This window comes from Podarcis muralis, chromosome 7 (assembly GCF_964188315.1).
Source record: "Podarcis muralis chromosome 7, rPodMur119.hap1.1, whole genome shotgun sequence".
NCBI lineage: Eukaryota > Metazoa > Chordata > Lepidosauria > Squamata > Lacertidae > Podarcis > Podarcis muralis.
In genome coordinates, this window is record NC_135661.1 from 2,818,739 (window position 1) to 2,960,287 (window position 141,549).

The window sequence follows — 141,549 nt, forward strand, 5'->3', positions numbered from 1 at the left end:
CCATGGCAGCACAGCTCTTACCTTCGTAAACTCAGAAAAAGAAAAAGAAATCAGTGATGTGCTTCAAATCCAAAAAATTCAAAAGCACCCAGCCACCCACCACACAGAAATTAAAACCCAGAACCAATCCCAAACACCCCAACCCAAAATCCAAAATCCAAACCCCCCCAAAAAAGTTTTAAAAGTTTAACTTGCCAAATGGATGCAAGAGAAGTTCTGGGAAAGCTTCAACAATCAATCACCGAAGTCTTCAGAAACCTCAAATGGCTGCAAAATAAGTTTTGGAAAAGCTTCAAAAATCACCAATGTCTTCAAAAACCTCAACTGCTCCCACAGACACCCACCCACCCACCACACAGAAATTGCAAACTCCTCCCCAACTGCTCCCCCTGCCCCTCCCCAACTGCTGCAAACCCCTCCCCAACTGTTCCCCCACCCAGACAAAAAAAAATTTCAAAAAATAACAACATGACCCAATGGTCCCAGATTCCTGCAGAAACCTCCCCAACCGTTCCCCCAGCCAGCCAGCACTCAGAAATTCAAACTCAGAATTTTTTTTTGGAAAAAAACAACCTGGCCCAATGGTCACAGGAAATCATAAAAATTCCAAAAAAAATCCCCACAAGCTCCCAGATTCCTGCAGAAACCTCCCCAACTGTTCCCCCAGCCAGCCAGCACTCAGAAATTCAAACTCAGAAAAATTTTCAAAAAAAACCAACCTGGCCCAATGGTCACAGAAAATCATAAAAATTCCAAAAAAAGCCCCACAAGCTCCCAGATTATCGCAAAACCCCCCACAACACCAAGTCCTTGAATCCCAAACACCCCAACCCAAAATCCAAACCCCCCCAAAAAGTTTGAAAAGTTTAACTTACCAAATGGTAAGTTTTGGAAAAGCTTCAAAAGTGAGCAAAGTCTGAGAAAAGGCTACCAAACCACGTGCTAACAGTTGCTCCTCGAAGTCAAGTCGCAACTGCAGCTGTTCAAGCTAAGCACCCTTTGTTTTAACGGTTTTTAGACAAAGGAAACAAAGTCGCGAGACGTTTTCGTCTTGCGAAGCAAGCCCATAGGGAAAATCGTCTTGCGAGGCAACTCGAAAACGGAAAAACCTTTCGTCTAGCGAGTTTTTTGTCTTGTGAGGCATTCGTCTTGCGAGGTACCACTGTATATGATTTTAAAAGTCCTTATGCACTGCCACTTTGTTGTATGTTAGGTAGGCGTGCCATCCAAACCTCGTATTCCAACCTTCTAAATCTAATATATCAGCCTTCTTCAAGAAGGTGGGGTTGTTTTAAATGGTTGTTAAATGTGTTACGTTGATTTAGATTTTGTATTTGTGGGCTGGAGTGTTGTTTCAGGGCTCTTGTATTGTTTATTAGTGTGCATACATTGGTCTTGTGGCTATTTTTAGTATGTTTTTATTTAATTTATATTATGTTCTGATATTTTTATTATGAATTTTGTGCAGTGATTATTCTTATTATTTATTTTGTGCTTCGTATACTTGGTGTTGTGAACCACCCTGAGATTCAAAATCAATAAAATCAACAATCAAAAACAACATCAACAAGAAACACAACAACAAAAAGGTTTCCTACCGCTGTGTACGGAGGGTCGTGAGGGCAGCACCACTCCTCTTGGTCGATCCTGGTGGCGTTGATGTTCCTGGCGCTGGTCCAGACTGGATCCTGCGGAGAGCAGAAGATGGTATCTCTGCAGCACAACTCTGGTGTCCACGTTGCCTTGGCCTGGCGCTACTCCGGATGTTCTGTCAGGAGGAGAAAGGGGCTCGTTGAGAAACGTCCCATCCAAACAGCCCACCAGATGTCCCAATAGCCCACCAGATGCCTCACTCACCTGGCATGCAGCTCAGGAAGTCCTTCGGGTAAGGTTCCCTGTGAACGCAGTGGAGCAGCCTCCTCAAAAAGCGCTGGACCCTGCCTTTCTTCCGATGTCTATAGGCCCGCTGCATGATGTTCAGGCAGCTCCTCCCTGTCTGCCTAAGCTCTTCTTCCTCGTGCTGCTGCATCTCTTCCAGCCCTGAGTGGCAAGGAAGAAAGGTTGAGCAAGGTGGAGATACACAGGAAAAGAGCCACCCATCAACAATATGAAAACAGCCGTCAGCTGTGTTTGTGTGTAAGAGAGAGCAGTGAAGTCACATTCCAATTCTCTTTGCATGTTCATCTTGTGGCACCTCTGCCTGAACATACATCTGGGAATTTGCCTTCCCCTGAAGACCTTTCTCAGCAGAAGCATCCCTCCCTGCCCTCCGTACGTCTCACTCACATGTTCCATAGGATGCCATGTCTTGATTGCGGATGAAACTGGCATCCCGGAAAGCCAGATGACCTAGAGAGAGAGGGGGGGGGCAAGAAAAGGGACGTCATCTGGGTGCAAAGCAAGCGGAGACAGAGGCAGCTTGGCAGGAGGACAGGTATGCTCTAGAGGCCTCCACCCTCACGGAGCACTCAGAGCAAGATCTGGGCACAGATGGAGGCCTACCTAGCAGGTGGCCTGGGGACATGTCCATCCTCCCTGCCATTGTTACCAAGACGTTTCTGTCCCTCCCTACCAGGGAAGAACGTTGCTTGACTTACCCAGAAGCAGAGCTGCCACCCTGGAGACTGCTGGCAGCCTGTTGGCAGACGGCTGCGTACATGATAAGGCAGCACTCCGAAGGATGCCCTTGCTGAAGGTCTTGCTCTGTGGGCAAAGACAAAGGAGAAGTGGCATCAGAGAGGCTTGAGAGCGCAGCAGAAGAGCCTTGCACTCCCAAAGACATGCCTGGGCAAAGCTGCCAACAAAGGCAGAGGGACCTTACCAGATGCTTGGCAGCCTGGTGGAGAGCAAAGTGGAGGCTAAATTTGTTGGAATGAGCCCACCACTTGACTTCTGGGGCTAGATGGGAAAGAGCCTTCCTTGCGGCCTGCAACACAAGAAGAGAAGAGGGTTACAAATTGCGGTACATAGTCTCGGAAGCTCCTGAGAACAATCCCTCCCTCCTACTGCATAAGTCCACCTCTTTGGCCCTCACCTTGGCCACTTCAAGGTCCTCGTCTTCGAGGTGAATGAGGACCACAACCAGTTCGTGAATGGCTTCCTTTTCTGTTGTTGTAATGGGAAGTCTTTGGTCTCTCGCCCAGCCCCGAAGCAGCCCCAGATGTTCGATGGCTGATGCCCGGACGGAGGCTTCCTCCTATAGGCAGAAAATATCAGAGGTTGTGTTTCTCATCAGATCACTTTCCAGAGGAACACCCTCCTGAAGCCAGAACATCTCCGCTGCATGCCAGTCTAAACCCCACCCTTCCTCTTCCAAAGCATTCCTCCTCCATTGGGTGTGGTGTCATGTTTCCCCTCATACTCACATGGGCAGCCAGGCCGCAGTAGGTTGCCGCCAGCATCTCCAGGTCTTTCTCTCCCAGCTCCCTGGAATGGTAGGCTTGGTCTACCAGCTCTATCAACTCTGGGAGGACCTCAGCTTCTACATCAGAGAGGGAATCCAGCAGCAAGAGCCGCAGAAGCGCAGGGTCCTACACAAAAGAGAGAATCTTTTCAAAGGTCTGAAAGGCCTCACGCCTTTTAGCACAGGCCCTTCAGTATTGTGCCAGGGAAAGAGTGCTGGGCCATGATTAGAATCAAGATCTGTAACCCCCCCCCCCCTCTGAGCATCACTTGCCCTGTCAGAGTCCAGAAGCAGGGATATCCCTCTGACACTGAGCTTCCGGACTTCCAGGCAGTCGTGTTCCAGCCAGTTGAGGAGCTGCTCCAGTGTATCTTCACAGGGATAGACCTCCAGATGGCAGCTGAGCAGCTAAAGAGGCCCAAAGAGAAAGAAACCCTTCAGGGATAAGAGGCTGAGGCAGGTTCTCCTTTTGCCCACCATTTGCAATTCTGCACAGAGCAAGCCCACTGAAATGAATGGACCAAAGTTTGCCATGTACATCAAATCCAATGGGTCTACTCTGAGGAGCACTAAAACAGGCAACAGTCCTTAGGCTCAAAGTAGCCCAACACTCGGCAGAAACCAAGCCAGGGCCTCCTTGCTGCACCCATTTCCTCCCGCGTCAGTCCCCCTCACCTCGATGTAGATAGCTGCCGCGACTTGTGGCATCCCGGCAAAATCCTGGTCCTCGAGAGCAGCGATGATGCTTTCCACCATGGGAGGGATCCACCAGCTTCGCTTTCCGACGGCTCTGAAATGGAGAAGGAGATCTTGGTAAGGAAGGGAAAGACACCGCAGGAAGCAAACGGGCACAGTCCGATCCTGTGCCTTCAGCTCCGTTTGCCAGACCACTGGGGAAGGTCACCGCGTTCTTCCTCTTACCTCACCATGGCAGACAACCCCTGGCTGAAAGTCTCCCGGCAGAAAAGTTGGTCAACGATGGCCGCCTCCACTTGCTCTCCAGTGGTGCCAAGAAGGAGGTGCAGAACTTCCTTAGCCCCTCTGGAACCAAAGCAAGGCCAGTTTTACCAGGAGGGTCATTGCCACACACGCAAATTCCTTCCACAGCAGCCGCCTGAAGGAGAGCCTCCCTTGGAAAACCAAGCTGGACTGGAAACCCCCCGAGGCTGAAGGGGAAAGGACTCCATTGGTCCCTTTGCAACACACTACTCACCCGAGGAATTCCTGATAGTAGTGGAAGTTGACAACCATCCCCAGGAGAGCGATCAGCAGCTGTGGGAAGTTCTGGCGCACAGCTGCCTTGTAGTCCTCCATCCTGAGGATGGCGTGCAACAGGCTGCTGAGATGTTGCTGGAAGAGAGAGGGGTGCAAGTCACTTTCTCTGCTTTTCTGCAGAATACAGGAACCCCTCGATATTACCCTGGGAAGAAGGAAGCCAGGAAGCAGGTGGTTGGTCCTTACCACTTGGGTGGCAGATTCCGCCAAGGGGCTTTGGTCAAGCTGCTTGGCCATGAGCTGGATCAGCTTTTCTGGATCGGCCGATGGTAAAACCTCCTTCCATATTCTCTCGCAGTCTCTGTGAATGCAAAAACAAGAGCAATGGTCAGATTCAAGTCTTCTGCTTGCTGCCATGCTCCAGAGAGAGGAAATGGCAGCAAGGGCTTTCTGAGCAAGCCCTGCAGCTTGCCAACCTCCCCCTTAGCCCAGTAGAACCTGGAGGGCTCCATACCCGAAGGGAAACTGGAGTAGATACTGCACCACTTTCTCCAGGTGGTGGTGCGCCAAGATGGAGAACGCGAAGACGGCCATGTTCCTGCCTTGCACTGTAGGCCCCTGGGCGATCTTATAGAAGGCCTCCAGCAGCACCTCCACCTGTCAGAGAAAAGGAGAGGGTTGCTTGGAGAGTACAAGGAAGCGGGGCTGTCTCCATCCCTCATTGAAAGAGGGACCCTTGACCTGTGCCACCACAGCCTCTTCCTTCCAAGGTACCACTCAGGGTCCTGGGGAGTATTGGTTGCCTCCCCTACACCAAAGCGGAGAATCTTCTTCTCTCCTACCTTTGAAGACGCCTTACCTTCACTTTTGTGCCGCCAAACTGCTTGATGAAATCTTGCAGCAGGTGGGAGATGTCCAAGGGGTCGAAGCTGCTCTCAAGAACCAGGTCTCTGGCCAGGAAGCACATGGCCTCCAAGAGCTGCTCCGCAGGGAGAAAGGCGCCAAAGACCTGAAGCGAGAGAGGAAGGTCAGAGATGCCCACAGGGCAGGGCTGGGGAGCAGAAAGCCCAGGTGCTGCCTCTGCGGAACCCAGAACATGTGGCTTGAGAGACAGCGACTTACCCTGACAAGAGAGTGACAGTTATTCACGAACAGCCCAGGAACCGGTCCTCCGGTGGATTCGAGGACCTCCTCAGCTCCGATGATGAGCATTTGGTTCCTTAACGTTCCTGCCAGTGTCTCTGCAAAGGAAAGCCAAAGGGTTAGTTTGGGTCTTGCTCACCCCACCCCATGCTGGGATGCATTCTTCCAGTCTTACCTTCGTTGTGCCGCAGGATGGGCAGAAGATGGCAGAGAGCCTCTGCTGCCCGCTGCCTGCTCTCCGGGTCCGGATCCAATGCACAAAGGCAGGAAATCGCCACCAGTTGGCCATAGGAGCATGCATGAATCACTGCCGATGGCTGAGAAGAAACCCAGAGAAGGGACTGATCACCATTTTTCCCTATAACATTTTTATTCCAAACATTCCAAAACATTTAGCATCCTAAACCTAAACCCTCTTTTCCTAATCTTTGCTTTTTTCTTCTTTTCTCAGCCATTTTACTCACTATGGCCCAGCTCTGTTCTCCAAATTGAGTATGTGCTGGGATGCCTGGTCGTCCCTTGGGCACCTTGCAGGATGGGCCTAGAAGCAGCAGCCGGAAGGCCTTGACAGCCCTGCATGGTTGCAATGCTTCCCTTCAGTAAAGCCACTTCTGAGCTGGAGAGGAGGTGGGGTTGTGGGCTTCATGCCCTCCCCCCACGTACTCGGGGGCTGGCTTGCAGCCCCCGCGAGAGCAGGGAATCCTCGGGCGCGTCATCTCCCTTGCCAGCCAATCGGCTGGCCCGGGAGGCGTGGCCAGCGCTATTTAGGGCCGGCGCGGCTGAGGATTTCCCTCTTTCTCCCAGCGCCCCAGCTGCTCCGGTTTCCCCACCCTTTAGGTTTGGCTCTTTGACATTGCTATGGACTTCGGTTGGTCGCCGTCAAGGGGCCTGGTAGGAATTTTTTCCACTTGGCAAATTGGCACCAGCCTTTTGGCTTTTTGCCTACCTCGTAGCAAATTGTCACAACTTCCTCGGCATTGGCAGTGAGGCATTGGTAAGGGTATTGTTATGCAGATGAGTGGGGGGGGTGGAGGAAGCGCCATCACCTTCCCCCATATCGAAGGGTAGTCCGGTAAAGGATTCCGTGGGGCGTTGCCCTGTCCGAAGCCTATGGAGGTGTGGGCCTAAGGCACGCCCCCCAGCGGTGACTCCGGGGGAGCTCCTAGTTGATGTACATCAGCAGGACTCCCCCTACTGGTGGTTAACCCTTGCCGGTCTTCTAGCAATCAGGCTGAAGCCGGTTAGTCGATAGGACCAATGCCTAAGCCAATACCACTCAATTCCTGTAATCAATAAAGTTGTGGCCTAATTTTGCCCATTAACCTAAAATACTGGTGTCCTGTGTCTTTATTTCCGTGGGGGAGGCGGGAACTCGCCACGCAACTCACATGTTCCTGGATCTTCTGCAGGAAGGCGCAAAGATCTCGGAGCGCCTTCCTTCGGATCATCCCACTCTTTATTCTTGCGACGAAATCCATAAGTCTGTTGTTCAGCTGCTCTCTGCTGCCGCTTTCAGGAGGAAGATCAGCCGCATCCAGAGAAGCTGTGGTTGGGATGCTGAGGGGAGACAGGAGTAGCACTTTTGTCAAAAGGGTTTATTGCCCCCCATCCTTCAAAGACCCCAAGCACCACCACCATAGAAATGGACCGGGTTTTTTTTTTAAAGCAATTGATTATGGGGGAGGGGATTAGCACAGGATTACCTTGGAGGAAGATCCTCCCCATCTTCCAGGCTGATTTCCGATATTTGATCTTCATCAAAATCAATTCCCTGTCCATGAGAAAAGAGAAACAGGAACATCAGAATGTGAAGAATGGATCAGACCCATTCATGTTTTTGTGCTCATCAGGAAATCACAGACGAGGTAGGTTGGGAAACAAACTGAAAATCTCTGGCCTCCATTTCCTTAGATACCTTATTCATCCTTCTATTCATTGAAGCCTTCGGTTAAGAGTTTGGGTGTAATCCTTGACACCTCCCTTTCCATGGAGACGCAGGTTACAACAGCCAAAGTGACATTTTTCCACCTTCGCTTACCTTACCCGCCCCAACCTGGCCACAGTGATCCATGCAATAGTCACCTCCAGGCTTGACTACTGTAATTCGCTCTACGTGGGGCTGCCCTTGAATCTGTCCCAGAAACTCCAGCGGGTGCAGAATGCTGCAGCGAGGCTCCTCACGGGGTCTCTGCCATGGGAGCATATTCACCCAGTGCTTTTCCCGGTGGAGTACAGGGTCAGATTTAAGGTGCTGGTTTTGACCTTTAAAGCCCTTCACAGCCTAGGACCCTCGTACCTATGGGACCGCCTCTCCTGGTATGCCCCACAGAGGACCTTAAGGTCCATATATAGCAACACCCTAGAGGTCCCGGGGCCTAAGGAAGTTAGATTAGCCTCAACCAGAGCCAGGGCCTTCTCAACACTGGTGGAACGCTCTGTCTCATGAGACCAGGGCCCTGCAGGATCTGATTTCTTTCCGCAGGGTCTGTAAGACAGAGTTGTTCCACCTGACCTTTGGCTTAGAATCAGTTTGATTCCCTCCCCCTCTTTCTATTTCCTTTTCCCTCCCGTGAAGAGGCTGCATCCTAATGTTTTAATGTTGTATCTTAATCTTTTAAATTGTATTTTAATCAACGTTTTTTTATTATTGGTTGTTAGCCACCCTGAGCCCAGTCTTGGCTGGGGAGGGCGGGGTATGAATAAATTTTATTAGTAGTAGTAGTAAAGGAGCCCCTTTACTACATGGTGGCAGCGGTGGGATGGAACTTCCCTGCAGAAAGGCACTTTGATTTTAAATTGGCACGAATCTTTTGTGTACTAAGGCGTTTTATTTTGGGGGGGGATAGAGATAGTCAGGAATTATGGAAGCCGGGGCTCCCCAGGAATACACTTTGCGAACTGTGGACGAATGGGGTCCGGGTGGAGAAGGCAGTTCCCTTCCTTCGGAGACAAACCCCCCCCCCCCAACCTCCAAGTCCCAGAGTGGAATCCGCCTCCTGGTTTTCGGGAGATCCCGAGTCGGAGAGAGAGCTGGTGGATGCCAGCGAATTAAGAACTGTTTGGAAGGGTGGGCAAGAGTCCTGCAACTTGGAGAGAGAGGGGTGCGCCAGTTAACCACCCCTTGTCACCTTGTGAGGAAGTGGAAGCTGGGATGGCCTCCACACGTCCTAGAGGGAACTATCTTGTTTATGCAGAGCCTAAACTTGAGATGGAGTTTTCAGAGGGCGATGCGGTTGAGTGGGTGCAAAACCATTCTTATGGGGCAGAGAGTCAGCCGGATGGCTTATGAGTATCAAGATCTGCCGCAGCAGCTGCAAGAAGTGTCTGTGGGAGACTACCATCGAGAGTGTCCATCGTGCGACATTCGCAGAACGGTGAGACGGCGTTCCCCCACCCCAGGACGGGTCTACTCGCCAGTAAGAGCTTGGGAAACTTGTGGAGCGGTGCGATGGTACGCGGCGGAGAAGAAGGAGGAATTTCTCCCTGGACCCTCGCGTGTATACGCGGCGGTGGACCACCTGCGTCCGGAGGGATGAGCGTCTCGACATCCTGTTCCAAGGTATGACTACAGTCACGAGGAGCCACGAGGAGAAAATGGCAGGCAGTCTCCTCCGGGGCTAACTTTGAGCAACCTTAACTGGGGGGCATTTCCGAAATATCAGCCCCCCACTGATGTTCTGAGTTATCTGACTCTTTTTGAAGTAACCTGCCGAGATATGGGGGTGTCCCTGAAAATGTACATGCCAATTTTGCGCTCCCTAATTTGTGGAGACCTAGCCGAATTGATGGGCCATCTCCCCTCATCCCAAATCCATGACTATGAGCGCTTTAAAAAATTAGTCATGCACTTGTCAAAAATGTATAACTTGCTGTTGAAATGGAATACACAAGATGAAACGGTTAAATCAGCAGTGATTAAGTGGGCACAGGATATTGGTCATAACATTATGTTTGCTGACTGGGAACAGTTGTGGACCACAGGTATGAAATTTACGGCATGTAATTCCTTAAGAGAGAATATTATGAAAATGATATACAGGTGGTACATGACACCAGTCAAGCTTGCAAAAATCTATCACTTGCCTGATAACAAATGTTGGAAATGTAAAGAAAATGAAGGTACATTCTTTCACCTTTGGTGGATGTGCCCAAAGATTAAGGCGTTCTGGGAAATGATATATAATGAATTGAAAAAGGTATTTAAATATACCTTTCTGAAGAAACCAGAGGCCTTTCTCTTGGGTATTGTCGGCCAATTGGTGCCAAAGAAGGATAGAACTTTCTTTATGTATGCCACAACAGCAGCAAGAATACTCATCACAAAGTATTGGAAGACACAAGACCTACCCACCTTGGAAGAATGGCAGATGAAGGTGATAGACTATATGGGACTGGCAGAGATGACTGGCAGAATCCGAGACCAGGGAAGAGAGACAGCGGAAGAAGATTGGAAGAAATTCAAGGACTATCTTAAGAAATATTGTAAAATTAATGAATGTAAGAATGACGTTGGTTTAGAAAATATGTGGTTTCCAGCTGTAATGGATAAGTAAAAAAGAAAAGAAAGGTTAAAAATTAAATGAAAAACAAGGGAAAGGATTTGCTGAATAATAAATTAGAAATTGGAATACAGAAAGGGGAGGTATGAGGAAGTCGGGGAAGTAAGTTATAAGAAAATAAGGGTTGAAATTATACTTGTTTTTATTTTATTTTTTTGTATTACTGTATTGTTTTGTTTTGTTGTTATAAAAATTTCAAAACTTTAATAAAAAAATTATAAAAAAATAAAAATAAAAAATTAGTTATGCAAAGGCATGGACTTCATCCTGAGAACTATCGGAGGGCTTTCTGAAAGGGGGATAAGTCTGGTCCCTCAGACAGCATTGCTGTGTATTCTGCGAAAATGGCCCAGAACTTTGAACTTTGGCTTTCAGCTGAAGGTGTGTGTGGCTTTGAAGAACTCAATAATAATAATAATAATAATAATAAATTTTTATTTATATCCTGCCCTCCCCAGCCAAAGCTGGGCTCAGGGCGGCTAACAACAAACAGAATAATCCAACATTCTAAAAACATTCATTATAAAATTAATTAAAATCAAATTGATGGCAACCATTAAGCAAAATTCTGTGCAGATTGCCAGAGGAGGGGGTCAGGCTGCGCCCTGACCAAAGGCCTGGTGGAACAGCTCTGTCTTGCAGGCCCTGCGGAAAGATGTCAGGTCCTGCAGGGCCCTAGTCTCTTGTGACAGAGCGTTCCACCAGATCGGGGCCACAGCCGAGAAAGCCCTGGCTCTAGTTGAGGCCAGCCTAACCTCTCTGTGGCCTGGGATCTTCAGGATGTTTTTATTTGCAGACCGTAAATTTCTCTGTGGGACATACCAGGAGAGGCGGTCCCTTGGGCACAAGGGTCCTAGGCCGTATAGGGCTTTAAAGGTTAAAATCAGCACCTTAAACCTGATCCTGTACTCCACCGGGAGCCAGTGCAGCTGGTATAATACCGGATGAATATGATCTCGCAGCGAAGACCCCATAAGGAGTCTCGCCGCGACATTCTGCACCCGCTGGAGTTTCTGGGTCAGTCTCAAGGGCAGCCCCACGTAGAGCGAGTTACAATAATCCAGTCTGGAGGCGACCGTCGCGTGGATCACAGTGGCTAGGTCAGGGTGAGAGAGATAAGGAGCCAACTGCTTAGCTTGGCGGAGAAGAAAAAATGCCGCCTTTGTTATAGCTGTAATCTGCGCCTCCATAGAGAAGGAGGTATCAAAGATTATACCCAAACTCTTAACGGACGATGCTGGCACTAATTGCACCCCCGCAAGAGATGGGAGTTGCCCCCTCAATCCCATATCGCCCCGTCCCAGCCAGAGGACCTCTGTCTTCGAAGGATTTAACTTCAACCGGCTCCCATGTAACTATCCAGCCACAGCTTCCAGACATCTGGTCAGTGTGTCTGGGGCCGAGTCAGGATGGCCATCCATCAACAGATAGAGTTGGGTGTCATCGGCATACTGATGGCAACCCAGCCCAAAACTCCGGACCAGCTGGGCGAGGGGGCGCATAAAGATGTTAAAAAGCATCGGGGAGAGAATCGCACCCTGTGGCACTCCACACACCAAGGAGTGGCACGATGACAATTCCCCCCCAAGCGCCACCCTCTGTCCCCGACCAGAGAGAAACGAGCGCAGCCATTGAAGGACTGTGCCCTGATGCTATTATTTTTTTTAAAGAAATATTTATTGAGGTTTTACACAAAACATAAGTTTACAAAATAAAATTTACAGAAATCATAAGTTTACAGAATAAATAAATTTTAAAACAAAAATTAACTCAAAAAACACACATAGAAAAAGGGAATATAAAAGAAAAAAACTAATAACTAGAAAGAAAGAAGAAAAGGAAGATTAAAAAATAAATCCATTTTTCAATATCTTTCAGCTCATTTCCTTATTTCCTTGACCTCCTCACACCTCCCCTTTTTGTATTCCCGTTTAAAAATCATTTCAGCAAATCCTTACCCTCTATCATTTATCTTTACTCAATATCTTAACCTATTATAATTATGTATTTCCAACATTATCAATCCGTATTTACATATTCTTATTAATCTTTTTACCAATACCGCGTATTTTCAATCCAACATCATCTTAACATTCATTTATTTTACAGTATTTCTGCAAATAGTCTTTAAATTTCTTCCAGTCTTCTTCCACCGACTCTTCTCCCTGGTCTCGGATTCTGCCGGTCATTTCCGCCAGTTCCATATAGTCCATCACCTTCATCTGCCATTCTTCCAGGGTGGGTAGATCTTGTGTCTTCCAATACTTTGCAATAAGTATTCTTGCTGCTGTTGTGGCATACATAAAGTTCTATCCTTCCTTGGCACCCATTGGTCGACCATGCCCAGGAGAAAGGCCTCTGGTTTCTTCAGGAAGGTATATTTAAATACCTTTTTCATTTCATTATATATCATCTCCCAGAAAGCCTTAATCTTTGGGCACGTCCACCAAAGGTGAAAGAATGTACCTTCAGTTTCTTTACATTTCCAACATTTGTTATCGGGCAAATGATAGATTTTTGCAAGCTTGACTGGTGTCATGTACCACCTGTATATCATTTTCCTAATATTCTCTCTTAAGGCATTACATGCCGTAAATTTCATACCTGTGGTCCACAACTGTTCCCAGTCAGCAAACATAATGTTATGTCCAACATCTTGTGCCCATTTAATCATAGCAGATTTAACCGTTTCATCCTGAGTATTCCATTTTAACAGCAAGTTATAGATTCTTGAAAGTATCTTAGTTTTGGGATCTAACAGTTCTGTTTCCAACTTTGGTACCGATTGCCTAACCTGACATAGATTCAAAAATTCCAGTTTGGCTACATTTGTGACCAATGCCTCCATAGAGACAGAAGCATCCAGGATCACAAAGGGACTCCTGATGGCAGCTACAGGTGAAGAGCTGGGAGCTGGGAAACGGAACTGAAATCATTCTGGCCCAGCCATTGGGCGCCCATCTTTAATGGATAGAGATTCAGCCGACTCCGTTTCCTCCATCACAGCACACCCACCATAAAATTGGCCAATATATCCAGGGTAGCATCTGGCCAGGGCCATGAAGCAGTAGATCCATGATGTTTGTGGTCAGATCTGTGGTTATTTTTGAAAAAAGATACTTGAACAAAGGGCGAATTTGGGGTTCCCCAATGCAAAAAGTGTGATGATCCATGAGGACCCGTGCTTCAAAACCATGTTTTGGGGCCATGGAGTGGCCAGGAAGCCGTGGATCCGAGTTTTTTTGTGTTGCAGGTTGTGCCCATGGCCATGATGTGTGATTTGACGGTGAGTTTGGATTGGCCCAATGCAAAAAGCGTGATGATCCATGAGGATCCGTGCTTCAAAAGCACGTTTTTGGGCCATGGTATGACCAGGAACCCATGGATCCGAGTTTTTTGCGGTGCAAGCTATGCCCCTGGGCATGATGTGTGATTTGACGGTGAGTTTGGGCTGATCTAGTGCAAAAAGTGTGAGGATCCATGAGGATCCATGCTTCAAAACCACGTTTTTGGGCTACGGTGTCGCCAGGAAGCCATGGATCCGTGATTTTTGTGGTGCAGGCTGTGCCCCTGGACATTGATGTGTGATTTGACAGTGACTTTGGGTTGGCCCAATGCAAAAAGCGTGAGGATCCATGAGGATCCGTGCTTCAAAACCACGTTTTTGGGCTATGGAGTTGCCAGGAGGCCGTGGATCCGAGTTTTTTGTGGTGCAGGCTGTGCCCCTGGCTACGATGTGTGATTTGATGGTGAGTTTAGGCTGGCCCAAGGCGAAAGGTGTTGGGATCCATGAGGATCCATGCTTCAAAACCACATTTTTGAGCTGTGGTATGACTAGGAAGCCGTGGATACTAGTTTTTTGTGGTGCAGGCTGTGCCCCTGGACATGATATGTGATTTGACAGTGAGTTTGGTTTGGCCCAATGCAAAAAGCGTGAGGATCCATGAGGATCCGTGCTTCGAAACCACGTTTTGGGGCCATGGTGTAGCCAGGAAACCGTGGATCTCAGTTTTTTGTGGTGCAGGCTGTGCCCCTCGCCATGATGTGTGATATGACGGTGAATTTGGGCTGATCTAGTGCAAAAAGTGTGAGGATCCATGAGGATCCGTGCTTCAAAACCACGTTTTTGGGCTACGGTGTCGCCAGGAAGCCATTGATCCGTGATTTTTGTTGTGCAGGCTGTGCTCCTGGACATTGATGTGTGATTTGATGGTGAGTTTGTGTTGGCCCAATGCAAAAAGCGTGATGATCCATGAGGATCTGTGCTTCGAAACCACGTTTTTGGGCCATGGTGTAGCCAGGAAACCGTGGATCTCAGTTTTTTGTGGTGCAGGCTGTGCCCCTCGCCATGATGTGTGATATGACGGTGAATTTGGGCTGATCTAGTGCAAAAAGTGTGAGGATCCATGAGGATCCGTGCTTCGAAACCACGTTTTTGGGCCACGGTATGGCCAGGAAGCCGTGGATCTCAATTTTTTGTGTTGCAGGCTGTGCCCCTGGCCATGATGTGTGATTTGACAGTGAGTTTGGGGTGCCCCAATGTAAAAAGCGTGAAGATCCATGAGGATCCGTGGTTCAGAACCACGGTTTTGGGCCATGGTGTAGCCAGGAAACCGTGGATCTCAGTTTTTTGTGGTGCAGGCTGTGCCCCTCGCCATGATGTGTGATATGACGGTGAATTTGGGCTGATCTAGTGCAAAAAGTGTGAGGATCCATGAGGATCCGTGCTTCGAAACCACGTTTTTGGGCCACGGTATGGCCAGGAAGCCGTGGATCTCAATTTTTTGTGTTGCAGGCTGTGCCCCTGGCCATGATGTGTGATTTGACAGTGAGTTTGGGGTGCCCCAATGTAAAAAGCGTGAAGATCCATGAGGATCCGTGGTTCAGAACCACGTTTTTGGGCCATGGAGTGGCCAGGAAGCCATGGATCCGTGATTTTTGTGGTGGATGCTGTGCCCATGCCCAAGATGTTTGATCTGATGGTGACTTTGGGCTGATCCAGTGCAAAAATCATGAGGATCCATGAGGATCCATGCTTCGGTACCACGTTTTTGGGCCACAGTATGGCCAGGCAGGTGTGGATCCGAGTTTTTTGTGGTGCAGGCTGTGAACCTGGCTATGATATGTGATTTGACAGTGAGTTTTGGTTGGCCCAATGCAAAAAGAGTGAGGATCCATGAGGATCTGTGATTCAAAACCACGTTTTTGGGCCATGGAGTGGCCAGGAAGCCGTAGATCTTAGTTTTTTGTGGTGGATGCTGTGCCCCTTGCCATGATGTGTGATTTGACAGTGATTTAGGTGTGGCCTAATGCAAAAAGCGTGAGGATCCATGAGGATCCGTGCTTCGAAACCACGTTTTTGGGCCACGATTGTAGTAAAGGGGCTCCGGCCACTCTCCCCTCCCTCACCTGCCCTTACCCTCCATGTGGGTCAGGTTTCTGGAACGGAGGCCAGCAGCCATTTACTTTTTGACAAAACAAAACACCACAGAAATGGTAATGCTGCCACCACTCCGTCTCAGGGCACCCGGAGGCACAGTCCAAGGGAGAAGACTATGCTCCTTTGTGCCCCACTCTGCAAGCTGCTTCCACAGACTTGCAGGCAGAAATTCATCAGGTATAGCGTAACCAAGTAGTCAGGCGTTGGACCAATAAACATCCATCCCACCCCACCCCACCTACAAAAAATTCAAAAGAAAATTTTCAAGACATTTTAAAAGCACTCTGCACCCCTCCAGCAGTAACAGCAACTGTCCTAGTGAGGCCCGTCAGGCCCTGCCCTGGGCCAGGTGGTAAGTGGCAGGAAGGAGCAGGGCCCCCAGACCCTCACACGGGAGAGTCCTCCTGGGCAGAGGAAACAGAAGACAGAGAGTTTTTAGAGGAGGAAAACATGAAAAAAAATATTCTGAATCAAATGTTGGACTCAACTATTTAAAGCAGCAAAGCGGGTGGCTCCTGTCCACTTTGCTGCTTTAAAGTGAGCCTCAGAGGAGGGAAGGAAGGGGAACCATGGCTTATCTAAGTCCAGTTAATAATGCTGAGCCTGATTTTATATGCATCTCAAAGCCCTTGACATATATACATTATTAAGCCCGGGAGGAGGGAATCCGCTGCAGCCTCGAGCAGCGAAGAGGATCCATGGGTCCCCTTCTTCCCTCCTCCGTGGTTGCTTTGAAGCAGGAAAGTGGGAGAGGAGCTGCTTACACGGGTGTAAGCGGCTTCCCTCCCACTTTGCTGCTTGAAAGCGAGCCACGGAGGAGGGAGGGACCCACAGAATCCCCTTCCCTCCCTCCTCCCCGCCTCAGCTCAGCAGCCGCGGCTCTTGCTGGCTTTACAATGAGCCGGAAGGAGGGACAGACGGCAGTCCCTGTAAAGCCAGCCAGAGCCGCAGGCACACTCTACACAGCTCTTGCTTTAAAGGGAGAGCTGCGCAGAGCTTGTCGGCAGCAGCGGCTCTTGCTGGCTTCGCTCCATAAGACGCACAGACATTTCCCCTTACTTTCCCCTACCCCACCTCTGTGTTCGAAATCTGTTAGGAATTTTGGTTGAGATTTACTCAAGGAGCCCAGAGTTTGTGTCAGACCAGCCAGCTTTTGGCAAGCTCCTAGAAAATCCTTTGTCCATGCTCAGAGGGAGATGGGAGGGATTGGAAGAAGTTGAGTTAATTTTTTCTAAGTCATGGCCAGAACACCTTAAGCATGTGCAGAGAGCTTTGGCCCAATTGCAAGATGCAAACCTGACCGTTAAAATGTATAAATGTCGGTTTGCTCAAGGAGAAGTGAGTGATTTCGGATTTAGATTGGGCTTGGGAAACATCAAATCCCTGGGAGCAGAAATCCAGTGTGTACTGGAATGGCTCTTACACCAATTCAAGCAAGCCGCTGAGTTGTTAACACAAGCCCTTGTAAGTTTGTGGGTGATTCTAGCCCCTGACCAGCAACCTCCTTTTGAAATGCAAACCAATGCCAGTCAAATAGGATTAGGAGAAGCTTTGTTCCAACGGGACAATGAGAGAAGTTGGCAACCTGTGGTGCACCTGAGCAAAGACATGACCCCAGAATTGGCCCTACTAAACATCTTCCAAGACAACAATGCCCATTTACACCACAAAGAACTCATAACCCACCTGCTCTCAGCAGCCAGAAATACCATAACCAGACACTGGAGAGACCTGTCAGGAGTAAGCATGGACCAATGGTACCAAATAGTATGGGAAACAGCCCTACTAGAAAAATTAACTAATAAACTGAAACTGACACGGGGACAAACAGAAGAAGCCACCTTCACCCCGGTATGGCTCCCCTTTATCACATACACAGCCCAACAGGACAATGACAATAATCCACCAACAGCATACAAATCAATATGGCTAACCTGATCCAAAACACCCACCCACCTCACTCACACACGAAAACAAAGATCACCACAGCCAATCACAAACAAACAATCACACCCTAGGCCAACCCCAACCTCTCTCACCACCAAAGGAACACAAGTGAACAACACAAGCACGCTGACACCAGACAAATCTAGAAATATCTCTCTGCCACTTCTTGAAACAATCCAGTATTTTAATATTCTTTTGGAAGCCGCCCAGAGTGGCTAGGGAAGCCCAGCCAGATGGGCGGGGTATAAATTATTATTATTATATATTATTATCATTATTATTATTATTATAAACTGCTGTGCAAATATTGTTAAAACAGACAATTAAAACAATGCAAAACAATAAATTTAGAAACAATGTTGTAGTAAAGGGGCTCCGGCCACTCTCCCCTCCCTCACCTGCCCTTACCCTCCATGTGGGTCAGGTTTCTGGAACGGAGGCCAGCAGCCATTTACTTTTTGACAAAACAAAACGCCACAGAAATGGTAATGCTGCCACCACTCCGTCTCAGGGCACCCGGAGGCACAGTCCAAGGGAGAAGACTATGCTCCTTTGTGCCCCACTCTGCAAGCTGCTTCCACAGACTTGCAGGCAGAAATTCATCAGGTATAGCGTAACCAAGTAGTCAGGCGTTGGACCAATAAACATCCATCCCACCCCACCCCACCTACAAAAAATTCAAAAGAAAATTTTCAAGACATTTTAAAAGCACTCTGCACCCCTCCAGCAGTAACAGCAACTGTCCTAGTGAGGCCCGTCAGGCCCTGCCCTGGGCCAGGTGGTAAGTGGCAGGAAGGAGCAGGGCCCCCAGACCCTCACACGGGAGAGTCCTCCTGGGCAGAGGAGACAGAAGACAGAGAGTTTTTAGAGGAGGAAAACATGAAAAAAAATATTCTGAATCAAATGTTGGACTCAACTATTTAAAGCAGCAAAGCGGGTGGCTCCTGTCCACTTTGCTGCTTTAAAGCGAGCCTCAGAGGAGGGAAGGAAGGGGAACCATGGCTTATCTAAGTCCAGTTAATAATGCTGAGCCTGATTTTATATGCATCTCAAAGCCCTTGACATATATACATTATTAAGCCCGGGAGGAGGGAATCCGCTGCAGCCTCGAGCAGCGAAGAGGATCCATGGGTCCCCTCCTTCCCTCCTCCGTGGCTGCTTTGAAGCAGGAAAGTGGGAGAGGAGCTGCTTACACGAGTGTAAGCGGCTTCCCTCCCACTTTGCTGCTAGCGAAGAGGATCCATGGGTCCCCTCCTTCCCTCCTCCGTGGCTGCTTTGAAGCAGGAAAGTGGGAGAGGAGCTGCTTACACGGGTGTAAGCGGCTTCCCTCCCACTTTGCTGCTTCAGAGGGAGCCACGGAGGAGGGAGGGACCAACGGAATCCCCTTCCCTCCCTCCTCCCCGCCTCAGCTCAGCAGCCGCGGCTCTTGCTGGCTTTACAATGAGCCGGAAGGAGGGACAGACCCGCCTCCCTGTAAAGCCAGCCAGAGCCGCAGACACACTCTACACAGCTCTTGCTTTAAAGGGAGAGCTGCGCAGAGCTTGTCGGCAGCAGCGGCTCTTGCTGGCTTCGCTCCATAAGACGCACAGACATTTCCCCTTACTTTTTAAGGGGGGAAAAGTGCGTCCAATGGAGCGAAAAATACTATACTATACCCAATTGCTGACACAGCTTGATTAACACAACTCAGCAGAGCCTGCTATGTTTCACAGCTGTAAGAGTGGGTTTCGTTACTTGCCCTGGCCCTTAAAGACATACACAACTTGTGAAGCAACAATGAACCTTCACATTTTAAAGTGACCATTAAACAGTTTTATCCTATGCCTGTTTCTTTGTCCTCATTTGCTCTAACAGTTATCGGTTAAAAATAAATAAATCCTAACTGCTACTTTATTTATATGCTCTTTCTTTCTTTTTATCCTGGTCTGTGACCATAATAAAGTTCATACAAGTAGGTTCCAGGGTTAGGTCCCCTGGCCATGGCAACCTAGACTTACCTCCATTTGTTGTTGCTGTCTAGTCGTCTCCGACTCTTCGTGACGCTATACTCAAGTCTTTAAACTTGTCCTGGCTCCTCACCTCCGTGCAACGTGAGAAACTCTGTCGCAACAGGTTGGCACACCTCTGCCCACCTCAGGATGCTGAGGAACTGAGGAACCTCAAACGGTCCCAAGCTCCGTTGCTAGGCAACGGCAGTTGGGAACATGGAATTCCCGGCCTCAGTGCCAAGGTTCTAGGAGAGTCCATGTGGCCTAGTGGTTAGAAAATGTTAATGCCATGCAACACTAGGGTGATAGATATATATATATTCTTTGAAATGTACAGTTTAATACTTTTTCTATTATTTGTATCCTGCTTTGCAGACTCTTGTTGTCTCCTAAAGAAGCTGACAGGATTGAACCCCTGTACTTACTTATGTGTTTGCCGTGTACATTTATGAACGTTTATTTTATATTTGGGACCTTTGAATTCTGAACTCTGAACTCTGGATTAATAACATTTTAGGAATCTTCCAGAACAGCTAATTCTATTGCTGGGAAGGACTCAGTGACAGACTGGGGTTTTAGGAGAGGGGTGGTATGGGGTTGGGGGCAGGTGAGATGGAGGTGCTTGGCAGTGGGTGTGTCGTATGCAGAAAGCATACTCTTCAATTCCCATGAACCACCTCCTCTCAGTTACTGGTTTCTTGGGCTTGGGGCTAAATCCATGATCGGTCAGAGAAAAATGAGCGGCGGCAGGAACCAGTCAAAGCAAGGCAGATCTTAATTTTACTGTTGCGACAGAGTTTCTCACCTTACATGTTGCATGGAGGTGAGGAGCCAAGACAAGTGTGTGTAACAACTTTTAAAGACTTGAGAAAATGCCAATAATTATAATAATAACTTACTTTTTATCCCCCCCCCCCAATCTGGCTGGGTTTCCCTTAGCCCAGAGGTTTTGGACTTTCTTGAGTCCACGGCTCCCTTGACCAACTACATTCTTTCTGTGAGGCTCAGGAGCCCAGCTACGTCACCCCTTGCCAGCAGAGCTGGCAGCCTCTCGTCCTTTTTCTGACTCCTTTCCTTGTGGAGTGTTCCCTCTTCTCCTCTCCCCTCTCCTTCGGAGTCCTCTGGACAGCCGCAGGTGTCGCCCCTTCCCTAAAGAGAGCTGCCTCCTCCTCACGCTGCCCCACAGGGGCCTGGGAAGCACCCCCTGGCCAGCTCCAGAGGCACCGTTCGCCTGGGGAGCTTGTAGCCAGGGGTGCTGCAACAAACAGCTGCACAAGCCTTTGGGAGGCAGAGATGCCAGAAGGGATGGGGGGGGGGAGAAAGAGGGACAGAGGCCAGTGTTACTCACGGCACCCTTGACCATCATTCAAGGCACCAAAGGGTGCCACAGAAACCGGGGCATATAAAAGCAGTTTGCCCCCAATTGAGTGAAAAGAAGCCTCCAGTTTTGACTTCGATTCCTGCGGTGCGCATGATCTAGCAACCGGAGGAAGATTGGGAAGCGGAACAGCAAAAATCAGGAACTAGGGAAAGCCCGGTCCCGGAGGGGAAGGGTGGGGCAGCTCCTGACGCTATAGCTTCCAAACCAGCTGTAGCCACTTCAAGTGCAGTTATTGTGGGACCTGTGAGTCCTGGTGCTGCTCCAAGTGTGCCTGATGTGAAGTGGGCTAATTCAAAGTTTACAGCCCCCATTGAGATCAACGGAATTGCTGTGAACTCTTTCCGAGACACTGGGTCTGACATTACCAGTGTGCCCAGAGATTTGGTTTTGCCCATACAGATGCAGGCTAACCCCTTAAAGATTAGCCCCTATGGTGTGAATGAGATTTTTCAACCTACTGCCATTGTTCCAGTATCGTATAAGGGGTACTATGGAAACCACCTAACTATAGTACATGATTCTGAAGTGTGCAAAAGTCCTGTCCTGGTGGGGAACGATTGGGGATTTAAGGTTTACCAACAACAACTTGCGGTGAACTCTTTTTCCATCAAGGTCTTACCCACCCAGGTACAGGGGATGGGAAACTGGGGAACAACACCTCAAGGTTTGAGGGCTGAGGGAATGTTGGGCACCTGATGCTATAACTCCCAAAACCACTGGAACTGCTGTTCCTGAGAAATCGGTTGGGAAGAGGATGGCTTAATACGTACTGCCACCCCTGGTGTTAACTGGCCCACCTCAGTGTCTAGCACACCTCCCAGTGTTCACCTTCATCGAATTGTTGTGCCTTCCTTTCGAAGCATAGACTCTGATATTGTGACTGCCAAAAGACTTAGTTTTGTCCCAGCTGAACCAGTCCGATTTTCGGAAGAGTAATCCTAGTGGTGGAAATTTAATTCCCCAATCTGTTCCAGTCCCTGAACCCCAAGTTTGTGCAAACCTGACTTTGGGGGAAGGGGTTTTGAAATCTACAGTTCCTTTCCAGCAGCTTGCAGCGACCCCCCTAGCGACGCAGACTGTGAAAGATGCAAGCGTGTCCTGTCAGCCAAAAGCTGAGAGGCAAGAAGAGAAAGGGGAGCCAGCTCAGCCCAGCCAAGCCGCTGTGGAGAGTTTAGAGTCCTCTGCCATGGTGGGAGATTTGGCCGCGTTTGAAGTAAAGCAGAGATTTGGTCACTCTCTCCTAGGTCATTTAGAAACTGCGGAAAAGTCTCTTTGCACAATAGAGTTTACCCCTTTTGTGCCTGAAAAAGAGTTTTTCTATCCACAGCTCAAGGACTTTAAAGACCCAGTCGATATGTTTATTATTTTTCAAAAAAGGTTTTGTAATGCAAATGTTTGTGTGGAGAAGAAATGGGATTTGGTGGGTCTTTTACAGAACTTTAGTCCTAGGAAACAGTGTGGTTATGTTATGAGTAAAAGTGTTTTTAGGTTTGATTGGGATTCCATCCTACCCCACCTCTGTGTTCGAAATCTGTTAGGAATTTTGGTTGAGATTTACTCAAGGAGCCCAGAGTTTGTGTCAGACCAGCCAGCTTTTGGCAAGCTCCTATAAAATCCTTTGTCCATGCTCAGAGGGAGATGGGAGGGATTGGAAGAAGTTGAGTTAATTTTTTCTAAGTCATGGCCAGAACACCTTAAGCATGTGCAGAGAGCTTTGGCCCAATTGCAAGATGCAAACCTGACCGTTAAAATGTATAAATGTCAGTTTGCTCAAGGAGAAGTGAGTGATTTCGGATTTAGATTGGGCTTGGGAGCAGAAATCCAGTGTGTACTGGAATGGCTCTTACACCAATTCAAGCAAGCCGCTGAGTTGTTAACACAAGCCCTTGTAAGTTTGTGGGTGATTCTAGCCCCTGACCAGCAACATCCTTTTGAAATGCAAACCAATGCCAGTCAAATAGGATTAGGAGAAGCTTTGTTCCAATGGGACAATGAGAGAAGTTGGCAACCTGTGGTGCACCTGAGCAAAGACATGACCCCAGAATTGGCCCTACTAAACATCTTCCAAGACAACAATGCCCATTTACACCACAAAGAACTCATAACCCACCTGCTCTCAGCAGCCAGAAATACCATAACCAGACACTGGAGAGACCTGTCAGGAGTAAGCATGGACCAATGGTACCAAATAGTATGGGAAACAGCCCTACTAGAAAAATTAACTAATAAACTGAAACTGACACGGGAACAAACAGAAGAAGCCACCTTCACCCCGGTATGGCTCCCCTTTATCACATACACAGCCCAACAGGACAATGACAATAATCCACCAACAGCATACAAATCAATATGGCTAACCTGATCCAAAACACCCACCCACCTCACTCACACACGAAAACAAAGATCACCACAGCCAATCACAAACAAACAATCACAACCTAGGCCAACCTCAACCTCTCTCACCACCAAAGGAACACAAGTGAACAACACAAGCACGCTGACACCAGACAAATCTAGAAAGATCTCTCTGCCACTTCTTGAAACAATCCAGTATTTTAATATTCTTTTGGAAGCCGCCCAGAGTGGCTAGGGAAGCCCAGCCTGATGGGCGGGGTATAAATTATTATTATTATATATTATTATATATTATTATTATTATCATTATTATTATTATTATAAACTGCTGTGCAAATATTGTTAAAACAGACAATTAAAACAATGCAAAACAATAAATTTAGAAACAATGTTGTAGTAAAGGGGCTCCGGCCACTCTCCCCTCCCTCACCTGCCCTTACCCTCCATGTGGGTCAGGTTTCTGGAACGGAGGCCAGCAGCCATTTACTTTTTGACAAAACAAAACGCCACAGAAATGGTAATGCTGCCACCACTCCGTCTCAGGGCACCCGGAGGCACAGTCCAAGGGAGAAGACTATGCTCCTTTGTTACCGGTTGCCCCACTCTGCAAGCTGCTTCCACAGACTTGCAGGCAGAAATTCATCAGGTATAGCGTAACCAAGTAGTCAGGCGTTGGACCAATAAACATCCATCCCACCCCACCCCACCTACAAAAAATTCAAAAGAAAATTTTCAAGACATTTTAAAAGCACTCTGCACCCCTCCAGCAGTAACAGCAACTGTCCTAGTGAGGCCCGTCAGGCCCTGCCCTGGGCCAGGTGGTAAGTGGCAGGAAGAAGCAGGGCCCCCAGACCCTCACACGGGAGAGTCCTCCTGGGCAGAGGAGACAGAAGACAGAGAGTTTTTAGAGGAGGAAAACATGAAAAAAAATATTCTGAATCAAATGTTGGACTCAACTATTTAAAGCAGCAAAGCGGGTGGCTCCTGTCCACTTTGCTGCTTTAAAGCGAGCCTCAGAGGAGGGAAGGAAGGGGAACCATGGCTTATCTAAGTCCAGTTAATAATGCTGAGCCTGATTTTATATGCATCTCAAAGCCCTTGACATATATACATTATTAAGCCCGGGAGGAGGGAATCCGCTGCAGCCTCGAGCAGCGAAGAGGATCCATGGGTCCCCTTCTTCCCTCCTCCGTGGTTGCTTTGAAGCAGGAAAGTGGGAGAGGAGCTGCTTACACGGGTGTAAGCGGCTTCCCTCCCACTTTGCTGCTTCAAAGGGAGCCACGGAGGAGGGAGGGACCCACGGAATCCCCTTCCCTCCCTCCTCCCCGCCTCAGCTCAGCAGCCGCGGCTCTTGCTGGCTTTACAATGAGCCGGAAGGAGGGACAGACCCGCCTCCCTGTAAAGCCAGCCAGAGCCGCAGGCACACTCTACACAGCTCTTGCTTTAAAGGGAGAGCTGCGCAGAGCTTGTCAGCAGCAGCGGCTCTTGCTGGCTTCGCTCCATAAGACGCCCAGACATTTCCCCTTAATTTTAAGGGGGGAAAAGTGCGTCCAATGGAGCGAAAAATACTATACTATACCCAATTGCTGACACAGCTTGATTAACACAACTCAGCAGAACCTGCTATGTTTCACAGCTGTAAGAGTGGGTTTCGTTACTTGCCCTGGCCCTTAAAGACATACACAACTTGTGAAGCAACAATGAACCTTCACATTTTAAAGTGACCATTAAACAGTTTTATCCTATGCCTGTTTCTTTGTCCTCATTTGCTCTAACAGTTATCGGTTAAAAATAAATAAATCCTAACTGCTACTTTATTTATATGCTCTTTCTTTCTTTTTATCCTGGTCTGTGACCATAATAAAGTTCATACAAGTAGGTTCCAGGGTTAGGTCCCCTGGCCATGGCAACCTAGACTTACCTCCATTTGTTGTTGCTGTCTAGTCGTCTCCGACTCTTCGTGACGCTATACTCAAGTCTTTAAACTTGTCCTGGCTCCTCACCTCCGTGCAACGTGAGAAACTCTGTCGCAACAGGTTGGCACACCTCTGCCCACCTCAGGATGCTGAGGAACTGAGGAACCTCAAACGGTCCCAAGCTCCGTTGCTAGGCAACGGCAGTTGGGAACATGGAATTCCCGGCCTCAGTGCCAAGGTTCTAGGAGAGTCCGTGTGGCCTAGTGGTTAGAAAATGTGAATGCCATGCAACACTAGGGTGATATATATATATATATTCTTTGAAATGTACAGTTTAATACTTTTTCTATTATTTGTATCCTGCTTTGCAGACTCTTGTTGTCTCCTAAAGAAGCTGACAGGATTGAACCCCTGTACTTACTTATGTGTTTGCCGTGTACATTTATGAACGTTTATTTTATATTTGGGACCTTTGAATTCTGAACTCTGAACTCTGGATTAATAACATTTTAGGAATCTTCCAGAACAGCTAATTCTATTGCTGGGAAGGACTCTGTGACAGACTGGGGTTTTAGGAGAGGGGTGGTATGGGGTTGGGGGCAGGTGAGATGGAGGTGCTTGGCAGTGGGTGTGTCGTATGCAGAAAGCATACTCTTCAATTCCTATGAACCACCTCCTTTCAGTTACTGGTTTCTTGGGGTTGGGGCTAAATCCATGATCGGTCAGAGAAAAATGAGCGGTGGCAGGAACCAGTCAAAGCAAGGCAGATCTTAATTTTACTGTTGCGACAGAGTTTCTCACCTTACATGTTGCATGGAGGTGAGGAGCCAAGACAAGTGTGTGTAACAACTTTTAAAGACTTGAGAAAATGCCAATAATTATAATAATAACTTACTTTTTATCCCCCCCCCCCAATCTGGCTGGGTTTCCCTTAGCCCAGAGGTTTTGGACTTTCTTGAGTCCACGGCTCCCTTGACCAACTACATTCTTTCTGTGAGGCTCAGGAGCCCAGCTACGTCACCCCTTGCCAGCAGAGCTGGCAGCCTCTCGTCCTTTTTCTGACTCCTTTCCTTGTGGAGTGTTCCCTCTTCTCCTCTCCTTCGGAGTCCTCTGGACAGCCGCAGGTGTCGCCCCTTCCCTAAAGAGAGCTGCCTCCTCACGCTGCCCCACAGGGGCCTGGGAAGCACCCCCTGGCCAGCTCCAGAGGCACCGTTCGCCTGGGGAGCTTGTAGCCAGGGGTGCTGCAACAAACAGCTGCACAAGCCTTTGGGAGGCAGAGATGCCAGAAGGGATGGGGGGGGAGAAAGAGGGACAGAGGCCAGTGTTACTCACGGCACCCTTGACCATCATTCAAGGCACCAAAGGGTGCCACAGAAACCGGGGCATATAAAAGCAGTTTGCCCCCAATTGAGTGAAAAGAAGCCTCCAGTTTTGACTTCGATTCCTGCGGTGCGCATGATCTAGCAACCGGAGGAAGATTGGGAAGCGGAACAGCAAGAATCAGGAACTAGGGAAAGCCCGGTCCCGGAGGGGAAGGGTGGGGCAGCTCCTGACGCTATAGCTTCCAAACCAGCTGTAGCCACTTCAAGTGCAGTTATTGTGGGACCTGTGAGTCCTGGTGCTGCTCCAAGTGTGCCTGATGTGAAGTGGGCTAATTCAAAGTTTACAGCCCCCATTGAGATCAACGGAATTGCTGTGAACTCTTTCCGAGACACTGGGTCTGACATTACCAGTGTGCCCAGAGATTTGGTTTTGCCCATACAGATGCAGGCTAACCCCTTAAAGATTAGCCCCTATGGTGTGAATGAGATTTTTCAACCTACTGCCATTGTTCCAGTATCGTATAAGGGGTACTATGGAAACCACCTAACTATAGTACATGATCCTGAAGTGTGCAAAAGTCCTGTCCTGGTGGGGAACGATTGGGGATTTAAGGTTTACCAACAACAACTTGCGGTGAACTCTTTTTCCATCAAGGTCTTACCCACCCAGGTACAGGGGATGGGAAACTGGGGAACAACACCTCAAGGTTTGAGGGCTGAGGGAATGTTGGGCACCTGATGCTATAACTCCCAAAACCACTGGAACTGCTGTTCCTGAGAAATCGGTTGGGAAGAGGATGGCTTAATACGCACTCCCACCCCTGGTGTTAACTGGCCCACCTCAGTGTCTAGCACACCTCCCAGTGTTCACCTTCATCGAATTGTTGTGCCTTCCTTTCGAAGCATAGACTCTGATATTGTGACTGCCAAAAGACTTAGTTTTGTCCCAGCTGAACCAGTCCGATTTTCGGAAGAGTAATCCTAGTGGTGGAAATTTAATTCCCCAATCTGTTCCAGTCCCTGAACCCCAAGTTTGTGCAAACCTGACTTTGGGTCAGGTCTTACCCACCCAGGTACAGGGGATGGGAAACTGGGGAACAACACCTCAAGGTTTGAGGGCTTAGGGAAGCCTTATCCCGGATGGGAGGGGTGAAGGTTGGGCGCCTGATGCTATAACTCCCAAAACCACTGGAACTGCTGTGACTGCTGTTCCTGAGAAATCGGTTGGGAAGAGGGTTGGCTTAATACGTACTGCCACCCCTGGTGTTAACTGGCCCACCTCAGCATCTAGCACACCTCCCAGTGTTCACCTTCATCAAATTGTTGTGCCTTCCTTTCGAAGCATAGACTCTGATATTGTGACTGCCAAAAGACTTAGTTTTGTCCCAGCTGAACCAGTCCGATTTTCGGAAGAGTAATCCTAGTGGTGGAAATTTAATTCCCCAATCTGCAACTATTGATTCAGTTCCCTCCCAGGATTTTATGAGGGATCCCTTTGTTCCAGTCCCTGAACCCCAAGTTTGTGCAAACCTGACTTTGGGGGAAGGGGTTTTGAAATCTACAGTTCCTTTCCAGCAGCTTGCAGCGACCCCCCTAGCGACGCAGACTGTGAAAGATGCAAGCGTGTCCTGTCAGCCAAAAGCTGAGAGGCAAGAAGAGAAAGGGGGGCCAGCTCAGCCCAGCCAAGCCGCTGTGGAGAGTTTAGATTCCTCTGCCATGGTGGGAGATTTGGCCGCGTTTGAAGTAAAGCGGAGATTTGGTCACTCTCTCCTAGGTCATTTAGAAACTGCGGAAAAGTCTCTTTGCACAATAGAGTTTACCCCCTTTGTGCCTGAAAAAGAGTTTTTCTATCCACAGCTCAAGGACTTTAAAGACCCAGTCGATATGTTTATTGTTTTTCAAAAAAGGTTTTGTAATGCAAATGTTTGTGTGGAGAAGAAATGGGATTTGGTGGGTCTTTTACAGAACTTTAGTCCTAGGAAACAGTGTGGTTATGTTATGAGTAAAAGTGTTTTTAGGTTTGATTGGGATTCCATCCTACCCCAACTCTGTGTTCGAAATCTGTTAGGAATTTTGGTTGAGATTTACTCAAGGAGCCCAGAGTTTGTGTCAGACCAGCCAGCTTTTGGCAAGCTCCTAGAAAATCCTTTGTCCATGCTCAGAGGGAGATGGGAGGGATTGGAAGACGTTGACTTAATTTTTTCTAAGTCATGGCCAGAACACCTTAAGCATGTGCAGAGAGCTTTGGCCCAATTGCAAGATGCAAACCTGACCGTTAAAATGTATAAATGTCGGTTTGCTCAAGGAGAAGTGAGTGATTTCGGATTTAGATTGGGCTTGGGAAACATCAAATCCCTGGGAGCAGAAATCCATTGTGTACTGGAATGGCTCTTACACCAATTCAAGCAAGCCGCTGAGTTGTTAACACAAGCCCTTGTAAGTTTAAACAAAAAAAATTCCTTGCAGTAGCACCTTAAAGACCAACTAAGTTAGTTCTTGGTATGAGCTTTCGTGTGCATGCACACTTCTTCAGATACACTGAGAAACTTGTAAGTTTGTGGGTGATTCTAGCCCCTGACCAGCAACCTCCTTTTGAAATGCAAACCAATGCCAGTCAAATAGGATTAGGAGAAGCTTTGTTCCAATGGGACAATGAGAGAAGTTGGCAACCTGTGGTGCACCTGAGCAAAGACATGACCCCAGAATTGGCCCTACTAAACATCTTCCAAGACAACAATGCCCATTTACACCACAAAGAACTCATAACCCACCTACTTTCAGCAGCCAGAAACACCATGACCAGACACTGGAGAGACCTGTCAGGAGTAAGCATGGACCAATGGTACCAAATAGTATGGGAAACAGCCCTACTAGAAAAATTAACTAATAAACTGAAACTGACACGGGGACAAACAGAAGAAGCCACCTTCACCCCGGTATGGCTCCCCTTTATCACATACACAGCCCAACAGGACAATGACAATAATCCACCAACAGCATACAAATCAATATGGCTAACCTGATCCAAAACACCCACCCACCTCACTCACACACGAAAACAAAGATCACCACAGCCAATCACAAACAAACAATCACAACCTAGGCCAACCTCAACCTCTCTCACCACCAAAGGAACACAAGTGAACAACACAAGCACGCTGACACCAGACAAATCTAGAAAGATCTCTCTGCCACTTCTTGAAACAATCCAGTATTTTAATATTCTTTTGGAAGCCGCCCAGAGTGGCTAGGGAAGCCCAGCCTGATGGGCGGGGTATAAATTATTATTATTATATATTATTATATATTATTATATATTATTATTATTATCATTATTATTATTATTATAAACTGCTGTGCAAATATTGTTAAAACAGACAATTAAAACAATGCAAAACAATAAATTTAGAAACAATGTTGTAGTAAAGGGGCTCCGGCCACTCTCCCCTCCCTCACCTGCCCTTACCCTCCATGTGGGTCAGGTTTCTGGAACGGAGGCCAGCAGCCATTTACTTTTTGACAAAACAAAACGCCACAGAAATGGTAATGCTGCCACCACTCCGTCTCAGGGCACCCGGAGGCACAGTCCAAGGGAGAAGACTATGCTCCTTTGTGCCCCACTCTGCAAGCTGCTTCCACAGACTTGCAGGCAGAAACTCATCAGGTATAGCGTAACCAAGTAGTCAGGCGTTGGACCAATAAACATCCATCCCACCCCACCCCACCTACAAAAAATTCAAAAGAAAATTTTTAAGACATTTTAAAAGCACTCTGCACCCCTCCAGCAGTAACAGCAACTGTCCGGGTGAGGCCCGTCAGGCCCTGCCCTGGGCCAGGTGGTAAGTGGCAGGAAGGAGCAGGGCCCCCAGACCCTCACACGGGAGAGTCCTCCTGGGCAGAGGAGACAGAAGACAGAGAGTTTTTAGAGGAGGAAAACATGGGGGGAAAAATATTCTGAATCAAATGTTGGACTCAACTATTTAAAGCAGCAAAGCGGGTGGCTCCTGTCCACTTTGCTGCTTTAAAGCGAGCCTCAGAGAAGGGAAGGAAGGGGAACCATGGCTTATCTAAGTCCAGTTAATAATGCTGAGCCTGATTTTATATGCATCTCAAAGCCCTTGACATATATACATTATTAAGCCCGGGAGGAGGGAATCCGCTGCAGCCTCGAGCAGCGAAGAGGATCCATGGGTCCCCTCCTTCCCTCCTCCGTGGCTGCTTTGAAGCAGGAAAGTGGGAGAGGAGCTGCTTACACGGGTGTAAGCGGCTTCCCTCCCACTTTGCTGCTTCAAAGCGAGCCACGGAGGAGGGAGGGACCAACGGAATCCCCTTCCCTCCCTCCTCCCCGCCTCAGCTCAGCAGCCGCGGCTCTTGCTGGCTTTACAATGAGCCGGAAGGAGGGACAGACCCGCCTCCCTGTAAAGCCAGCCAGAGCCGCAGGCACACTCTACACAGCTCTTGCTTTAAAGGGAGAGCTGCGCAGAGCTTGTCGGCAGCAGCGGCTCTTGCTGGCTTCGCTCCATAAGACGCACAGACATTTCCCCTTACTTTTTAAGGGGGGGAAAGTGCGTCCAATGGAGCGAAAAATACGGTACTATACCCAATTGCTGACACAGCTTGATTAACACAACTCAGCAGAACCTGCTATGTTTCACAGCTGTAAGAGTGGGTTTCGTTACTTGCCCTGGCCCTTAAAGACATACACAACTTGTGAAGCAACAATGAACCTTCACATTTTAAAGTGACCATTAAACAGTTTTATCCTATGCCTGTTTCTTTGTCCTCATTTGCTCTAACAGTTATCGGTTAAAAATAAATAAATCCTAACTGCTACTTTATTTATATGCTCTTTCTTTCTTTTTATCCTGGTCTGTGACCATAATAAAGTTCATACAAGTAGGTTCCAGGGTTAGGTCCCCTGGCCATGGCAACCTAGACTTACCTCCATTTGTTGTTGCTGTCTAGTCGTCTCCGACTCTTCGTGATGCTATACTCAAGTCTTTAAACTTGTCCTGGCTCCTCACCTCCGTGCAACGTGAGAAACTCTGTCGCAACAGGTTGGCACACCTCTGCCCACCTCAGGATGCTGAGGAACTGAGGAACCTCAAACGGTCCCAAGCTCCGTTGCTAGGCAACGGCAGTTGGGAACATGGAATTCCCGGCCTCAGTGCCAAGGTTCTAGGAGAGTCCGTGTGGCCTAGTGGTTAGAAAATGTGAATGCCATGCAACACTAGGGTGATAGATATATATATTCTTTGAAATGTACAGTTTAATACTTTTTCTATTATTTGTATCCTGCTTTGCAGACTCTTGTTGTCTCCTAAAGAAGCTGACAGGATTGAACCCCTGTACTTACTTATGTGTTTGCCGTGTACATTTATGAACGTTTATTTTATATTTGGGACCTTTGAATTCTGAACTCTGAACTCTGGATTAATAACATTTTAGGAATCTTCCAGAACAGCTAATTCTATTGCTGGGAAGGACTCAGTGACAGACTGGGGTTTTAGGAGAGGGGTGGTATGGGGTTGGGGGCAGGTGAGATGGAGGTGCTTGGCAGTGGGTGTGTCATATGCAGAAAGCATACTCTTCAATTCCCATGAACCACCTCCTTTCAGTTACTGGTTTCTTGGGCTTGGGGCTAAATCCATGATCGGTCAGAGAAAAATGAGCGGCGGCAGGAACCAGTCAAAGCAAGGCAGATCTTAATTTTACTGTTGCGACAGAGTTTCTCACCTTACATGTTGCATGGAGGTGAGGAGCCAAGACAAGTGTGTGTAACAACTTTTAAAGACTTGAGAAAATGCCAATAATTATAATAATAACTTACTTTTTATACCCCCCCCCCAATCTGGCTGGGTTTCCCTTAGCCCAGAGGTTTTGGACTTTCTTGAGTCCACGGCTCCCTTGACCAACTACATTCTTTCTGTGAGGCTCAGGAGCCCAGCTACGTCACCCCTTGCCAGCAGAGCTGGCAGCCTCTCGTCCTTTTTCTGACTCCTTTCCTTGTGGAGTGTTCCCTCTTCTGGGAACTTGTGCGCCCATCTCACTCAAGAGGCCGGGGGCCAGCGCTGTCCGGAGACACTTCCGGGTCACGTGGCCAGCGTGACAAAGCTGCATCTGGCGAGCCAGCGCAGCACACGGAAACGGCGTTTACCTTCCCGCCAGTAAGCGGTCCCTATTTATCTACTTGCACCCGGGGGTGCTTTCGAACTGCCAGGTTGGCAGGAGCAGGGACCGAGCAGCGGGAGCGCACCCCGCCGCGGGGATTCGAACCGCCGACCTTTCGATCGGCAAGCCCTAGGCGCTGATGCTTTTACCCACAGTGCCACCTGCGTCCCCTTTGAGTCTAGAGAGCCATAAATGCTCTCAGTGGTTGCTACAGAGGAAAAATTCCCCCAACAATTCAGTGTGAAAGAGGAGCCCCTTCATTCTCTAATTGGAAGAGCATATCATCTTATGGTAGCTGAAATGGGGTGGACATCTCATACCCTGATTTTGTTCCTGTGGGATGCAGGGAACAAGTTTGCGTATCCTGACCACCAGGCAATGGATGTAGACTTTACCCTTCATGAAATTACAGCGGGAAATTCCCCTGAAATAAATACTGGAGCTATATGAGAATTATCATTATAGTCCTTGGTGTTTCCTAGTTTGAGGAAACTTGGCACGAAATCAGCACCTAAGAAAGACCACACAGTACTTTTATTTATATATATTTATAGTCCCATCTTCCTGGCTGTGGTTGAAAACCTCAAAACAGCTTGCAGAGGTAAAGAGAGTTTAAGATACAATGTATAATTTCCCCTCTCCTAATTAAAAAAAATTTAAAGCAGGAAGCAGAAGAATAGGTTAACAAATGCAACTTTGATAACCATCGCCACATACCTGACTTGTTTCTGAAGAATCTTGTTCTGCAACTCAGCCAACAAATCTGAAAGTTACTTGGCCATTGGTCTTGCAAGCTGGGGCTTGATGAAGTCACTGGACTCTACCTGGAGGATTGCATGTTAGCCGTCCCCAAACTTCAACACCAGTAAAAACATTAGTAAATGCAGAGACTTGATCCACCATGCATTTAAAACAAGATGATAGTAGTTTAAACAGGCATGACTTCCCCCAAAGAATTCTGGGAGCTGTAGTTTAAGGGTCTGGAGAGTTGTTATGACCTAGCACTGAGATGATGCAAACTCTTAAAGCACCATTAAAAAACCTTAAGAAGAGAGTGTTTTTAAGGCCCATTTCTAAGACTACAGTCATACCTTGGATCTTGACCGCCTTGTGAGTCTAATGTTTTGGCTCCCAAATGCCACAAACCCGGAAGTGAATGTTCCAGTTTGCAAACGTTATTTGAAATCTGAACATCCTCCACGGCTTCTGATTGGCTGCAGGAGCTTCCTGCAGCCAATCAAAAGCCACGCCTTGGTTTCCAGACATTTTGGGAGTTGAATGGACTTCCGGAACGGATTCCATCTGACTTCTGAGGTACCACTGTAGTAACTTTGGTGTTCAATTTGCAGCTTTGCTTGGGAGGGAAGTGTGGCAAGTCTTGCATACCCTCCAAGTCTGAGTGTTGGGAACAAGGGCAGCGGCAATTGGCTCCTCTTTCCACCTCCTTCTCTCATTTTTATTATACATTTTTATTGGTTTTTTTTAAACATATCATTTCCAACAATCATTTAACATAACTTCTTATCTTATACAGTATTTTTGACTTACGTCAACATCTGAAGATTTTCCGTTCTTTATCACTTGTTCTGCATTTCTTAATTTCTCTATTACTTTTAATTATCCTTAACTAATAATTCTCATCATAGTCTTTCTTGCAATATTTCAAATAGTCCTCCTTACAGAACTTCTTGCAGTCCTACTAGCGTAATCTGATTATTACAATTGCTTTTCAAATAGTTCAAATATTTACTCCAGTCTTCTAAGAATCTCTGATCCCACAGATTTCAAATCCTTCCAGTTAATTTATCTAATTCTGCATTGTCCACTTCCCACATCCTTCTCGCCAGCTTTCCAGCAGCATTTTTTGAAGCCCTGCTAAATGGACAGTTTGGTCTATCCAGCTCAGCAATGCTAATGAATTAAAGCTAACCCCTTACCCTGTTCGCCACTTCTGTTACAATTGCAGTCCATGCATTTAGAAGCAGTTTGGGTCATGATGCCACCACCTGAAATTAGATCCGCATTTTGGGAATGAGAAACAGGATCTGGGTGTCTCCTCAGCAGAGCTGCTGCTCACATAACCCTTTCAGAGCTGGTTTCTGCTCCAGTTGTAATTGCTCTTGGCACCAGTGCTATTTTCTTCTCCAGAGTGGCTGCCAGCTGGAGAGAGTCCCAGTCAAGGAGCCAGGATCAGGCTCCCTCCTTAGCAAACTTTGATCCGTATCAAAAAAACCAACAACCCTAACTTTGATCCATACCCACAGTCATAGCTCCAGCAGGAATGCAGTCAGGCTGCTAGGGGTTAGTTGAGGTGACGGGAGCAAGTGAGTTTCTCTGTCTCTGTCTCTCTCACGTCCACACAGCAGAGGTGAAGCTCGGGTGATAAAGATGACTAAAGCAGTGAATGTGTGTCTGTGACAAAGAAGTTTGTGCAGTTTGGACTCAGAACCTACTTGCTATCCTTCCCGCTGCTAAGCAAATCAGTCCCTTAAGCCAAGAAATAGTATTCTCTATGAAATTGAATATCAATATACGTATCAACGCTTTGAGATTAGACCACTGAAGAAGCCCGGAAAACCACCTTGGGAGTGTGCTACCTGCAAGCCCCAGTAAAAAGGCCCCATCGGGGGCGAACAGCGGCCTCTTGATTACTTGGACTGCCAGGGCGAAACAGGTGCAAAACGCCGGCACCCTGTCTACAACTTCATTAACATCCATCTACAACTTGTCAGCGGTTCGAATCCCCGTGACGGGGTGAGCTCCCGTTGCTCAGTCCCTACTCCTGCCAACCTAGCAGTTCGAAAGCACGTCAAAGTGCAAGAAGATAAATAGGTACCGCTCTGGCGGGAAGGTAAACGGTGTTTCCGTGCGCTGCTCTGGTTCGCCAGAAGCGGCTTAGTCATGCTGGCCACATGACCCGGAAGCTGTACGCCGGCTCCCTCGGCCAATAAAGCGAGATGAGTGCCGCAACCCCAGAGTCAGTCACGACTGGACCTAATGGTCAGGGGTCCCTTTACCTTTACCTTTACAACTTCACTAGCATCTCTCGGTATTGTGAACAACACCGGACTTACCTTTTGTTGGTATCACTTTGAGAAGCCAAGTTACAGGGAACCAGGCAGAGGGCCTTCTCGGTAGTGGTGCCTGCCCTGTGAAACGCCCTCCCACCAGATGTCAAAGAGAAGAACAACGACCAGACTTTTAGAAGACATCTGAAGGCAGCCCTATTTAGGGAAGCTTTTAATGTTTAACAGACCACTGTATTTTAATACTTTGTTGGAAGCCACCCAGGGTGGCTGGGGAGACCCAGTCAGATGGGCAGGGTATAAATAATAAATTATTATTATTATTATTATTATTATTATTATTATTATTATTATTATTATTATTATTTCTTCATGAACTTACCTAAAAAGATAAATAAAACAAAAGACGTGAGTTAAGCATTTAAAAAATCTATTGAAATCAGACATTGTAAGTTCATCTTAGACTGGGCAGTTTGCAAGTTTCTGTGGCTTTGCACAAGGTTTTGTATTTTTCTCAGAAGATTGATGTCAGAGACTGCCTCCAGGTCCCAGCTCACAGAGGACCAACGCTAGCCAGCGGTAATATACAAAAGTCTTTATTAAAGTACATTATCCATTTTCAAACCCTAGCGTGCGTCTCTACGTCTAGACACTAGACCGGCGAAGCTCCGTCTGAGTCTCCGCCCCCTGTACACCAGCTTAAGCCTCTAGCCTTACTCCACCTTTTCCGTCTCTCCTTCCGCCTCTGGGTCCTACCACCCCCCGGGGTCCCTTCCTTCCTGGACGCTTCGGAGGCGGACCCCTCGGACTCTTCCCCCTCCCTTCGGCGGGCTTTAGGACCTGGCTCCCTATCCGGGCTGCTCATTGCGCCACCCTCTTGTACATTTGAACTTGGCGCGCGCGCGCTGCCTCCGACCTTCCTTTTGACCGTTTCCTCACTCTCTGATGCAGGTGTGGCTAACCCTGACTCATGTCCTTCCACTGACGGAAAGCTGCCTGATGCCGATGCCTGGGACTCCTCCCCCCTACTGCTCTCCGGTGGGGAAGCTGGTCCCGATTTCCAGCTGCTGCTCTCTGAGTCCCCTCTGGCCCCTCCTTCCTGAGGTGTCCCCTCTGGCAACCCCCTAGCTCTGACCACGGGAGCCCCTTTCTGTGAATCCTCCGATTCGCTGGAGAGACTTAGAGACCTCGGGCGGCTCTCATCGCTCACTTCCCCCTCGGATTCCTCCCCCTCGGTCTCTAATTCCTCCCTTTCATGTCCCTCTGCTCCTGAGCCCCTGACAATTGATAAAGAATATGTAATTATTTTGGTAATTATTGTGTGTATATTAGTTGCCAATGTGTTGCAAGAGTCATACTACATCCTTCCCACTGCAGTATTTTGGTTAGCCACTGTGAGAACAGGATACTGCCCTTAGAGGGCAATCGTTCTCCTGATCCTGCAGGCTCTCCTTAGGACTCCAGCCCTGGCACTGACTACATCTCTGGGTAGGACAAGTGAAAACCCAGTATAAAATGTGCCGTGGCTCAGCTCGGCTGCTTTTACTGTTGGGTATTGATTTAGAAGGGGGCGTGGGTGGCGCTGTGAGTTAAACCACAGAGCCTAGGGCTTGCCGATCAGAAGGTTGGCAGTTCGAATCCCCGCGACGGGGTGAGCTCCCGTTGTTCGGTCCCTGCTCCTGCCAACCTAGCAGTTCAAAAGCACGTCAAAGTGCAAGTAGATAGATAGGTACCACTCCGGCGGGAAGGTAAACAGCGTTTCCGTGTGCTGCTCTGGTTCGCCAGAAGCGGCTTAGCCATGCTGGACACATGACCCGGAAGCTGCACACCGGCTCCCTCGGCCAGTAAAGCGAGATGAGCGCCGCAACCCCAGAGTCGGCCACGACAGGGATCCCTTTACCTTTATTGATTTGGAAATGTTCCTGGCCTTCCAAGATCCACCTGCTTCTAAAATGAATGCCAGCATTCTGACTTGGAGGTTGCTGGGGGCAGCAGCTGGCTGTGTTCCTAAGATGTGGGGCGAGTGGAAAAAAGAAGCCCTAGCAACCAGCAACACGGAAATTTTCATCCTGTGCTAAATCCTCTGCAGAACCAACTTGTTAGAATTTGCAAACATTCCCCCCCCCCCAGCTCACCTTAGATGGCTTTTGTTGCTTGGAAGAAGGTGTGAGGGTTGAGGAGGTACTTGGCAGTAAGTACCAGTTAGCTCAGCCAGCCAGGGCATTGCTGGAAAGACCTTGAATCTTTGCTTCTCTTGTTTTCTTCGAGATTGGAGAAGGCTAATCTGCTGCCTTGGGCTACACCTCCCATCAGCCACAGCCGGTCCAGAGGCACCCTCTGTAAACTCCTTTGGAAGGCTTATGCCCAGGCCCAGGCAGAGGGGTGGCGGCCATGTGGGCCATTGGCCCGGGCCTCTGATTCCAAATGGGGCCTCGGTCAGCATATTCACAATCGCAGGGGAGGCACTGGGGCAGAGGCGCAAAGGCGGTGGGCAGAGGAGTGGGATGAGTTTCAATATATTAAAAAGAATTAAGTCTTTCTTTCAAGCAACAATAGCTCAAGAACGCCTACATGGTTTAGCAATGATAAACATAAACCACAATAAGGCGAAGTTGCTTGATTTTTCCTGCGTAATTCAAGAATTCACAGAAAAGAAAGCTAGGAAGGCATTTTTAAATGTAAATACTTAAAATAATCCTTTTCCCTGTGTATTTTTAAAAAGCACTATGGTATATCTATATTTTCCATTTTGCCTTTATATGCAGATACGGTTCAAGCCTTGAAATAAAATTATTTGTCAGCATATCTTTTGTGAAAATTATTTATATACTTATTTATAAGACTTCAGTTATCCAAAGTAGATAACATTATCTACCTGGCCCCGGCCTCTGCCTGGCTCTGCGAGGCCCTGCTTATGCCATAACAAATAAGCCAGCCCAGGGATGTCTTAGCCCAAGGGGGCCGTTATTCCCATCAGGGCCACATGCCTGTGGTGGGTTGGGGCCAGAGGTAAAAGTGGGGGGGGGGGGAGGCAATATAAATTTTATCTTTGCTGCTAGCAACAATCGCTTTGCTCTGCCTCCACAGCTGGAGGCAGTAAGTCGTCTGCATCCCAGTTGCTGGAAACTTCAGGAGGGGAGAGGGCTCTCGAACTCAAGTCCTGCTTGTGGGCTTCCTATTGGGGCTTCTGGGTGGCCGCTGTGAGAACAGGATGCTGGAGTAGGCCGATTTTTGCATGCTTACACGCCACCCCCCCCCCTCATCCAGACGAGCAAAATGCATTACAGTTGTACCTCAAGTTACAAACGCCTCAGGTTACAAACGCTTCAGGTTACAAACTCCGCCAACCTGGAAGAGTTACCTCAAGTTGAGAACGTTGCCTCAGGATGAGAACGGAAATCATGTGCCGGTGGCGCAGCGCCTCTAGTTCAGAACAGTTTCAGGTTAAGAACAGACCTCCGGAACAAATTAAGTTCATAACTAGAGGTACCACTGTATTGGGGTTCAAAGGCAACATTCCAGTCAGGTCAAGGAAAAAACGGTGTGTGGAGAAGCAAGGAAGGCCAGTGATGGGTGTGGTCTGCAGAGAGTTTGAGGGCCAGGCAGAGAGGTGCAGGGGCCATATTTGTTCTCTGGGAGCCTGAGGTTCCCCACCCCAAGTTAGCCTTTTGGGTGCCGCAAAGTTCCTTGCCGGTTTTGTGGCTGTGTGATGGTTTCCTTCCTTCCTTCCTTCCTTCCTTCCTTCCTTCCTTCCTTCCTTCCTTCCTTCCTTCCTTCCTTCCTTCCTTCCTTCCCTCCCTCCCCTCCCTCCCTTTTTTATTAAAAATGCCGTAAAATGGCTACATACAAATTCAATAAAACCAAGAATACAGCACAAAGTGATACATAGTTTAGCAATTTCAGTTCCAGAGCCACAATGTGTTGATTAAAACCTGAGAAAATAAAATTGTTTTCTGACCACCTGCCTATATTATACGAAGCAGGTGCCAGGCAAATGTCGTTTTACATGGTCTTAAAACAGTCCGTATAGGTTCTCCACGGATGGGTTTGTCAGGCTGGCAGGAGAACTTTCCTTTCCTCTTCTCTTAAGTATGAAGAGAAGGGAGATACTGTGCGGTTCTTACGCATAACCAAAGTACCTTTTCGGTGGCAGTGTCTTTACTGTAAAAAGGAGGAGGGTCCCTCATTTTGATTCCTTTTGAGGGGGTCAGCAGGGAATATATGGCTCTGCTCTCGGAACGTAAAACATTTTGCACAACGGCCCTTGTACAAACAACAGGGCATCCAGACCAGACAACCAAAGGGAGCGTTTATGCTTGACAAACAGAAGGGTGTCTCTAGAGGGCTGGATCTCCACTGCCCATTGGAGCAGCGGGCAGAGATTGGAGGGAGTGCCAGGGCCGGCCTCTGATTGGCAAGCCAGGTCTGGCATCCGCAGGTCTGGGCTGGGCTCTGGCTGGAGCAGGAGGGCACCTTTGAATGCACACCTTAGTTGGCTTTGTATGTGCAGTTACTGAGAGCCCAAGCGGCGTCTGTTTGCATAGCTGTAGAGCGGAGGCTCAGAGGCTGCTGTTGTTCTTGGCGGGAGTCCATTTTGGAGAGTGGCTGTGCACTTGATCCAAGCAAGGTCAGCGAGCCTGAGAGTCTCACTGGGTGTGCACGTGGACAGCCGCAGGAAATAACCTGGAGCGCAGCAAAAAGCCTGTCCAGCTGCAGTGGACAATTGCATGGAAGGATCACTCCACCAGGCAAGTGTTGCGATGGGTCTTGCAGGTTTGGGCTCTTGTCCCTTCTCCCCGCCTCGCTGCTTGCCCAGCCCTGATCTCCGCCTTGGAAATATCCTTTATTGTAAATGACCTCCTGCTCCAACTCCCTTTGCTCAGAGTGAAAAAGTCTGAAAAAGTCTCACCTGGAAAAGGCAAGTGATGTCTTAACCCTTGTTCCCTTGCAAAACCCCTAAATGTTTAGTGTGTGATTTGTGGCAGCCATGGAAAGAGAAGAGTCTTAGTTCGGTGGTGGAGGAAATCTTGCTTCAGATCCCCAGTGGCATCTTCTGGTAGGGCTGGAAATCTTCCGTGCCTGAAGCCCTGGAAAGCTGCTGCCAGCCAGTGTAGACTACAATTTGGCCGTTTTTTTTATTTTAGTTTATTGTTTTTAATCAGATTATGATGCGGATATGTTGATTGGCTGTTTTTATTGGGAAATTAATAAAAATGATTTAAAAAACAGCAACAGTCATACATCAGGGTGCAATTAATTCTTCCTTACTTACATGCTGTAAAAGTAAACCTCATTTATTCACTTCTGTATATATATCCCACTGTATATATATTCCCCACACACATATAATCCCCACAACAATCTTGCGAGGTAGACTAGGCTGAGAGACAGTGACCAGCCCAAGGTCCCCCTATGAACTTCTGGGTTCAAGTGGGGATTTGAAACTTGGCCTACCAAATCCCAATCCAACCACTACAACCACACTGACTCACTTGCTGGGTATAAAAATGAGCCATCCCTTCAGTTTTTAATTCAGGGGGAGCAAAACACGTGTAAGCTACCAGGAAGTGTTTAAAAAGATGCAGCACGCAAGTATAGGTGCAAATTGATGTTTTAATTTTCTCTCCCTCCCCTGCAAGGCGTTCCCTGCCCTGGGCGGTCAGTACTCACCCCAAACGGCGAGTTGAAGATGTCCGACCCATTTTCTGGGCCTCCAGGCCGAAGAGTTACATCTACCAAACTCAGGAATGGGATGAGTTTCCTAATGGCCGCTGGTGAGTGTGGCGGGGGGGGGGGGAGGTGGATGTATCCCTCTGGAAAGATCTGGTTGAACTGGGAAGCGATGGGAGGCCTATCTGAATTAAAACAGAAGATGCCAGAAAGATGCAACGGTTATAGACCAGTTGAGGTAGTTATATATCATTTTTATTAAATTTTACATTTCAAAATATTCTTTTAAACAACCTTAAATCCGTGACATCCCTTCTTCTCTTTCCGTGGTTCATTTTGCATACCATACGCCCTGCGTATTTTACATGAACTAAACCATTCAGGAAACCATTGTTACATCCATCAAAACTTATTTACCCTGCTGAATTTATCTTAATGCTGTCAGCAGAAAAGGACGAAAAGACGGCTGCTTTGGTGGACATCAGCAGCCGGGCGATTCTTTGCGAATTGCAGAGCGCGCCTTTCAAACCATTCTCAAGATCTTTTCTCCATAATTCGCACGTGGAATCAGACACCCCCAAACACAGTCAGAACCCTGGATTATTTTTGAATCCTCCAATGACCAGCTTGTGGGCTAATAATTCTAACTTGTGGCAGCTGAGCCAATTAAGCCTTCAGAACCCAGATCAAGGTGTTTCCTCCCTTCCGATGGAGACTGGTGGAGCTTAGGCAGATGTACATTCCCAAGTAATTAAGGATAGATAACATTACAGAGGGTATGTTCATAACTTTGAACGCAGGTGTAAACCTTCAATTTAGCCCGAAATTTCCTTTCCCATAGTCATCCTCTCACGCCCTTGGAGCCAACAGGCTCACGGGTTAAAGCAACAGGACGGTTCCCATAATTCTTACTGGTTTCCCACAAGGCCTCATTTTCTACTTGACCAAAGAAAAGCTGCTAAGAAAGTACTAACTTTACTACACATTCCCTTGTTCGATTCATTATTTCATGAAATGGATATACCACTTAACTGTATAAAATCAAAAAATCAGAGGGGGATTTGCCCTGCCGGACTTAAGGTTGTACTATGAAGCTGCATCCCTCTGCTGGATGAAAGATTGGTTTTTGTTAGAAAACACTGATGTCCTAGATCTGGAAGGGTTCAACAATGCTTTTGGATGGCATGCATATTTGTGGTACGACAAGGTAAAGTCTCATAAGTTATTTAAAAACCATATTGTCAGGAAATCTTTGTTTACTGTCTGGACTAAATACAAGGACTTACTTGAAAACAAGACTCCGAGGTGGCTGTCACCAATGGAGGCTAAGGCCACAAAAATACTTAATATGGGGGGTGGCTGGGCAAAATACTGTGAAATAATAGAAAAAGTAGGGGACACTTGGAGGTTGCAGAGCTTTGAAAAATTGAAAGGAAAGGTGCGAGACTGGTTTCATTACGCCCAAATTTTAGAGATCTTTAAAAAGGACAAAAAAATTGGTTTCCAGGTGGAAAAATCAAAATTAGAGTCAGAACTACTTGAACCTAAGACGAAAGTGCTTTCAAGAATGTATAACTTGTTGCTTAAATGGAATACTCAAGATGAGACAGTTAAATCAGCCATGATAAAATGGGCACAAGATATTGGATACAACATTATGTTTGAAGACTGGGAAAGGTTATGGACCACCGGTATGAAATTTACGGCATGTAGTGCCTTAAAAGAAAATATTATGAAAATGATGTACAGGTGGTACATGACCCCAGTCAAACTTGCAAAGATATATCATTTGTCTGATAATAAATGTTGGAAATGTAAGGAGGCTGAAGGAACATTCTTTCACCTCTGGTGGACATGCCCGAGGGTGAAGGCTTTTTGGGAAATGATTTATAACGAGTTGAAAAAGGTATTTAAGTATACCTTTCATAAGAAACCAGAAGCCTTCCTCCTGGGCATTGTGGGCCAGAGAGTGTTAAAGAAAGATAGAACTTTCTTTCTATATGCAACTACAGCAGCAAGAATTCTTATAGCCAAATACTGGAAGGCACAGGAGTTACCCACACTGGAAGAATGGCACACGCAACTGATGGATTACATGGAATTGGCTGAAATGACCGGCAGAATCCGAGACCAGGGAGAAGAGGCAGTGGAAGAGGACTGGAAAAAATTTAAGGACTATTTACAAAAACATTTTAAGTTATATGAATGTTGAGAATTTGCTAAGTTTTGAGAAAAACATGCTTCAGTATTGAGATTCGGAAATGATTGAAACTAAGTTATGTTCGAGAAAAGTTTAACTTTTAGAGTAAATAATTAGATGAAAATACAAATACACATGAAACAAGGTTTTAATTTGCTGTTGATTTTTATTGTAAAGAATGCAGGGATGGAGGACGTGGGGAAGTCCAGTTGATGTTGAAAAAGGATTTGAAAAAGTGAATCTTTTTTTCTTGTTTCTCTACTTTGTAAAAAAAAAAAGCTTTTGTTGTGCTATTGACGATGTATTAATGTTGTACTTTGACCCTGGAAAACAAAACAATAAAAAATATTAAAAAAAAAAAAATAAAATCAAAAAATCAAATGAGCCTCGAAGCGGTTTGCGAAAAAGACAAAACGATAAAATTTATTGGTAAGAACAGCGATAATGTAATACTTTCAAGAGCTCAAGTTCACAACTAGCTAAAAACAGATGGAAATATGCATCAGTTTTCTAAACATCTGGGTGGGCTTCACGAATGTTTCTAGCACAGAGTACAGTGAAGGCAGCTGCCTGATGTCCATAGGCAGGAAGTTCCAGAGTTTGGGTATTGCCACACGAAAAGATGGACTTCTTATAAATTTAGAACAGGGATTCTGTGGTCCCTGCAACAGTTCTGCTGATGGGAGCAGTCAAATGGGTGAATGTGGGGGGAGGCCATCTTGCCCGTAAGGGGGCTTGTTACTGCCCTGCCCTAACATGCCTTCTCTCCCGCAACCCTCAGGGGTAACTCATCCTCCCCTGCCTTTGGGGAGCTGAAGGATTATTACCTCTTCTACCTGAAGAGCAAATCTCCCAGGGACGAGCTGCTGAAGATGTGGGGCGAGGAGCTGACCAGCGAGGAAAGCGTCTTCGAGGTGTTCAGGTGTTACATCGCCGGAGAGCCCAACAAGGAGGGGCACAAGGTGAGAGATTCAGGGAGGGCCCTGGCCCATGAACCTCCACATAGGGGGTGAACAAGTGTGGGCGTCCGGTCTCTGGAGTCCTGACACAAGTCTCACATACCCTCCAATATTTCTCCAGTGAAAATGGGGGCGTCCTATTCCGTTGTTGTTATTGTTATACCAGACCCATCTAACTGGATTGCCTCAGCCATTCTGGGTGTCTTTCAACATCAATAAAAACATAATAAAACACACACACACACGTAAATTTTATTAAATTTTCCGCTTTACAATTTAGAATATTCATTCAAACAACCTTAAAATATCAATGGCTTTCCTTCTTCCCTTTCCATGGTTCATTTTGCACAACATAAATCCCTACATATTTTACATAAACTATACCATTCAGTATTCCATTACAGTGCTTTGTTGTTGTTTAGTCGTTTAGTCGTGTCCGACTCTTCGTGACCCCCTGGACCAGAGCACGCCAGGCACCTCTGTCCTCCACTACCTCCCGCAGTTTGGTCAAACTCATGCTGGTAACCTCAAAAACACTATCCAACCATCCTCTGTCGCCCCTTCTCCTTGTGCCCTCCATCTTTCCCAGCATTGGTCTTCTCCAGGGAGTCTTCTCTTCTCATGAGGTGGCCAAAGTACTGGAGCCTCAGCTTCAGGATCTGTCCTTCCAGTGAGCACTCAGGGCTGATTTCCTTCAGAAAGGATGCGTTTGATCTTCTTGCAGTCCATGGGACTCTCAAGAGTCTTCTCCAGCACCATAATTCAAAAGCATCAATTCTTCGGCGATCAGCCTTCTTTATGGTCCAGCTCTCACTTCCATACATCACTACTGGGAAAACCATGGCTTTAACAGTGGTACCTCGGGTTAAGTACTTAATTTGTTCTGGAGGTCCGTTCTTAACCTGAAACTGTTCTCAACCTGAAGCACCAATTTAGCTAATAGGCCTCCTGCTGCTGCCGCGCCACTGCTGCACAATTTCTGTTCTCATCCTGAAGCAAAGTTCTTAACCCGAGGTACTATTTCTGGGTTAGCGGAGTCTGTAACCTGAAGTGTATGTAACCTGAAGCGTCTGTAACCTGAGGTACCACTGTATTACATCCCTCAAAACTTATTTATACTGTTGAATTTATTTTAATGCTGTCAACGTTTTCAAGTGTACACAATCCCACCGCCCCCATATATTCAATAAACATTTTCCAATCTTCTTTAAATGTGTGTTTTTCTTGTTCTCTTATTCTATACGTTAGGTCCGCAAGCTGCGCATATTCCATCAGTTTTAATCTTGAACTGATAAAATATTTTAAAAACTTCCCTCTACAGGGCTGCCTTCGGATGTCTTCCAAAGGTCGCGTAGTTACTTATCTCCTTGGCTTGGGGGAGAGGGTCGCATAACTCCATACCCTCCAACATTTCTCTGATGAAAATTTTGTTGTTTAGTCGTGTCTGACTCTTCGTTACCCCATGGACCAGAGCACGCCAGGCACTCCTGTCCTCAGGCATTGCTTTCTGCTCCTCGGCTGTGAATTGTAGGAACCAACTGCTTTATACCAAGTCTGAACTTTGGTCCCATCTAGCTCAGTATTGCCTACACTGACTGGCAGCAATGGCTCTCCTAGTCCCAGCCCTACCTGGAGATGCCAGGAATTGAACCCAGGGCCCTTATGGATGCTGAGCAGGCCCTTCTCTACTGCTGAACTGCAGCCCCACAGTAAAAGGTGCTTGAAGGAACTTTGAAAATGTCAAGGAGATGAGTAACTAGACACCTGAAGGCAGCCCCGTATGGAGAAGCTTTTTAATGTTTTATTTTGTCCTCTTTTGTGTGCCTCCTCCTCGAGAGGTCCAGAGGGTGGCAACATGAGAACAGGGCCTTCTCTGCAGTGGCTCCCCGTCTATGGAATGCTCTCCCCAGGGAAGTTTGCCTGGCGCCTTCATTACACACCTTTAGGTGCCAGTCAAAAAAGTTCCTTTTAAACCAAGCCTTTGGTTGATTTGATTTACATCCTATGCCCTTTTAAAAGGTGTGGGGTTTTTGTTTTTTGGAGGGGAGGACTATTGGGTGGTTGTTTTTATTTTTAATTTTGTGGTTTTATATCTTGATTTTTTTCTGTGAATCGCCCTGAGACCCCTGGGTATAGGGCGGTATATAAATTCAATAAATAATAATAATGCTTTTAATATATGTTGGAAGCTGCTCAGAGTGGCTCGGGCAACACAGTCAGATGGGCAGAGTACAGTGGTACCTCGGGTTACAGACGCTTCAGGTTACGGACGCTTCAGGTTACAGACTCCGCTAACCCAGAAATAGTACCTCAGGTTAAGAACTTTGCTTCAGGATGAGAACAGAAATCGCACGGAGGCAGCGGGAGTCCCCATTAGCTAAAGTGGTACCTCAGGTTAAGAACAGTATCAGGTTAAGAACGGACCTCTGGAACGAATTAAGTACTTAACCTGAGGTATCACTGTACAAATACCACTGTACAAACATGTGTGTGTCTGCTTGAGGTATAACAGGGGGGAGGAATTTTAAAATTTAAGGGGATTTGGAAACATGGGAGAAAGCTGTGCATTTGTGTGCACACCCAACCTGCCCTCTCCCCTTTCCAAAATATTGATAGTTTTTTTCTCTCCCCCCCCCCCCATAGGTGACCTGCCTGCCTTGGAACGATGAACCTCTGGCGCCCGAGACCAACCTTATGAAAGAAGAGCTGGCCAAGGTGAACAGGAGAGGGATCCTGACCATCAATTCCCAGCCGAACATCAACGGCAAGCCCTCCACCGACCCGATTGTGGGCTGGGGTCCCGACGGAGGCTACGTCTTCCAAAAGGTAACATGGCTGGGGACATTATGCTCTTCTCTGCTTCCCTTCCATCTCTCAGTCCAAGCAGTTCTGTCCTCTTGCATAAGATCAATTTTTGTGTGAAAGGAAGAACCACACTGCCTTTCGTGGCAAAGCTTTAGGCACTTCCAGGGGTCAGGCTGGATGACCTCTGGGGTCCCTTCCACTCCACAGTTCTGCGATTCCAAGTCGTGTGCTATGGCAAATTAGGAAGGTAGATTTGTTTGACATGTTTATAGGCTGCTGTTCAGGGTCCGGTTTCAGAAAATGCTATACATCGCTCAGTAGGGATAGGAACACAGGAAGTTAGTTGTCTTTTAACATGAAGTCATATAGAGTGGTACCTTGGTTCTCAAACACCTTGGTTCTCAAACGCCGAAAACTTGGAAGTGTTCAGGCGGCTAGTCCTAGTCTTTATAACCCTGTACCTTCTTCCAGAAGGCAGAAGCTGAAAGAGATCATTTCCGGGTAGCGCACTATCCTGCACTCTCTCTGCCGCTTTCTTATGGCACCTGGAAGAATAGAATTGATCCAAGGTGGGAAGAGTGCACCCAATTATTCTCTCTGCAGTCTTTACAACCCTGGACAGCATTGTTTTTCGCCTGACCGTGCAGCTCCCAAACCACACACACAGACCATAATACACTCTCCACAGTGCAATGGTAAAATGCCATCAACAGGTCCTTTCAACCCTTCTCTTTAGACACAGGAACATAGGAAACTGTGTTCTGCTTAGTCAAGCCATTGCTCTGTCCAGCTCGGTCTCATCCATACGGACTGGTAGCAGCTCTCTGACGTTTCAGACCAGACTCTCTCCCAGGCAGACCTGGAAATGCGGAGGGTTCAACCTGGTCCCCGAGGCCTTCTGCATGCCAGGCAGGTGTTCTGCCACTGGGCTGTGGCTCGTCCCCTCGTCCTTTAGCTTGAAAAGTTGATCTGTAGCTGTAACTTGGCCCAAGCAATTCTCCATACTTGGTAGGCGTACACAAAGGTAAGGGGACCTCAGGCCGCAGGCAGCCTGGCCTAGTGGGAAGATTAATTAAGTGACCCAGCAAGATCGGATCTGATGAAGCATCACTTGCTACAGAGGAAGTATTACAAAATAACTTCCTTCAAGGCAGACAGCTTCTCCATAGGCAAGTGGTATGTTTTAGCAACGATATCCAACTGGGTCCCTAAATAAAATGGGAATATGGGCAAAAGGTATTGAGCTATTGCTTGCCAGCTTCCAGCCCCCGCTTGGGCAGGGGGCATCTTGTGCTGCCATCATGATATGTAAATTTACAGGGCCGACGCTGGCCAGAACCCCTAAAGAAGTCCCGACAAAGCTGCCGCCGAGCCACCTTCCTTTTCAGACACACACTCTGCAATGCAAAAAACACACTCCGTGCAGTGCACACACTCTCCATGCAATGCAACTACACACTCCGTGCAATGCAAAAAACACGCTCTGTGCAATGCTTCTCTGTGCTTCTCTTTTTGTCAATTGACCAAAAAATAAAGCCGGGATGAAGGGTTTTTCTCAGGAGGGCGTTTGTGCTGCATCCCATTGGTGTGGTCGTGGTGGGAATGCTCTGCTGGGATGGGTTGGGGAACAAAAATGGGGGTTGGGGATGAGGAGGGTCAGTTGAGTGGGGAGTGACAAATGCCCCTCTTTTCATCTAAGGAACGTTGGAGGGTATGGCTGGGTGGTGGCTTCAGGGTGGGGTTTGAGGGAGGCTCTGGGTTTTCCGCCCAGGCCTCTCCCTCCTTGCCCTGTTGCTCTGTCCTGACAGGGTTCCTTCCTGATGTTGCAGGTGGGATTTGAGGAGGCCGCCGCAGATGTCTCTGAGGAAGTGCCGTCCGCAGATGTCGAACAGAGGCCAAGCAGGAAGATGCAAGCGAGGCCCAACTGGCAGGGAAGTAGGGCCGGATTTAGAGTCGTGCCCCCTGGATCATGCACCTTCATTGTATTGCTCCCATCACAGGCTGAAGACACAACCACTTTGGCTTCGCGTGTGCAGAGGAGGGCAACTAGGATGATCTAGAAGCTAAGCCTTGTGAGGAACGGTTGAAGGAGCTGGGGATGTTTAGCCTGCAAAAGAGGAGACTGAGAGGAGATATGGTAGCCATCTTCAAAGATGGCTGTCACATGGAGGATGGAGCAAGCTTGTTTCCTCCTGCTCTGGAAGGTAGGATTCAAACCAGTGGCTTCAAGTTGCAGGAAAGGAGTTGGATGGGCATCTGCCATGGATGCTTTAGCTGAGATTCCTGCCTTGCAGGGGGTTGGACTAGATGACCCTCGGGTCCCTTACAACTCTATGATTCTATGATCCAAGAGACACGTTTTTCAGGTCACAGCAGATCGCTGTGACTGTAAATTGTTTTGAACTGCTTTTAGCATTGATTCCCCCCCCCCCCTTTATTACGGTCCAGAGACCCAACAAATTGTTACAAAGCAATGCACAATTCAGACAGCCTACCTCCAGGTTAAACAAGCATTTTGTTCAGACTTAAAGACAGGGATCATTGGTTCTTGCAACCACCGATAAAAACTTTGCCACTGCTAATGTTCTAGCGTTTGTCCGGTCTTCCAATAGGAACCTGACATAATGAGCCTCTGATTTTCCCAGGAAAGGTACCGGCAAGGGTAATATCAGTTCAGCCTTGGCTTGCTCATGTTTCGCAGCAAAATATGTTTTATAGAATCGATGTCTTGAGCACATGAGCAAAGTCTGTCCTGGTAGGGAACTCCTCTCAACCTGCCATCCAACATTGCAGAAGGAAAGACGTTTAGTCTGGCTTTGGTGAACAACCTTAGATAATTTGGTACTGAATTTTAAATTTCTGTAGTCCACTGGGGGACGTTAGGGTGAAGAAATCAAATTAAGAGAAGTAAGAGAAATAACCTTCTTTTTCTCATTTATTCAGCAGGTAAAAGGTGGGTGGGCATACCTGAGGGAGAGAGATACACACCTGAAGATGTTGAGGGGTTTTCCGGAGGGAGAGCAGAGGAGGAGAACTTTTCCTCGTACTCTGTCATCCCCTTCTCCTTGTGCCCTCCATCTTTCCCAACATCAGGGTCTTTTCCAGGGAGTCTTCTCTTCTCACGAGGTGGCCAAAGTATTGGAGCCTCAGCTTCAGGATCTGTCCTTCCAGTGAGCACTCAGGGCTGATCTCCTTAAGAATGGATACGTTTGATCTTCTTGCAGTCCATGGGACTCTCAAGAATCTCCTCCAGCACCATAATTCAAAAGCATCAATTCTTCGGCGATCAGCCTTTTTGATGGTCCAGCTCTCACTTCCATACATCACTACTGGGAAAACCATGGCTTTAACTATACGGACCTTTGTTGGTAAGGTGATGTCTCTGCTTTTTAAGATGCTGTCTAGGTTTGCCATCGCCTTTCTCCCAAGGAGCAGGCGTCTTTTAAATAATAATAATAATAATAATAATAACAATAATAATAATAATAATAATAAATATATATATATTTGTCCCGCCCATCTGGCTGGGTTACCCCAGCCACTCTGAGCGGCTTCCAACCAAATATTAAAAACAATACAGCATCAGACATTAAAAACGTCCCTAAGAAGGGCCGCCTTCAGTTTCCTTCTAAAAGTCAGATAGTTTTTTACTTCCTTGACATCTGATGGAAAGGCGTTCCACAGGGCTGGTGCCACTACCAAGAGGGCCCTCTGCCTGGTTCCCTGGAACCTCACTTCTTGCAAGGAGGGAACCTCAGTGTCCAGGCAGAACGATGGGGGTGGAGACGCTCCTTCAGGTACACTGGGCTGAGGCCATTTAGGGTTTGAAAGGTCAGCACCAACACTTTGAATTGTGCTCGGAAACGTACTGGGAGGTGCTTTATTACCCCTTTGGAGGCATTTTATGCTGCAGGTGCTTTTCTTATTTCCAGTTGGAAAGTAGAATTTGAAATTTGGGGACTTCTATGGAAGACAATTTGGGACAGTTCTCTGGTAGGATTTTCCTGTAGGCTTACTTACGTCTGAATTGCACAATGCAAACTGGATTAAAGTTAATAAATTATAATCTAAGACAAGAGATGGGATGGAATCTTCTCCTGAACCCACAAATATTAAATTTCCCAAAAATGCTGGTGGATTTTCATAAGGATTCTTAAAAAATAATTGTAAACAGATGTGGAAATGTGGAGAACTTGATACTGGAAAAATTAATAATTTCAGACTGTGAGAAACCAAAACTGGCTGATTCAGCCATTCCTACCCAAAACCTTGGCATGTGCCAGGCAGACTGACATCCGAGGGCCAGGGTCTGAGGGGGTCTTCCTAGTGTGGCCTGTGGTGTGCAGTGAATTCCCTTCTCTTTCCCCCTCTAGGATGTGAGAAGCACCTCGCAGAGGTAAGTGGATCTGGCTCATTTCCATTAGCTTCACTCTTTGAAGCTGAGATGCAGGAACCTCAGACATGGCCCTCCAGGGGCTGCAGGGGGGAGACTGTAGGACTCACTCCCTGAGGCATCTCACAGGTAAAAGCAGGGGCCCCTCTTTGGAACTTGACAATGGGTAGATCACAGTTGGTCTTTTTATACTGTGAGTAGATCACAGTCTCTTGGGAGTTGGACGTGCCTGCCTTAGCTGTTTCCTTCTAGACTGACCAGTTCAGTCACTCTGCCGGCCACCCCACCCTGTCCCAAGCAAACTCCTGCCCCATAGAGCCCCTTGGGAGGGGGCGATTTCTCACCAAGGAGCAGGAACTGGCTATTTTCTTGAGCATATTCCGGCTGCAGTATTTATATTGAAGGAATCACTCAGGTGCAGAGTAGAGGTTGGAAGGAACATTTCTTGTTTCCCAACAAAAGTGCATCTCTTTTTCTTCCTCTCCCCTTCTCTGGGGACATCTAGAAAGGACATGTGTGCTGTGCTCTCACCACCCTCAGACAATTCCTGCCCCTTGATACCATGTGATTCTGCTGCTGCTTTGAATAGACATCAGTGGGGAGACTCAGAGGCCTGGGGTTGCTGTTTTGGCCCTTGGGGGTCTGGCTGAGGAGTCCGTAGTGAGGGAGAAACTCCCCACTCAGCGCATGCCTGTCCCTCTAGGCCTCCTCCCAGTTCCTTTCTTTTCCTTTAACAGAAATTGCAGATTTGAATGGGCTGACATTGTTTTTCTTTTCACCAGGTATGAGAAAAGAGAGAGTCCAGAGAAGCCACTGCCTTTCCCTCCAGAGCTGAGGAACAGGGTCTTGGAATCCTGTGATCTAAATCACCTTGTGGAGGATGCAATGAAACAATGGGAAGGTAATGGAAATTGGCTGCCAGGATTTCACACTGGGATTTCTATTATTTCTTCAGAACTGAACATGCCAGGCTCTTACTGCATGGAATTGCGTAACCCCAGGATACCTTCCTTCTTGGGGCTCCAGCCTTCATTTCCTGTCCCCCCAGAATGGCCCTGGATCCTGTAAAGGAAGCCTGAACCAGAGGGTATCTCTTTTCAATTCTACGGAACCTCCTTTTCCTTTTGGTTACCAGTCTACATAAATCTGGGGTTTGTTGCCGGAAATCACCCCCCCCCCTTCAGTAACACGTACTGCACAAGCACCGCATCCACACGTACACGTATCTCCCCTTCCTGACCCTAGAGATGTCCCTTTAGAGGGCCATCTCTTAAAAGCCTTCCGTAAATAAGGAAGCGCTAGCTTGACAGCTTTTGCTTTTAGCGCTCCACGCCGCCCTATCCTTTTTGAGAGTAGACCGGACGACCGAACTCTAGGTCAAACGGCGGCCGCCTCAACCAATCAGCATTGTCGAACAGCGCCCCTTGCGGCGGCCACGCTGGTACTGCAGGCTGCGAGCGTCGGCTCCCTCACCTTTGACAGTTCTCAATTCATTGTTTCCGAGTTCAATTGACCGTGACTGATCTAATCAAAATGTTGCAAGTTGTTTCCGAAAGGGAAAGTCCTTTGAACTTCAGTGACTGTATTCTTTATAAATTCACCAAAAATCAGCCGTAACATGGATTTTCACCGGATCACTTTTATTATACTACATATTACAAGGACTATCAAAGGGGGGTGGACTGGCACTGATCGGCCATAATCCTTGAACCGTGTGGTCACGTACACGACGGCCCTTCTCCAGATGGCGGGGCAACCTTGATAACCATCAGGAATGGCCCAGACGGAATGCTATCAGAGAAACAATAAACTGCATGCGATAGTGTATTCCATACAAACTCCGACAAAGGACCGTGACCGGATTCCCCTCAGGGAGCAGGAAAACTTCGCCCTTTCTTTGTTTATGGAAATGACTCATGTGGGAGGGGGAGAGGAGGACTCTGCCAGGTGTCAAGATACTCAGATTACCCGAGTAGCCCCTCCTCGACTCCTCCTGTTCTTTAATAAAATCATGATGTAAATATGATGTAGTTTTGGGGGTGTAGTCAAGGGGATTAGTGGTTAATAAAAGTTGGGGTCTCCCATTGTTCCGGGCTTCCATCTTGCTTCACTCTGTGGGCGGTGGGAGTCCTGTCGCGACAGCCTTTTCGTGAATAAAGACCGGGCCTACTGGCTGCTGTTTTGCTCTGACTTGCTCTGGTCGGTGTCTTCATTTGCCCAAGAGGACCCTCAAATTTTCCGTTAACAGTTGGCGACCATTCTCAGGGACACTTGGTTCTCCTGCAAAGGTGAGAGGGGAGATAGAGGGGATCAGGCGCCACTGGGCAACCTTAGCCCAGGGATCCTTCTTCCTCTCCCTGCCTCCTCTTTGCGGGCGGTAATCAACCGTCACCAGAAGCCCAACCAGAGAGAGCAAAGGCGAGGTAAAGCCGGCTAAAGAAAAGGATCCCGGGATCTGCGGGGGACATCTGCGAACGTGAGTATGGTCTAAGTAAATACAGAGGGAGGGGGTTGGAAAGGAAATATCTCCACGACAGCCAGACTTTCTTCCTTCATTTTCTGACGTTACCCTTCGGAGTCGGCCGGGAGCGTTTCTAAACTTTTCCTTCTCTCCCCGATTTTCCCCTTCGGAAAGTGGCCAAGGAAAATCGTGGTACTTTTACTGTCTTTTTCCGACGTTACCTCTCGGAGTCGTCTAGGAACGTCTTAATCTCTCCCTCTCTCCTTTTCTCCCCCGTTTTCCGTCTTGGAACTGAGTCCGGGAAAGCGTGGCTCTTTTACCATTTTCCCTGACGTCCCTCTTTCGGAGTCGTCCAGAGGCGTCCATTCAAATATTCTCTTACTCTTCCCTACCCTAACTATGCAAACGAAGCCGCCCCTCCTGCCTGGCGACCTTTGTTAGGGATGACCCGGGTACGTGAGAACGCAAGGTCGTTTGCTTCCTTTCAAACTTTGGTTCTTCTCGGACCCCGATCTGGCATTGCACTACGCAAGCGTTCAGTAGGGAATTCCGAACCTAGTCTCAAAGGATAGGCAGGGGGCTGTCGTGGAGGGTAGAAGGGGTGGTTCACAAATTGGGGCCCCACACTAGGATTAGCTTTGCAAAACAGCGCTGAGGTAATGAAATTCTGAAGTTTTCTCGGGCCAAGGTGTCCCGTGGCAGACGGGCCAAGGTGTCCCGTAACCAGAACTTTCTCGGGCCAAGGTGTCCCGTGGCAGACGGGCCAAGGTGTCCCGTAACCAGAACTTTCTCGGGCCAAGGTGTCCCGTGGCAGACGGGCCAAGGTGTCCCGTAACCAGAACTTTCTCGGGCCAAGGTGTCCCGTGGCAGACGGGCCAAGGTGTCCCGTAACCAGAACTTTCTCGGGCCAAGGTGTCCCGTGGCAGACGGGCCAAGGTGTCCCGTGACTGAAGTTTAAATTCATTTATGAAGCTTTCCGGAAACAAAATTGTATTCTAAAGATAGGTACATACTAAATGCTGAAAGGATAATTTTCCTTTCCCTTTCTCCCTATCCCCTTTTTCTTTTCCCCCCTCGTGTGTGTCTCTATCCCCTCTATCTTTAACGTAGGAAGAATGGGAACCCAGGCTTCCAAATATTCTGACTGGACTCCTCCAGGCGATAAGGCTTTCGCGAGGCCTTCCCGCCAAAAGGAGGATTCCGATACCCCTCTCCAATTTGTCCTCTTAAACTGGAAGGAGCTGAGAGGGAGAAAAGGACTCTCAAAATCCAAATTGAGAGACCTTTGCAACATCGCGTGGGTCGCTTTCACCCACCGCCTAGAGCCTGCCTCGCAATGGCCACCTCATGGCTCGTTTAACCTTGTAAGGATGCAAGCGCTCAGATCATACCTGGCCGATGAAAAACCCCGGCAGTTGTATTATCTGAATGCCTTCGTCGAAGCCCGCGAACTATTTCAACGGCAACAAACCCAAATCGTCCGACAAATGGCTGTTCTAAAGACGACCAGACCTCCCCCATATGATGAAATCAGAGCTCAGGAGGAACAACTAGATAGAACTCTCATTCCCTTCTATTACCCCGAACCACGGGCTCCACGACTGCCGGAACCTCGGCCAGAAAACAGAGCAGGGGGGGGTGCGGGACCCGGGAGAGAATCAACAAATCAGGTCACTACTGCCACCCCCCCTCAAAATATAACAACAACACCTCCTTCCGACCCCTCCCCAAGTACTTCCAACCCAGAAGAAGGTCAATCGGACTTGGGTTTAGGACCCCTACTCACCGGCCAGTTGCTAAATGGAGAACGGGAAGGACCCGTCTCCAGTAGAACACGGAATAGAGACAATTTACCGAACGGGGAAATAGAAGGTGCTTTTCCCTTAAGAGCATTACCTATTCCCCCAGTCAGAGCGGGAGACCCGCCCCGTATGGTCTTTACTCACCAACCCTTTCTCACTTCGGACTTAATGAATTGGTCCGACAAAATGCCCTCCCTACGGGACAACCCGGACAAATGCTATCGCCAAGTAGCCACCATCTTCTCCACACATAACCCCACTTGGGCCGACGTACATATGTTACTCGGGGCTCTTTTTAACGAGGCAGAGAAAAGGGAAATATTAGCAAAGGCAGGAGAAGCCCTAACTCAGGAAGGTTACCAACCGGACCGACCCGCCTCAATGGCCCCCCTAACGGCACAGACTTTGCTAAACAATCCTGACTGGGACTATAACACGGACAATGGGATGTGGGGTCTGAAAATATTCAAAAAGGCAATCCTGGATGGTATTAAGGCTGCAGGACAGCGGACCGTGAACTGGACCAAAGTCCAAGCGGTCCTCCAGGGACCCGATGAGCATCCATCCGACTATTACTCAAGACTAGTCTCCGCTATTAAAACCTGGGGTGGGATAGATCCGGAAAGCCCACAACACGAGGTAATAGTCAAAGGATTCTTTAAGGACCAGGCCACGGCTGATATTCGGAAAGCTTTAAATTCTCATTTAGGATATGATGGAAAAACCATCAGCGAAATTCTTTCCATTGCTAAGTCCGTTTTCAACTCAAGAGACGAACGGAAGAGGAAAGACCAAAAACCCGACTCTCCGCGGGTGTTAGCTTACGCAGCCGGGGTACCAACCTCCAAAGAAAGGTTTAACCCAAGGGAATCTGAATTACTAGATGACCGTGTCTGTTTTAACTGTGGAGAAATAGGACACATCCGGAGAAATTGCTCCGCCAGGATAGGAACCAAGCGAACTGGATATAAAGATTCCCGACCCTACAACCCGGACTATAAAGAAATCACACATCCCAGATACAGAGAGCCTGCCCCTACACACGGTCCCAGCCAATTCCCAAACCAAATACAACCCTGCGCCGACCCATCACTACCACAGCCTCGGCCACGCAGTCAGCCCCATGGCACAATCTACCCTTACAAACAAGGAAACCGCCCCACAGACCCAACTCATGAAATGGTAATGGAAGAATATCAGCCACATTGACAATTAGAAGCAGATCCCGCCTCCTTTTCTTTCGTCTGCCCGGTTTTACAACTGTCCTCTTCCGACCCCATCTGCACCATGCAAATCGATGGGCAATCCTATAATTGCCTTTTGGATACCGGGGCCACCTACTCTACCCTCACTAACAGCCACCTCACCCCTGGGGAAGAGACCAGGACTGTGATGGGACTGGACGGAATTCCTCGGAATTGTCCTCTTTCTAAACCTGCGAGCGTTTCCGTTGGACCTCTATCCGTAAAACACACTTTCCTGTTAACCTCCAGCCCCGTCAATCTCTTGGGGAGGGATCTGCTCTGCAAACTGAACGCCACTATACAATGTGGTCAAGAAGGCATTTACTTACATATGCCGAATGAGTCTATCTTTAATTTCCAAGGGGTTCTACAAGAAGCCCAAAATACCAACATTGATCTTCCACCAGAACTCCTAAACAATGTTTCCCCTTCCTTATGGGGAACCGAATCAACCTCGGTGGGACTCTTAAAATCTGCAATTCCGGTCAAAGTAAACTACAAACGCGATTTACCCTTCCCCTGCACTAAACAATACCCGCTTCCCCCAGAGGCGATAGAAGGACTCACCCCGATGATCGATGAATTTTTGAGGATGGGAGTTCTGGTCCCATGTGCCTCCCCCTGCAATACCCCTCTACTTCCCGTCAAGAAACCGCATACCAATCCAGTCAAATGGCGCTTGGTGCAGGACCTACGACTCATTAATTCTTTTGTTATCCCGAGACATGCCGTTGTTGCCAACCCTCACCACCTTCTCAGCACCATTCCGGAAGGAACTGTGGTGTACTCGGTCATAGATCTATGCTCTGCTTTCTTCAGCATCCCTGTACATCCCGAAAGCCAATTCCTCTTTGCTTTCACCTGGCAGACAGGGCAACTAACGTGGACCCGGTTACCCCAAGGATATGTAGAATCCCCAGCGATTTTTTCGTCCATACTACATCAAGATTTAGCAGATGTAACCCTGCCAGGGGGCTCTGCCCTGAGGCTCTATGTAGACGACATCCTACTCTGTGGGCGTGACCTAGAGTCCTGCAAAAATGACACCATAGCTCTTTTAAACATACTAGCGCTCAAAGGTCATAAGGTATCCCCAAAAAAGATACAGTATTGCAAAAAGGAGGTCAAGTACCTTGGCCACATCCTGGGAGAGGGCACCCGCGCCCTGACTACGGATCGGATTGAGGCAATAACAAAACTACCCTTACCTAAGACTAAAAGGCAGCTCCGAGGATTCATAGGGATGAGCGGATTCTGCCGAGCGTGGATCCCCCGCTATGGAGAATTCACCCGCCCCCTTACAGCAATGACACATGATAACTCCCCAGACGAACTACAATGGTCCGCTGAGGCACTAGAAGCTTTTGAATCTATTAAAAGGGAACTAAGATCTTCACCCGCCCTTGGACTCCCAGACTATAGACTACCCTTTTCTTTGTACGTACATGAGAACAAGGGAGTAGCCTCTGGTGTCCTCACCCAACCGTTCCAGGGAAGGAACAGACCTGTGGCTTATTACAGCCTCCAGCTCGACACTACGGTACTTGGAAACGTAGGATGTCTTAGAGCTGTAGCCGCGGCAGCCCTGCTTCTAGAAAAAGCACAAGAAACTGTCCTGGGTCACAACCTAACCGTGAACGTTCCCCACGCTGTGGCTACCTTACTTAGTCTACAAGGCTGCCAACGTTTCACTATACAACGCTTGAATAAATATGAAGCCATCCTACTCAGCCCGTCAAATGTCACCATAAATAGAGTAAACTCCCTGAATCCCGCGACCCTTCTTCCGCTCCCCGATGATGGTACCCCGCATCATGACTGCTCCCAAATAGTTCGCCACCTCGAAAAACCCAGAGAAGACCTTGATTATCTTCCCCTAACGAACCCTGACCTCATCCTATACACTGATGGGAGCTCCAAAGTTGTGGGAGGGCAACGGAAAACTGGATACGCGGTAGTTACTGACAACGAAGTCCTAGAGGCACGACCTGTCAATGCTAAATATAGCGCACAAGCCGCTGAACTTATCGCCCTGATCAGAGCCTGCGAATTAGGGGCAGACCAGAGAATCACTATCTACACAGACTCGAAGTACTGCTTTGGCTTAGTGCATGCTACTGGACAAATCTGGTTGCAGAGGGGCTTTTTGACTACGGCCGGCACCCAAATTGCACACGCGCCCCTCGTGCAACGCCTCATGGACTCTATTCACCTTCCTGAAGCTATCGCAGTAGTCCATTGCAAAGCCCATACCAAGGGGAGGGACCCAGTCTCCACAGGGAATAGATGTGCTGACCGCGCGGCACAAGAAGCAGCCCTTCAGCCCCTCTCCGCGGACAATGAATTTCAGGGACCCCAACTTCCATCAGAGGTAAACTTTGCCCAGATGTACGAAACAGCAACTCCAGAGGAAGTCGAGGGGTGGAAAGAACAAGGTGCCTATTTAGAACAGGGAGTTTGGTACTTTCCAGACAGAAGACTCATAATGCCCAGATTATGGGTACCTAAACATTTGAGGGTTCTCCACCAAACCACTCACTGGGGAAGAGACAAACTCGTCGATGCAATGCAACGCTCCTGGTATGCCCCAGGTCTTGCCCTCGCGGCAAAGGCTGCTGTAAAGAACTGTCACACTTGCCAGACCTTCAATCCAAAACATACCGCCAGATGTCCACCAGGGGCTAGACCATGGGCTTTTGTCCCGTTCGAAAGCCTCCAAGTCGACTTTATAGACCTACCCCCTTGCCAAGGCTACAGACATGCTCTGGTCATCATAGATCAGTTGACAGGGTGGGTGGAGTGTTTCCCTACCCGCAGGGCAACTGCCCAAATCGTTGCAAAGACCCTGTTACAAGACATTATACCACGGTTCGGTATTCCCAGGCGCATAGACAGCGACAGGGGTTCACACTTCACTTCAGATATAATCCAACATGTGGCTAGCGCTCTAGGAGTCAAATGGAAGCTACACACCCCATATCACCCCCCTTCCTCTGGCCAGGTCGAAAGGATAAACCAGCAGCTTAAGTCCCAGCTAGGAAAACTCTGTAAAGACTCCGGCATCAAATGGGTTAACGCCCTTCCATTAGTTCTACATAATCTAAGAGCTTGTCCCCGAGGAAACCTCAAACTCTCTCCTTATGAACTATTATTCGGAAGGCCTTCCCCAGTATATACTACCCAATTTCCTACCTCCGAATTAGAAGTTGGCGAGTCAGAATTAACGAAATATATAATACAACTCCAGAAGCAGCTCATTCTTCTCCACAGATACGCTGCTGCAAGCCAAAACATTCCCTTAGATGAGAACGTCCACCCATACCAACCAGGAGACTGGATACTAGCAAAAACATATCATAAGGTACCCTTACAACCCTCCTGGGAGGGTCCCTACCAAGTACTCTTAACCACTCCAACTTCCGTTAAGGTAGCAGAAAAGACGGCCTGGTTACACCACACCCGCTGCAAGCCTGCTTCCACGCCCGAGCCTCACCCCGACGACGCTCCCTACTCCATCCCTGACCGGCCGGCAGACGACGACACCGACACAGAGGACGCCCAACAGACCGGACCAGATCGGGGCACGAATCGAGCCCAACAGACCGGACCAGATCGGGGCAAGAATCGAGCCCAACAGACCGGACCAGATCGGGGCAAGAATCGAGCCCAACAGACCGGACCAGATCGGGGCAAGAATCGAGCCCAACAGACCGGACCTGACCAACCACATCCATCAGCCCGCTGGACCTCTGAAATCATCACAGCAGCTGACCAGTACGACCAACCACCCATCCGCCTAAAACTCCGCAAAGCTCCACCGCTCCCCATTTGACAGCTCTGCGGTTTGACAGCTCCACCGCTCCCCATTTGACAGCTCTGCAGTTTGACAGCTCCACCGCTCCCCATTTGACAGCTCTGCGGTTTGACAGCTCCACCGCTCCCCATTTGACAGCTCTGCGGTTTGACAGCTCCACCGCTCCCCATTTGACAGCTCTGCAGTTTGACAGCTCCACCGCTCCCCATTTGGCAGCTCGGCAGTTTGACAGCTCGCCGATTTGACAGCCCCGCTACACACCACTTCAAAGAATCCCGCTGTTTACAATGACAACCACCATACCCACCTTGCTCATCCTTTCCATTGCCTCTGCCCTTTCTCAACACACCATAACCACACACGGCTCGTGCCCTGGATTACAAATGGAATACAAATATCTGGACTTTGGAGTCGTTGATATGGTGAAAAGGGGGACACCAGACCGCCTAGGAGATTTTGACTTCTGCTTACCTGAAACCCGCGTCCTCCTTCGACACTCCATACTGCCAACCCTCGATGCTCACCAAACTTGGGAACTTTTTATTCGTTCACCCTCCTACACCCCACTCGGCAGGCTCATCCTTACCAGAGATGGCCCTTGGAATCGAGCACATTGTCTCAATGGCTCTTACGTACTCTTTTCGGATGGCACACCCGAAAAAACCCTGAACTGGACACTATTGGACAATGGGGGCGCTGACTCAGTTTATACTGACCGAAATCACCCCACAGACCACCTAATACATGGATTTTACTGCCAACGAGTAGATTCCACTCCCCGCCAAACCATCCTACAAGGAGTTTGCCTCCGACGGTACTGCTGCGTCTGGGATATCGGACTCGCCTCCGGTTGGGACGGGAAAGCGTACCTTGAGGGCTGGCATTACTCCGTTACGCCTCCAGCAGAATGGGACACTACCGGACCCCAAAGGTGCGGCGGCCTCACCACAAACCTCACCTACCTACTCCGTCAAGACCCCCTTCACCCCCCCGGCACCGCACCTCGACAAAGGGGGGAACTGTCAATATCCGAAAACCCTCAAAATAATGACGTTTTGTCCACTTGGCATTCCAACACCTACGTAAAACTGATCTCTCAAATTGCAAAACAGACAACAACCAAGGAGTGCTGGATCTGTGCCAACGCCCCCTCACACCTTTACAGCGGCATACCATTTCTTGGAGTACCTCTCACTCTGCAACAACATCTCTCCGCTGACGTGCAATCCTGGAACCTGACTGCCGTGAATTTGACCCACCAGTACATCCACCTAACTGGACCCACAACAGGTGACCTGTGCCGGAAATTCAGCGGGAACGACAAGCTCATCGGCGACAGTACCTGTAAGTACACCATTGACATTGCTTTCAACGGGAGGATTACCCTGTGGCACCAGGGCAACCCCTCTATCCAACCCAGTCTGATGTCTGCATGGAAACGCGTTATGACCTTGCCCGACTCCTGGAGCCCCTCCCCAGTCTCCCAATGTTTCTTCCGTACCTTCCTCACCGGGCGCATAGACTCGTGCCTACAGGGGTTGTTCTGGGTTTGCGGCCACCGCGGCTATGTATGGGCCAGCCCCCACTCCCGTGGCACTTGTTATCTCGGTCTGATTTTGCCTGGAGTCCGGGTCACCCCAGATTTACCCTCCGGAAGGAGGCGCAATAAGAGGGCAAAAGACTTATCGCAACTCTCCGACGTAGCGGCCAATAGTGAAACTTATGGTCGGGCTCTTTTTCCCGCGTATGGAGCCGGCTCCAATCACGTCGATATCCTTAAGTTAACGGACATCCTGTTAAACTTCATGGAGGAGTCCAATGCGGCTACCCAAGCTATCCTGACAGAGTTAACGGAAGTCAGGCAGACTTCGATTCAGAACCGCCTTGCTTTGGACTACGTTCTCGCCTCGACGGGAGGCGTTTGTGCCCTTGTCGGAACCGAGTGCTGCACACATGTATCTGATCAAACCCTTAATATCACCGGACACCTTAACAACATCCACAAACTAGCGGACGGACTTAAAGACATCCAACATGAAGGACTCTCAGATACCCAGTTGTGGAGCTGGCTGCCTGGGTCTGGCTGGATAAAACAACTCCTAGGGAACGGACTTTTGATCCTCATTACTGTGACCATCTGCATTGCTGTCTTCTGCTGCGCAATCCACTGCTTCCCGATGTGCTGTCAAACTTGCGACTCTTGCCTTCCAACCCCTCGCCCACGATCGACCATCACCTACAGACCACCGGTACCATCAATCCAGTCGAACCCCATTGAAATGGGGCCCCTGAAGGACTTCCAGAATCTGGACTCTAGGTATGACATGTCAAACTTTTATTGATTTGTGCGGAGAAAAGGATTGCGCGGTTTCTCTACCTTCGCAATCTTATCTCCGAAGGGGGGAACTGTTGCCGGAAATCACCCCCCCCCCTTCAGTAACACGTACTGCACAAGCACCGCATCCACACGTACACGTATCTCCCCTTCCTGACCCTAGAGATGTCCCTTTAGAGGGCCATCTCTTAAAAGCCTTCCGTAAATAAGGAAGCGCTAGCTTGACAGCTTTTGCTTTTAGCGCTCCACGCCGCCCTATCCTTTTTGAGAGTAGACCGGACGACCGAACTCTAGGTCAAACGGCGGCCGCCTCAACCAATCAGCATTGTCGAACAGCGCCCCTTGCGGCGGCCACGCTGGTACTGCAGGCTGCGAGCGTCGGCTCCCTCACCTTTGACAGTTCTCAATTCATTGTTTCCGAGTTCAATTGACCGTGACTGATCTAATCAAAATGTTGCAAGTTGTTTCCGAAAGGGAAAGTCCTTTGAACTTCAGTGACTGTATTCTTTATAAATTCACCAAAAATCAGCCGTAACATGGATTTTCACCGGATCACTTTTATTATACTACATATTACAAGGACTATCAAAGGGGGGTGGACTGGCACTGATCGGCCATAATCCTTGAACCGTGTGGTCACGTACACGACGGCCCTTCTCCAGATGGCGGGGCAACCTTGATAACCATCAGGAATGGCCCAGACGGAATGCTATCAGAGAAACAATAAACTGCATGCGATAGTGTATTCCATACAAACTCCGACAAAGGACCGTGACCGGATTCCCCTCAGGGAGCAGGAAAACTTCGCCCTTTCTTTGTTTATGGAAATGACTCATGTGGGAGGGGGAGAGGAGGACTCTGCCAGGTGTCAAGATACTCAGATTACCCGAGTAGCCCCTCCTCGACTCCTCCTGTTCTTTAATAAAATCATGATGTAAATATGATGTAGTTTTGGGGGTGTAGTCAAGGGGATTAGTGGTTAATAAAAGTTGGGGTCTCCCATTGTTCCGGGCTTCCATCTTGCTTCACTCTGTGGGCGGTGGGAGTCCTGTCGCGACAGCCTTTTCGTGAATAAAGACCGGGCCTACTGGCTGCTGTTTTGCTCTGACTTGCTCTGGTCGGTGTCTTCATTTGCCCAAGAGGACCCTCAAATTTTCCGTTAACAGGTTGTCCTTTGGGAGGTTCTCCTGCTCTGAATGGAGTCAATTCAAGGATGCTACATTATGAAGTGTTACTTTTGTATGGAGATTTATCTCAGGTGGAAGAGTGTTGCCCTTACACGTTATATCTTTTTGCTTCCTCAGATGCTGTGTTATACAGAAAACAGACTCAGAAAGGTAAATTTCCAGGGGAGGAACAATTTGACAGGAGGGATGGGGACTGATATTTCATGGTGTTAAACCGTCTGTTCTGCAGACTTTGGGACCCCCATCAATGGCGTCACTCTGGGAAACAGTCCTCTAGTGGTGTTTGGGTTCTTGGTCTGTCCCATGAATGAACTGGGAGAGGGTTTGAAGGCTTGGATTGGGGGCAGAGCTTGTCCCTGTGAAGAACCTGCACACCAGTCTGAGTTCCATTCCTGCCTATAGACTAGGATCCTGGTTTCACTCTCGATTTTATAGATTTTGCTTTCTTTCATAAAATCTGTATACTGCTTGTTTGTAGGGAAAACCCTCAGAGTCTTACAATATCTTACAAAACCTTAAGGAGGATCCTGCAGGGTCAGTCCAATGTCCATCTTGTCGCGTTCTCATGTATAAGGAATCTCCCTTGCATTTTGTTTTCCCTCCACACAATCTGCAGAGGTTCTTTGGGGGCTTTTGAGATCAGCCCCATTCCCGGCAGGAGGACTTCCCATTGCATGAGACCTTTGGAATTACAGGGTAAAGCTCTGCCGATTCTTCCTCTGGTTTGTCAGCATGCTTGGAAATTCCGGTTTCAACAGCTTTTCCCCACTAGTTCACTTGGCGCAGATAGAATCATAGAATCATAGAGTTGGAAGAGACCACAAGGGCCATCGAGTCCAGCCCCCTGCCAAGCAGGAAACACCATCAGAGCACTCCTGGCATATGGTTGTCAAGCCTCTGCTTAAAGACCTCCAAAGAAGGAGACTCCACCACACTCCTTGGCAGCAAATTCCACTGTCGAACAGCTCTTACTGTCAGGAAGTTCTTCCTAATGTTGAGGTGGAATCTTCTTTCTTGTAGTTTGGATCCATTGCTCCGTGTCCGCTTCTCTGGAGCAGCAGAAAACAACCTTTCTCCCTCCTCTATGTGACATCCTTTTATAGATTTGAACATGGCTATCATATCACCCCTTAACCTCCTCTTCTCCAGGCTAAACATGCCCAGCTCCCTTAGCCGTTCCTCATAAGGCATCGTTTCCAGGCCTTTGACCATTTTGGTTGCCCTCCTCTGGACACGTTCCAGTTTGTCAGTGTCCTTCTTGAACTGTGGTGCCCAGAACTGGACACAGTACTCCAGGTGAGGTCTGACCAGAGCAGAATACAGTGGCACTATTACTTCCCTTGATCTAGATGCTATACTCCTATTGATGCAGCCCAGAATTGCATTGGCTTTTTTAGCTGCCGTGACACACTGTTGGCTCATGTCAAGTTTGTGGTCAACCAAGACTCCTAGATCCTTTTCACATGTACTGCTCTCAAGCCAGATGTTAACCTTCCTCCAGCCATTCAGTACAGATTCCCATTTCATTCATGGATTCTGAATGGTTGTATTCCACCATTTTCTAGCATGGTTTACCATTTCTGATTTCCTCATGGAATCATGGAATAGTAGAGTTTGAAAGGATCCCAAGGGTCATCTAGTCCATGGGTAGGCAAACTAAGGCCCAGGAGCTGGATCTGGCCCAATCTCCTTCTAAATCTGGCCCGCGGACTGTCTGGGAATCATCGTGTTTTTACATAAGTAGAATGTGTCCTTTTATTTAAAATGCATCTCTGGGTTATTTGTGGGGCATAGGATTTTGTTATTTTTTTCTCTCTTCAAAATACAGTGGCACCTTGGGTTACAGATGCTTCAGGTTACAGACTCTGCTCACCCAGAAATAGTACCTCGGGTTAAGAACTTTGCTTCAGGATGAGAACAGAAATCGTGCTCTGGCAGCGCAGCAACAGCAGGAGGCCCCATGAGCTAAAGTGGTGTTTCAGGTTAAGAACAGTTTCAGGTTAAGAACGGACCTCCAGAACAAATTAAGTACTTAACCCGAGGTACCACTATATAGTCCTGCCCCCCACAAGGTCTGAGGGACAGTGGACCGGCCCCCTGCTGGAAAAGTTTGCTGACCCCTGGACTAGCCCAACCCCCTGCAATGCAGGGATCACAGCGAAACACGTTAGTTGTTTTAATTCCTTAGGCCTTTAGTTGTTATCTTTCCAATTATTTGCTCTATGATGTCATCTTTTGCTTAAAATAAGGAAAGAACAGGTGCTTTACAAAATATATATATATATTTTTGAGCTATTGCAATGTAGCCTCTTAACCCTCTTTTTGCTTCCTCATATGTCCAGTCTTTCAGAAATCTCCGCAGAGGTAAAATTCACATGGAGACCCCAGTTCACAGGAGGGTGGGGACTAGTCTTTCATGGGGGGTGAAGAGTCTCTTCTGTACAGCTAGACTCTAGCCCTGCTGCTCTTTGTGCCACAAAGGCAGAGAGGGTGGACTTGAAGGGGGGAGAGAAACTGCCCAGAAGGATCAGGCAGAGGAGGGAAGACTTTTACTCCTGGCTAGAGAGAGTTGGGTCGCTTTTCCATCATCTGACCTTTTTCAGCTGGCCTGGTTGCCATGGGTCCTCTTTTTCCTGTCACATCCTCTATTTTCCTGATTAAAATTGTTGCCCGGGCAGATTTTTAAAATTTGGCATAATGTCCCAAGTTTTTTGGTTTGGTTTTTTGGTTTACATGAACGCACGGAATTTTTCTAGTGTATTAGACTCAGATCTAAGACACCTTGCTTAGCTAGTCTGCAGCAGAGAATCACAACAGAATGCCGTATTGGCCCGAATATAAGCCGCACCCACAAATAAGCCGCACCTTTAAAATTCAAGGGGGGGGGGAAGATAATACCCAAATATAAGCCACTCCCTTAAAATTGGGTTACAGGCTGAAAATTGCTGCCACAGGTACAAGTGTAACTCCGAGCCAATTTAAGCCTTTGCTCTTGCAAGCCCACAAAAGTTACCGTGCAATCGCTAAAATCGCAAATCACTATTCAGCTGCTACAATGCCGCAGGCACTCACACCCGTAAATGGCAAATGAAGTCTCAAGCTCGCAAATCGGCAATAAAACTTTTTTTTGTTCCCTTTTACCGTATGTCTGTTTCAGCAGCAATATCGTAAAAGGCAGTTTTTGTAAGGTCGCAAATTTAAGCCACACTTTAACTTTTCAAGGTCAGAATTGGGGGGGGGGGGGAGTGCAGCTTATATTCGGACCAATATAATAATAATAATAATAATAATAATAATAATAATAATAATAATGCACCGTTTCTAATAAGGCTGCACCTAAGATAGCTCAGATGGCAGAGCATGAGACTCTGAATCTCAGGGACGTGGGTTCCAGCCCCATGTCGGGTGAAAAATTCCTGCATTGCAGGGGGTTGGACTAGATGACCCTCGGGTCCCTTCCAATGCTGCGATTCTGCAAGGATTTGTGCAGCTGAAGAGTTAAACCCACAGAGCTGCAATGGCTAGAGTTGCAGGAGGGAGGCCGGCTTGTGAAAGCCAGGAAGGGTTTTTCCTCCCTGGTTAGGGGGTGGGCCTTGGTTTTGAATTTCTTTTGCAGCTGGCATAAAAGGAGGAGGAAAGAAGGAGAGGAGGAGAGTGTGCTGGACTGGGGCATGGAGGCGGAGAGGCAGGGAATTGCTGGAGGAGGAAAAAAGACCCTCTTTTGCAATCGCTCTCCCTCCTCTGGGTAGCAGGCAGGGGTCTCTCTGCTGCTGGTTTCCCCCTCCCAGAAGAAGCAAACTCTTTGAGCAAGCTGGGTCAAAGGGTACGTGGACAGCGCTTTTCTATGGGGTACTGGGGAGGGGCGGTAGAAGAGGGGGACGGCATGGGGCAGGGAGCCTCCTAAAACGAAGGGGGCCTGCCTGCTTGAGCCTCCTACAATTCCTGGGTGATGGGGGGGGGGCTTCTGCAGAGCATCGGAGACCAAAGCGCATAGCAGCGTATCGTTAACCTCTGGAACTCCCCTCCACAGGAGATAATAATAATAATAATAATAGTAATAATAATAATAATAATAATAATAAAATTTATTTATACCCCGCCCTCCCCAGCCAAGACCGGTCTCAGGGCAGCTAACACCCAATATAAAAACAAATACTCAGTCTCAGTCTCAGTCAGTTTTATTGCACATAGCCAAAGGCTGCCGCAATGTACACAGAATTATTTGACAGTAAAGGTGGATCTGGCTGGCCATCTCACCACTAGAATTAAGACCACCACTGGAGTCAAACAGGGATGCATTTTGGCACCTTTCCTGTTCAATTTTTATATTAATGACATGGTTAAAGAACTGGAGGGCCTACAGTTTGCCCCTGTCACAATTCTCGACCAAAAACTCTCAGTTTTAATGTATGCTGATGACCTAGTACTTGTATCTAGAACCCAGGTGGGCCTGAGACGGCTGCTTGCAAAATTAAGTTCATATTGCATGAGGAATGCTTTATCTATAAACTATGACAAGACGCAGGTCATTGTATTTGGGAAGCGTTCCAAAAAGCATGTTTGGCACCTGGATGAACACATCATAAGCCAAGTAAATACGTTTAAATATCTGGGATTGATTTATTCAGAAACGGCATCTTGGAATACACAGCTATCCAATATCAAATTACAAGCCTTTAAATCAGCAAAAGCCATTCTGAAATTCGCTGCATGTAAAGGTGGAAATCTGGTCAACCCAGCTCTATCTGTGTATAAAGCAAAAACAATGGCCCAGATTTTATATGGCGCAGAGGTTTGGGGTACCTCAAAGGTCTCCGGTCTGGAACCCCCACAGAATTATTTTTTAAGAGTTCTTTTAGGTTTACCCAAAGACGTGCAATCTGCCATGGTCAGGTTGGAAACTCGCGTGTTGAGCATAGAGAGCCAAATAGATAAAAGAATTCTCTGTTACTGGTTTAGAGTTCAACAGATGGACAACACTAAAAACAAATACAATTTAAAAACAAGGAGTTCCTGAAGACAATGGAGTCTCCTCTGCCCGGATCGGCGAGGCGGCCCCATGGGACGATGCCAAGGGCTTCCTGGCCTCCTTTGAGCGGGTGGCCGAGGCCTGCCAGTGGCCCAAGGGAGAGTGGGCGGCCAGGCTGCTGCCAGCCCTCCGAGGAGGGGCCGAGTGGGCCTCTGGCAGCCTGGAGGCCAGCGACAGAGAGGATTATGGGAAAGTGAAGGCGGCCATCTTGCGCGGGGACACCACCGCCCAGGAGAAGCAGCGGCAGCAGCAGCACTTCCGCCGCTTCTGCTACCAGGAGGCCGAGGGGCGAGGCCTATGGCCGCCTCCAGGAGCTCTGCCGTGGGTGGTTAAAAGTGGACCGGCACACCAAGGAGCAGATTCTGGAGCTGCTGATCCTGGAGCAGTTCCTGGCTATCCTGCCGCCCGAGGTCCAGGGCTGGGTCAGGGAGGCCGGGCCTGAGAGCTGCTCCCAGGCAGTGGCCCTGGCCGAGGAAGACCTCCAGGCGCAACGGGAAGCTGAGGGGCAGGAGCTCACATGCGCCTTGGGGCTGTGTTGCTGGGGGGCTCCTGTGGGGCTGATCCTGCCACTCCCTGGGCTGTTAACCAAGAGAGCGAAGCCTGTCCGTTTCATGCTGATTAAGGAGGGGAAGTCCAATTCTAGGCCCCTAGCTCACTCAGGGAAACACTTAATCTCAGGGTTGCGGGTTCAAGTCCCGTTTGGGGGCAAAAGATTCCTGCGTTGCAAGGGGTTGGACTAGATGACCCTCAGGATCCCTTCCAACTCTATGATTCCTGTGCTCTTCTAGGCATACTCCCCAAGTGTCCCTTGTCTCCAATGACAGTTCTGGAATTATGAAAGCCATCCCAGCTTCTGATTTGACCCTGGACTGTCCCTAATTCCGCTGCCAGTGCCGAGATCGGGGAATAGTATGAGCTGGCCCTTGTCCCAAGCCATGGCGGCTGCGGCGGCTGTGAGAGGGCATCCTGTTGCCTCTCCATGGCCTCTCCACGGCCGCTGCTACCAGCTTCCTCCCTTGGGCAGCTGCTAGTGGCTGCTAGATAGCGGGTGGGGAGGAGAGGCCACCACCATTAAGGCCCTGTTTGACGCGCCAGCTCTGAGGGGGAGGCAGAGGACAAGAAGAAAGAAAGAAATATTTAGCTGGGAAAGAAGAAAGGGGGAGTGGAGCAGAGCACAAGGAATCTTGATTTTTGGACAGGGAAACCTCAGTTTTCGAGCGTATCGGATGCTGAACGATTCGGAACCCGAACGCCGAAAACTCGGAAGCAATTCTTTTCGTTTCAAAGTCAAACGGCTTCCGAGTCACATTTCTCCATTTTTTCAAGGGATTTCACGCCCATTGCGCCTCGGCTGTCGAACGTTTTGGAAGTCGAACGGTCTTCAGGAACGGATTACGTTTCAAAAACTGCTGTATTTGAAAAAAGTGATTTGTGCGTCTGCATCTAATCTTGCCCCTTTCTAAAATGTATTCATTGGCGTGTGCTTCTCTTTTTGTCAATTGACCAAAAAAGAAAGCCGGGGTGAAGGGTTTTTCTCAGGAGGGCGTTTGTGCTGCATCCCATTGGTGTGGTCGTGGTGGGAATCCTCTGCTGGGATGGGTTGGGGAACAAAAATGGGGGTTGGGGATGAGGAGGGTCAGTTGAGTGGGGAGTGACAAATGCCCCTCTTTTCATCTAAGGAACGTTGGAGGGTATGGCTGGGTGGTGGCTTCAGGGTGGGGTTTGAGGGAGGCTCTGGGTTTTCCGCCCAGGCCTCTCCCTCCTTGCCCTGTTGCTCTGTCCTGACAGGGTTCCTTCCTGATGTTGCAGGTGGGATTTGAAGAGGCCGCCGCAGATGTCTCTGAGGAAGTGCCGTCCGCAGATGTCGAACAGAGGCCAAGCAGGAAGATGCAAGTGAGGCCCAACTGGCAGGTAAGCAGGGCCGGATTTAGAGTCGTGCCCCCTGGATCATGCACCTTCATTGTATTGCTCCCATCACAGGCTGAAGACACCACCACTTTGGCTTCGCCTGTGCAGAGGAGGGCAACTAGGATGATCTAGAAGCTAAGCCTTGTGAGGAACGGTTGAAGGAGCTGGGGATGTTTAGCCTGCAAAAGAGGAGACTGAGAGGAGATATGGTAGCCATCTTCAAAGATGGCTGTCACATGGAGGATGGAGCAAGCTTGTTTCCTCCTGCTCTGGAAGGTAGGATTCAAACCAGTGGCTTCAAGTTGCAGGAAAGGAGTTGGATGGGCATCTGCCATGGATGCTTTAGCTGAGATTCCTGCCTTGCAGGGGGTTGGACTAGATGACCCTCGGGTCCCTTACAACTCTATGATTCTATGATCCAAGAGACACGTTTTTCAGGTCACAGCAGATCGCTGTGACTGTAAATTGTTTTGAACTGCTTTTAGCATTGATCTTTTTCCCCTTTATTACGGTCCAGAGACCCAACAAATTGTTACAAAGCAATGCACAATTCAGACAGCCTACCTCCAGGTTAAACAAGCATTTTGTTCAGACTTAGAGACAGGGATCATTGGTTCTTGCAACCACCGATAAAAACTTTGCCACTGCTAATGTTCTAGCGTTTATCCGGTCTTCCAATAGGAACCTGACATAATGAGCCTCTGATTTTCCCAGGAAAGGTACCGGCAAGGGTAATATCAGTTCAGCCTTGGCTTGCTCATGTTTCGCAGCAAAATATGTTTTATAGAATCAATGTCTTGAGCACATGAGCCAAGTCTGTCCTGGTAGGGAACTCCTCTCAACCTGCCATCCAACACTGCAGAAGGAAAGACGTTTAGTCTGGCTTTGGTGAACAACCTTAGATAATTTGGTACTGAATTTTAAATTTCTGTAGTCCACTGAGGGACGTTAGGGTGAAGAAATCAAATTAAGAGAAGTAAGAGACATAACCTTCTTTTTCTAATTTATTCAGCAGGTAAAAGGTGGGTGGGCATACCTGAGGGAGAGAGATACATACCTGAAGACGTTGAGGGGTTTTCCGGAGGGAGAGCAGAGGAGGAGAACTTTTCCTCGTCCTCTGTTGTCCCCTTCTCCTTGTGCCCTCAATCTTTCCCAACATCAGGGTCTTTTCCAGGGAGTCTTCTCTTCTCACGAGGTGGCCAAAGTATTGGAGCCTCAGCTTCACGATCTGTCCTTCCAGTGAGCACTCAGGGCTGATCTCCTTAAGAATGGATACGTTTGATCTTCTTGCAGTCCATGGGACTCTCAAGAATCTCCTCCAGCACCATAATTCAAAAGCATCAATTCTTCGGCGATCAGCCTTTTTGATGGTCCAGCTCTCACTTCCATACATCACTACTGGGAAAACCATGGCTTTAACTATACGGACCTTTGTTGGTAAGGTGATGTCTCTGCTTTTTAAGATGCTGTCTAGGTTTGCCATCGCCTTTCTCCCAAGGAGCAGGCGTCTTTTTAATAATAATAATAATAATAATAATAATAATAATAATAATAATAATAAATATATTTTTGTCCCACCCATCTGGCTGGGTTACCCCAGCCACTCTGAGCGGCTTCCAACCAAATATTAAAAACAATACAGCATCAGACATTAAAAACGTCCCTAAGAAGGGCCGCCTTCAGTTTCCTTCTAAAAGTCAGATAGTTTTTTACTTCCTTGACATCTGATGGAAAGGCGTTCCACAGGGCTGGTGCCACTACCAAGAGGGCCCTCTGCCTGGTTCCCTGGAACCTCACTTCTTGCAAGGAGGGAACCTCAGTGTCCAGGCAGAACGATGGGGGTGGAGACGCTCCTTCAGGTACACTGGGCTGAGGCCATTTAGGGTTTGAAAGGTCAGCACCAACACTTTGAATTGTGCTCGGAAACGTACTGGGAGGTGCTTTATTACCCCTTTGGAGGCATTTTATGCTGCAGCTGCTTTTCTTATTTCCAGTTGGAAAGTAGAATTTGAAATTTGGGGACTTCTATGGAAGACAATTTGGGACAGTTCTCTGGTAGGATTATCCTGTAGGCTTACTTACGTCTGAATTGCACAATGCAAACTGGATTAAAGTTAATAAATTATAATCTAAGACAAGAGATGGGATGGAATCTTCTCCTGAACCCACAAATATTCAATTTCCCAAAAATGCTGGTGGATTTTCATAAGGATTCTTAAAAAATAATTGTAAACAGATGTGGAAATGTGGAGAACTTGATACTGGAAAAATTAATAATTTCAGACTGTGAGAAACCAAAACTGGCTGATTCAGCCATTCCTACCCAAAACCTTGGCATGTGCCAGGCAGACTGACATCTGAGGGCCAGGGTCTGAGGGGGTCTTCCTAGTGTGGCCTGTGGTGTGCAGTGAATTCCCTTCTCTTTCCCCCTCTAGGATGTGAGAAGCACCTTGCAGAGGTAAGTGGATCTGGCTCATTTCCATTAGCTTCACTCTTTGAAGCTGAGATGCAGGAACCTCAGACATGGCCCCCCAGGGGCTGCAGGGGGGAGACTGTAGGACTCACTCCCTGAGGCATCTCACAGGTAAAAGCAGGGGCCCCTCTTTGGAACTTGACAATGGGTAGATCACAGTTGGTCTTTTTATACTGTGAGTAGGTCTCAGTCTCTTGGGAGTTGGACGTGCCTGCCTTAGCTGTTTCCTTCTAGACTGACCAGTTCAGTCACTCTGCCGGCCACCCCACCCTGTCCCAAGCAAACTCCTGCCCCATAGAGCCCCTTGGGAGGGGGCAATTTCTCACCAAGGAGCAGGAATTGGCTATTTTCTTGACCATATTCCGGCTGCAGTATTTATATTTAAGGAATCACTCAGGTGCAGAGTAGAGGTTTGAAGGAACATTTCTTGTTTCCCAACAAAAGTGCATTTCTTTTTCTTCCTCTCCCCTTCTCTGGGGACATCTAGAAAGGACATGTGTGCTGTGCTCTCACCACCCTCAGACAATTCCTGCCCCTTGATACCATATGATTCTGCTGCTGCTTTGAATAGACATCAGTGGGGAGACTCAGAGGCCTGGGGTTGCTGTTTTGGCCCTTGGGGGTCTGGCTGAGGAGTCCGTAGTGAGGAAGAAACTCCCCACTCAGCGCATGCCTGTCCCTCTAGGCCTCCTCCCAATTCCTTTCTTTTCCTTTAACAGAAATTGCAGATTTGAATGGGCTGACATTGTTCTTCTTTTCACCAGGTATGAGAAAAGAGAGAGTCCAGAGAAGCCACTGCCTTTCCCTCCAGAGCTGAGGAACAGGGTCTTGGAATCCTGTGATCTAAATCACCTTGTGGAGGATGCAATGAAACAATGGAAAGGTAATGGAAATTGGCTGCCAGGATTTCACACTGGGATTTCTATTATTTCTTCAGAACTGAACATGCCAGGCTCTTACTGCATGGAATTGCGTAACCCCAGGATACCTTCCTTCTTGGGGCTCCAGCCTTCATTTCCTGTCCCCCCAGAATGGCCCATGTATATTGTGACGCTGGATCCTGTAAAGGAAGCCTGAACCAGAGGGTATCTCTTTTCAATTCTTCGGAACCTCCTTTTCCTTTTGGTTACCAGTCTACATAAATCTGGGGTTGTCCTTTGGGAGGTTCTCCTGCTCTGAATGGAGTCAATTCAAGGATGCTACATTATGAAGTGTTACTTTTGTATGGAGATTTATCTCAGGTGGAAGAGTGTTGCCCTTACACGTTATATCTTTTTGCTTCCTCAGATGCTGTGTTATACAGAAAACAGATTCAGAAAGGTAAATTTCCAGGGGAGGAACAATTTGACAGGAGGGATGGGGACTGATATTTCATGGTGTTAAACCGTCTGTTCTGCAGACTTTGGGACCACCATCAATGGCGTCACTCTGGGAAACAGTCCTCTAGTGGTGTTTGGGTTCTTGGTCTGTCCCATGAATGAACTGGGAGAGGGTTTGAAGGCTTGGATTGGGGGCAGAGCTTGTCCCTGTGAAGAACCTGCACACCAGTCTGAGTTCCATTCCTGCCTATAGACTAGGATCCTGGTTTCACTCTCGATTTTATAGATTTTGCTTTCTTTCATAAAATCTGTATACTGCTTGTTTGTAGGGAAAACCCTCAGAGTCTTACAATATCTTACAAAACCTTAAGGAGGATCCTGCAGGGCCAGTCCAATGTCCATCTTGTCGCCTTCTCATGTATAAGGAATCTCCCTTGCATTTTGTTTTCCCTCCACACAATCTGCAGAGGTTCTTTGGGGGCTTTTGAGATCAGCCCCATTCCCGGCAGGAGGACTTCCCATTGCATGAGACCTTTGGAATTACAGGGTAAAGCTCTGCCGATTCTTCCTCTGGTTTGTCAGCATGCTTGGAAATTCCGGTTTCAACAGCTTTTCCCCACTAGTTCACTTGGCGCAGATAGAATCATAGAATCATAGAGTTGGAAGAGACCACAAGGGCCATCGAGTCCAACCCCCTGCCAAGCAGGAAACACCATCAGAGCACTCCTGACATATGGTTGCCAAGCCTCTGCTTAAAGACCTCCAAAGAAGGAGACTCCACCACACTCCTTGGCAGCAAATTCCACTGTCAAACAGCTCTTACTGTCAGGAAGTTCTTCCTAATGTTTAGCTGGAATCTTCTTTCTTGTAGTTTGGATCCATTGCTCCGTGTCCGCTTCTCTGGAGCAGCAGAAAACAACCTTTCTCCCTCCTCTATGTGACATCCTTTTATATATTTGAACATGGCTATCATATCACCCCTTAACCCAGTGTTTCCCAACCGGTGTTCCGCGGCACACTAGTGTGCCGCGAGACGTTGCCTGGTGTGCCGTGGGAGGGAGGCGGGCGAGTCGGGCGGCGAGAGGCGGGGCGGCGGCGGTGAGGAGAGGCCGCCCAGCGCGGGGCTCTCGCCGTCTGCCTGCCTGGCTGCCTGCGTGGCGCTGACGTCACAGGGCTGTAACGTGCCCCACATAGGCACACGCAGGGCGGCGAGCGAGCTCCCTCCCACATCCCATCGCCGGCTCTGCACCAGGTGGTAGAGCTCGGCGAAGTCGCCGCGCTGGAAGGCCAGCAGCGCGCGCGCCTTGGCCAGGCTCTCGCCCGCCTGCGCCTCCAGGCACGGCGCCTCGGCGTCGGGCGGCAGCGAGCCCAGGAAGCGGCCCAGCCGGCCGGGGTCGCCCGCCTGCAGCAGCGCCTCGCACCCGCACGAGACCTGCTCCGCCGAGAAGCGCGGCGAGCGCGGAGGATCGGGCGCGGCGGAGGCCAGCCCCGCGCTTGGAGAGGACGCAGCAGCCGTTGCCAAACCCGATCCTCCTCCTCCTGCTCCGCCGCCGTCCTCTGGCTCTCGGCCGGGAGGAGCCTGCGGCGACGGGGCGGGCGCCGAAGTTGGCAGAAGTTGGCGCGCCTCCTCGGCAGCGCCTTCGTCCTCCTCCTCCTGCCTCTGCTCTCCTCCGGCGGCGGGGGCGCGCCGCCCTCCCCGGCCGGGGGGCTCGGCGGGGCCTGCGGGGAAGGAGGCCATGTTTGCGGCGCGCGGGATCGCGGCCCCCCTCGCCCGCCTCCGGCCCGCTCTCCTCCCCCTGCGCGCTGCCCTAGCCGTGCGGGTCTCCTCCCCCTGCGCCGCCGTCCCCTTTCCACATCCTAGGAGCCGCGGTCCGCCTACCGCCCCCGGGCCGCGGCGCGGCTCCCAGCCCGGGCTGGCCTCCGCCTCCTGGGACGCGCGCCCACCCCCGCGGCCCCCCAAACTTCGGAGCAACTCTCCAGACGCTTCTCCCCCGCCTCGGTCTCCCTCCTTTCCACTTCTCTTCCCCCCTTCCTTCCCTCTTTCTTTCTCTTTCTCTCCCACCCACCTTTCCTTCTATTAACTTTCCTTTCCCCTCCCTTCGTCCTTCCTACTGCTGTCCCCGCTGAAACGATACTTTAAAAAAGGAAGAACCCACTGGCTCTTATTTCTGTTTAAAGCAGTAGATCCCGAACTCTTTTGGCCCACTGCCCCCTTGGTTCCACATCCCCCAGTGTCCCCTATGCTTACTCTATAGAAAGCATTACAGGGGTTAACGCGGCTCGCTAAGGAAGATATTAATAGAATTCTGCATTTGGGGGGAGACCCTAACAGTCATCTACCATTACCTTCTATGCTGTTACTATTTTTTTTATTTTTTTTTTTACATAAGTAAAAAGTGACCTTTCCCCATCTGGCATGGTGGTGTGCCTCGAGATTTTTTTCATGAAACAAGTGTGCCGTTGCCCAAAAAAGGTTGGGAAACACTGCCTTAACCTCCTCTTCTCCAGGCTAAACATGCCCAGCTCCCTTAGCCGTTCCTCATAAGGCATCGTTTCCAGGCCTTTGACCATTTTGGTTGCCCTCCTCTGGACACGTTCCAGTTTGTCAGTGTCCTTCTTGAACTGTGGTGCCCAGAACTGGACACAGTACTCCAGGTGAAGTCTGACCAGAGCAGAATACAGTGGCACTATTACTTCCCTTGATCTAGATGCTATACTCCTATTGATGCAGCCCAGAATTGCATTGGCTTTTTTAGCTGCCGCGTCACACTGTTGGCTCATGTCAAGTTTGTGGTCAACCAAGACTCCTAGATCCTTTTCACATGTACTGCTCTCAAGCCAGATGTTAACCTTCCTCCAGCCATTCAGTACAGATTCCCATTTCATTCATGGATTCTGAATGATTGTATTCCACCATTTTCTAGCATGGTTTACCATTTCTGATTTCCTCATGGAATCATGGAATAGTAGAGTTTGAAAGGATCCCAAGGGTCATCTAGTCCATGGGTAGGCAAACTAAGGCCCAGGAGCTGGATCTGGCCCAATCTCCTTCTAAATCTGGCCCGCGGACTGTCTGGGAATCATCGTGTTTTTACATAAGTAGAATGTGTCCTTTTATTTAAAATGCATCTCTGGGTTATTTGTGGGGCATAGGATTTTGTTATATTTTTTTCTCTTCAAAATACAGTGGCACCTTGGGTTACAGATGCTTCAGGTTACAGACTCTGCTCACCCAGAAATAGTACCTCGGGTTAAGAACTTTGCTTCAGGATGAGAACAGAAATCGTGCTCTGGCAGCGCAGCAACAGCAGGAGGCCCCATGAGCTAAAGTGGTGTTCCAGGTTAAGAACGGACCTCCAAAACAAATTAAGTACTTAACCCGAGGTACCACTATATAGTCCTGCCCCCCACAAGGTCTGAGGGACAGTGGACCGGCCCCCTGCTGAAAAAGTTTGCTGACCCCTGGACTAGCCCAACCCCCTGCAATGCAGGGATCACAGCTAAACACGTTAGTTGTTTTAATTCCTTAGGCCTTTAGTTGTTATCTTTGCAATTATTTGCTCTATGATGTCATCTTTTGCTTAAAATAAGGAAAGAACAGGTGCTTTACAAAATATATATATATATTTTTGAGCTATTGCAATGTAGCCTCTTAACCCTCTTTTTGCTTCCTCATATGTCCAGTCTTTCAGAAATCTCCGCAGAGGTAAAATTCACATGGAGACCCCAGTTCACAGGAGGGTGGGGACTAGTCTTTCATGGGGGGTGAAGAGTCTCTTCTGTACAGCTAGACTCTAGCCCTGCTGCTCTTTGTGCCACAAAGGCAGAGAGGGTGGACTTGAAGGGGGGAGAGAAACTGCCCAGAAGGATCAGGCAGAGGAGGGAAGACTTTTACTCCTGGCTAGAGAGAGTTGGGTCGCTTTTCCATCATCTGACCTTTTTCAGCTGGCCTGGTTGCCATGGGTCCTCTTTTTCCTGTCACATCCTCTATTTTCCTGATTAAAATTGTTGCCCGGGCAGATTTTTAAAATTTGGCATAATGTCCCAAGTTTTTTGGTTTGGTTTTTTGGTTTACATGAACGCACGGAATTTTTCTAGTGTATTAGACTCAGATCTAAGACACCTTGCTTAGCTAGTCTGCAGCAGAGAATCACAACAGAATGCCGTATTGGCCCGAATATAAGCCGCACCCACAAATAAGCCGCACCTTTAAAATTCAAGGGGGGGGGGAAGATAATACCCAAATATAAGCCACTCCCTTAAAATTGGGTTACAGGCTGAAAATTGCTGCCACAGGTACAAGTGTAACTCCGAGCCAATTTAAGCCTTTGCTCTTGCAAGCCCACAAAAGTTACCGTTCAATCGCTAAAATCGCAAATCACTATTCAGCTGCTACAATGCCGCAGGCACTCACACCCGTAAATGGCAAATGAAGTCTCAAGCTCGCAAATCGGCAATAAAACTTTTTTTTGTTCCCTTTTACCGTATGTCTGTTTCAGCAGCAATATCGTAAAAGGCAGTTTTTGTAAGGTCGCAAATTTAAGCCACACTTTAACTTTTCAAGGTCAGAATTGGGGGGGGGGGAGTGCAGCTTATATTCGGACCAATATAATAATAATAATAATAATAATAATAATAATAATAATAATAATGCACCGTTTCTAATAAGGCTGCACCTAAGATAGCTCAGATGGCAGAGCATGAGACTCTCAGGGACGTGGGTTCCAGCCCCATGTCGGGTGAAAAATTCCTGCATTGCAGGGGGTTGGACTAGATGACCCTCGGGTCCCTTCCAATGCTGCGATTCTGCAAGGATTTGTGCAGCTGAAGAGTTAAACCCACAGAGCTGCAATGGCTAGAGTTGCAGGAGGGAGGCAGGCTTGTGAAAGCCAGGAAGGGTTTTTCCTCCCTGGTTAGGGGGTGGGCCTTGGTTTTGAATTTCTTTTGCAGCTGGCATAAAAGGAGGAGGAAAGAAGGAGAGGAGGAGAAGACAGGAGGACAGTGTGCTAGACTGGGGCATGGAGGCGGAGAGGCAGGGAATTGCTGGAGGAGGAAAAAAGACCCTCTTTTGCAATCGCTCTCCCTCCTCTGGGTAGCAGGCAGGGGTCTCTCTGCTGCTGGTTTCCCCCTTCCAGAAGAAGCAAACTCTTTGAGCAAGCTGGGTCAAAGGGTACGTGGATAGCGCTTTTCTATGGGGTACTGGGGAGGGGCGGTAGAAGAGGGGGACGGCATGGGGCAGGGAGCCTCCTAAAACGAAGGGGGCCTGCCTGCTTGAGCCTCCTACAATTCCTGGGTGATGGGGGGGGGGCTTCTGCAGAGCATCGGAGACCAAAGCGCATAGCAGCGTATCGTTAACCTCTGGAACTCCCCTCCACAGGAGATAATAATAATAATAATAATAATAATAATAATAATAATAATAATATTTATTTATACCCCGCCCTCCCCAGCCAAGACCGGTCTCAGGGCAGCTAACACCCAATATAAAAACAAATACAATTTAAAAACAAGGAGTTCCTGAAGACAATGGAGTCTCCTCTGCCCGGATCGGGCGGCCCCATGGGACGATGCCAAGGGCTTTCTGGCCTCCTTTGAGCGGGTGGCCGAGGCCTGCCAGTGGCCCAAGGGAGAGTGGGCGGCCAGGCTGCTGCCAGCCCTCCGAGGAGGGGCCGAGTGGGCCTCTGGCAGCCTGGAGGCCAGCGACAGAGAGGATTATGGGAAAGTGAAGGCGGCCATCTTGCGCGGGGACACCACCGCCCAGGAGAAGCAGCGGCAGCAGCAGCACTTCCGCCGCTTCTGCTACCAGGAGGCCGAGGGGCGAGGCCTATGGCCGCCTCCAGGAGCTCTGCCGTGGGTGGTTAAAAGTGGACCGGCACACCAAGGAGCAGATTCTGGAGCTGCTGGTCCTGGAGCAGTTCCTGGCTATCCTGCCGCCCGAGGTCCAGGGCTGGGTCAGGGAGGCCGGGCCTGAGAGCTGCTCCCAGGCAGTGGCCCTGGCCGAGGAAGACCTCCAGGCGCAACGGGAAGCTGAGGGGCAGGAGCTCACATGCGCCTTGGGGCTGTGTTGCTGGGGGGCTCCTGTGGGGCTGATCCTGCCACTCCCTGGGTTGTTAACCAAGAGAGCGAAGCCTGTCCGTTTCATGCTGATTAAGGAGGGGAAGTCCAATTCTATGCCCCTAGCTCACTCAGGGAAACACTTAATCTCAGGGTTGCGGGTTCAAGTCCCGTTTTGGGGCAAAAGATTCCTGCGTTGCAAGGGGTTGGACTAGATGACCCTCAGGACCCCTTCCAACTCTATGATTCCTGTGCTCTTCTAGGCATACTCCCCAAGTGTCCCTTGTCTCCAATGACAGTTCTGGAATTATGAAAGCCATCCCAGCTTCTGATTTGATCCTGGACTGTCCCTAATTCCGCTGCCAGTGCCGAGATCGGGGAATAGTATGAGCTGGCCCTTGTCCCAAGCCATGGCGGCTGCGGCGGCTGTGAGAGGGCATCCTGTTGCCTCTCCATGGCCTCTCCACGGCCGCTGCTACCAGCTTCCTCCCTTGGGCAGCTGCTAGTGGCTGCTAGATAGCGGGTGGGGAGGAGAGGCCACCACCATTAAGGCCCTGTTTGACGCGCCAGCTCTGAGGGGGAGGCAGAGGACAAGAAGAAAGAAAGAAAGAAATATTTAGCTGGGAAAGAAGAAAGGGGGAGGGGAGCAGAGCACAAGGAATCTTGATTTTTGGACAGGGAAACCTCAGTTTTCGAGCGTATCGGATGCTGAACGATTCGGAACCCGAACGCCGAAAACTCGGAAGCAATTCTTTTCGTTTCAAAGTCAAACGGCTTCCGAGTCACATTTCTCCATTTTTTCAAGGGATTTCACGCCCATTGCGCCTCGGCTGTCGAACGTTTTGGAAGTCGAACGGTCTTCAGGAACGGATTACGTTTCAAAAACTGCTGTATTTGAAAAAAGTGATTTGTGCGTCTGCATCTAATCTTGCCCCTTTCTAAAATGTATTCATTGGCGTGTGCTTCTCTTTTTGTCAATTGACCAAAAAAGAAAGCCGGGGTGAAGGGTTTTTCTCAGGAGGGCGTTTGTGCTGCATCCCATTGGTGTGGTCGTGGTGGGAATCCTCCGCTGGGATGGGTTGGGGAACAAAAATGGGGGTTGGGGATGAGGAGGGTCAGTTGAGTGGGGAGTGACAAATGCCCCTCTTTTCATCTAAGGAACGTTGGAGGGTATGGCTGGGTGGTGGCTTCAGGGTGGGGTTTGAGGGAGGCTCTGGGTTTTCCGCCCAGGCCTCTCCCTCCTTGCCCTGTTGCTCTGTCCTGACAGGGTTCCTTCCTGATGTTGCAGGTGGGATTTGAGGAGGCCGCCGCAGATGTCTCTGAGGAAGTGCCGTCCGCAGATGTCGAACAGAGGCCAAGCAGGAAGATGCAAGCGAGGCCCAACTGGCAGGGAAGTAGGGCCGGATTTAGAGTCGTGCCCCCTGGATCATGCACCTTCATTGTATTGCTCCCATCACAGGCTGAAGACACAACCACTTTGGCTTCGCGTGTGCAGAGGAGGGCAACTAGGATGATCTAGAAGCTAAGCCTTGTGAGGAACGGTTGAAGGAGCTGGGGATGTTTAGCCTGCAAAAGAGGAGACTGAGAGGAGATATGGTAGCCATCTTCAAAGATGGCTGTCACATGGAGGATGGAGCAAGCTTGTTTCCTCCTGCTCTGGAAGGTAGGATTCAAACCAGTTGCTTCAAGTTGCAGGAAAGGAGTTGGATGGGCATCTGCCATGGATACTTGAGCTGAGATTCCTGCCTTGCAGGGGGTTGGACTAGATGACCCTCGGGTCCCTTACAACTCTATGATTCTATGATCCAAGAGACACGTTTTTCAGGTCACAGCAGATCGCTGTGACTGTAAGTTGTTTTGAACTGCTTTTAGCATTGATTTTTTTTCTTTATTACGGTCCAGAGACCCAACAAATTGTTACAAAGCAATGCACAATTCAGACAGCCTACCTCCAGGTTAAACAAGCATTTTGTTCAGACTTAAAGACAGGGATCATTGGTTCTTGCAACCACCGATAAAAACTTTGCCACTGCTAATGTTCTAGCGTTTGTCCGGTCTTCCAATAGGAACCTGACATAATGAGCCTCTGATTTTCCCAGGAAAGGTACCGGCAAGGGTAATATCAGTTCAGCCTTGGCTTGCTCATGTTTCGCAGCAAAATATGTTTTATAGAATCGATGTCTTGAGCACATGAGCCAAGTCTGTCCTGGTAGGGAACTCCTCTCAACCTGCCATCCAACACTGCAGAAGGAAAGACGTTTAGTCTGGCTTTGGTGAACAACCTTAGATAATTTGGTACTGAATTTTAAATTTCTGTAGTCCAACATTTAAATTGTAGACCGCCTTTTCTGTGATGTAGGTATGATGTATGGACGGGTAGTCTTGAGTGACAGGGCAGGGAATTTAAAATGTCTATATAAGGCCTTGCGCACCATTGTTCTGGGTTCCCTATTAGGGACTTTGTCTTCTTTCCATCTCTGGGCCGGTAACAACCGGGTGGCTGTCGTCGCATACATAAAAAGTATTTTCTGCTCCCTTGGAATATCGGCACCTACAATTCCTAATAGAAAAACCTCTGCTCCCCCCCCCCCCAAGTTAATTTAAACATTTAAATTGTGCCATTGCTGGGATTCTTTGGTGTCAACATCTCCTCTCTCGACTCCTTCCAGGCTTACCTGGAGTTCTTCACCTCCAGCGAGAACGTCAGAGCCCTCCAAACAGTGTTGAAGAACTACGGCCAGCGAGTGAATTACCACATTGTCAATGTCAAGGTGTGTCCTTCCTCAGTGCCAGATTACCAAACAGACAGACTGGGCACTGGCCTACGAGCCTAGGGGCCCCTCAACAACGGATCAAAATAATATTGATTGGCATGGTTGGCCAATTGGTGTCAAGGAAGGACAGGATGTTTTTTTATGTATGCTACCACAGCAGCAAGGGTTCTTTTAGCAAAGTGTTGGAAGACACAAGAACTACCCACGCTGGAAGAATGGCAGACGAAGGTGATTGATTATATGGGACTGGCGGAGATGACTGGCAGAATCCGTGATCAAGGAAAAGAGACGGCGGAAGAAGATTGGAAGAAATTTAAAGTATATCTTAAGAACTGTTGTAAAATTAATGAGTGCTAAAATGCCATGGGTAAAGAAACAATATAGAAGTACAGCTGTAAATGATTAAGTAAGAGAAGAAGGGGGAAAAAAATAAAGAAAATGAGTAATCAGTTAATTGAAGTGAGGGGTTGCTGAAGAAATTTTAAAATAGGGATGCAGAAAGGGGAGGCATGGGGAAGTCGGGGAAGTAAGATTTATGAAAAAGAGGTTTTGAAATTATACGTGTTTATATGTTTGTTTGTCTATGTATTGTGTTTTGTATTGTTTTTAATTTATGTTGGAAAATTAATAAAAATTTATGGAAAAAACAAAAAAACAACAAAATAATATTGATTTGATCTTGAAAGAAAATTGGGAAATAATTTGTGAGGGGGCCTGCGAGATTCTGACTGCCTAGGAGCCTCCACTGGGTTTAATCCGACCCTGGTCCTTCCTCTGGTAGGCTGGCAGTGAAAACGTTTCCGTGGAAACTTGGGATGCTTGGACTGAGAGCGTATGTGGGGAGCAAACCCTCTGCTTGTGATCTCTGGAGAATATTTTGAGAACTGTTCAGCCTCTGCTAGGACAATTGGCATTGGGTTCATGGCTCCTCCTTGTGGCCCAGTTTCAATGCCTCCTGTTTAGCCAGAGAATCTGATCAGCTGAGCATATCGTTCCCTGGAGGAGTTTTCTGGATGCAGGGAGGAATAATAATAATAATAATAATAATAATAATAATAATAATAATAATAATAATAATTTATTATTTATACGCCACCCATCTGGCTGGATTTCCCCAGCCACTCCGGGCGGCTTCCAACAGAACACTAAAATACAATAACCTATTAAACATTAAAAGCTTCCCTAAACAGGGCTGCCTTCAGATGTCTTCTAAAAGTTTGGTAGTTTTTTTTCTCTTTGACATCTGGCGGGAGGGCGTTTCACAGGTCAGGCGCCACTACCGAGAAGGCCCTCTGCCTGGTTCCCTGTAACTTGGCTTCTCATTGCAAGGGAACCGCCAGAAGGCCCTTGGCACTGGACCTCAGTGTCCAGGCAGAATGATGGGGGTGGAGATGCTCCTTCAGGTATACTGGACCGAGGCCTGTTCAGTTGGGCCTGAGATCTGTAAAAAAGAAAAAGAAAAAAGGTAAAGGACCTGTGGATGGTTAAGTCCAGTCAAAGGCGACTATGGGGTTGCGGAGCTCATCTCGCTTTCAGGCCGAGGGAGCCGGTATTTGTCCGCAGACAGCTTTCCGGGTCATGTGGCCTGCAGGACTAAACCGCTACTGGCGCAACGGGACACCGTGACGGAAACCAGAGCGCACAGAAACGCCGTTTACCTTCCCACCGCAGCAGTACCTATTTATCTACTTGCACTGGGGTGCTTTCGAACTGCTAGGTTGGCAGGAGCTGGGCCCGAGCAACGGGAGCTCACCCCGTGGCGGGGATTCGAACCGCTGACCTTCTGATCGGCAAGTCCAAGAGGCTCAATGGTTTAGACCACAGCGCCACCCGTGTCTTGAGATCTGTACAGGCCTGGCAGCAAGTTAACAGGTGTATACAAAACCGTGATGCAGCTGTTTCCCTCTCTTCCTTCTAAACAACCTCCTGTTTCCCGTCGGTAGGGTGAGAACATCACCAACGCGCATGAAATGCAACCCAATGCTGTAACGTGGGGCATCTTCCCCGGCAGAGAGATCATTCAGCCGACGGTTGTAGACCCGGTTAGCTTCATGTATTTAAAATCAAAGTGCCTTTCTGCAGGGAAGTTCCATCCCACCGCTGCCACCATGTAGTAAAGGGGCTCCTTTACTACTACTAATAATAAAATTTATTCATACCCCGCCCTCCCCAGCCAAGACTGGGCTCAGGGTGGCTAACAACCAATAATAAAAAAATGTTGATTAAAATACAATTTAAAAGATTAAGATACAACATTAAAACATTAGGATGCAGCCTCTTCACAGGAGGGAAAAGGAAATAGAAAGAGGGGGAGGGAATCAAACTGATTCTAAGCCAAAGGCCAGGTGGAACAACTCTGTCTTACAGACCCTGCGGAAAGAAATCAGATCCCGCAGGGCCCTGGTCTCATGAGACAGAGCGTTCCACCAGGCTGTGTTGAAAAGGATAAACTTTCTATGGAAGCATCGTTGCTTCCAGCTGTGCCTCTGCTCTTCTTCCACAGCTGGAAACCGACAGCAGGGAGAGGGCTTTTGTGCTCAGATCCCGCTTGACTACTGCAACACGCTCTACGTGGGGCTACCTTTGAAGGTGACCCGGAAACTACAACTAATCCAGAATGCGGCCGCTAGACTGGTGATTGGGAGCGGCCGCCAAGGCCACATAACACCGGTCCTGAGAGATCTGCATTGGCTCCCAGTACGTTTCCGAGCACAATTCAAAGTGTTGGTGCTGACCTTGAAAGCCCTAAACGGCCTCGGTCCAGTATATCTGAAGGAGCGTCTCCACCCCCATCGCTCAGCCTGAGGTCCAGCGCCAAGGGCCTTCTGGCAGTTCCCTTGCTGCGAGAAGTGAGGCTACAGGGAACCAGGCAGAGGGCCTTCTCAGTAGTGGCGCCCGCCCTGTGGAACGCCCACCCATCAGATGACAAGGAAATAAACAACTACCTGACTTTTAGAAGACATCTGAAGGCAGCCCTATTTAGGGAAGTTTTTAATGTCTGATGTTTTATTGTGTTTTTAGTATTCTGTTGGAAGCCGCCCAGAGTGGCTGGGGAAACCCAGTCAGATGGGCAGGGTATAAATAATACATTACAGTGGTACCTCAGGTTAAGAACTTAATTCGTTCTGGAGGTCCGTTCTTAACCTGAAACCGTTCTTAACCTGAGGTACCACTTCAGCTAATGGGGCCTCCCGCTGCCGCCGCCGCCACCACACGATGTCTGTTCTCATCCTGAAGCAAAGTTCTTAACCTGAAGCACTATTTCTGGGTTAGCGGAGTCTGTAACCTGAAGCGTATACTGTAACCCAAGGTACCACTGTAGTATTATTATTATTATTATTATTATTCCCATAAGGGGCATCTGGTCATTCACTGTGGAAACAGGATGTTGAGCGAGATGGGCCTCATCCAGCAGGCTCCTCTTACGTTCTTGTTCAAGCTCTGGAACCCCAGATACCAGCCACCTGCGAAACTCACCACCACCCCCAGCTCACCTGGCTGACGGAGCTAAAACGCAGAGCCCAGGACCCCCTGATCGCTTTCCTCCATCGCCACATCGCCCCGTACCCCGCCAGTCTCCGCCGTGGGCGTTCGCCTTTCCGTCGCCGCTCAGCTCTCTGGAACTCCGCCTTCCACCTCCCGAAGCAGGACGCCAGAAGACGCTGCCCCCTGGCCCTCTCAAACCACGCTAGAGTCATGCGCCATGTAGAAAAGCGGTCGGCTGCCGCGGACCAGGAAGTGAAAGCCCTGGTGAATTTCATATAAAAAAAAGGGATGAAAGAGCCTATCCATTTCCATTCTTGTCTTTCCAATCTTAACTATCCACATCTGTAATCTAAACAGGCCATCAACAACTGAGTGCAAATTTTTCCTTACAAACACATTTTTTTGCAATTTTGCCCATTTTTAAATACAAAGCAATGTTCCCTAATGCTGTTGGAAGTTTAAGTGCAACTCAGGGATTTGCATGGGGCTTAAGCAGATAGGGGACGCGGGTGGCGCTGTGGGTAAAACCTCAGCGCCTAGGACTTGCCGATCACATGGTCGGCGGTTCGAATCCCCGCGGCGGAGTGCGCTCCCATTGCTCGGTCCCAGCGCCTGCCAACCTAGCAGTTCGAAAGCACCCCTGGGTGCAAGTAGATAAATAGGGACCGCTTACCAGTGGGAAGGTAAACGGCGTTCCGTGTGCTGCGCTGGCTTGCCAGATGCAGCTTGTCACACTGGCCACGTGACCCGGAAGTGTCTGCGGACAGCGCTGGCTCCCGGCCTATAGAGATGAGCGCACAACCCTAGAGTCTGGCAAGACTGGCCCGTACGGGCAGGGGTACCTTTACCTTTACCTTAAGCAGATAGAGTGAGAGACCTCCAGATTCCCAGACTATCCCTTTACCTTCAACCTCTATGCTGACTACTCTCTATCCTTTGAAGTTTTGACTGATACATTTTACGTCGCTCCCTGTTTAAATTTCTTCCTCCCCTCTCACCCTTCCTCTGGACCTCAATGTACTTCTAGGTGGTTTCTTGGTTTCTCCAACTGGATAGCTAGGACTATAAACAATGTACAGTGGTATCTCGGAAGTCGAACGGAATCCATTCCAGAAGTCCATTCAACTTCCAAAACATTCAGAGACCAAGGCGCGGCTTCTGAATGGCTGCAGGAAGCTCGTGCAGCCAATCAGAAGCCCCGTCGGACATTTGGCTTCCAAAGAACGTTCGCAAACCGGAACACTCACTTTTGGGTTTGCGGAATCCCTGCCCAAGACTCTTACCCGGAGAGGAGAGCCCGCTTGCGGTGTTGTTTTGCCTTCAGGTTTTGCACAGTCCTGGCTGACCAAAACGCAAAGCATTTCGCCAGCAGCTGCCTCCGATTCTGGGTGTGGCCATAACCCAGAGGGAACGGCGCTTGCATGTGAAGATCTGTGGCAGCGAGATCTTGCGAGTCACTGGGGAAATGGCTGGGAGAAGGGGAGCCGTGATGAGGAAGGTGACCTGAGTCTTCAATCGTCAACGACGAGGAGATGCTAGCCTGGCTACCGTCCTCCAAGCTGCCTTCCTATTCCCAGTCATGAAATGACAGAAGTATTAATTTTGTGCTTCTAAATGCTGGTTTATTTAAGATTATATACAGAGAGAGTGAGTCTCTACTGCTACCGGAAGAGACCCACTAAATTATAATAATAATAATAATAATTTATTTATGCCCCGCCCATCTGGCTGAGTTTCCCCAACCACTCTGGGCGGCTCCCAATCAAGTGTTAAAAACAGTACAGCGTTAAATATTAAAAACTTCCCTGAACAGGGCTACCTTCAGATGTCTTTTAAAGATAGGGTAGCTGCTTATTTACTTCACATCTGAAGGGAGGTTGGCAGTTTGAATCCCCACAGCAGGTTGAGCTCCCGCTGCTAGGTCCCTGCTCCTGCCAACCTAGCAGTTCGAAAGCACCTCAAAGTGCAAGTAGATAAATAGGTACTGCTCCGGCGGGAAGGTAAACGGCGTTTCCGTGCGCTGCTCTGGTTCACCAGAAGCGGCTTAGTCATGCTGGCCACATGACCCGGAAGCTGTACACCGGCTCCCTTGGCCAGTAAAGCGAGATGAGCGCCACAACCCCAGAGTCGGCTACGACTGGACCTAATGGTCAGGGGTCCCTTTACCTTTAATATTTTGCTGGAAGCCGCCCAGAGTGGCTGGGGAGGCCCAGCCAGATTGGTGGGGTATAAATAATAAATTATTATTATTATTATTATTATTATTATTATTATTATTATTATTGCTGCTACTGCTGCTGCTGCTGCTGCTGTGAAAACTGCAGGGCAGCAAATACTGGCCTCTCTTGCAAGGCTCTTGTGAAGAATGCAGAACAGCATCATGCAGGGCTAACATTTATTTTAAAAAAATATTTGTTTAATCTGTAGCAATAATACAAAACAGAGACATTGACCTACCTCTCAAGGTTGCTGTGAAAGCTGCAGGGCAGCAAACCCTGGCCTCCCTTGCAAGGCTCTTGTGAAGATAATCATGCAAAGACATAGAGCAGCATTGCGTGATGCTAATGTAGTGTTTTAGAAACTAGGGTCTCCAGGTTGTTTTGGGTCTACAATTCCTGCTAGCTAGGGATGATGGGAGTTGTAGTCCAAAAACAGCCAGAGACCTGAGGTTGGGAAACTGTGCTAATGCAAACCTACCCCAGAAAGTTGTCGCAAAAAGGTTAAGAACGTAAGGTGCGACCAAGAAGCCCACATATAAAAATTACATAGGCGCCGACTCCATGGGGCTTGAGGGGGCCCGAGCCCCCTCAAAAATTCGTTTGGGGGGGCTCCGCCTCCCCAATAATCTCCGGCGCCCCTCCAGCAGAGCGCCATCGCCGCCCCTCCCCCAGCCCAAAATGCACAGGGAGGGGCGGGCTGCATGCCTCCTGCCCTCCCTCCCGAGCAAAAGCTCCACCCAATTTCCTTTGGAGCTGATTAATAGGCGCAGCACGCTCTCCCCTATTCGCTCACGAGGAGGCGGCGCCACTTTATTTGCATATTCATGAGCTTATTTATTATTCATGAGCTTTCCCGGGCCCCCCCAATATTTTTTATAAGTCCGCGTCCCTGAAAAATTATCATCACTGTGCTCAGCTCACCGGCTTAGCAGCCCTCTCTGCACCTGAGCCACCAATGGCAGGATCCGCCGGGCTGCCCTGTAGCGGGAACGCCAGGCCTCAAACGCGCTCACCAGCCTCTTTTTCTCCAGGAGGGCGAGAGCTTCCTGGGTGCGAATCTCCTCTTTCTCCAGACGCTCCTTCTGAAGGCGCCACAATCTGAAAGCTGCTGCGTTACAGGGGGAAAGAGGGGGGGAGACATCGGGGGTGAGGAGAGCGCCAGGTGGGTAGATTTTCGTTTCCAAGCACAATTCAAAGTGTTCAAAAGCCCTAAATGGCCTCAGTCCAGTATATCTCCCATCGTTCTGCCTGGACACTGAGGTCCAGCGCCAAGGGCCTTCTGGCGGTTCCCTTGCAATGGGAAGCCAAGTAACAGGGAACCAGCCAGAGGGCCTTCTCGGTAGTGGCACCCGCCCTGTGGAACACCCTCCCACCAGATGTCAAAGAGGACAACAACTACCAGACTTTTAGAAGACATCTGAAGGCAGCCCTGTTTAGGGAAGCTTTTAATGTTTAACAGACCATTGTATTTTAATATTTTGTTGGAAGCTGCCCAGAGTGGCTGGGGAAACCCAGCCAGAGGGGCGGGGTATAAATAATAAATTATTATTATTATTATTATTATTATTATTATTATTATTATTATTACAGTGGTACCTCTGGTTAAGTACTTAATTCGTTCCGGAGGTCCGTTCTTAACCTGAAGCACCACTTTAGCTAATGGGGCCTCCCGCTGCCGCCACACCGCCGCTGCGCGATTTCTGTTCTCATCCTGGAGCAAAGTTCTTAAACCGAGGTACTATTTCTGGGTTAGCGGAGTCTATAACCTGAAGCGTTTGTAACCTGTAGCATATGTAACCCGAGGTACCACTGTAATAATAATAATAATAATAATAATAATAATAATAATAATAATAACAACAACAACCAGCACCGATCTGTTTGGGGCTTGGTGGCCCCAATCCTGCATCCTGCACTGGATAACCTCCCTGCTCCCAGATCCGCATTTGTCTTCAGGGGGTTGTTTATTCCTGATTCACCCCCTTCCGATTTGCATGATGCGAGTGGTTTTCTGGTGGCCCTAGGCCATTGCATGCAGGCCTGCTCTGCACCCCTTCTACCTAAGAACGGAAGAGGAGCCCCGCTGGAGCAAATCGGGAAAGCCTCTCCTCCTAACCCAGTATCCTGTTCCCGACGGCGGACAGCCTTGACACCGCTTCCCTTGCCCCATGGAGGGATGGGGGGGGGGGGGAGAATTGCTAGGGGAGAGGCACGGGGTGCGGGTGGGGAAATCTCACCGGTGTCCCCGCCAAAGAAATAACCGAGCCAAGCGACTGTCCCTCAGTGAGGAGGGAGGACAGGGGAGAAGCCCCCGAGACGAGGCGGAGGAAGAGACTCCCTTTCCGTTGCAAACCAAGCTCCCGCGCCTTCCTTTCAACCGAGGGAAATGCAACGGGGGGAAGCCAAGGGGGGCTCGGACAGCCCACAGCCGCCGCAGCCTCTCCGATGGGGCCGCGGCAGGGATCTCGAGAGGGGCGCGCAAGGGCGCCGCTTTGCTGCACGTTGCGCGGGGCTGACTTGCCCCATATTTATTCACTTACTACTTACTATTTACTTACTTACTACTTACTACTACTGTACTTACTACTTCAGAAATATCAACACCCTCAGATATGCAGATGACACAACCTTGATGGCAGAAAGTGAGGAGGAATTAAGGAACCTTTTAATGAGGGTGAAAGAGGAGAGCGCAAAATATGGTCTGAAGCTCAATATCAAAAAAACGAAGATCATGGCCACTGGTCCCATCACCTCCTGGCAAATAGAAGGGGAAGAAATGGAGGCAGTGAGAGATTTCACTTTCTTGGGCTCCATGATCACTGCAGATGGTGACAGCAGCCACAAAATTAAAAGACGCCTGCTTCTTGGGAGAAAAGTGATGAGAAACCTAGACAGCATCTAATAAAGCAGAGACATCACCTTGCCAACGAAGGTCCGTCTAGTTAAAGCCATGGTTTTCCCAGTAGTGATGTATGGAAGTGAGAGCTGGACCATAAAGAAGGCTGATCGCCGAAGAATGGATGCTTTTGAATTCTGGTGCTGGAGAAGACTCTTGAGAGTCCCATGGACTGCAAGAAGATCAAACCCATCCATTCTGAAGGAAATCAGCCCTGAGTGATCACTGGAAGGACAGATCCTGAAGCTGAGGCTCCAATACTTTGGCCACCTCATGAGAAAAGAAGACTCCCTGGAAAAGACCCTGATGTTGGGAGAAGGGGAGGACAGAGGACGAGGTGGTTGGACAGTGTTCTCGAAGCTACCACCATGAGTTTGACCCAACTGCGGGAGGCAGTGGAAGACAGGAGTGCCTGGCGTGCTCTGGTCCAGGGGGTCACGAAGAGTCGGACACGACTAAACAACACTTACTACATCCCCTAATGCAAACACGTTCGTTTGTTGGTATGCCTCTGTGTCTCCCATCGCTAGGAAAATTAGAGCAAATTATATAGCCAAGATAGCCACCAACTGTAAAGGAGATGAATTTATTTGACCCTTTCTACTCCAAATATAATTGCACATTGTATTAACATCATTTTTTAATATATTAGTGGCCATGTGGTGATTTTAGCCTATAAATTTTATTGTTTAATGTCTTAACCTGTATATTAAGGTACTTTTATAGCTCTGTTTAGAGTAGTGTCTTGATAATATAAATGTTTTAAGTTTTTTGTATTAATCCAGCATATTTTCTTTTAATTGTTGAATGATCCTGTGTACATTGCGGCAGCCTTTGGCTATGTGCAATAAAACTGACTGACTGACTATTCACTTACTGAATTTATATAGCTGCCCCATACATCAGGATTTGGGGGGGGTGGGGAGAGAACTGAGTTCTCTGTGAAGCGATTGGTCAGTTAGGTAAGTATTTTTATTGACTTACTTGATTTTTTTTGGAGGAGGGCAGCTGCATACACCCACACCCCAGCTGTGCCCATGGCCCCATAGCACAAATACTCTAGGAAACCAGAGTGGTGTAGTGGTTAGAGTGTCGGACGTGGCCCTGGGTTCAAATCCCCCCAGAGTCATGAAGCTCACCTGGGTGACCTTGAGCCAGCCACCTAACCTACTTTGCAGGGTCGTAGGGATTAGCTGAAAACTGGCGTGATCCACATGGAAAAAACGGTGGGATAGAATTGCAGCAAATGAACTCTTCGGCTTACCTGCCGGCCGGATGGAGATGTCATTTGGCAACCTGGCACCCACATGGTCGCAACTGGAACTGTGCCAGTCACAAAAAGGCACCTTGTAGATTTCTAACATTGGAAAGAACGGAAGAAGATATCCCCCTGCGCGATCTCATAGTGCTTAAGCTCGGGGGCATCCAATGAAACTGAATGCGATTCAACACAGACGAAAGGAAGTCATTCCTTGATTTATCGGCTACTTTAAAACGAGGCTGCATTTTAAATTGCATTTTATCCTGTATTTTAAATTGGTTCCCCCCCCCCTTACTTTCCACCCTATTGTGTTTTTACTGTGAGCCCGGCTCTGGCCGGGGAGGGCGGGGTATAAATAAAATTTATTATGATTATGATTATTATTGCAGTGCACAAACTATGGAACTCACTCCTGCAGGAGACAGGGACGGTCAACTTGGATGGCTTTAGAAGAGGATTGGACACATTCACGCGGGACAACTGGCTATTGTGGTTTATTATTACGGGGCGAGTGCTTTGGAGCTTGTGTCCTGCTTGTGGGTTTTTCCTTGCTGCATCTGGTTTGCAACCATGGGATGCTGGACTAGATGGGCCTTTGAGCAGCTCAGTTGGTTAGAGCATGGTGCTGAGAATGCCAAGGTTGCAGGTTCAATCCCCGTATGGGACAACTGCGTATTCCTGCATTGCAGAGAGTTGGACTAGATGATCCCCAGGGTCCCTTCCACCTCTGATTCTTCTATGACTTCTGTCCCCCCCCCCCCCCGCTCAGCTGTTACAGCTCAAACCAAGAAGCGAGCCTAGCAGAAAGAAGCCACATGATCAAACTCAAGACTGAAACGTTTTATTAAAAGGGTTCTTTAATTTTCTCTAGGAAAACAATCATACATACAAAGAACAGGGGAAGAAAGGAAGGCTGTGTGTTTTCTCTAAGGCACAAAAGTGTTTTTGAGAGAGAAAAACGATCAGCACACCTACAGCAGTCATCAGAAATCATCGGCAGAAAAATGGCACAGTTGCAGCAACGGGCGAGGGCATGGATTGCTCTTTGGAAATAATATTAGCTGGCTCCTGTAAGCAGACAGATCCTCCAGCTAACAACTCTCTTGCTGAGTCTCTTAGTGGGGGGGGGGGACTATTTTATTGGGGGGGCTACTCTTCCCAGGGTAGCCTTGAGAGGCTCAATCGATCAGCATCAATGTGGCTGGAAAAAAATACAGAGAACTTTGCTATTGCAGAAGGAAATTGCAGAGAGTTGTACATATGACATTTCTGGGATCGGGGGGGGGGGGGACTTTAAAACATTGTTGTCCAAGGTGCGCTCTGGATTTGCAGCAGAAACTATGACAAAACCCTCAAGTCGAAGCCACAGGCTGCTTTGTTGCCAAAGTTTTTTTCCTCCCCTCCTAGACTGGTTTTTAGAAACCACGCTTCCTCTGGTGGGGAGGAAGAAGTGGGGTTGGGACTAAGTGGCGAAGACGGTTTTGTTCCCCAGCGCAGAAAGGAAAGGGCCCAGTGTTCTTTGGACGGTTCAGGGGACGCCTCAATAAGGAGGAGGTGGGGAGGCCTTGGTAGCCACGTCTGGGTAGGGGCGCAGCGGCTCCGGGTGGTCGATGGGCTGGTACGAGCTGCGGTCCTGCCCGACGTTGAGGACACCTGTGCAGAAGGAAAGGGGAAAGCGACAACTTTTAGTCTTCGGATGCAGCACCCAGGGTTCAAGGTGTTCCCAGCAAGAATCTAAGTGCTGGGATGAGCTGCAACTGGAGAGCTAGCTGTAATTTTCTGAGCCGTGAATTAGACTATCACTTGCCTTTACAGCCCCCAATACCTTGCATCAATGGGACGCGGGTGGCGCTGCGGGTTAAACCACAGAGCCTAGGACTTGCCGATCAGAAGGTCGGCGGTTCGAATCCCCGCAACGGGGTGAGCTCCCGTTGCTCAGTCCCTGCTCCTGCCAACCTAGCAGTTCAAAAGCACGTCAAAGTGCAAGTAGATAAATAGGTACCGCTCCGGCGGGAAGGTAAACGGCGTTTCCGTGTGTTGCTCTGGTTTGCCAGAAGCGGCTTAGTCATGCTAGCCACATGACCCAGAAGCTGTACGCCAGCTCCCTCGGCCAATAAAGTGAGATGAGCGCCGCAACCCCAGAGTCGGTCACGACTGGACCTAATGGTCAGGAGTCCCTTTACCTTTATACCTTGCATCACAGCTCTGACCGCTGGCCATGTTGGCTGGAGGGCTACTGTTTCTCCACCTCTGAACTAGACCGTCACTTGTCTTCACTGCCCCTAGGGACCACTGACCATGGCAGCTGCGGCTGATGGGAAGTAGAATCTCATCTCAAATGCTGCAGGTTCCCCATCAATGAACCAGACCATCACTTGCCTTTACTGCCCCTGTTCCTTCTCAGTTCTGCCATTTTTTTTTTATGCATGGCCAGGCAGCCTGGTTGATGGACAACAAATCCCATCCTTGTCCCTATTGGCCATGCTGGCTGATGGGAGTTGGCAGTCCAACCATGTTTGGAGAGTCACAAGTTCCCATAACCATTGCACTTCTTTGTTCATTGCCAGTGATCAATTTCCAAAATGAGGGATAGGTGCTTTGTGTCCAGGAAACCTCGCCTCTCAGGTGGCACTTTTGGTTGCTGTGAGTGACTAGGTGGGGAAGCACTCTGCACATGCTCTTCCGCACCTTCTTTATGCAAAAACCCTAGAGTCCATTGGCCCAGTCTTTGCTGACTTTAAAAATAGTTTGGTAAACTCCGGGAGCTTGGGTCTATCTATGGAAAGGTAAAAGGTCAGGGCCCCCTTGACGGTTAAGTCCAGTCAAAGGCCACTATGGGGTGTGGCGCTCATCTCGCTTTCAGGCTGAGGGAGCCAGCATTTGTCCGCAGACAGCTTTCCGGGTCATGTGGCCAGCATGTCTAAACCAGACAGGACACCGTGACGGAAACCAGAGCGCATGGAAATGCTGTTTACCTTCCTGCCACAGCAGCACCTACCGTATTTTTCGCTCTATAAGACACACCCAACCATAAGACGCACCTAGTTTTTAGAGGAGGAAAACAAGAAACAAGAAAGCAATGCAAAGCCTCTTGAGTGAAGAGGGAGGAATGCTCCCACTGCGCTCATGAGGCTTTGCGTGGCTATCCCTGAAGCCAGAAGAGCAAGAGGGATCGCTGCGCACCAATCCCTCTTGCTCTTCTGGCTTCAGCGATAGCATTCACTCCATAAAATGAAGACACATTTCCCCATACTTTTTAGGAGGGGAAAAGTGCGTCTTATAGAGCAAACAACAACAACAACAACAACGGTATTTATCTACTTGCACTGGTGTGCTTTTGAACTGCAGAAATCCGTTCCGCGATTCTCTTCGTCTAGCGGTTTTTCCGTCTTGCGAGGCATTCGTCTTGCGGGGCACCACTGTAGTTGCTCTGGAAAAAAAGTGGGATTCTCTCTTCCCTCTTTTTATTTATTTGCACAGAGGTGCTCTTATGTGTGTGTTTTATTACAAATATAGCAGAGGGGGGAAAGGGAGAAGGAAGAGGAAAAAACAAACACCACCAATTCCTACTGACATTAAGAATAATTCATCATCCAAAAAGAGAAGAATAACCCATCAAAAAGGCTGTTGATTTTTCATCAGGTCTTTTTTTAAAAAATACCCCATACATACACCCCCCCACCCCACCCCCACACCATTGATTTATTAACCTCCTTCTCAAGGCAATTTACACATAAGGTAATTTAAAACCGTTAATAACACTTGAGACAACAAAAACACCTAAAGCAAGACTAAAACTGCCACCAGATTCAGCAGTAAACAGTGAGTTTTCTGGGGAAAGCAGACGGGCAAACGAAAAACTTCTCGAACTTGTGCCCAGAAAGCACTGGCCAAACAGAAGTAATATTGTGTGTGTGTGTGTGTGTGTGTGTGTGTGTGTGTGTGTGGAGGGGGGGGCAAACTTACTTGGAGACAAATCTTCTGCTCGGTATACAAAGAGCTGGAGCATGGCTCTGCGTACTGCTGGCATTACTGCTGCCTGCAGGAGGTTGGCTTCCAAATCGCCACTGTCTGGCAAATGGGCTGCATCCTTGGAGAAGAGAAAGGCGCAACATAAACCTGTGACCCAGATGCTGGTGGCCCTCTAGATGTTTTTGGCTCACAACCCCCATCAGCCCCAGCCTGCCCCAGCTGTGCTGGTGGGGATGGATGGGAACACAGGAAGCTGCCTTGTCATGGATCCGGCCATTGGCCTACCTGGCACAGTGCTGTCCACACTGACCAGCAATGGCTCCCAAGACTTTGGATGGGAGACATTCCCTGCCCCACCTGGAGATGCGGGGGGGGGGGGCAGGACTGTTGGGAAACTGCCAGGGAGATATAGTCCATCATGGCCCCAAGCCGGCTGCCGGACTTCCATCGATCTCCCGTAGCCAGGCAGATCCAGCAGTTAGCGACACGAAGCCTCAGAAATAGATTGCCACATTCCAGGCTTGTGCACACTGTTCTTTATCAGCAGAACCACAGCCAGAAAGCTTGCACCGTAGAAGAGAGCATAATTTACAGACTTTATTTAGCGTTGAACAGAACAAAGAGAAAACATGACCGTTCTGTGTCAGTGTCTCTGACCGACTGAAATCGAAAGGAAACAGCAAGCATAAACATCCTCAACAGGAAATACGCAGACTCTGTGACTCACAAGCCTGCTCTCTCTTAAGGTGGAACGTAAATATCCTAACATCCTCCCCCTTTCCGTGTAACCTGTAGTACCTGTGGTTCACCCAATTGCAACCTCTGTGTGTAAACCTTAAGTTGTTCTTTGTTAACAACCTTAGACAACAGATCAGCAGGAATTTCATTTCCTGCCATGTAGGACACCCGAATCAGTCCTTTCTGAATACACTCTCTTGCACGATGTAGCTTAATCTGCAAGTACTTGGTTCTTTGCTTGCAACTCTCGGAGTTCAGCAAAGCCAAACACGATCTATTGTCTTGATACACTTGTATAGGACATTTCACAGAAACCCCGATGTCCTTAAACAGTTGCATCAACCATTCACAATCCATGAGTGAAAATGACAGAGCATTGAGTTCTGCTTCACAGGAACTTAGGCTCACTGTTGTTTGCTTCTTGCACAACCAGTCAAACAGGCAGTGGTTGTACATGTAGCATACTCCAGAAGTGCTTGTACCATCCGTGGTGTCACTTCCAAAACTTGCATCTGCAAAGATTTCAAGACCTCCAGTCTTCTGACTGGTGAACCTCAGCCTGTAGTGCATAGTCCCTTTCAAATAGCGGGCTATGCGCTTCAGAGCTTTCCAATCCTGAACCGTAGGATTGTTGGCATGTCTGCTAAGCAGATTACAGCTTACAGCAATGTCAGGTCTTGAACATCTGGCAATGAAATTCAGCTTGCCTAGAACGCATCTGTATAGCGTTGTGTCAGAAAACGCTTCAGCAGTACTATCTACCTGGTAACCTGTCACCATCGGTGTGTCTGCTGGGTTTGCATCAACCAAATTCAACCTGGTTAATACATCAGCAATTTTCTGTGTTTGGTGTACCAGAAAATTACCTGCTTGGTCCTTCTCCACCTGCAGAGAAAGATAGTTGGATACCTCACCAAGATCCTTCATGTCAAAGTGCTCCTTCAGCTGAGCTAGGGTGCTTTGATAGAAAGCCTGATTCTTCCAAAACATCAGAAGATCATCAACAAAACATAAACAATACAGTTTGTTTTGCCCCTCCTCCTTGACAAACACACATGGATCAGCTTTGCCCTGGTGAAAACCTAGAGAAAGCAACGTTTCAGTGAGTTTTGTGTTCCAACACCTAGCACTCTGCTTGAGACCATATAAGGATTTCCGCAGTTTACAGACCATTCCCTTCTGTATCTCCATCCCATCAGGTGGAAGCATAAACAGCTCTTCGTTCAAAATCCCGTACAAAAAAGCTGTATTAATGTCATGATGGGAAACATGCAGTTTCTCCTCCGCAGCAATCTTGAGCATCAGCCGAATGCTCTCATATTTGACTGTGGGTGAGTAGGTCTCGTGGTAATCCTGTCCTGGTACCTGTGAAAAACCTCTGGCAACCAATCTGGCTTTGTGTCTGACAACCTTGCCATTTTGGTCTGTCTTGGCCTTGAAGACCCATTTGCTGCCAACCAGTCTCATTCCTGGGACTACCGGTACCAGTTCCCAAGTTTGGTTCCTGTTCAAGGAATCAACTTCAGCCTTCATGGCATTAAGCCAAGGCTCAGCATCTTTAGAGGTTAACTCCTGAACCTCTTTGAAGCTTGAAGGTTCCCACACCTTCTCTGAGCTACTAAGAACAGCAGTTGCTGTCTTAGCAAACTCATCAGCATACCTCTTAGGAGGTCTGCCTTTGGTCGCCCTTTCAGACCTACGTACTAGACGCAAGTCTTCTGGACTCATCTCCTCTTTCTTAGGAGAAAAATGACCAATGGTGAACAGTGGTTCTTCCAGTTCATTGTCAGACGCATCAGATGGTCTGACTGAGGCCTTTGCACTCTTGTAGTCTGCTGTGTCATCACTCTCACTGACATCAGCAGCAGCGCCGCCCACTGAACTGGAATCCGAACTCTGATCATCATCATCATCCTCATCATCATCATCCTCATCATCATCATCCTCAGCAGCTTCCTCAGCTTTAGCTGCTTGCTTGACATCACCTTCATCCTCCTCTGGGTAACTCTGGAAAATTCCCACATTTTCCCCCCACTTAGGATTGTACTCAACACTCCTTGTGAACTTTATGGATTTAGAGTTAGTCATCCATACCCTGTATGCACCTTTTTCGTACCCCATGAACAAACCATGTGCCCCACGCTTCCCAAGCTTGTTGGTTTGTGGGGTGCGTACCCACATGTCAGAACCAAATATTCTCATGTGTTTGGTGTTGGGTTTCTTGCCAAACATCTTCTCATAGGGGGTACAACCAATGGGTGATGACAATCTGCGATTAACGGAGTAAACCAGATTCCCCAAAGCCTCCCCCCAAAACTTATCAGGGAGATTGGCATCATGCAACAAGGTTTTCATTCCTTGCAGCAATGTTTGATTTGCTCTCTCCGCAAGCCCATTCATCCATGGCGATCTGGGGGTTGACATGTCATGCTGGATTCCCTTCTCAGTCAGGAAAGCTTCAAACTGCTGAGAAGTGAATTCCCCGCCCCGATCGGTAAAAAGACAGGAAATACGTTTACCGTGAGCATTCTCCAACCAAGCACAGAATGCCTTAAACTTCGGAAACGCTTGCGATTTCTGTTCGAGCATAAACACATGAATGTACCTAGTAAAAGAATCAATTAGAACCATGAAGAACCTTGCTCCTCCTAAAGAGGGCGTAAGTGGCCCAACCAGGTCCACATGCACTAGCTGGTAGGGTTTGGAAGCCTGCCTGCTAGACTCCTTGCCTTTTGGAGCAACCTTCACCTTGTTCTCTGCACAAGATACACATTTCATGTGAAATTTACAGGGTTTGATGTTCAAACCCTCAACCACCTCTGGCATCTTGGCCAGTGCCTTCCAAGAGAGGTGACCAAACCTTCGATGCGCTTCATGAATGCAACCTGCATGAAGAACTTTGTTAGTTTGTGCAACACAACAAGAATCAGCATTAGATACAACAGCAGTGTCCTCATAAGTTATATGGAACAAACCATCCATAAACTTTGCATGCAAATAGTCCTCTTTGCCTTTACTGATGACACAGACGCTCCTCTTGAAGGAAATCTGAAAACCACGTCCAGTAAGCTGCGGGACGCTCAATAAATTGCTTGCAGCTCCAGGAACATATAGTACCCCGCTGATGGTTGTGTGCAAACTTGCAAGTTTCACAGTCCCTTCTCCTGCAATTTGCAACGTCCTTCCATCAGCCAGGTGGATCTCACCTTCCTGAGGCTTGAAGGAGATAAAGAGGTGCCGATCCTTTGAGATGTGGCGGGTACAGCCCGAATCAACAACAAAGCTGCCTTTGGCTGTTGGAGCAGCATTCACAGCAAGCAAACCCTTGTTTTCCACTTGCTTGGGCTTTTGCAGCTTGCCCCCCTGCTGCTCCTGGCCAGCAGACGTGCCTTTAGCCTTTGGTGAAGCTGTGCCAGCAGACATAACCTTGTCTTCCACTGGCGTGGGCTTTTGCAGCTTGCCCCCCTGCTTCTGGTCAGCAGACGTGCCTTTAGCCTTTGGTGAAGCAGTGCCAGCTAACAAAGCATTGTTTTCCACTGGCGTGGGCTCTTCACCCTCCCTTCGCTCCTGGCCATCTGCAGACGCCTGTTTACCTTTGCCTTTCCGGCCTCTGCAAAGACGATGACCTTGGTTCCCATGAGAAACAGAGCTCTCAGCTGCCGACTCCTTGGCTCCCCCTGGAGGCTGGAATGCTGCCTGGGATGACATCACAGTCTGCTCCCCCTGCAGCTTGCAACCGGTGCCCTCAGCATCCCTGCATACACTCGCATTCTGGGAAACAGCTTGGACCTCCGATGCAGTCAAACTCTGGGCTGGGACAACTGAGTTGTGAGCTTTCATCAAAGCATACCACATTCCACGTGCAGTGGTGTTGCCAGCCAGCGTCTTAATTTCCTCAAGAGATACGGATAAGACTATTACGTCAATCGCCTTCGAATCATCGGCTTTCCATCTCTCTGTCAGAGGAACTGGGGGGGCCTCACTCACGGTATGCCACACCCTAAACTGACGCAGCAAACTCTCACACCATTTTGCCCAGGTCTGATAGTTGTGGCCATTTAGCTTCGGTGGACACGGAGCTACTTCTGAGGATTGTAAAAGATCCATCTCAGGTCTTTACGTGAGCCCAAGTCTTTATGCCTTCAAAGACTTATTATCTCGGCAGCCCATTAATCACGAACTCCCTGGCTTGGCTCCCAGGCCAATTAAGCCTTGCCGGAGTTCAAAGGCTCCTTGTTGAGGTAAACAGAAAAGCCTCCGCTCTCGCTGCTTTCGCTTTTCACATACCTCTCAAACGCAGTCTGTTGCAGCTTTACTCTCCTGTAGGTGCTGTGAATCTGGGCCCGAAACCTTGTTGTTGGGAAACTGCCAGGGAGATATAGTCCATCATGGCCCCAAGCCGGCTGCCGGACTTCCATCGATCTCCCGTAGCCAGGCAGATCCAGCAGTTAGCGACACGAAGCCTCAGAAATAGATTGCCACATTCCAGGCTTGTGCACACTGTTCTTTATCAGCAGAACCACAGCCAGAAAGCTTGCACCGTAGAAGAGAGCATAATTTACAGACTTTATTTAGCGTTGAACAGAACAAAGAGAAAACATGACCGTTCTGTGTCAGTGTCTCTGACCGACTGAAATCGAAAGGAAACAGCAAGCATAAACATCCTCAACAGGAAATACGCAGACTCTGTGACTCACAAGCCTGCTCTCTCTTAAGGTGGAACGTAAATATCCTAACAAGGACTTCCTGCAAGCAAAGCAGGTGCTCTGTCAGGGAGCTCCCTTCCCCATAATCCTTTTTCAGTCTCAAATATCGGGAGGGCCCTAGGTGGGTGAAAGCTGTCACAGACCATCTCTACAGAACACGGAGGGAGTTTCAGATTCAAACAGGGCATTTTCTGTGTTCATTTCAGTGGCAGCTGCAAAAGAAGCACAAACACTGTAGCAGGAACAAATGCAATGTTGGAACCAGCCGACAGTTATGCAAGGAAAGCTGTGGAAAACTCAACCCAGTTTAACAGGCATGCCGTCTCCCAAGAAAACAGTAGATCTGGCATGTGGGACCTGCTGTCCTGTAGCTTCTTCCTGTGGTGAGCCACACAGGAGGGCCACATGGGGGCAGGCAATGGTGTAAGGTGGGCCTTTTCGATTTAGCCAGGTACTCAGAGTAGAATTCATGGTTCTGTTTTCAAAACAACCTTATGAGGTAAGGTAATGAATTAATTATAGGTCTTTTCCCGCTGCTTGTTCATGTTCCTGGAAAAGTCTGCAACAGTTCAAATATAGGCACAAATAAAACTTAAATAAAGCTAAAGACCACAGAATTGCAAGAGCAATTAAAATTATCTGCAAAAGGTGAGAGAAGGAAAAGCAACAACAAAAGACAGGCTTCAGGCAAACTTCTCTGGGGAGGGTGTTCCATGGCTGGAGTGCTACTACCCGAAAGGCCCTTTAGATAGTGGGGGAACCCCAAGCAGCTTTCCTGTGAAGTTCTTAATGTAGGGGCAGGTGCAAATCGAGACAGGTGGTAAGGTCAAGATGGAGCAACTGGACCCCATTCACCCACTGAGCTTCAGGGCAAAATAGGAGTTTGAACCTTGTTCCCCACAGGAATAAGTCTAACACTCCATGTCCACCATCCCAGTCTGGCATAGGAATTTGGGTGGGGACCCCACATAGTAGAATCATGGAATCATAGTTGGAACGGATCCTGAGGATCATCTAGTTCAGGAATATGCAGCTGTCCCTTACTGAACCCGCAACCTTGATGTTCTCAACACCACACTCTAACTAACTGAGCTGATGTTGGCATCCTGTAGCAGGACCCAGGTATAGATAATATTTATCTTCTTAAAAATGTTGCTGCTAAAATCCCAAGTTCTTCCTATTTAGGCTGCTGGTACAAGGCCACCAAGAGTTCTGCTTGTCTAGTCAGCCTGTCCTGCTCTACTAAACCATTTAGCAAGTTGGCGTCTGACCTAGGTAAAGGTAAAGGTACCCCTGCCCGTACGGGCCAGTCGTGACCGACTCTAGGGTTGTGCGCCCATCTCACTTAAGAGGCCGGGGGCCAGCGCTGTCCGGAGACACTTCCGGGTCATGTGGCCAGCGTGACGAAGCTGCTCTGGCGAGCCGGCACAAGAGCAGCACACGGAAACGCCGTTTACCTTCCCGCTAGAAAGCGGTACCTATTTATCTACTTGCACTTTAGGGGTGCTTTCGAACTGCTAGGTGGGCAGGAGCTGGGACCGAAAGACGGGAGCTCACCCCGCCGCGGGGATTCGAACCGCCGACCATGCGATCGGCAAGCCCTAGGCGCTGAGGATTTACCCACAGCGCCACCCGCGTCCCACAGGCGTCTGACCTACCAGTCTTGAAAAATGATCCAAACAAGGCACCCCATCATTTTAATAGCTGCCAATGGCATCACATGAACTTGAATGCCCGTGACCAGCCTCTGTTGAGGTGGTGAAGATGTTGTAATGTAAAGATTTTTACCGGCGCCTGTTCTCCAGCTCCAAGGACACAGAGGTGAACTTTCACATAGCCCCTTAGTCCGGCATTGAGATTAGCTGGGTCATAGAGGCTCAGCCATTTGCCCATCAGAGCATGAGCTAGGGAAAAGAACAAGAGCCAACATTCACACCATCCAGAAGGGCCATCTAATTGTGGACAGACATTCATTTGAAAAACATTCGAAGATCCTGCTGGATCAGGCTTGGCCAGCATCCTGTTCTCACCAGGGCCTGTCAGATCCCTTTGGGACCCGAGCCCAAGAGCCCTCTCTCCCCCGGGGTTTCCAGCAGCTGGTCTTCAGAAGCCTTGCTGCCTCCAGCCATGGAGGCAGAGCATAGTCATCATGGCCAGCAGCCATTGATTGCCAAGGACAGCCTTTTCCTCCATCCTTTTTTAACGCCATCCTCGATGGCGGCCATCACTGCCTCCTGTGGCAGTGAGTTCCACAGTTCAATATTTTAACTGTTTAACTGCTTTGTGAAGAAGGGCTTTCTTTTATCTGTCCTGAATCTTCCAACATCATTGGTTGTTCATGAGTTCAGGTGTTATGAGAGAGGGAGAAAAACATTTCTCTGTCCACTTTCTCCAGGCCAGGCATCATTTTAGACACCTCTGTCATTTCACCTCTTGCCCACCTTTTCTCTTAACTAAAAAGTCCTCGCAGGGGAGTTGCTATGAGTAACAGTATCACAAGGATGCTTCCTTTTTGTCAAACGTCAATATAAAACTGTGTGACCTGGTCAGAGTCCCTCTTTCCTTACTCTGTAGGTAATATAAGCTGTCAAGCCCTAAATCTGAGGTCTGAGCTGAAACTTTTCACAAGTTTCCATGAATGGTTTTGGCCCTGTTGATGAGGGCTTCCTTTTCCAATTCTTTGAGGCACTCCTTGTGAAAAGGTTAATCCGATTGCTTACATTGCCTCACTAGCTCTCACTCTCAATTGCCTTCAATTGCCATCACCATATACTCAAATCTGACGGGCTCTATAGCGTAGTAATACCATCCCATGTCCTACAATAGCCGGTTTACATTTCATTTCCCACAAATATACATAGAAAATAGGCAATTTAAATATAGTAGTAGCACAACAGCTGTAATATGTAATACAAATATAATGCACTACAATATAAAAAGCATATTAGCACAAAACAACCAGTAGGACAATTAACAGGATCTGACACCAAAAACATCCATGGAGCTTGTGATGTGAGGATGGAGCACAAAGCCCAATGGAGGGCGGAGGAAGGGAACAGTGGCTGAAGGGTCTTGGACACCCTGCCTCCCAAGAGCCCTCAAACTCGCCACTGGCTCAAGACAAAAGTACCTGGAGATTCATACACAAGCTCGATCTCAATCTGCAGAGAGAGAAAAACAGAAGGAGTTACAGGAATTGTCAAGGAAAGGAAAAATTGAGCTGTGGGGAAATTTCAGGGCAATTCAGAATATTGCAAAGAGTTTGTGGTTAGACTAAATTGTGGTGGTTTTTCCATTTTGCGGGAGGTGGGGTTCCCTTCCAATCCTGTGATTTTATAACAAAAATGGGGTTCCACAGGAATAGGGGAGATTGCTAAAATGGTCAAATGCTTCTTTATTAAGGAAATAGCATAGGCAGGTCTATTAAGTATCTGTATTGTAATGTATGCTAATGTGTTGTCACAGAAACTCTAAATCTCTGGAGGCTCTTCTGGGTGGTCAGTGGAAGAGGGTGTGTCTCCCTCCCTCTCCCTGGCTAAAGGGGACGTCTTCAAGACCTTTTCTGTGTGGAAAAGGACACAGGAGAATGGCCGTCTGGGGGCTGGAGCTACAGAAGAGACACAGAGGCCTGACTTGCTCTCTGCAAGAATCCAAAGCTATGGCTTTGGTGACCCACCCCAGGAACCTAAAGTAGGAGGAAGAGATGATCAGCTGGAAGATTAATGCTGTAAACCTTCCAGAACATGCTCAGCCTGTGTTTATAAACCTTCTACCACAGAAATCACCATCAGCCTTCCGTGGCCTTCACTCCAAGGAAACCAACCCAAGGTATGAGCTGGGACTAGGGATTTACAAATTCTGGTTTTCTAAGTTTCTCCTTTTTCCAATCTTAAATTCAGTTCTTCACATTTCTGCAGCAATTTGGTTTTCTTAGTGTGAATTTCCCCTAATTCTTAAATGCAGTTTTGACAAATATAGACATGTTTGCAAGCACTCTCCCCTATGATAATGCATTTTTGTATGGCATTTTCACTGATGTATGCCTGTACAGGCAAACGTTACCCTAATATAACATTGCATTTAGTAGTTGTTGCTCTAATGTAATTAGCTGCCATAAATAGAGCCTGTTTAAGTGTTGGATGTTGCCAGATGTTGAGTGCTACCAGTGGTAAAACAACAAACGAACAATGAATGAATGAATGTCAAAAGCTTGGCTGAGAGATCAGAACTTCTGAAAAAGACTCTTTCCCTGGTCTTGGGGGCCAGCCCAGGGCAGCTCAAGGCCCAGTCCTGAGTTCAGGCCCACTGAGCAGCACCAGCAGGGAGGCACCTCTTGATTTCTGCCTCTCTGTAGATATCAGCCCAAATTGCACCCTGAAGACCCCAATGAGGGAATCGGCCCGTATTGCCTTGGAGTTCAGCACCTAAAAAAGAAACACACATAAATTCCCCTCCCCTCCCACAAAGCTGCCTTGTTCGTCTAGTATAGGGGTTGGCAATGCAGTGCCTCCAGATGTTGAGGACTACAATTCCTATCACCCTTGATCACTGATTCAGCTGATGGGAGCTGAATTCCAAAATACTGTATGTGGAGCCCCCCCCCCCCACCACACTGGTTGTGTCTGGTCTGAGTAAGAGGCAATTGTGGCCTCAGTCGCAACTCCACTCTCCCCCAGGCAGTGACTAAAACAAGGAGTGATAAAATAAACTCAACCAGACAACAATCTGGATTAAAAATGGCCACAGCTTTATTGACTACAGAAGTAGGTGGAATTTTGGCGCAGGCATCGGGTGTCTATTTGTCCTAGCCTGCTGCCGGAGGGCTGAAACATTTTCAGGGTTGTGCCAAGGACTTTGGCCTCTCCGAGACCCCAAGCTACTGAGGTGGCCATGCTAAGGCCATTTGCTGGAAGCTCTAAGGCCCGCCTGCCCCATGCTTGGCTTCTGGACAGAGACTTCCACCCTCTAATGGGGTGCCCTGAATACGCTGCTGGTACTGGACTGGGCAATGCACCTTCACCCAAAAGATATGGAGGGCACCACACCACATGGGTTGCCCCTAGTCTAAGTGAGATCCATTTAGCAGCTGCATTATCCTTTTACCACTTGCATTGGGGCTTCTTTTGTATCTCTGAGGAAAAGGAATAGATTTAAGAGTTTAAAATTCAAAGCAGGCAACCCAGCAACATAGGCGCCGACCCAATGGGGCTTGAGGGGGCCCGAGCCCCCTCAAAAATTCGTTTGGGGGGGCTCCGCCCCCCCAATAATCTCCAGCGCCCCTCCAGCAGAGCGCCATCGCCGCCCCTCCCCCAGCCCAAAATGCACAGGGAGGGGCGGGCTGCATGCCTCCTGCCCTCCCTCCCGAGCAAAAGCTCCACCCAATTTCCTTTGGAGCTGATTAATAGGCGCAGCACGCTCTCCCCTATTCGCTCACGAGGAGGCGGCGCCACTTTATTTGCATATTCATGAGCTTATTTATTATTCATGAGCTTTCCCGGGCCCCCCCAATATTTTTTATAAGTCCGCGTCCCTGCCCAGCAACAACCAACTGTCTGCACAGAGGGTGCGGAAGAATGGAAAACATAATCAATGGAAGCTGGAGGAAGGTGACTCAAGAGCCACCAGCCCACACCACTTCTTCTGGTGTACACACCACACTTGCCTACCGTCAGGCTAGGCGGGGAAAGGGCCACAGTCCAGAGGGAGACGACCTGCTTTGCCTGCTGAAAGTCCCAGGTAAAGCTGAGAAAGACATCTGTTTGAAACCCTGGAGAGCTGCTGCCAGCCAGTGTATAGCAAATACACCAGCAGCCTGATTTGATACAAGACAACTTCCTGATTTGAAAGAGCTAACAAAAAGTTCCAGTTACAGATGGGTAGCCGTGTTGGTCTGCCATAGTCAAAACAAAAAAATTTCCTTCCAGTAGCACCTTAAAGACCAACTAAGTTAGTTAGCGTGTAACAAAAAGTGTCAGGGTCAAGCTTGGACTTCACTTGGGCAATGGTGCGTTGGTTTTCTATCCTTATTTCTGGTTCCCCTGCCTGATGGCATCTTCTTAGGCCTCCTTCCCAGGAAAGGGTGTCTCCTGCTTTTGCCCTGCTAGCTCTCTCAGCCCACATCCACATCATAAAGTGCCATGATACCACTTTAAACAGTCCTGGCTTCCCCCAAAGGGTTCTGGGAGCTGTCGTTTGTTAAGAGTGCCAAGAGTTGTCAGGAGACCCCCATTCCCCTCCTAAAGCTACAGTTCCTACAGTGGTTTAACAATCCCTCTCCTCAGGGACATCTGGGAATTATAGCTCTGTGAAGGGGAGAGGGGCCTCCTTAATGGCACCCTTCATGGTACAGCTCCCAGAACCCTTTGGGGAAAGTCAGGACTGTTTAAAGTGGCATTGGAGTGCTTTCAATGTATGGTGCGAATGTGGCCTAACAAGTGAAGGAATTCCAATGGGTCTACTCTGAGTGGAACAACCGAGTTGCTTAACAGTCCTTTGTGGCCTTGTAGGTGTTGTGACCTCTTGTGAGAAGGAAGCGTGGCTGGGGAGTGGCAAAGCGTGCCCACAGCCTGCAACGTCTCAGAAGCAGCTCATGCAACCTCTCACCTGGCCAGGTTCCTTGGAGCTGCGATGAATGAGCCTGGGACCTGGCAGTGTTTAGCTGAGGGTGTGGATGGAGGACAAGGTTCTAGCTACTTGCTGGGGACGGTGGTGGGATGGCCTTGTTCCTCTATGCTTGGGAATCTCTCTGTTTGTTTTTGCATCCACTCCTCAGTTTCTGCTACGGCTCCTTCTGCCTCCTTGTTCCACTCAGACTCTCTGAAGATTCTGGACTAGAAGTCACTTTACGTCTGGCCTGCTTCTTCCTTTACAAAATTGCCAGTTCTGCTCCCCAGGTTATCAGCCCTGAGTCCGAATGAAGCCTGCCAGAGCTACAATTCTCAGAGTTCCCTGTGAAGAGGGATTGATGGTCTGGGAATGGTAGCTTTGTGAGGGGAACAGGAGTCTCCCAATAACTCTCCGTGTCCTTAGCAAGCTACAGCTCCCAGGATTCTTTGGAGCTGTTTAAAGTGACACGATAGTGCTTCAAATTTAGGGTGCTAATGTGGCCCCAGTGGCCGACAACCCAATTTGCTGCTTCTTTACACGAATCACAAGGTAATGCAATCGCAAGATGTGTCTAACCTTTTGTCCTCCAGAGGTTGCTGGAATCCAACGCCTATCGTGCCAGACTTTGGGGGCTGATAGGAGCTGGAGCCTGGCAGCCTTTGGAGAGCACCACACGGGCTACTCTTGAGGACATGGGATTCTGTTGAAAAGGAAGGACCAGGTGTCGCTTTATAATAATAATAATAATAATTTATTATTTGTACCCCGCCCATCTGGCTGGGTTTCCCCAGCCACTCTGGGCGGCTTCCAACAAAGATGAAAAATACACTAAAATGTCACATATTAAAAACTTCCCTGAATGTCTTCTGAATGTCAGGTAGTTGTTTATCGCTTTGACATCTGATGGGAGGGCGTTCCACAGGACGGGCGCCACTACCGAGAAAGCCCTCTGCCTGGTTCCCTGTAACTTGGCCTCTCGCAGTGAGGGAACCGCCAGAAGGCCCTCGGAGCTGGACCTCAGTGTCTGGGCAGAACGATGGGGGTGGAGACGCTCCTTCAGGTATACTGGACCGAGGCCGTTTAGGGTTTTAAAGGTCAGCACCAACACTTGGAATTGTGCTCGGAAACGTACTGGGAGCCAACGTACAGTGGTTCCTCGGGTTACATGCGCTTCAGGTTACATACGCTTCACTCACCAGTTTCTTTATGTACCAGAATGTCCAATTCCCCTTTTGGGACGTGATTTTCTATCTAAAACCGCAGTGCCTAGGACTTGCCGATCACATGGTCGGCGGTTCGAATCCCCGCGGTGGGGTGCGCTCCCGTCATTTGGTCCCAGCGCCTGCCAACCTAGCAGTTCGAAAGCACCCCCGGGTGCCAGTAGATAAATAGGGACCGCTTACCAGCGGGAAGGTAAACGGCGTTCCGTGTGCTGCGCTGGCTCGCCAGATGCAGCTTGTCACGCTGGCCACGTGACCCAGAAGTGTCTGCGGACAGCGCTGGCTCCTGGCCTATAGAGTGAGATGAGCGCACAACCCTAGAGTCTGGCAAGACTGGCCCGTACTACCTTTACCTTTACCTTTTAAAGCCTTCGACACGATTAAACATAAGTTCTTATGGAGTATTATGCAGGAGGGAGGATTAGGAGAGAACTTTGTGGAAGCAATCCGGGAATTGTATAGAGAAGGGAAGGCTGTGGTCAGAGTGAATGAGGGGGTTTCAGATCAATTCAATATACAAAGAGGAGTTAAACAAGGATGTTCACTCTCACCACTACTATTTGTATTAGGTATGGAGTATAATACTATTTGCGTGGACAGGCGGAGTCCCCAGATCCCGCGCGGTCCCCCCGTCATGTGGAATAACGACTCAAGACTACGTGCTATGGGATTAAATTGGCCACAACTTTATTAAATTTCAAATGTGGGTAGACCTTGGCTCAGGCATTGGGTGTTCTCCCTCCCCAGTCCCCAGCCGGGGACCTAGGGAGCATCAGGGTTATCCAGTGTGTGTGTGTGTGGGGGGATGGGCCGGCTCTGGAGAACATATGTTCAAGCAGAGATAGCCGCCCCCGTAACGCCGCCGCCGCAGGGGAGAGCAATGACGACCTTTCGGCGTACGGTCAAAGCCTCCCTTCAGAAAACCCCTTTAACGGGGAACCCTGGTATCACCGCCGCAAAGAGGAAGATGGACAAAAGGATTCCGCCCAAGGCCTGATACCGCCAAAGTTGTGACGTTTTGCTACGGGAAAGGCGAAACCTGCCAATGCAGGGAAATTCCTTTCCGGCCCTTTAACCGCGACCTTAACGTAGCAGCGCCCGCATACCTGTGAAGAAAAGTTAACCTGCAAAATAAGACATTAACTGAGGGTGGGTAGGGTGGGAGAAGCTCTGGAGCCAAGTGAGGATTCCCAGGTAAGATCCTCCCTCTATTGTGTGGGCAGGTAATCCCTCCCCTACCTGGCCTGGTCTCCTTGGCAACGCTTCCCCCAGGTGGGATTGGACAACTGACTGAGGCAGGCGGAGACCTCCAGGTATCCCACCTGAGGGAAGGCAAAGCCAAGCCTATGCTGTTGGAGCCGCTCCAGATCTAGGGGCTGCATGCGTCCAGGCAAAGGGCGCCCCCCGTTTTAAGCGGGGAGCGGTCATTGTATTAGGTATGGAACCATCCCAAAGCAGTTGGAAAAGGTCCAGGCGGGTTCCAACTTGCACAGACCACTTGGAACTGGCCCATACTGGTTGGAACAGGTCTAGACTGGTTTGAACCAGACCAAGTCGGCTGAAACAGATCCAAGCCGGTTGGAACCGGTCTAGGCCAGTTTGAACCGGTCTAGGCCGGTTTCTGCCAGTCCAAGCCAGTTTGAATTGGTCGAGGCAGTTTTGTACTGGTTTAGGCCGGTTTGAAGAGTTCCAAGTGGGTTGGAACTGGCCCAGACAGGTTGGAGCAGGTCCAGGCCAGTTGGAGCAGGTGCAGGTCATTTGAAACTGGCCCAAGCTGGTTACAACAGGTCCAGGCTAGTTGGAACTGGTCTATGTCGCTTGGAACCAGCCCAGACCTGTAGGAATCATTTCATACCAGTTGGATCCAGCCCAAGCCAGTTGGAACCAGCCTAAACCAGTTGGAAAAGGTCCAGGCGGGATCCAACTTTCCCAGACTGGTTGGAACCAGCTCAGACTGGTTGGAAGAGGTCTAGACTGGTTTGAACCAGTCCAAGCCGATTTGTGCTGGTTGAAGCCGGTTTGAACTGGTCTAGGCTGTTTTGAACTGGTCAAATTCAGTTTCAAATGACCTGCACCTGCTCCAACTGGTCTGGACCTGCTCCAACCCGTCTGGGCCAGTTCCAACCTACTTGGAACTGCTCAAACTAGCTTGGGTCGTTTAAAACCGGCCTAGACCTGTTCAAACCGGCCAAGACCGGTTTAAACTGGCTTGTACTGGCGTAAACCTGCCTAGACCGGTTCCAACTGGCCTAGACCGGTTCCAACCGGCTTCGACCTGTTTCAACCGACTTGGACCGGTTCAAACCAGCCTAGACCTGTTCCAACCAGTCTTAGCCAGTTCCTACCAGTCTGGGGCAGTTCAAACTGGTGTGGGCAAGTTGGAACCTGCATGGAATTTTCCCAACTGGTTTCAGCTGGTTCAAACTGGATTGGACCGGTTCCAACCTGTCTAAACCAGTTCCAACCGGTTTGGACCTGTACCACCCGGCTTGGACCGGTTCAAACCAGCCTAGACCTGTTCAAACTAGTCTGAGCCAGCAATAAAACCCTTTCTGCAACCCCAAGAGTGCCAGATTGGAGGGAGGACCTTCACTCACCAGTTTCTTTATGTACCAGAATGTCCAATTCCCCTTTTGGGACGTGATTTTCTATCTAAAATTCCAGCTCAAATAGCCTTCATGCCTGAGGGGGCAGAATTGAAATTACCACCAATTGTACAGTGGTGCCTCGCAAGACGAAATTAATTCGTTCCGCAAGTCTCTTCGTCTTGCGGTTTTTTCGTCTTGCGATGCACGGTTTCCCATAGGAATGCATTGAAAATCAATTAATGCGTTCCTAGGGAAACCGCCTTCAGACCAGGTCCGGGGACAGTCTGTGCCCCGACCTCTTCTGAAGGCTGGGGGGGGGCAAGGGCTTTTCTTCCCACTGCCAGCCTTCAGAAGGCTGTTCTGAAGGCTGGCAGTGGGAAGAAAAGCCCTTCTTCCCACCTCCCGCCCCGCAAGCTCCGGGGACAGGAGGGCTTTGCTGCCGACCGCCAGCATTTTAAAAGCCCCTGCTGTCCCGGGGCGATTTTAAAATGCTGGCGGGCGGGAGTGAAGTCTCCGCTGCCCAGAGGAGATTTTAAAATGCTGGGGGTCGGCAGTGAACGGTTCGCTCCCGCCCGCCAGCATTTTAAGATCGCCCGGGGCAGCGGAGAAGTCTCCGCTGTCCCGGGAAGGCAGGCGGGGGGAGCAAAGACTTTTGCCCCCGCCTGCCTTCAGAAGAGGTCCAGGACCTCATTCCGATGCCCGGCAGCGGGGTGAGAGGTTCCCGCCCCCCCGCCCCGCTTCGGAGCAGCGTTCCGAAGCGGGGCGGCTGGGGCAGGTGTTCCCGCCCCCCCGCCCCGCTTCGGGGCAGCGTTCCGAAGCGGGGCGGCTGGGGCAGGTGTTCCCGCCCCCCCGCCCCGCTTCGGGGCAGCGTTCAGAAGCGGGGCGGCTGGGGCAGGTGTTCCCGCCCCCCCGCCCCGCTTCGGAGCAGCGTTCCGAAGCGGGGCGGCTGGGGCAGGTGTTCCCGCCCCCCCGCCCCGCTTCGGGGCAGCGTTCCGAAGCGGGGCGGCTGGGGCAGGTGTTCCCGCCCCCCCCGCCCCGCTTCGGGGCAGCGTTCCGAAGCGGGGCGGCTGGGGCAGGTGTTCCCGCCCCCCCGCCCCGCTTCGGAGCACCGGGAGAAGCGATCTCCCCGCAGCCCCTTGCTTCAAAAGAGGTCCGGGGGCAGCGGGAAGCGCTTCCCGCTGTCCCCGGACCTGGGGCTGCGGGGAGAAGATCGCTTCTCCCCGCCGCCCCTTGCTTCAAAAGAGAAGACCCGCTGTCCCCTGGGCAAGCTTCGTTTTGCGAAGCAAGCCCATAGGGAAATTCGTCTTGCGAGGCAACTCGAAAACGAAAAAACCTTTCGTTTTGCGAGTTTTTCGTCTCGCGAGGCGTTCGTCTTGCGGGGTACCACTGTAGTAGCTCTAAAGCCAGGTGCAAGCAGAACTGTGCATGCGTCAGCGTGGGTAGATGCACACCCGTCTCGCTCTTGGGACTTTACTAATTAAAAGCCTGAAAAACAAATAACTCTCTGCAAACTGATAGCTGAGATAACTGACCCAAAACTGGGCTTAGGTACAAGTCCTGGAGTTTTTTCTCTCGGTTTTTTAAATATTTTTTTTTTGTTTTTTGTTGTTTTTGTATGTTTTTTATATATTTTTTGTTTTGTTTTTATTTATTTCAAGTAATTACACTACCCATTAGGAAAATATGGTTCAAAACATGGAATAAGGTATTTAAAAATTGGATAATGGACCAGCCTTTATCACTTTGTTAGTGAAAGGTGTATGCAAAGCCCTGCAGATACAATGGAAACTGCACACTGCCTACCGACCACAGAGTTGCGGCAAGGCGGAAAGAATGAACTGGACCCTTAAATGATAGCTGGCCAAATTGTGCCAGGAAACTCATGGCAATTGGGTGGACTTTCTACCCGTAGCCTTGCTCAGGATCAGATGTGCACCCAACAAGAGGCTAAAGCTCTCTCCCTTTGAGCTTTTGCATGGAAGACCTCCTCCACTTACCGTATTTTTCGTCCCATAGGACGCTCTGTCCCATAGGACGCACCAATTTTTTTTTGGGGGGGGGCGAAATAAAGGAATAAAAAATTCCTTTATTCCCCCCCCAAAACCAGGTCGGGGAACAGTGGGATCGTGGCGCTGCGCCTCCCCGCTGTCCCCCGAGCTTGTGGGGCTGGCCAATGTCTGCCCGGCTCGAGGGGCGCTCTGCTTCAGGGCGCCCCATGCGCGGGGCGGCAGGCTGCGGACACCTGCGCGAAGCACGGGACGTCCTACGGAGGGTGCCCCGTGCTCCGCGCTGCAGGTAGCCGCCTGCAAGCCGTGCACACCCGGGGGGAGTTTCCCCAGGCACGCAAGGCTTGCGGACACCTACGTGAAGCAAGGCTTGCGGGCGGCAGCCTGCAGCGCGGAGCACGGGGCGCCCTTCGGAGGACGCCCCGTGCTTCGCGCAGGTGTCCGCAAGCCTTGCACGTCCAGGGGAACTCCCCCGGGTGGGCAAGGCTTGCGGGCGGCAGCCGACAGCGCGGAGCACGGGGCGTCCTATGGATGGAACTCCCCCCGGGCGTGCAAGGCTTGCGGATAGCTTCCTGGAGCCTGGACAGCGAGAGGTGTCGGTGCGCACCGACGCCTCTCGCTCTCCAGGCTTCAGCGAAAGCCTGCATACGCCCTATAGGACGCACACACATTTCCCCTTCATTTTTTGAGGGGGAAAAGTGCGTCCCATAGGGCGAAAAATACGGTACCACAGAAATAAGAGCAGACTTAGTACAAACGGGAGGACAGAGTACATCAGAACAAATCCAGTCTCTCTCTCGTGTCCAGTATCTCTCTCTCTCAATGGAAGGTTGGCTCACTCTCCAGGTATGCTGTGGTCTTGGTTACCTCCAGTTCTTCTTACAGTAATAATAAATGTTCTCCTTCTTATCTTCTTTTACTACCCAGGAGGAATTGTTGATATCCTTGTGCTCCTTGAACCCAAAGAAAATGTTTTTGTAAAGAATGCTAAGCAGATGTTTCAAATATATGGAGAAAATGTCACCCTTTATTATGAACACCCTCGAAAGGTAGCTGACATGTCTCTCATCCCAGGACTAATCAGGGACCCTGACATTGTCTTGGCAGGCCTGCTGTATAATCAAAGTGGCCTTTTCGCAACACCTCCTTCTGAAATGAATGATACCTCCTACCGATATTTCCAGTTCTCCAGAACCACCCAGGGCTTGTGCTTTTGTTGTTATGCCTCTGGATCATGGAACACCAAATGGAAAGGTTGGCCGCATGTCCAGCACCACCAACATAAAGGTTGGCTGGGAAATTACACACAGTGCACTGCTAAGTTTTGGTTGTGGGGTTGCTTCAACGCCTCTTACCAAAGCAACACCACATCCTCAGATCTGTATCCATACTTTCCCCAATAGAGGATATACAGTCAACTTCACCGGACAGGGATCCATCTGTTCTGGCTGGCTGATCAAGGACCCCAATCTTTGGTTCTTGTATAATGGACTAACCACTAATTACCACCCTGGTAATTATCAGTGTGTGGGAATGGGTGCCTTTACTTTCCCTGTGACTGTGGAGGCTTTTCTTCCTCTACCCTCTCTTAGAAACAGAAAGAGGAGAGAAGTCCAAGGGGAACAGTGCAGTGATGAGATTTTCCTGGCCCGCTCTGTGGGTGCTGTTGGTGGAGGCTTCGTTAGCATCCTCACCATCGGCATACATCCGGGAGTTGTGGCTGAACAAAATCGTGAAGCACTATTTGCCCTAACATGCAGGTTGGAGAAAACCATCAATGCCACTACACATATCCTCCGACAGTTGCAGTCCGAGATTGAGGATTTGAACCAGATAGCAGCAGCTAATAGACTTGCTCTTGACTATCTCCTTGCCAAATCAGGAGGTTTTTGTAAAATAGTCCCGGAAGGCAACTGCAGAGTGAAGTTTCATGACCTCAACAACACTATTGAGGACGAGTTGCCAAAATTACAGGCCCTTATAAATGATAACCAACCCAGTCAGAATCCTTGGGAATGGATGTGGTCTTGGGTCCCAGGAGTAGGATGGTTACATAGCCTTTTGACCGCCATTGCGGTAGGAGGCTTAGTCTTCCTAATACTTCTTTGCATCACCCCTTGCTGCATATCTCTAGTCAGAGGAATGGTGGCCGAAAGCATTAAGAATCTCACTGAAACCCACATCATGGCCATATACCGAGCCCTGCCCCCCCCCTGGCAGAAGAAGAGCATGAGTATGCTTGACTAATTCGTGAAATGCCCCCTGAAGAGATCCCCTTGAGAGACACAGTTGTCTATACCGGGGTTCAACATGAGAGTCAAGCTGGAGAAACAACTGTGACTTGTTTCTAAGCTTGAAAGGGGGAAATGTGGCAAGGCCACCTGGAAGAGTTTTACCTTTACCTTTTATGTATAACCATAAATACTGATAATAATGCTTAAATTGTTAAGGCTAGAAGTGCCTAAAATCTTAAGAATCAAGATTATATGCTTTATGTATAACCATGTATCCTAATAATGCTTAAATTGTTAAGGCTAGAAGAGCCTAAAATCCTAAGAATCAAAATTTTATGCTTGCAACATACGCTTCTGGTTTCTTGTTGAATGATTTTTTAAAAACCTTAATGATTTCTTCATGAACTTTGTTCCAAAAGCTTTTTATCTCCTTACACCCCACCATATATGGTACATTGTTCCTCTCTCGGTGTTACATCTCCAGCACACATTGGTTTTTTGCTTATAGATTTTTGGCAATTCCATGGGGCAGGGGTTAGGTACCACCGGTAGATCATTTTCATTAGATTCTCCCTTGTTGTATAACATGCTGTGAACTTGATGTCAAATTTCCACAGCTAACATTATGTTGTGGCCAAAATCCTGCGCCCACTTTATCATAACGTCCTTTAGCATCTCATCCTTGAGTTCCCATTCCAAAAGTAGATCATACATCCTAGATAGGGTCTTTTTATTCATTTGTACTAATTCCTTTTGTAAGAATGACTTCTTTTCTCCAAAACCAATTTTCTTATCCTGATTAAATATATGCACTATTTGGTGATATTGAATCCAGCCGTTACAATACTGTTTAATTTCTTCATACAATTTGATTTTTAATTGGCCCTGTTCTACCTTTATTAATTGTTGGTAAGTTGCCCAATTTGTGCCCATGTTTGTCTTTTTTACCGTTATCATCTCCACTGGGGATGCCCACCAGGGTATTTTGGGCTCTAATAGTCTGTAGTACTTATCCCAGACCTTGTATAATGAAATTCTTACTACAGTGGTGCCCCGCAAGACGAAATTAATTCGTTCCGCAAGTTTTGTCGTCTAGCGAATTTTTCGTCTTGCGAATCACGAAATCCCATAGGAATGCATTGAAAATCAATTAATGCGTTCCTATGGTCAAAAAAAGTCCAAACAAAGCCAAATTTGGTACAACAACAGTTTATTAACTGCTCTTTAAAGTCACACATACTGTAAAGAGCAGTTCAAAAATTGAAGGGAAAATAAATTAACTTTATAAACATGACAGAAAAACATTTAAAAATCAACAAAGTGTACAGTACATTTTCTAAGACTCTGGGGGACCACTCGAAGAAGGCTCCTCTTCCACTCTTTGCTTCTTGCTCAAGAACCTGTCCATAGTCTGCTGCTTCATCCGCCTTTTCAGCACCTCCCTGAAAGGCGAAATGACCCTCGTATCAAAAAAGTTCCCAACGTCATGTGCCACGTGCACTCCTCCAGAACAGCTGGGCGGTTCTTCACGATCCTGGTGACTCCCTTGGCTGCATCAGTCGCCAGGATCTTCTTCCTCATCTTCAGGATGGTCCCGATGGTTGATGGATTCCTCCCGTACTCCCTGGCGATGTCCGCCACACGCATTCCGCCGTCGTGCTTCCGGATGATCTCCTTCTTCATTTCCAGCGTCACCTTCTCCTTCTTCCTCTCGCCGGCCACCGGAGCAGCAGTCTTCTTGGGTCCCATGGCAGCACAGCTCTTACCTTCGTAAACTCAGAAAAAGAGAAAAAAATCAGTGATGTGCTTCAAATCCAAAAAATTCAAAAGCACCCAGCCACCCACCACACAGAAATTAAAACCCAGAACCAAGGCCTTGAATCCCAAACACCCCAACCCAAAATCCAAAATCCAAAACCCCCCCAAAAAGTTTTAAAAGTTTAACTTGCCAAATGGATGCAAGAGAAGTTCTGGGAAAGCTTCAACAATCAACCACCGAAGTCTTCAGAAACCTCAAATGGCTGCAAAATAAGTTTTGGAAAAGCTTCAAAAATCCCCAATGTCTTCAAAAACCTCAACTGCTCCCACAGACACCCACCCACCACACAGAAATTACAAACCCCTCCCCAACTGCTCCCCCTGCCCCTCCCCAACTGCTGCAAACCCCTCCCCAACTGCTCCCCCACCCAGACAAAAAAAAATTTCAAAAAATAACAACATGGCCCAATGGTCCCAGATTCCTGCAGAAACCTCCCCAACCGTTCCCCCAGCCAGCCAGCACTCAGAAATTCAAACTCAGGAAAAAAAATTTGAAAAAAACAACAACATGGCCCAATGGTCACAGAAAATCATAAAAATTCCAAAACAAAAAAGCCCCACAAGCTCCCAGATTCCTGCAGAAACCTCTCCAACTGTTCCCCCAGCCAGCCAGCACTCAGAAATTCAAACTCAGAATTTTTTTTTGGAAAAAAAACAACCTGGCCCAATGGTCACAGAAAATCATACAAATTCCAAAAAAAGCCCCACAAGCTCCCAGATTATCGCAACCCCCCCCCCACAACACCAAGTCCTTGAATCCCAAACACCCCAACCCAAAATCCAAACCCCCCCAAAAAGTTTTAAAAGTTTAACTTACCAAATGGTAAGTTTTGGAAAAGCTTCAAAAGTGAGCAAAGTCTGAGAAAAGGCTACCAAACCACGTGCTAACAGTTGCTCCTCAAAGTCAAGTCGCAACTGCAGCTGTTCAAGCTAAGCACCCTTTGTTTTAACGGTTTTTAGACAAAGGAAACAAAGTTGCGAGACGTTTTCGTCTTGCAAAGCAAGCCCATAGGAAAAATCGTCTTGCGAGGCAACTCGAAAACGGAAAAATCTTTCGTCTAGCGAGTTTTTTTGTCTTGTGAGGCATTCGTTTGCGAGGTACCACTGTATATGATTTTAAAAGTCCTTATGCACTGCCACTTTGTTGTATGTTAGGTAGGCGTGCCATCCAAACCTCGTATTCCAACCTTCTAAATCTAATATATCAGCCTTCTTCAAGAAGGTGGGGTTGTTTTAAATGGTTGTTAAATGTGTTACGTTGATTTAGATTTTGTATTTGTGGGCTGGAGTGTTGTTTCAGGGCTCTTGTATTGTTTATTAGTGTGCATACATTGGTCTTGTGGCTATTTTTAGTATGTTTTTATTTAATTTATATTATGTTCTGATATTTTTATTATGAATTTTGTGCAGTGATTATTCTTATTATTTATTTTGTGCTTCGTATACTTGGTGTTGTGAACCACCCTGAGATTCAAAATCAATAAAATCAACAATCAAAAACAACATCAACAAGAAACACAACAACAAAAAGGTTTCCTACCGCTGTGTACGGAGGGTCGTGAGGGCAGCACCACTCCTCTTGGTCGATCCTGGTGGCGTTGATGTTCCTGGCGCTGGTCCAGACTGGATCCTGCGGAGAGCAGAAGATGGTATCTCTGCAGCACAACTCTGGTGTCCACGTTGCCTTGGCCTGGCGCTACTCCGGATGTTCTGTCAGGAGGAGAAAGGGGCTCGTTGAGAAACGTCCCATCCAAACAGCCCACCAGATGTCCCAATAGCCCACCAGATGCCTCACTCACCTGGCATGCAGCTCAGGAAGTCCTTCGGGTAAGGTTCCCTGTGAACGCAGTGGAGCAGCCTCCTCAAAAAGCGCTGGACCCTGCCTTTCTTCCGATGTCTATAGGCCCGCTGCATGATGTTCAGGCAGCTCCTCCCTGTCTGCCTAAGCTCTTCTTCCTCGTGCTGCTGCATCTCCTCCAGCCCTGAGTGGCAAGGGAGAAAGGTTGAGCAAGGCAGAGATGCACAGGAAAAGAGCCACCCATCAACAATATGAAAACAGCCGTCAGCTGTGTTTGTGTGTAAGAGAGAGCAGTGAAGTCACATTCCAATTCTCTTTGCATGTTCATCTTGTGGCACCTCTGCCTGAACATACATCTGAGAATTTGCCTTCCCCTGAAGACCTTTCTCAGCAGAAGCATCCCTCCCTGCCCTCCGTACGTCTCACTCACATGTTCCATAGGATGCCATGTCTTGATTGCGGATGAAACTGGCATCCCGGAAAGCCAGATGACCTAGAGAGAGAGAGAGGGCAAGAAAAGGGACGTCATCTGGGTGCAAAGCAAGCGGAGACAGAGGCAGCTTGGCAGGAGGACAGGTATGCTCTAGAGGCCTCCACCCTCACGGAGCACTCAGAGCAAGATCTGGGCACAGATGGAGGCCTACCTAGCAGGTGGCCTGGGGACATGTCCATCCTCCCTGCCATTGTTACCAAGACGTTTCTGTCCCTCCCTACCAGGGAAGAACGTTGCTTGACTTACCCAGAAGCAGAGCTGCCACCCTGGAGACTGCTGGCAGCCTGTTGGCAGACGGCTGCGTACATGATAAGGCAGCACTCCGAAGGATGCCCTTGCTGAAGGTCTTGCTCTGTGGGCAAACACAAAGGAGAAGTGGCATCAGAGAGGCTTGAGAGCGCAGCAGTAGAGCCTTGCACTCCCAAAGACATGCCTGGGCAAAGCTGCCAACAAAGGCAGAGGGACCTTACCAGATGCTTGGCAGCCTGGTGGAGAGCAAAGTGGAGGCTAAATTTGTTGGAATGAGCCCACCACTTGACTTCTGGGGCTAGATGGGAAAGAGCCTTCCTTGCGGCCTGCAACACAAGAAGAGAAGAGGGTTACAAATTGCGGGACATAGTCTCGGAAGCTCCTGAGAACAATCCCTCCCTCCTACTGCATAAGTCCACCTCTTTGGCCCTCACCTTGGCCACTTCAAGGTCCTCGTCTTCGAGGTGAATGAGGACCACAACCAGTTCGTGAATGGCTTCCTTTTCTGTTGTTGTAATGGGAAGTCTTTGGTCTCTCGCCCAGCCCCGAAGCAGCCCCAGATGTTCGATGGCTGATGCCCGGACGGAGGCTTCCTCCTATAGGCAGAAAATATCAGAGGTTGTGTTTCTCATCAGATCACTTTCCAGAGGAACACCCTCCTGAAGCCAGAACATCTCCGCTGCATGCCAGTCTAAACCCCACCCTTCCTCTTCCAAAGCATTCCTCCTCCATTGGGTGTGGTGTCATGTTTCCCCTCATACTCACATGGGCAGCCAGGCCGCAGTAGGTTGCCGCCAGCTTCTCCAGGTCTTCCTCTCCCAGCTCCCTGGAATGGTAGGCTTGGTCTACCAGCTCTATCAACTCTGGGAGGACATCAGCTTCTACATAAAAGAGGGAATCCCTCAGGAAGAGCCGCAGAAGCGCAGGGTCCTACACAAAAGAGAGAATCTTTTCAAAGGTCTGAAAGGCCTCATGCCTTTTAGCACAGGCCCTTCAGTATTGTGCCAGGGAAAGAGTGCTGGGCCATGATTAGAATCGAGATCTGTACCCCCCCTTCCTCTGAGCATCACTTGCCATGCCAGAGTCCAGAAGCAGGGATATCCCTCTGACGCTGAGCTTCCGGACTTCCAGGCAGTCGTATTCCAGCCAGGTGAGGAGCTGCTCCAGTGTATCTTCACAGGGATAGACCTCCAGACGGCAGCTGAGCAGCTAAAGAGGCCCAAAGAGAAAGAAACCCTTCAGGGATAAGAGGCTGAGGCAGGTTCTCCTTTTGCCCACCATTTGCAATTCTGCACAGAGCAAGCCCACTGAAGTGAATGGACCAAAGTTTGCCATGTACATCAAATCCAATGGGTCTACTCTGAGGAGCACTAAAACAGGCAACAGTCCTTAGGCTCAAAGTAGCCCAACACTCGGCAGAAACCAAGCCAGGGCCTCCTTGCTGCACCCATTTCCTCCCGCGTCAGTCCCCCTCACCTCGATGTAGATAGCTGCCGCGACTTGTGGCATCCCGGCAAAATCCTGGTCCTCGAGAGCAGCGATGATGCTTTCCACCATGGGAGGGATCCACCAGCTTCGCTTTCCGACGGCTCTGAAATGGAGAAGGAGATCTTGGTAAGGAAGGGAAAGACACCGCAGGAAGCAAACGGGCACAGTCCGATCCTGTGCCTTCAGCTCCATTTGCCAGGCCACTGGGGAAGGTCACCGCGTTCTTCCTCTTACCTCACCATGGCAGACAACCCCTGGCTGAAAGTCTCCCGGCAGAAAAGTTGGTTGACGATGGCCGCCTCCACTTGCTCTCCAGTGGTGCCAAGAAGGAGGTGCAGAACTTCCTTAGCCCCTCTGGAACCAAAGCAAGGCCAGTTTTACCAGGAGGGTCATTGGCACACACTCACATTCCTTCCCCAGCAGCCGCCTGAAGGAGAGCCTCCCTTGGAAAACCAAGCTGGACTGGAAACCCCCCCCCCCCCGAGGCTGAAGGGGAAAGGACTCCATTGGTCCCTTTGCAACACACTACTCACCCGAGGAATTCCTGATAGTAGTGGAAGTTTACAACCATCCCCAGGAGAGCGATCAGCAGCTGTGGGAAGTTCTGGCGCACAGCTGCCTTGTAGTCCTCCATCCTGAGGATGGCGTGCAACAGGCTGCTGAGATGTTGCTGGAAGAGAGAGGGGTGCAAGTCACTTTCTCTGCTTTTCTGCAGAATACAGGAACCCCTCGATATTACCCTGGGAAGAAGGAAGCCAGGAAGCAGGTGGTTGGTCCTTACCACTTGGGTGGCAGATTCCGCCAAGGGGCTTTGGTAAATCTGCTTGGCCATGAGATGGATCAGCTTTTCTGGATCGGCCGATGGTAAAACCTCCTTCCACACTCTCTCGCAGTCTCTGTGAATGCAAAAACAAGAGCAATGGTCAGATTCAAGTCTTCTGCTTGCTGCCATGCTCCAGAGAGAGGAAACGGCAGCAAGGGCTTTCTGAGCAAGCCCTGCAGCTTGCCAACCTCCCCCTTAGCCCAGTAAAACCTGGAGGGCTCCTTACCCGAAGGGAAACTGGAGGAGATATTGCACCACTTGGTCCAGGTGGTGGTGCGCCAAGATGGAGAAAGCGAAGACGGCCATGTTCCTGCCTTGCACTGTCGGCCCCTGGCTGATCCTATAGAAGGCCTCCAGCAGCACCTCCACCTGTCAGAGAAAAGGAGAGGGTTGCTTGGAGAGTACAAGGAAGCGGGGCTGTCTCCATCCCTCATTGAAAGAGGGACCCTTGACCTGTGCCACCACAGCCTCTTCCTTCCAAGGTACCACTCAGGGTCCTGGGGAGTATTGGACCCAGGCAGCTCCAGGGCGCCAGTTCCCCTCTCCATTGTGGGCCAAGAGAAGAAGCTTGGCAGTCTGCTCCCAGAAGGAGGAGGGTTCCCCATCCCTGAACCCATGTTTCTCAGGACCCTTGGCTGAGCTTCTTGTCCTGACGTTGCCAGGCCCCTCTCAACTAACATGTGTCCTGGCCACCCAATGGCATGAGCTTGCCTCCCCTACACCAAAGCGGAGAATCTTCTTCTCTCCTACCTTTCCAGATGCCTTACCTTCACTTTTGTGCCGCCAAACTGCTTGATGAAATTTTGCAGCAGGTGGGAGATGTCCAAGGGGTCGAAGCTGCTCTCAAGAACCAGGTCTCTGGCCAGGAAGCACATGGCCTCCAAGAGCTGCTCCGCAGGGAGAAAGGCGCCAAAGACCTGAAGCGAGAGAGGAAGGTCAGAGATGCCCACAGGGCAGGGCTGGGGAGCAGAAAGCCCAGGTGCTGCCTCTGCAGAACCCAGAACATGTGGCTTGAGAGACAGCGACTTACCGTGGCAAGAGAGTAACAGTTATTCACGAACAGCCCAGGAACCGGTCCTCCGGTGGATTCGAGGACCTCCTCAGCTCCGATGATGAGCATTTGGTTCCTTAACGTTCCTGCCAGTGTCTCTGCAAAGGAAAGCCAAAGCGTTAGTTTGGGTCTTGCTCACCCCACCCCATGCTGGGATGCATTCTTCCAGTCTTACCTTCGTTGCACCGCAGGATGGGCAGAAGATGGCAGAGGGCCTCTGCTGCCCGCTGCCTGCTCTCCGGGTCCGGATCCAATGCACAAAGGCAGGAAATCGCCACCAGTTGGCCATAGGAGCATGCATGAATCACTGCCGATGGCTGAGAAGAAACCCAGAGAAGGGACTGATCACCATTTTTCCTATAACATTTTTATTCCAAACATTCCAAAACATTTAGCATCCTAAACCTAAACCCTCTTTTCCTAATCTTTGCTTTTTTTCTTCTTTTCTCAGCCACTTTACTCACTATGGCCCAGCTCTGTTCTCCAAATTGAGTATGTGCTGGGATGCCTGATCGTCCCTTGGGCACCTTGCAGGGTGGGCCTAGAAGCAGCAGCCTGAAGGCCTTGACAGCCCTGCATGGTTGCAATGCTTCCCTTCAGTAAAGCCACTTCTGAGCTGGAGAGGAGGTGGGGTTGCGGGCTTCATGCCCTCCCCCCACGTACTCGGGGCTGGCTTGCAGCCCCCATGAGAGCAGGGAATCCTCGGGCGCGTCATCTCCCTTGCCAGCCAATCGGCTGGCCCGGGAGGTGTGGCCAGCGCTATTTAGGGCCGGCGCGGCTGAGGATTTCCCTTTTTCTCCCAGTGCCCCAGCTGCTCCGGTTTTCCCACCCTTTAGGTTTGGCTCTTTGACATTGCTATGGACTTCGGTTGGTCGCCGTCAAGGGGCCCGGCAGGAATTTTTTCCACTTGGCAAATTGGCACCGGCCATTTGGCTTTTTGCCTACCTCATAGCAAATTGTCACAACTTCCTCGGCATTGGCAGTGAGGCATTGGTAAGGGTATTGTTATGCAGATGAGTGGGGGGAGGAAGCGCCATCACCTTCCCCCATATCGAAGGGTAGTCCGGTAAAGGATTCCGTGGGGCGTTGCCCTGTCCGAAGCCTATGGAGGTGTGGGCCTAAGGCATGCCCCCGAGCGGTGACCCTGGGGGAGCTCCTAGTTGATGTACATCAGCAGGACTCCCCCTACTGGTGGTTAACCCTTGCCGGTCTTCTAGCAATCAGGCTGAAGCCGGTTAGTCGATAGGACCAATGCCTAAGCCAATACCACTCAATTCCTGTAATCAATAAAGTTGTGGCCTAATTTTGCCCATTAACCTAAAATACTGGTGTCCTGTGTCTTTATTTCCGTGGGGGAGGCGGGAACTCGCCACGCAACTCACATGTTCCTGGATCTTCTGCAGGAAGGCGCAAAGATCTCGGAGCGCCTTCCTTCGGATCATCCCACTCTTTATTCTTGCGACGAAATCCGTAAGTCTGTTGTTCAGCTGGTCCCTGCTGCCGCTTTCAGGAGGAAGATCAGCCGCATCCAGAGAAGCTGTGGTTGGGATGCTGAGGGGAGACAGGAGTAGCACTTTTGTCAAAAGGGTTTATTGCCCCCCATCCTTCAAAGACCCCAAGCACCACCACCATAGAAATGGACCGGGTTTTTTTTTTAAAGCAATTGATTATGGGGGAGGGGATTAGCACAGGATTACCTTGGAGGAAGATCCTCCCCATCTTCCAGGCCGATTTCCGATATTTGATCTTCATCAAAATCAATTCCCTGTGCATGAGAAAAGAGAAAAGAGAAACAGGAACATCAGAATGTGAAGAATGGATCAGACCCATTCATGTTTTTGTGTTCATCAGGAAAGCACAGACGAGGTAGGTTGGGAAACAAACTGAAAATCTCTGGCCTCCATTTCCTTAGAGACCTTATTCATCCTTCTATTCATTTAAGCCTTCGGTTAAGAGTTTGGGTGTAATCCATGACACCTCCCTTTCCATGGAGACGCAGGTTACAATAGCCAAGGTGACATTTTTCCACCTTCGCCTCATCAAGCAGTTGGTCCCTTACCTTTCCCGCCCCAACCTGGCCACAGTGATCCATGCAATGGTCACCTCCAGGCTTGACTACTGTAATTCGCTCTACGTGGGGCTGCCCTTGAATCTGTCCCAGAAACTCCAGCGGGTGCAGAATGCTGCAGCGAGGCTCCTCACAGGGTCTCTGCCATGGGAGCATATTCACCCAGTGCTTTTCCAGCTGCACTGGCTCCCGGTGGAGTACAGGGTCAGATTTAAGGTGCTAATCTTGACCTTTAAAGCCCTTCACAGCCTAGGACCCTCGTACCTATGGGACCGCCTCTCCTGGTATGCCCCACGGAGAGCCTCAAGGTCCATATATAGCAACACCCTAGAGGTCCCGGGCCCTAAGGAAGTTAGATTAGCCTCAACCAGAGCCAGGGCCTTCTCAACACTGGCTCCGGCCTGGTGGAACGCTCTGTCTCATGAGACCAGGGCCCTGCAGGATCTGATTTCTTTCCGCAGGGTCTGTAAGACAGAGTTGTTCCACCTGACCTTTGGCTTAGAATCAGTTTGATTCCCTCCCCCTCTATTTCCTTTTCCCTCCCGTGAAGAGGCTGCATCCTAATGTTTTAATGTTGTATCTTAATCTTTTAAATTGTATTTTAATCAACGTTTTTTTATTATTGGTTGTTAGCCACCCTGAGCCCAGTCTTGGCTGGGGAGGGCGGGGTATAAATAAATTTTATTATTAGTAGTAGTAGTAAAGGAGCCCCTTTACTACATGGTGGCAGCGGTGGGATGGAACTTCCCTGCAGAAAGGCACTTTGATTTTAAATTGGCACGAATCTTTTGTGTACTAAGGCGTTTTATTTTGGGGGGGGATAGAGATAGTAAGGAATTATGGAAGCCGGGGCTCCCCAGGAATACACTTTGCGAACTGTGGACGAATGGGGTCCGGGTGGAGAAGGCAGTTCCCTTCCTTCGGAGACAACCCCCCCCCCCCAACCTCCAAGTCCCAGAGTGGAATCTGCCTCCTGGTTTTCGGGAGATCCCGAGTCGGAGAGAGAGCTGGTGGATGCCAGCGAATTAAGAACTGTTTGGAAGGGTGGGCAAGAGTCCTGCAACTTGGAGAGAGAGAGGGGCGCGCCAGTTAACCACCCCTTGTCACCTTGTGAGGAAGTGGAAGCTGGGATGGCCTCCACACGTCCTAGAGGGAACTATCTTGTTTATGCAGAGCCTAAACTTGAGATGGAGTTTTCAGAGGGCGATGCGGTTGAGTGGGTGCAAAACCATTCTTATGGGGCAGAGAGTCAGCCGGATGGCTTATGAGTATCAAGATCTGCCGCAGCAGCTGCAAGAAGTGTCTGTGGGAGACTACCGTCGAGAGTGTCCATCGTGCGACATTCGCAGAACGGTGAGACGGCGTTCCCCCACCCCAGGACGGGTCTACTCGCCAGTAAGAGCTTGGGAAACTTGTGGAGCAGTGCGATGGTACGCGGCGGAGAAGAAGGAGGAATTTCTCCCTGGACCCTCGCGTGTATACGCAGCGGCGGAACACCTGCGTCCGGAGGGATGAGCGTCTCGACATCCTGTTCCAAGGTATGACTACAATCACGAGGAGCCACCAGGAGAAAATGGCAGACAGTCTCCTCCGGGGCTAACTTTGAGCAACCTTAACTGGGGGGCATTTCCGAAATATCAGCCCCCCACTGATGTTCTGAGTTATCTGACTCTTTTTGAAGTAACCTGCCGAGATATGGGGGTGTCCCTGAAAATGTACATGCCAATTTTGCGCTCCCTAATTTGTGGAGACCTAGCCGAATTGATGGGCCATCTCCCCTCATCCCAAATCCATGACTATGAGCGCTTAAAAAAATTAGTCATGCAAAGGCATGGACTTCATCCTGAGAACTATCGGAGGGCTTTCTGAAAAGGGGATAAGTCTTGTCCCTCAGACAGCATTGCTGTGTATTCTGCGAAAATGGCCCAGAACTTTGAACTTTGGCTTTCAGCCGAAGGTGTGTGTGGCTTTGAAGAACTTAATAATAATAATAATAATAAATTTTTATTTATATCCCGCCCTCTCCAGCCAAAGCTGGGCTCAGGGCGGCTAACAACAAACAGAATAATCCAACATTCTAAAAACATTCATTATAAAATTAATTAAAATCAAATTGATGGCAACCATTAAGCAAAATTCTGTGCAGATTGCCAGAGGAGGGGGTCAGGCTGCGCCCTGACCAAAGGCCTGGTGGAACAGCTCTGTCTTGCAGGCCCTGCGGAAAGATGTCAGGTCCTGCAGGGCCCTAGTCTCTTGTGACAGAGCGTTCCACCAGATTGGAGCCGCAGCCGAGAAAGCCCTGGCTCTAATTGAGGCCAGCCTAACCTCTCTGTGGCCTGGGATCTTCAGGATGTTTTTATTTGCAGACCGTAAATTTCTCTGTGGGACATACCAGGAGAGGCGGTCCCGTAGGCACGAGGGTCCTAGGCCATATAAGGCTTTAAAGGTTAAAATCAGCACCTTAAACCTGATCCTGTACTCCACCGGGAGCCAGTGCAGCTGGTATAGTACCGGATCCGTGCTTCAAAAGCACGTTTTTTGGCCATGGTATGACCAGGAACCCATGGATCCGAGTTTTTTGCGGTGCAAGCTATGCCCCTGGGCATGATGTGTGATTTGACGGTGAGTTTGGGCTGATCTAGTGCAAAAAGCATGAGGATCCATGAGGATCCGTGCTTCAAAACCACGTTTTTGGGCTACGGTGTCGCCAGGAAGCCGTGGATCCGTGATTTTTGTGTTGCAGGCTGTGCCGCTGGACACGATATGTGATTTGACAGCGAGTTTGGGTTGGCCCAATGCAAAAAGCATGAGGATCCATGAGGATCCGTGCTTCGAAACCACGTTTTTGAGCTGTGGTGTGACCAGGAAGCCGTGGATCCTACTTTTTTGTGGTGCAGGCTGTGCCCCTGGATATGATGTGTGATTTGACAGTGAGTTTGGGTTGGCCCAATGCAAAAAGCGTGAGGATCCGTGCTTCAAAACCACGTTTTTGGGCCACGGTATGGCCAGGAAGACGTGGATCTCAATTTTTTGTGTTGCAGGCTGTGCCCCTGGCCATGATGTGTGATTTGACAGTGAGTTTGGGGTGGCCCAATGTAAAAAGCGTGAAGATCCATGAGGATCCGTGGTTCAGAACCACGTTTTTGGGCCATGGAGTGGCCAGGAAGTCATGGATCCGTAATTTTTGTGGTGGATGCTGTGCCCATGCCCAAGATGTTTGATCTGATGGTGACTTTGGGCTGATCCAGTGCAAAAATCATGAGGATCCATGAGGATCCATGCTTCGGTACCACGTTTTTGGGCCACAGTATGGCCAGGCAGGTGTGGATCCGAGTTTTTTGTGGTGCAGGCTGTGAACCTGGCTATGATATGTGATTTGACAGTGAGTTTTGGTTGGCCCAATGCAAAAAGAGTGAGGATCCATGAGGATCTGTGATTCAAAACCACGTTTTTGGGCCATGGAGTGGCCAGGAAGCCGTAGATCTCAGTTTTTTGTGGTGGATGCTGTGCCCCTGGCCATGATGTGTGATTTGACAGTAATTTAGGTGTGGCCTAATGCAAAAAGCGTGAGGATCCATGAAGATCCGTGCTTCAAAACCACGTTTTTAGTCCACAGTATGGCCAGGAAGCCGTGGATCCGTGATTTTTGTGGTGCAGGCTATGCCCCTGGACATGATATGTAATTTGACGGTGAGTTTGGGCTGATCTAGTGCAAAAATCATACGAATTCATGAGGATCCGTGCCTCAGATCCATGTTTTTGTGGTGTTGGATCCATGTTTTTTATAGTCCAGTTTGTAGGCGTGCCTTCTAGGTGTGATTTGACACTGCGTTTGTTGGAGTTATTTTTTTAAAAAAGTGGAGGATCCATGAGGATCCATGTAGATCCGCCTTTTACCCAGATCCCTAATAGAGCAACTTATGCGCCACCTGTCTCCAGAAATTGCGAGTTTGGTTGCTGACCAAAGTCCACGATCTTTAGAGGAGGCCACAGAATTCGCAGAATCTTTTAGACTAAATCATTCTCATCTGGTAAACAGGGGACCGGCCGGTGGGTACAGACTGGCAGCCTCAGCTTCTGGCGGGAGGTCCGGCCCTCCCGTTAAAGATCAAAGCAGGGGTCCCCCTACTCCTGCAAAAGACTCCTCTACAGCAGGTGGGGAACGTGCTAAATTGTCTCCGAGTTCCAGACTGTGCTTTTATTGTAAGAAACCGGGGCATATAAAAGCAGTTTGCCCCCAATTAAGTGAAAAGAAGCCTCCAGTTTTGACTTCGACTCCTGCGGTGCGCATGATCCAGCAACCTGAGCGGAACAGCAAAAATCAGGAACTAGGGAAAGCCCGGTCCCGGAGGGGAAGGGTGGGGCAGCTCCTGACGCTATAGCTTCCAAACCAGCTGTAGCCACTTCAAGTGCAGTTATTGTGGGACCTGTGAGTACTGGTGCTGCTCCAAGTGTGCCTGATGTGAAGTGGGCTAATTCAAAGTTTACAGCCCCCATTGAGATCAACGGAATTGCTGTGAACTCTTTCCGAGACACTGGGTCTGACATTACCAGTGTGCCCAGAGATTTGGTTTTTCCCATACAGATGCAGGCTAAACCCTTAAAGATTAGCCCCTATGGTGTGAATGAGATTTTTCAACCTACTGCCATTGTTCCAGTATCGTATAAGGGGTACTATGGAAACCACCTAACTATAGTACATGATCCTGAAGTGTGCAAAAGTCCTGTCCTGGTGGGGAACGATTGGGGATTTAAGGTTTACCAACAACAACTTGCGGTGAACTTTTTTCCATCAAGGTCTTACCCACCCAGGTACAGGGGATGGGAAACTGGGGAACAACACCTCAAGGTTTGAGGGCTGAGGGAAGCCTTATCCCGGATGGGAGGGGTGAAGGTTGGGCGCCTGATGCTATAACTCCCAAAACCACTGGAACTGCTGTGACTGCTGTTCCTGAGAAATCGGTTGGGAAGAGGGTTGGCTTAATACGTACTGCCACCCCTGGTGTTAACTGGCCCACCTCAGCATCTAGCACACCTCCCAGCGTTCACCTTCATCGAATTGTTGTGCCTTCCTTTCGAAGCATAGACTCTGATATTGTGACTGCCAAAAGACTTAGTTTTGTCCAAGCTGAACCAGTCCGATTTTCGGAAGAGTAATCCTAGTGGTGGAAATTTAATTCCCCAATCTGCAACTATTGATTCAGTTCCCTCCCAGGATTTTATGGGGGATCCCTTTGTTCCAGTCCCTGAACCCCAAGTTTGTGCAAACCTGACTTTGGGGGAAGGGGTTTTGAAATCTACAGTTCCTTTCCAGCAGCTTGCAGCGACCCCCCTAGCGACGCAGACTGTGAAAGATGCAAGTGTGTCCTGTCAGCCAAAAGCTGAGAGGCAAGAAGAGAAAGGGGGGCCAGCTCAGCCCAGCCAAGCTGCTGTGGAGAGTTTTGAGTCCTCTGCCATGGTGGGAGATTTGGCCGTGTTTGAAGTAAAGCAGAGATTTGGTCACTCTCTCCTAGGTCATTTAGAAACTGTGGAAAAGTCTCTTTGCACAATAGAGTTTACCCCTCTTGTGCCTGAAAAAGAGTTTTTCTATCCACAGCTCAAGGACTTTAAAGACCCAGTCGATATGTTTATTGTTTTTCAAAAAAGGTTTTGTAATGCAAATGTTTGTGTGGAGAAGAAATGGGATTTGGTGGGTCTTTTGCAGAACTTTAGTCCTAGGAAAGAGTGTGGTTATGTTATGAGTAAAAGTGTTTTTAGGTTTGATTGGGATTCCATCCTACCCCACCTCTGTGTTCAAAATCTGTTAGGAATTTTGGTTGAGATTTACTCAAGGAGCCCAGAGTTTGTGTCAGACCAGCCAGCTTTTGGCAAGCTCCTAGAAAATCCTTTGTCCATGCTCAGAGGGAGATGGGAGGGATTGGAAGAAGTTGAGTTAATTTTTTCTAAGTCATGGCCAGAACACCTTAAGCATGTGCAGAGAGCTTTGGCCCAATTGCAAGATGCAAACCTGACCATTAAAATGTATACCGTATTTTTCACACGATTGGACGCACCGGACCATAGGACGCACCTAGTTTTTTGGGGGGGAAATAAAGGAAAAATTTTCCCCTTTATTTCCCCCCCAAAAGCAGGTCAGGGAAACCGAACCAGGTCGAGGAACAGCGGGATAGTGGCGCTGCGCCTCCCTGTTGTCCCCCGAGCTTGTGGGGCTGGCCGATGTCTGTCCGGCGGGCGGGGCGCTCTGCTTCAGGGCGCCCCACCCGCCAGGCAGCAGGCTGCTATCCGCAGCGTGGGGAGCCTTGTGGGGAACTCCTGCAAGGCTCCCCACTCTGCGGATGTATGCCTGGCGCGAGGGGCGCTCTGCTTCAGGGCGCCCCACCCGCCAGGCAGCAGGCTGCTATCCGCAGCGTGGGGAGCCTTGTGGGGAACTCCTGCAAGGCTCCCCACTCTGCGGATGTATGCCTGGCGCGAGGGGCGCTCTGCTTCAGGGCGCCCCACCCGCCAGGCAGCAGGCTGCTATCCGCAGCGTGGGGAGCCTTGTGGGGAACTCCTGCAAGGCTCCCCACTCTGCGGATGTATGCCTGGCGCGAGGGGCGCTCTGCTTCAGGGCGCCCCACCCGCTAGGCAGCAGGCTGCTATCCACAGCGTGGGGAGCCCTGTGGGGAATTCCTGCAAGGCTCCCCACGCTGCGGATGTGTTCCCGAAGCGCCTGGAGCTCTGCTTTCAGGGCGCCCGACGCTCCGGGAAGCAGGCTGCTATCCGCAGCCTAGACACGGCTAGCGGAGCGCTAATCCCGAAGCTTGGGGCGTGCGGAGCTCAGCGCTCCCCAAGCTTCTGGGCGCTAGCGGAGACCTTGCTGGCGCCCAGAAGCTTGGGGCGCGCTGAGCTCCGCACGCCCCAAGCTTCGGGATTAGCGCGGCGCTTTGCTAGCCCTGGGAGAGCCACGCAACGTCGCGGGGCTCTCCCAGGGCTAGCGATACCTTGCCGGCACCCAGAAGCTTGGGGCGCGCTGAGCTCCGCACGCCCCAAGCTTCGGGATTAGCGCGGCGCTTCGCTAGCCCTGGGAGAGCCCCGCAACTTCTTTCAGTAGATCCGCAGGAATCTCCCTTACAAAGAGACACAGGACGGCTGCCAGCAAGGTGGTCCGCTAACAGCCGGGTGAATGGCAGGTTGCAGAGCGCGCTTTCTCAGCCATTCTTAGGATCTTTATTCACAAATCTCACGTGGAACCAGAACCCAGACCCAATCACAATTCTTGATTACATTCAAATTCACCAGTGACCAGCTTATGGGCTAATAATTTTAACTTGTGACAGCTGAGCTCATTAAGTTCCCAGAACCTGGATCAAAGGGCTCACCCCTTTCCTGGGATGTTTCACAGATGCACATTCCCAGGTAATTAAAAGACTGATAACAACACTAGGTGGGTGTGAATAGCTGGAGCCCCAGGTGTCAAGACCCCCAATCAAACTAGAGAACAATTTACACATTGGGAGACTGTCGCGTAGTGTTGTTATCAGTCTTTTAATAAAAATTACAAAAAGATAAAATCAAACAAATTCCCAGGCCCAATAAACATCCATCCCACCCCACCCCACATACAAAAAATTCAAAAGAAAAATTTTAAAACATTTTAAAAGCACTCTGCACCCCTCCAGCAGTAACAGCAACTGTCCTAGTGAGGCCCGTCAGGCCCTGCCCTGGGCCAGGTGGAAAACGCAAGAGCAGGGCCCTCAGACACTCACACAGGAGAGTCCTCCTGGGCAGCAGAGCGCAGCAGTCCTTATGAGGCTTCAGGCCCCGCCCCGGGCCAGGTAGATGGTAAGCGGCAAGATCAGAGTCCTCAGACACTCACACAGGAGAGTCCTCCTGGGCAGCAGAGCGCAGCAGTCCTTATGAGGCTTCAGGCCCCGCCCCGGGCCAGGTAGATGGTAAGCGGCAAGAGCAGAGTCCTCCTGGGCAGCAGAGCGCAGCAGTCCCTGTGAGGCTTCAGGCCTGGGCCAGGTAGGTGGTAAGCGGCAAGAGCAGGGCCCTCACTCACACAGGAGAGTCCTCCTGGGCAGCAGAGCGCAGCAGTCCTTATGAGGCTTCAGGCCCCGCCCCGGGCCAGGTAGATGGTAAGCGGCAAGAGCAGGGCCCTCACTCACACAGGAGAGTCCTCCTGGGCAGCAGAGCGCAGCAGTCCTTATGAGGCTTCAGGCCCCGCCCCGGGCCAGGTAGATGGTAAGCGGCAAGAGCAGGGCCCTCACTCACACAGGAGAGTCCTCCTGGGCAGCAGAGCGCAGCAGTCCTTATGAGGCTTCAGGCCCCGCCCCGGGCCAGGTAGATGGTAAGCGGCAAGAGCAGAGTCCTCCTGGGCAGCAGAGTGCAGCAGTCCCTGTGATGCTTCAGGCCTGGGCCAGGTAGGTTGTAAGCGGCAAGAGCAGGGCCCTCAGACAGAGAGTTTTTAGAGGAGGAAAACATGAAAAAAAATATTCTGAATAAAATGTTGTACTAAACTATTCAGACACTCACACAGGAGAGTCCTCCTGGGCAGAGGAGACAGAAGACAGAGAGTTTTTAGAGGAGGAAAACATGAAAAAAAATATTCTGAATAAAATGTTGTACTAAACTATTTAAAGCAGCAAAGCGGGTGGCTCCTGTCCGCTTTGCTGCTTTAAAGCGAGCCTCAGAGGAGGGAAGGAAGGGGAACCATGGCTTATCTAAGTCCAGTTAATAATGCTGAGCCTGATTTTATATGCATCTCAAAGCCCTTGACATATATACATTATTAAGCCCGGGAGGAGGGAATCCGCTGCAGCCTCGAGCAGCGAAGAGGATCCATGGGTCCCCTACTTCCCTCCTCCGTGGCTGCTTTGAAGCAGGAAAGTGGGAGAGGAGCTGCTTACACGGGTGTAAGCGGCTTCCCTCCCACTTTGCTGCTTCAAAGGGAGCCACGGAGGAGGGAGGGACCAACGGAATCCCCTTCCCTCCCTCCTCCCCGCCTCAGCTCAGCAGCCGCGGCTCTTGCTGGCTTTACAATGAGCCGGAAGGAGGGACAGACCCGCCTCCCTGTAAAGCCAGCCAGAGCCGCAGGCACACTCTACACAGCTCTTGCTTTAAAGGGAGAGCTGCGCAGAGCTTGTCGGCAGCAGCGGCTCTTGCTGGCTTCGCTCCATACGACGCACAGACATTTCCCCTTACTTTTTAAGGGGAAAAAAGTGCGTCCAATGGAGCAAAAAATACGGTACTATACCCAATTGCTGACACAGCTTGATTAACACAACTCAGCAGAGCCTGCTATGTTTCACAGCTGTAAGAGTGGGTTTCGTTACTTGCCCTGGCCCTTAAAGACATACACAACTTGTGAAGCAACAATGAACCTTCACATTTTAAAGTGACCATTAAACAGTTTTATCCTATGCCTGTTTCTTTGTCCTCATTTGCTCTAACAGTTATCGGTTAAAAATAAATAAATCCTAACTGCTACTTTATTTATATGCTCTTTCTTTCTTTTTATCCTGGTCTGTGACCATAATAAAGTTCATACAAGTAGGTTCCAGGGTTAGGTCCCCTGGCCATGGCAACCTAGACTTACCTCCAGGAGTCTTTGGTACGCCATTTGTTGTTGTTGTTGTCCGACTCTTCGTGACGCTATACTCAAGTCTTTAAACTTGTCCTGGCTCCTCACCTCCGTGCAACGTGAGAAACTCTGTCGCAACAGGTTGGCACACCTCTGCCCACCTCAGGATGCTGAGGAACTGAGGAACCTCAAACGGTCCCAAGCTCCGTTGCTAGGCAACGGCAGTTGGGAACATGGAATTCCCGGCCTCAGTGCCAAGGTTCTAGGAGAGGCCGTGTGGCCTAGTGGTTAGAAAATGTGAATGCCATGCAACACTAGGGTGATATATATATATATTCTTTGAAATGTACAGTTTAATACTTTTTCTATTATTTGTATCCTGCTTTGCAGACTCTTGTTGTCTCCTAAAGAAGCTGACAGGATTGAACCCCTGTACTTACTTATGTGTTTGCCGTGTACATTTATGAACGTTTATTTTATATTTGGGACCTTTGAATTCTGAACTCTGAACTCTGGATTAATAACATTTTAGGAATCTTCCAGAACAGCTAATTCTATTGCTGGGAAGGACTCAGTGACAGACTGGGGTTTTACGAGAGAGGGTGGTATGGGGTTGGGGGCAGGTGAGATGGAGGTGCTTGGCAGTGGGTGTGTCGTATACAGAAAGCATACTCTTCAATTCCCATGAACCACCTCCTTTCAGTTACTGGTTTCTTGGGCTTGGGGCTAAATCCATGATCGGTCAGAGAAAAATGAGCGGCGGCAGGAACCAGTCAAAGCAAGGCAGATCTTAATTTTACTGTTGCGACAGAGTTTCTCACCTTACATGTTGCATGGAGGTGAGGAGCCAAGACAAGTGTGTGTAACAACTTTTAAAGACTTGAGAAAATGCCAATAATTATAATAATAACTTACTTTTTATACCCCCCCCCCAATCTGGCTGGGTTTCCCTTAGCCCAGAGGTTTTGGACTTTCTTGAGTCCACGGCTCCCTTGACCAACTACATTCTTTCTGTGAGGCTCAGGAGCCCAGCTACGTCACCCCTTGCCAGCAGAGCTGGCAGCCTCTCGTCCTTTTTCTGACTCCTTTCCTTGTGGAGTGTTCCCTCTTCTCCTCTCCCCTCTCCTTCGGAGTCCTCTGGACAGCCGCGGGTGTCGCCCCTTCCCTAAAGAGAGCTGCCTCCTCACGCTGCCCCACAGGGGCCTGGGAAGCATCCCCTGGCCAGCTCCAGAGGCACCGTTCGCCTGGGGAGCTTGTAGCCAGGGGTGCTGCAACAAACAGCTGCACAAGCCTTTGGGAGGCAGAGATGCCAGAAGGGATGGGGGGGAGAAAGAGGGACAGAGGCCAGTGTTACTCACGGCACCCTTGACCATCATTCAAGGCACCAAAGGGTGCCACAGAAACCGGGGCATATAAAAGCAGTTTGCCCCCAATTAAGTGAAAAGAAGCCTCCAGTTTTGACTTCGATTCCTGCGGTGCGCATGATCTAGCAACCGGAGGAAGATTGGGAAGCGGAACAGCAAAAATCAGGAACTAGGGAAAGCCCAGTCCCGGAGGGGAAGGGTGGGGCAGCTCCTGACGCTATAGCTTCCAAACCAGCTGTAGCCACTTCAAGTGCAGTTATTGTGGGACCTGTGAGTCCTGGTGCTGCTCCAAGTGTGCCTGATGTGAAGTGGGCTAATTCAAAGTTTACAGCCCCCATTGAGATCAACGGAATTGCTGTGAACTCTTTCCGAGACACTGGGTCTGACATTACCAGTGTACCCAGAGATTTGGTTTTGCCCATACAGATGCAGGCTAACCCCTTAAAGATTAGCCCCTATGGTGTGAATGAGATTTTTCAACCTACTGCCATTGTTCCAGTATCGTATAAGGGGTACTATGGAAACCACCTAACTATAGTACATGATCCTGAAGTGTGCAAAAGTCCTGTCCTGGTGGGGAACGATTGGGGATTTAAGGTTTACCAACAACAACTTGCGGTGAACTCTTTTTCCATCAAGGTCTTACCCACCCAGGTACAGGGGATGGGAAACTGGGGAACAACACCTCAAGGTTTGAGGGCTGAGGGAATGTTGGGCACCTGATGCTATAACTCCCAAAACCACTGGAACTGCTGTTCCTGAGAAATCGGTTGGGAAGAGGATGGCTTAATACGCACTCCCACCCCTGGTGTTAACTGGCCCACCTCAGTGTCTAGCACACCTCCCAGTGTTCACCTTCATCGAATTGTTGTGCCTTCCTTTCGAAGCATAGACTCTGATATTGTGACTGCCAAAAGACTTAGTTTTGTCCCAGCTGAACCAGTCCGATTTTCGGAAGAGTAATCCTAGTGGTGGAAATTTAATTCCCCAATCTGTTCCAGTCCCTGAACCCCAAGTTTGTGCAAACCTGACTTTGGGGGAAGGGGTTTTGAAATCTACAGTTCCTTTCCAGCAGCTTGCAGCGACCCCCCTAGCGACGCAGACTGTGAAAGATGCAAGCGTGTCCTGTCAGCCAAAAGCTGAGAGGCAAGAAGAGAAAGGGGAGCCAGCTCTGCCCAGCCAAGCCGCTGTGGAGAGTTTAGAGTCCTCTGCCATGGTGGGAGATTTGGCCGCGTTTGAAGTAAAGCAGAGATTTGGTCACTCTCTCCTAGGTCATTTAGAAACTGCGGAAAAGTCTCTTTGCACAATAGAGTTTACCCCTTTTGTGCCTGAAAAAGAGTTTTTCTATCCACAGCTCAAGGACTTTAAAGACCCAGTCGATATGTTTATTATTTTTCAAAAAAGGTTTTGTAATGCAAATGTTTGTGTGGAGAAGAAATGGGATTTGGTGGGTCTTTTACAGAACTTTAGTCCTAGGAAACAGTGTGGTTATGTTATGAGTAAAAGTGTTTTTAGGTTTGATTGGGATTCCATCCTACCCCACCTCTGTGTTCGAAATCTGTTAGGAATTTTGGTTGAGATTTACTCAAGGAGCCCAGAGTTTGTGTCAGACCCGCCAGCTTTTGGCAAGCTCCTAGAAAATCCTTTGTCCATGCTCAGAGGGAGATGGGAGGGATTGGAAGAAGTTGAGTTAATTTTTTCTAAGTCATGGCCAGAACACCTTAAGCATGTGCAGAGAGCTTTGGCCCAATTGCAAGATGCAAACCTGACCGTTAAAATGTATAAATGTCAGTTTGCTCAAGGAGAAGTGAGTGATTTCGGATTTGGATTGGGCTTGGGAGCAGAAATCCAGTGTGTACTGGAATGGCTCTTACACCAATTCAAGCAAGCCGCTGAGTTGTTAACACAAGCCCTTGTAAGTTTGTGGGTGATTCTAGCCCCTGACCAGCAACATCCTTTTGAAATGCAAACCAATGCCAGTCAAATAGGATTAGGAGAAGCTTTGTTCCAATGGGACAATGAGAGAAGTTGGCAACCTGTGGTGCACCTGAGCAAAGACATGACCCCAGAATTGGCCCTACTAAACATCTTCCAAGACAACAATGCCCATTTACATCACAAAGAACTCATAACCCACCTGCTCTCAGCAGCCAGAAACACCATAACCAGACACTGGAGAGACCTGTCAGGAGTAAGCATGGACCAATGGTACCAAATAGTATGGGAAACAGCCCTAGTAGAAAAATTAACTAATAAACAAACTGACACGGGGACAAACAGAAGAAGACACCTTCACCCCGGTATGGCTCCCCTTTATCACATACACAGCCCAACAGGACAATGACAATAATCCACCAACAGCATACAAATCAATATGGCTAACCTGATCCAAAACACCCACCCACCTCACTCACACACGAAAACAAAGATCACCACAGCCAATCACAAACAAACAATCACACCCTAGGCCAACCTCAACCTCTCTCACCACCAAAGGAACACAAGTGAACAACACAAGCACGCTGACACCAGACAAATCTAGAAATATCTCTCTGCCACTTCTTGAAACAATCCAGTATTTTAATATTCTTTTGGAAGCCGCCCAGAGTG

The 141,549-nt window shown here is 49.0% G+C and overlaps 3 protein-coding genes and 1 long non-coding RNA gene across 13 annotated transcripts; 1 reads left to right on the forward strand and 3 right to left on the reverse strand.

Annotated features, from left to right (window-relative positions):
• Positions 1–4,572: 4,572 nt before the first annotated feature.
• On the reverse strand, positions 4,573–7,685 carry LOC144328289 (uncharacterized). The gene is made up of 8 exons (XM_077930936.1): positions 7,677–7,685; positions 7,465–7,532; positions 7,150–7,318; positions 5,937–6,078; positions 5,741–5,859; positions 5,478–5,627; positions 5,133–5,275; positions 4,573–4,979 (listed from the first exon to the last, which is right to left on the reverse strand). The coding sequence occupies exons 1-8, from the start codon at positions 7,683–7,685 to the stop codon at positions 4,613–4,615; spliced, it is 1,167 nt and encodes a 388-aa protein (XP_077787062.1). The 3' UTR covers positions 4,573–4,612.
• Positions 7,686–40,327: 32,642 nt separating this feature from the next.
• Positions 40,328–87,555, forward strand: LOC114589826 (methylenetetrahydrofolate reductase (NADPH)-like). 7 transcript variants are annotated; one of them, XM_077931019.1, is made up of 13 exons: positions 40,328–40,614; positions 41,506–41,640; positions 44,518–44,698; positions 47,339–47,521; positions 49,330–49,704; positions 51,874–52,980; positions 64,854–64,886; positions 71,575–71,676; positions 71,746–73,110; positions 74,109–74,131; positions 74,911–75,029; positions 75,434–75,466; positions 78,653–79,694. In XM_077931019.1, the coding sequence occupies exons 3-5, from the start codon at positions 44,609–44,611 to the stop codon at positions 49,558–49,560; spliced, it is 504 nt and encodes a 167-aa protein (XP_077787145.1). In that variant the 5' UTR covers positions 40,328–40,614; positions 41,506–41,640; positions 44,518–44,608; the 3' UTR covers positions 49,561–49,704; positions 51,874–52,980; positions 64,854–64,886; positions 71,575–71,676; positions 71,746–73,110; positions 74,109–74,131; positions 74,911–75,029; positions 75,434–75,466; positions 78,653–79,694. The 7 variants fall into 7 exon arrangements, with proteins under 7 accessions (XP_077787145.1, XP_077787144.1, XP_077787146.1 ...); XM_077931018.1 differs by having other exon boundaries at positions 51,874–52,794; positions 71,746–71,949; positions 74,109–75,029; XM_077931020.1 differs by lacking the exons at positions 71,575–71,676; positions 71,746–73,110; positions 74,109–74,131; ... (1 more) ...; positions 75,434–75,466; positions 78,653–79,694 and adding an exon at positions 65,886–67,623.
• LOC114590216 (uncharacterized) lies at positions 84,877–92,452 on the reverse strand. 4 transcript variants are annotated; one of them, XM_077931028.1, is made up of 5 exons: positions 92,236–92,452; positions 90,920–91,106; positions 89,063–89,346; positions 87,788–88,040; positions 84,877–85,734 (listed from the first exon to the last, which is right to left on the reverse strand). In XM_077931028.1, exons 3-5 carry the CDS (start codon positions 89,200–89,202, stop codon positions 85,693–85,695), a joined length of 435 nt encoding a protein of 144 aa, XP_077787154.1. In that variant the 5' UTR covers positions 89,203–89,346; positions 90,920–91,106; positions 92,236–92,452; the 3' UTR covers positions 84,877–85,692. The 4 variants fall into 4 exon arrangements, 3 of the variants coding, with proteins under 3 accessions (XP_077787154.1, XP_077787152.1, XP_077787153.1); XM_077931026.1 differs by having other exon boundaries at positions 90,920–91,103; positions 92,236–92,445; XM_077931027.1 differs by having other exon boundaries at positions 89,063–89,248; positions 90,920–91,103; positions 92,236–92,443.
• Positions 92,453–126,128: 33,676 nt separating this feature from the next.
• Positions 126,129–128,821, reverse strand: LOC144328331 (uncharacterized). Its single transcript, XR_013393508.1, has 4 exons — positions 128,278–128,821; positions 127,643–127,710; positions 127,328–127,496; positions 126,129–126,262 (listed from the first exon to the last, which is right to left on the reverse strand). It is a non-coding gene; the product is annotated as an uncharacterized LOC144328331 (long non-coding RNA).
• Between the last annotated feature and the right edge of the window lie 12,728 nt (positions 128,822–141,549).

Excerpts from the sequence above, each read along its gene's own strand:
- LOC144328289 (XM_077930936.1), bottom strand. Across the intron at positions 5,860-5,936 it reads CATCCTGCGGCACAACGAAG|AGACACTGGCAGGAACGTTA; the intron begins GTAAGACTGGAA and ends TTTCCTTTGCAG. Across the intron at positions 4,980-5,132 it reads CTACTCCAGTTTCCCTTCGG|AGACTGCGAGAGAATATGGA; the intron begins GTATGGAGCCCT and ends TTGCATTCACAG.
- LOC114589826 (XM_077931019.1), top strand. The coding sequence starts at position 44,609 with ATGTGGGGCGAGGAGCTGACCAGCGAGGAAAGCGTCTTCGAGGTGTTC. Across the intron at positions 44,699-47,338 it reads CCAACAAGGAGGGGCACAAG|GTGACCTGCCTGCCTTGGAA; the intron begins GTGAGAGATTCA and ends CCCCCCCCATAG. Across the intron at positions 47,522-49,329 it reads GAGGCTACGTCTTCCAAAAG|GTGGGATTTGAGGAGGCCGC; the intron begins GTAACATGGCTG and ends CTGATGTTGCAG.
- LOC114590216 (XM_077931028.1), bottom strand. The coding sequence starts at position 89,202 with ATGCAAGCGCCGTTCCCTCTGGGTTATGGCCACACCCAGAATCGGAGG. Across the intron at positions 88,041-89,062 it reads AAGCGGGCTCTCCTCTCCGG|GGCTTTCACTTCCTGGTCCG; the intron begins GTAAGAGTCTTG and ends GAAATTCACCAG. Across the intron at positions 85,735-87,787 it reads GTTTTAGCTCCGTCAGCCAG|ATCTCAGGCCCAACTGAACA; the intron begins GTGAGCTGGGGG and ends TCTTTTTTACAG.